General features: G+C 37.9%; 7 protein-coding genes across 8 annotated transcripts in view; 3 read left to right on the top strand and 4 right to left on the bottom strand.

The window, feature by feature from the left end:
• Window positions 1-13891, bottom strand: part of LOC149818759 (formin-like protein 18) — a 25524-nt gene extending 11633 nt beyond the window's left edge. Inside the window, exons 1-15 of one of the 2 annotated variants that reach the window (XM_089984063.1) lie at window positions 13384-13887; window positions 11490-12184; window positions 11179-11400; window positions 10542-11074; window positions 9030-10448; window positions 8778-8910; window positions 3680-3751; window positions 3077-3175; window positions 2868-2909; window positions 2497-2577; window positions 2356-2406; window positions 2180-2261; window positions 1524-1618; window positions 412-483; window positions 214-330 (exon numbers count right to left, since the gene is read on the bottom strand). In XM_089984063.1, the coding sequence (XP_089840189.1) occupies window positions 214-330; window positions 412-483; window positions 1524-1618; window positions 2180-2261; window positions 2356-2406; window positions 2497-2577; window positions 2868-2909; window positions 3077-3175; window positions 3680-3751; window positions 8778-8910; window positions 9030-10448; window positions 10542-11074; window positions 11179-11400; window positions 11490-12184; window positions 13384-13456 (3786 nt within the window). In that variant the 5' untranslated portion in view covers window positions 13457-13887. Of the gene's footprint in view, window positions 1-213; window positions 331-411; window positions 484-1523; window positions 1619-2179; window positions 2262-2355; window positions 2407-2496; window positions 2578-2867; window positions 2910-3076; window positions 3176-3679; window positions 3752-8777; window positions 8911-9029; window positions 11075-11178; window positions 11401-11489; window positions 12185-13383 lie in introns of both variants that reach the window. The other variant, XM_089984062.1, reaches the window with a different exon arrangement.
• A 23943-nt stretch (window positions 13892-37834) lies between these two features.
• LOC149818758 (uncharacterized) lies at window positions 37835-41853 on the bottom strand. The gene is made up of 3 exons (XM_089986289.1): window positions 41827-41853; window positions 41604-41699; window positions 37835-39258 (listed from the first exon to the last, which is right to left on the bottom strand). Exons 1-3 carry the CDS (start codon window positions 41851-41853, stop codon window positions 38239-38241), a joined length of 1143 nt encoding a protein of 380 aa, XP_089842415.1. The 3' UTR covers window positions 37835-38238.
• Window positions 41854-45620: 3767 nt separating this feature from the next.
• On the bottom strand, window positions 45621-47737 carry LOC149818757 (uncharacterized). The gene has a single exon (XM_089985204.1). The coding sequence runs from the start codon at window positions 47223-47225 to the stop codon at window positions 46113-46115; it is 1113 nt and encodes a 370-aa protein (XP_089841330.1). The 5' UTR covers window positions 47226-47737; the 3' UTR covers window positions 45621-46112.
• A 9513-nt stretch (window positions 47738-57250) lies between these two features.
• On the top strand, window positions 57251-58582 carry LOC149818756 (uncharacterized). The gene has a single exon (XM_089986288.1). It carries the CDS (start codon window positions 57251-57253, stop codon window positions 58292-58294), a length of 1044 nt encoding a protein of 347 aa, XP_089842414.1. The 3' UTR covers window positions 58295-58582.
• LOC149818755 (uncharacterized) lies at window positions 58296-86350 on the top strand. The gene is made up of 7 exons (XM_089984033.1): window positions 58296-58401; window positions 68457-68566; window positions 69074-69103; window positions 70203-70304; window positions 70823-70930; window positions 71020-71074; window positions 86194-86350. The coding sequence occupies exons 1-7, from the start codon at window positions 58357-58359 to the stop codon at window positions 86233-86235; spliced, it is 492 nt and encodes a 163-aa protein (XP_089840159.1). The 5' UTR covers window positions 58296-58356; the 3' UTR covers window positions 86236-86350.
• Window positions 86351-107797: 21447 nt separating this feature from the next.
• LOC149818754 (olee1-like protein) lies at window positions 107798-108648 on the top strand. The gene is made up of 2 exons (XM_089984254.1): window positions 107798-108062; window positions 108161-108648. Exons 1-2 carry the CDS (start codon window positions 107909-107911, stop codon window positions 108490-108492), a joined length of 486 nt encoding a protein of 161 aa, XP_089840380.1. The 5' UTR covers window positions 107798-107908; the 3' UTR covers window positions 108493-108648.
• A 1391-nt stretch (window positions 108649-110039) lies between these two features.
• On the bottom strand, window positions 110040-112884 carry LOC149818753 (putative receptor-like protein kinase At5g61350). Its single transcript, XM_089984253.1, has one exon. The coding sequence runs from the start codon at window positions 112867-112869 to the stop codon at window positions 110173-110175; it is 2697 nt and encodes an 898-aa protein (XP_089840379.1). The 5' UTR covers window positions 112870-112884; the 3' UTR covers window positions 110040-110172.
• Between the last annotated feature and the right edge of the window lie 31295 nt (window positions 112885-144179).

The following is a 144179-nucleotide window of genomic DNA, read 5'->3' as shown; positions in this document are numbered from 1 at the left end:
CTATTTGAACATACTAGGCAGAATCTGTGTTTTTGTAACAAAAGTCTACTCTAATTCAACAAAAACTTATGCCCCATGCGCTGAAAGGAGGCCATCAAAATACCATAGAAAGGTAGACTCTGACTATCTGGAGTTTAGGCATAAAATAGAGTTACTAGATGGAAAACACAATGGTATTTACAGTAGAGAGTGGGAACTTTGAGTGGAAAATACCTTCCAGAAAACTTCTGAAACACTACCATCATTCTCAGATGCAGTCAATTCTTGTTCCACCTTTTCTAGCCCTTTAGTTATGGCTTGCATTTCTTCAGCCAAAAACTTCAATTGAATCTGTATCAAAGGATGTAGATTAGGCAACCAATACATAGAATAATTAAATGAAACAGCAGGATATGTTCCAAAAATAAGAACCTTTGATGCATTTTCCAAGCTGATAAGGTCCTTGTGAAAATCCAAAAGATCTGGCAATTTATCAGCAAGAACCTGAGCAACATGACAAAGAGAATTAAAAAAAATAAACATGCAGAAGAAAAATGCAGCAATAGCAAGAGCACCAGCAAAAAAAATCCAATAAGATGAGTGATGAGACGTTATCAAGGATCTTCCAAAGAATATTTGAACTCAAATATTCATCACAGAGGTTCTCAGGGTAGACTAATTATCATGATCTGAAGGAAACATTGTAAGTTATACAAAAAGGCCCTTTCATCCAACCTTTCGTTTTATACTCCCAATCTCTTTTTGGGATTTTTCAAATGACTTGCTATGTAAAAACAGACTACTGAATCATCAACCATATTATTTCAATCCTATCCTCACAACTTACACACTTCTTTAACAAGTAAATTGTTTCAATCTTATCCTAACAACTTGGCACATTTGCAACCATCAATTAACATCCCATATATTTGTATGATACATATCACATGCAATGCATACATAGAATCTATGTCACATGGGTGCGGGTGCGGGGGTGCGGCAGGGGCAAAAATGTATATATATATATATATATATATATATATATATATATATATATATATATATATATATATATATATATATATATATAAAGGGGGGTCCGGGGGTTCCCCCCGGTGCGGGTCCCCCCCCCCCCCCAGAATTTTTTTTAAAATTCCACAGCCCATTTCATAGGGCAATTTTTAAAAAAAAAAAAAAAAAAAATGGACCAAAATGACCCTGGGTGCAGTCAACGCACCCAGGGTCGGGTTGACCGCACCCGCGTCGAGTCGACGCGGGTGCGGCACCCTGCTAGCCGAGTCGACGCGGGTGCGGCACCCTGCTAGCCGAGTCCCTGTGACATAGCATAGAATCCATCCATGTAAGATTTGTCATGCACATTAAATGCAACTCTCCAACAAAAGTGTGCAAGTTTTCAAATGATAGGACAATACAGGTAACAATCTGCTACAGGTTCATATCCACAGTCTAAATTGTCAGAGCATGCAAGAGACTAGCATATTTCAGTGGATGGCTAATGAAGGATGAAAAAATTGAACTCTCACCTTACAAAGATAATGCATGAGGGTCATCTTATTATTAACTGCACGAGTGTCAGCTAGTTTCAAAAGGCTATCCAATCGAAATCCAATTGCAGAACCTGCATGTAACACAATTACAATGTAAACTCAACAAAGTGTAAGAAACATACAACGCAAAAGTAACAAAAATCAAAGCCTAATAAAAGAAGCAAAACATGACAAGGGTACCTGAGAATGAAATCAAATTGCATATTAGCATTCATATTCCGTAACAGTAATATATAAAATAAAGATAACCTTAATAAATGCATTTAGCATCTAAAACAGCTGTTAAGAAATGATAGAGAAAGGCCTAAAGAAGAGAGACAGAAAATTGACAAATTTACAATATGAGAGATGCATAAGACTAATAGAGATTTCTTTAGGAAGGTGACCAAATAAATTTTTCACTAATTCCAGTTCATGCATACAAAATAATTTCCTTGTTATTTCAATGGGGCTAGTTTATCTTATTCAGTAATTTATTTGCACAGGCACTCAACTGGCAATTTGACTAAGTGGATCTACAAGATGGCAACTGCAAAATACAAAATCAAATTAAGGAGAGAACATAAACAGAAAAAACAAAAAAAGGTAATAGCTTCACTTTTATGTGTATGTTTGTATATAGTTTCACTTACCCCTTGCAGTACCTTGGTTTAGTGCATTTCCCAATGACAGAATTGTCTTCATGATCCTTTTCAACTTGATGGAATTCTTGATCTGATAAGCCAGAGGTTAGATTCATAGACAAACAAAAATAAAAAAATGAGATAATGAAAAGGATAAACTGAATGTTAAAAAAGTTAACAATCACCTCATCACATGCTGAGTTTACAATATTCAAATTTTTCCTAAGATCTGCAACCTGTACCATAGTATAGCAACTAAGATAACTAGATAATTGAAAAGCCACCCCCACTTAACTGATGGAAAAAACAGTTAAAGACAATCCAACCTGGGAACTGAATTGTATCTTGAAAGAAAATACTCTAAGTTTAGATTCCACCCTAGGGACTTTCATTAACTCCAGAAAGAACTGCAAAATCAAAGGTCAAACAATTTCAAACATCTAATCGAAACTAAATAGCAAAGTTATTTCAAATACTTAAGCAAGTAATCCCACAAGAAGCCAATGCATGAGCATTTTAAAAAATTGCAACTATTTTCATTCTGCTAAAGTTTCAAATAAGATAGACAGACAAAGATGAAAAAGGATTATTCAACTAACTAATAACCACAATAAATAAAGGCTAAAGCTTTTGGAATCAGGTCATCCACGTCAAAGTATGAAAGAGTGCAGAACGAGACAAAGCTGATCATCCCTACCTGTTCACATCTTCCCAAGTTTTCCTTGTTACCATTGTAGCCCTAAGAATTCACAAGGATGACAGATAATGGAAAGAAAAAAAAATTAGACCAAGTTCATGGAAGAAGAAAAACAAATTACACTAACAAAAAGTTCGACATGAACAAGAAAAGCAAAGTGAGCAATTGTGATCAGCGAAATTGTTAAATAACACCGACAATAAACAAACCTTAAGAAGTTCAATTTCTTCTTTTGTAGGGCAGAATTTGATAAGATTTTCCACTTGATCAACATCTAAAATTGAATCATCCAACGCAAGGGCTGCACTCTAAGAGGGCAAAGAAAAACCAAATAGTGTTGAAAATGTATCTATATCCTAGTGAAAGAAACTGGAATATCATACATTACTAATTAACAGTTCATAAAGCATACAAAGTCAATTGTATAGAACAAGTAGAAATCATTTGAAAGAAGTCATGAATAACCATAAACAAGACACTTGAAAAAAAGCGTGAGCCACATAGTCAAAAGACTCGAAACACACACATAGAGATGATTGTGTGTGCTCACACACACACATGCACACATGAGAGAACACTTTTACATCAACATGAACATGACTGTAATTAGTGAAACAAATGTGCAAAGAGGCATGTACATTTAACACAAAAGATATGAAATTTGTGAACAGTTAGATGATCTTATAACAAACCAAAGTTTTTCAGATTATCAAAGAATATATATTTTGAAAGAACCTGTATATCATGCCTCCAAAAGGATAATATAGCTGCCAAGTGCCAACCATATAAATTGAAACAGAACAATAACTCACCATCAGATCAGGAAATGGCATCTTAACTTTTGTTAGCATAATTTCACAATTATAGGAGCGTCTTTGTTCAATCTGCAAATAAAAAGCATGTGCAAAAGCCCAAGTTATACACCCCATGTAAAAGCATAGGTCCCAAATATGTATCAGATCTTTTCTTTATACATTTTTAACAAAAAAGAGGAAAACTTCACAAAAATCAATAGAGAAGAGTTCAGGAAAAATAAAGGACAGGGTGGTAAGATATAACAGACCAAAGTAGCACACAGCAACACCATCAAGAAGTGCTTCATTACTTATCAATGAAAAATATAAAAGCAGATGTATTTGGCACGGTCCACTTGCTAGGAATCAACTATTAAATTGTGTTTTTTTTTACGAAAAAAATATCGTTTTTGGATGTTTGATTATTTGCAAAAATTCTAAGCCGTTGAATTTAACGCCTTAAAAGATCCTGCTTGTGCATTGCAATCAGATGATACAAGAGTCAGTTCCTATAAAACCAATCATGTAGATCACAGCTGTACAGTGAAATTTAAGAAAAATAAATAATGAAAATCTTGGTTCACACAAAAGTGCACATATTTTCGGTTAACATATTCTAGTGGTGTGTCTATATCATAGTCACCTGCATTGTTAAACATAATTTCTCGGCGAGGATATTTCTCGGAGAAATTTTTCAAAAGTTGATAAATCTCTAGAATATCTCGGGAGTTTAAAAAATTGAAAAAAATATAAAGAACAACGAAAAAGCTAAGAAAATAATAAGTTTTGCATTATTTTTCTTCCAAAAATATAAAGAAACATGTTTTAAAGGCTTTAAAATATAAAAGAAACAAAAAAATAGGAAATGCAAACTTAAAAAAAAAGAGTTTTTCCCCAAAAAATATCACGATGATAATAACATGATATTTTGAAAATATAAAAATCACGAGATATTACCTTTAATATTGGTATTTCTCACGATATTTTCAAAATATCGCGGATATCGGTGACAGTGGTCTCTCTCTCTCTCTCTCTCTCTCTCTCTCTCTCTCTCTCTCTCTCTATATATATATATATATATATATATATATATATACATATATATACACACATGCATAAGAATAAAATAAAAACTTATCCATGCATGATGCATCATAATTAAATGCTCTAAGAACTGATTCCTATAAAAACAAGCATAGCTCACATTTGTATGGTCAAAATTTAGAAAAAAAAACAAAAATCTAATAGCATGTTTCATTTAGCACAGATGTATTACACACACACACACACACACACACACACATATATATATATATAAGAAGGGGGATGGTTCACCCCTTGTGCTCCCCTTTAAAGTCCGCATGTTAGATATGTTTTTTGGCAAGTCTGACCATATAGATGTGATCTCCATGGTTGAAAACATATGATTAGACTCTTGGATCAAAGTTTCTTTACGCGTAAGTAAGATTTTATAAAATAAAAAATTTCACAAGTTTTAGAACTGTTGATCTTGGATGCTTGTAAAATCCTATTTACACATCAAAAAAGCTTGATCCAAGAGTATTCAAAAGTTTTCAACTATGCAGATCACATCTATATGGTCAGATTTGCCAAAAAACATATCTAACATGCAGGCTTTAAAGGGGAGGACAGGGGGTTCACCATCCCTGTTCTACCCTACCGCAAACAAATGGGGGTTTCACGGTGTTTTTTGCAAATCTGATCCCACTGATGTGTTCGGCATGGTCGATTTGCTAGGGAACAGCACTTGGATCGTATATTTTCGATGAAAGAATGTGATTTTTTTAACTTAAATATTTATGAAAATTATAGACTGTCGATTTTCAATCCTCATAAAAAATTACCCATGTGTCAAAATCGGACCATCCAATAGTCAATTTCTGTAAAATCAGGCATGTAGAACCCATCTGTACCATCAGATTTGAGAAAAACATGAAAAAAAATACTTTAGAAGCCCAGTAGGCTGGCGTGTGTGTATATATATATATATATATATATATATATATATATATATATATATATATATATATATATATATATATATAGTAGGTGGTAGTTGCCTAACACTCTTTTATCCTACCGCCAGCCTACCAGGATTTGTTCTATTTTTTCTAAAATTTGAACATACAAATGTGATCTACATGTTTGATTTTATAGGAGTCGACTCTTGGATCATTCGAGTGACACACACAGTTAGGTTTTTATAAGATTTAAAAATCAATGGTCTACAATTTTCAAAAATATTCAGTGCTTAAAAAATAATCTTTTTCTATTGAAAAAACATGATCCAAGTGTCATTTTCTAGCCCCAAGGGGGGTTGGCGTAGTGGGGTGGGGTCTTGGCTGCTAGACGGGCAGTCAAGGTTCGATTCTCATGGGTGTCGTTCATCTACACAAGCCAATGCGTAGCATAGGCCCCAGGGGCAAGGGTCCTAGCATCCGAGTTTTCAGCACGATGACCATAGGTATGACAGGCTGAGCCAGCGAGATCAGGTCTTTGTGCCAGGTGCGGTTTCTTCGGGTTATAAATTCAATAAAAGTGTCATTTCCTAGCAAATCGACATGCCGAACACATCTGTAGGGTCAGATTTGCAAAAACTAACCCAAAACCCTTATTGACTGGTGGTAGGCTCAAAAAAGTGTTAGGCAGCTACCACTTTTCCTATAAAAACAAGCATATAGATCACATCTGTATGGTCAGAATTTCGAAAAAAACACCGAAAATCCAATAGCATGTTTCATTTAGCACCATGCCCATTTTGTAGGTTTCCATTTCCCTATATATATATATATATATATGCTACCAGCAGCTGTATACAATCTAGTTAGAAAATCATAGATGCAAGTTGCATCCACTCAATCTGATCTCATAGATGCCTTCAGCATGGTTTGTTTGCTAGGGATTGCACTATGGATCATCTCTTTCCGATATAAAACTATGATCCTTTGAGTCATCAAATTTGGCACATTGTGGGCCCTTGATTTTTGAATCCCTTAGAAAACCAAATTACATGTTGCAAAAACATGCTCCAAACATGCTTTCTACTAAAGAAACTATATAGATCATATCTATAAGGTTAGTTCTACAAAAAAAAGTAGGCAAAAAGTGAAAAAATAGTGTTTTCTAGTCTGCTTGCATACACAAACGACTGAAACAAATAGACACACATAAATAAAAAATAAGCCAAAGAAACATTCATGGCATTTGGACATATAAATTCTTCCAAGCTGATCTTGAACACTAAACAACAAAAAATTATAGAAAAAAAATTTACATCATTGCATTCCTGAACTGAAAGTGAGTATTTTGCTTGTGATGTCAGCTGCTTGTATTTTCAAATTCTTGAAAAAAAGGGATTTTTTTTAAGGAGGATTAAACCATAGAAAAAGAACTTGGGTAGCCATACGGGTTAACTCTTACTGGAAACTTCATAATTTTTTCTAATGTTTTACTTGGTTTCATTCTTTCGCGAGCACTTAAAGTCATGAATGAAGTACCAACTTATGTGTAAAAGTTAACAGTCCAAGCAAAGTTCACTAAAACCTAAGAAACAGTTTCCCAAAAGTTGTCAAATTTTAATTTCAGTGGGAATTCAGATAGAAACCTCCACAGAAAATTTTGAAGAAAGTATTTTGCTCAGAAATTTTGGATATGAATGCTTTGAACCTCACCGAGGACATGGCATTGGATAAAAATGATTGGAGGAGAAGGATTCATGTGGAAGACCCAGAATGATTTTCTTTTTTGGTTTATATCGCCGACCCCAATTGTTTTGGGATGAAGGCATAGTTGTTGTTGTTGTTGTTGTTGTATTTTGCTCAGAAATCGCTGAAATCACCTTAGATTCTCCTGTGCCCAAAGCTTTCCACTACCAGATTCAAAAATTGCATGCAAGAGGGTAAACTGACATTAGTTCCTCCAGATACTATGTTCAATCTCAACAGTATGTATGTGCTAGCTTCTTCCAATCACAGCCTTGTGGAGTCTAGCCCACAAGGATTCCGCCTTCCTAACTAGGGTGACTGTGTTTTGTCACCTGACATGGGCCAACCACAGTTCAAAAACCACAAAATGTGTCCCTTGCTGCAAGGTCAAAGCTGAGTATACTAGCTGGTAGGCAGGGTACCTTGAGGGTTTTACTAACTGGAGGCCTGCCAATGTGCGGTTGGCAATGGGGAGCTTCTTCCTTGCCCTAGTCCCTCCCCACCCCAAAAAAAAAACTTTGGAGTTTACAGTTGGGAATTTGCAATCCAGATAGCTAATTCTGAAAGATTTATTTTTAATCAAGGACCGCATTGAAACAGAAGGTTTCTTAATGAAGACACAATAGGGGGAACAAATTCCAGTTCCACCCAAAACAAATCCTACTATTCTTGCAACATTTTAGATCATGGTGCATGATTGTCTCATCTTGTTCAAACAGTAACATGCAAAGTATCCAGCGGACAAGTAACTGGACTTGCATTAGCAGCAAATTTTATGTTAAAATAGAAAGAAGTATCATTATCGTCGATAGAAGATCATGATACTGAACTTTGACAACCAAAACCTAATATTTTCTCTTCCTTGTGACTCTTTTAAAGGTAATCTTTGAATCATCAAGCTTTTTCTCCTCTCCTCCTTCCACCAAAACCCAATACTTCCTCTTCTTTGTGACCCCCTTTAAGAGGTAATCTTAGAACCATCAAACTTTTTCTGTTCTCTCCTTCTTCCAATTGTTACCAGCACTCTTGGCTATCAAACCACTGAAAACCTCGAAACATAAGCTTGGCATTCAAAGTTTGGTACTCTAGCTGTTCTGCACCAGAATCTGCTCAGCTCTTTATCTACTGCTTCAGTTGTACAGAATGAAGCTTCAAAAGAATTAATATATGACCTTTAGATGAAAAAACAAAAAAACAACCTGAGAATGTAATAATGGCCACACTGGATGTGATGAAATGAATTTCACTATTGTAGGAATTGTAGTTAATATGTGTTCCAATAAGCAGAGTGATCTCCACATATAATAAGATAATTAGAAAAACCAATCAAAGAGCTCCAGTTAATACAATCATAATTCCAGAGAGTTGTATTACACAAAGCTGCTAATTACCAAATGGACTTTATCAGTCTTGGGACCAAGTGACTTGCGACGCCCTCCTGACTTTCCTCCTGAGCCATCATCTGAAGTTGGCACCACAGCAGAAAAAAGCGTCTCCAGTTCTGACATGTCAAACTCCGGGGCACTACCAAGTAAACATTAAAACTCGTCAAATATAAATATGTTGTTCAATAATCATAACCAGGTAAAAAAAATCATCTTTTAAATGTAGAAAACAAATAAAACTTATAACAGAAGTCATACTTGGAACCATCATCATATTTCTGTGACTCTGCCCACAAGCTTCCTTGCAAGGCTCTAGTTACCTTGATCCAATGTAATGGCTTCAATGATGCTCTTCGGGTTGTTGCTTGAGGGGATTGTGCACGCCCAAAAGCTTTCCCCCCAACAGCTTGGTTAGAAGACAAGACCTTCTGCCCTAATTGTGAAGATTTGGAACCCATAAGAGGAGGTGGTGGAACTGGAGCACCTGGAGCCCTTGGCGGAGGAGGAATAGGAGTACTCTTCCCAAGAGGAGGTGGAGGAGGAGGTGGAACTCCTGGTGCCCTTGGAGGTGGTGGAACAGGAGTGCGCCCTCCAGGAGGAGGTGGAGGAGGGGGTGGAGCACCTGGTGCCCTTGGAGGCGAAGGAGCAGGAGTTCGTCCTCCAGGAGGAGGTGGTGGAGCACTTGGTGGCCTTGGAGGTGGAGGAACAGGAGTGCGCCCTCCAGGAGGAGGTGGAGGAGGGGGTGGAGCACATGATGCCCTTGGAGGTGGAGGAGCAAGAGTACTCCCTCCAGGTGGAGGTGGAGGAGGAGGAGGAGGTGGGGCGCCTGTTACATTTGGAGATGTGGTAGTAGAATTTCTTCCTCCAAGAGGTGCCAATGGAGGAGGAGGGGGAGGGGGTGCTCCTGTTGTGTTTGAAGATGTCAGAGTAGAAGCATGTCCTCCAGGAGGAGGAGGAGGAGGTGGTGGTGGTGGTGGAGCACCTGGAGCCCTTGATGTCATTGAAGAAATAGTCGTTTGTCCACCAATTGATGGAGGGGGAGGAGGAATAGCACCTATAGCCCTTTGAGGTGGAGCTGGAGATGGAGCACCCATAACATTTTGTGGCGTTAGATTCTGGTTAATAAGTGGTGGTGGCGGTGGTGGTGGTGATGAAATATATGAATGATTTATACGAGAACCAAGTAATGGAGGGGGTGGTGGAGGAGGAGGTGCAGTTTTTGATGTTGGCAGAGATGATGGACGTCGTGGGGGTGAAGCAAATGTCTCTGGTATGTTATCCAATGATGTAGTGAGCAGCATAGTTCTTGAAGGAAGAGAAGATGACCCTAAGGAGGGAGGCAGAGGTGGAGGTGAGGGTCGGGGTGGAGGCAATGGTGCAGGTGGTGAGGATAGGGATGTAGATATGGATATTGAGGTTGTGTCAGTACATGAAGATGGGGATGAAGGTGGCAGCTGAGATGTAGCAACATTTTCTCCACGTGGAGGTAAAGGTGGCGAGGAGATAGAAGAGGATGTAGCACCTGAATGTGCACGCGCAGGCCCCTTTGGGGGATGTGAATGAGATGGATTAACTAGGGTTGTAGGCAAAGCAGATGATGTAACTGTCACTGATGAAAGAGGCTCTGATGAGGTAGCGTCAACCACATTTTGCTTTGGTCTGACATTTGTAGGTGTACTGTTAGTAGATGGGGCTAACGTTAGTTGTTCACTGGCAGCATGACCTTGTGAAGGAGCATCAATCTCAAAAAAGGGTGGTGCACTGTTATACCTTGAAGGAGGCTGGGGAGGGATATGCACAGCATAGGAATCTAAATTTTCTACAGATGATGGTGCAATCCATCGTGGTACAGTTTTTGGCTTTGCAGCTTTTACAGGCATGGCTTTGGTGTCTACTTCTTTGACACTTTGCTTAGCTGTTACCGTTCTGGCTGCAGATTGTGCATTGGAGGCAGGCTGCTTCTTTGACGAGGGAGACAGCTGCATCTCAGGTTTCTCATTAGAAACAACAATTCCTGACTTTGGTGGAAAAACTTTGGTCTCTGGCTTTTCCCGAGCAACAGAAACCTCTACAACCTTTTTAGGAATCACGACATCTTGTTGGTGATGGACCTTGCTTGGTTTATTTTGCTGAGGCATTTCAGGTCTATTTCCCCCCTTGGCATCAAGCAAGTCAACATCACTGAAGATCTCTTGAACTTCATAAAATTCCTCCATTGCAAGGCCCTCTCGATCATCCCCATGAGTGGCCACTTCATCAGTCGGCGTATGATACTCAGCGGCATCAGATTCCGAAAAAAGAACCTGTTAACAAACACTAGTTTCTTTGGCTCCACATTCTAAATCTGACAGAAGAAAAAGGAGAAAGGGAAAAAGAAAAATCTTAGCAAGGATAGATAAGAGCTTGCCTCTGCTTTGAAGTCTTTTGGAAAACGGTCCTTGGAGTTCCATAAAACGTCAATTTCCTCCCTACTGAGCACCAAAATATTAGACCGGATGAATGAAGTGTTAAGCATTACCCTGAACAACATCTCTTCACGTTCCATATCTTCATCCAGATCAATGCATTCAAGTACTACATCCCCTTGGACTCGGCAATGGATATCTATTTTAATGAGCGTAGAGTCATCCTGCAGTTACAATAAAAAGTCTATATACGATAAACCACACGAGAAAATCTTGGAAGTTACATCATCAATAGACAAAACTTCAGAGCTACCTGTTTGTAGTTTCGCCCATGATTCTTCTTCTTTGATGTTGGAAACAGAACCTTAGAACTGCGGCTGGATGTGTTGGATGGATCTTGGCCATAAACTCGGACTATAGGCCTGCAGACTCCTTCACCAACATTCGGAAGAACTCTAAGAATGAGGCAGTCCAAAGTCAAAAGCATATCTTGTGGAGGCCATTCTGAACCAACATTTCTCCTTGAGATGTACTGGAGGTATCTCAACTGGGACGGAATTGGATTTAAAGGAGTGAGTAGTTGGAGAAGTTCCCGGGGTGCTTGCTTATAGATCATGTCAAGTGTTTTTTGTTCCCCCGTATACTGTTTTCCATAGATAAGGAGGCCAGCAAGCATAAATGCTAGCACAGGCCATCCTCCCCTCTCACAATGCATAAGCAATACATTGCCTTCGAGAGATAACCAGCTCTCGCTTGATCTCAGAAAATGATGTATCATTTCCAGTGGGAGCAATGGGCACCCTTCATAATGTCGTGGGTAGTCCATGACCGTCATGTCGTATTGTGACAAAATGTCTGTAATTTGACTCCTCTTTTCTCCTTCTCTAAAGTTAAAAACCATGTACGATGCATCGGTGAAATATTCTTGCAGCTGAGCCACAATGCCACCCAAATAAACCTTGTATTCATGCTCCTCCAAGACATCCGTTGAGAAGCAGCAATCAAATACTGCAGGGAAGTGGAATATCTTGATCAAGCACCACAAGAGTTAAAGAGTATGCCAAAAATTCACTTACAAACTGAGTCATTTGGAGGCCACCAAAAGCCTCACTGCCAAAACACAAGCCCAAATCCTTGCCAATGAATAGCATATGTTTTACTTTTCTTTAGAGGGGTCATGTCTGAGAAAGCAAAAGCTTCGAAGTATGCAAAATCGTGGATAAGTTATTAAATTCCTAAACTAGTCCAATTATCAACATCAACCCACGAATTTGCATTACGTAACCAGGCTTGAGAAAACCTAACCTACCTTGACCAACTCCTCACATTTGAAGATGAAAACACACAACTGTTTCCAAAGCACAAATTCTAGTGTCAAATGCAGTGCCCTCCTTCTGTCTCTTAAAAGTTGCAAAGAATGGCAATAGAAAATCAAAGTCACTGAACTCTACATTATAGGCCCAAAAATTGCACTCCTCCCCGATCTCGTATCGTGAAAAATTTGTTGCTAATCTTCCAAAATGAAGAAAATTTGAGCAGAAATCATATTTTAAGAGAGTAATAACATGGGACAATTAACCTAGAGTAAGGGAGCAACGTAAAAATCATATTTTAGGTTGAGTAAAACAAGAGAGAAATTTCACAAATTAAGGCTTCCCTAAGCAATTTTCCTACTCAAGTACTAAGCAGTCCAAAAACTCAGGAGTCCATGGACAGGATTCAAAGGATAAACAAGAAAATCATGAGATTAATGACGATCACGACGAACAACAACCAGGGGCAAAATGCACAAAACTACCACAACAATTTACTTAAACTAAGAATTGCATTTCGTCTCAAGACGCAAACACTAACGACAGAGCCAAAGCACAAGAGATCTGAGTATCCAGTACATAAATTCTCTTGCAAGTCAATATGAAGTAGAGAACTAAAAAGGGAAGAAACAGTCGATCATCGGAACGATCAACTGAACTCGTGATTATGGCGGTTCATAAATTAAACTCAAAAAAGGGGAAAAATAAAGAAAAAAGAACTCCTCCAGATCCTCTCTCGCAAAGAGAAATGGAGTCAATTAAAGGCGAAAAAAGAAAAAGAAGATCAAAACGAGGGAGCGGTTTCTTCGACACCAGCAATCAGTAGAAAAACACGAAAATCGTTCTTGCAATCGAAATTCCCGCACGCGAGGGAGGGAGGGAGAGAGGACTCACCGTAGACTCTCTCGGAGATCTCCAGAAGCCGATCCGGCGGTTTCCTGTAAAAGAACCGCCGGAACAGCGCCATTCGCGCCCGCTGCTTCCGCCGCGGGATCCAGAGCGGCCTCGACCTCCGAAATCCGCCGGCCAATCGCCGGAGGCCGCGATACCAGTGCCGGAATCACGCTCCCCGACCCTCCAATCCCGAAATCCTTCGATCCGACGTCAAAAGAGGGCCAAAAAAAAAACGCAAAAGAGAATAGAAAAGGGAAAGAGGGAAATGAAGGAGAAAACGAAAAAAGAACACGGATAACAAGAATTTGTTGATACAATCTGAGCCAAAATGAACCACAAAGGGAGGGAAGGAAGAAGGAAAAGGAGCGAAGGCAAGAGAGAGTAACGTGCAATTGCAGACAAAAGTGGACTCGAATCGGAGAGGACTCTGACCCGCAACCTGGTTTCGCGATGCCTGAACGGAAGCCACCACGTGGTCGATCAACGACAATGGCGGAACCCCAAGCCAAGGCTTATTACAACTTAACAAAAGAATTCTTTTTTCTGATTAATTATTAAAAAGCAACAGGACGGAAAAAAGCAAAAGGACGAGGGTGAAAAGGCTGAGGAGAGTCTAAAAACAAATGAATATTTATTAAAATAATTAAGAGCGAGGAAAACGTTACTGTAAATTAATGCAAAATGAAATCCTAAAATGACAAGTATATCCTCCAGATCCTATTCTTTATCACACCAAATCTGCCGTGTGCCACGTACCTTTTACACTATATCGGTCCTATTGATGCACTGGCTGCATATACAAGGGTGTCAACGGGTGGGGTTTGGTTCGGACTCAGGTGGAATCAGACTTGGATCCGATTTTTGGGTATACCGGGCCCGAGTTTGGCATAAAATTTCATAAACTATACCTGGATCCATGTATTAATTGGACCTTTGAGTCTGAACCCGAATCTTAATTGGGTCTTCTTATTTATCACCATAGCCCAATCCTATAAGGTTTTGTCCAAGTTGGATCCAGGTAAACCAGACCCATTGACACCCCCATGCATATCCCACTTTTTCTGGTGGTATCGGTTTTTGATGGAATGAGTTTAAAGAAAAAAAGCATAAATCTGTCCAAATCAAATATAAGTGATTTAACAAATTTTTGTAACTAAACTAAAATAAATTAATATATATATATATATAATTAATATTTGGTCATACTGAATTATTGAGTATAAATCAGTTTTTGTGTAGATTATTTAGTAGAAAATGAGTTTTGAATAATGTGATTGTGATATGCAAGCAAGCTTTTTAAGAGAGCTTAAAAAATGAGCAGCCTACAATGCACTAAAAAAATCATATTGTTAGATTGAAACAACACGATCTAAGGTTTGTCCCTTGACAAACAGACATTGCTGAACATAACTCGAAAAGATCAGGTGCGATATGATTGCACAAATATTTGTGCATTAAGCACTGATCACCCTCCATCTTGGGGACAGGACTGTCAGTTGTAGGGCCCAAGGCATGATGTAGGGCAATCGGGTGGTTAATGCACAAATTTTGTGCCATGTGATTGCACTCGATCCGGACTCCAAGGTATCTATGTCGCTAGATTGAGTTGATAAAAACATTTAATTTCCAGCTCAATAGTTTTTTACCTTTAATAGCACCAAATATTAGCATGTATATAACTGATTCAGACCCTGATTAAGTCATATTGGTCAATTCATTAGAAGGTCTAAATTGGCCCCTGAATCGAAAATGGCAGATTAGACTCAAATTGACCAATTAAGGCTGATTTAACTCAATTTTGGATACATTTTTTTTTTGTTAAGTGGATACATCCTATCCTACTGACTGAAACCCATAGTTTTTGGGGTTTATACCGTTTTAAATATAGATGGTGTTTTCCTTTTCTTTCTTTCTTTTTTTAAAGGCAAACTGGGGTTAGACGGACCCCACCTGCCACACAACATACCATTGGGTTTTGAACTTGCAAGGTTCCAACAAATGGTGACGTGCACTAACAGCTCCTACCAAACAAGCTGACCTTGGTATCCAAATACTAGGAAAATTTAAAATTCAAATAATTTGCAGTAATGAAGAACAAGTGATTTTTTTTATAATCTAGCTGAGGCTAGGCAGACATCTACCAATTATACATCTTAGATACCATTGGGATTCGAACTTGCAACGTCCCAACACAAGGGGACATGCACTAGCTGCTCTTACCAGACAAGCGGAGCCCAAGATGGTAAGAACAAGTGTCTTTTACTTTAGTAAGTTGGCCATGTAATCTTTGAAGAGAAAAAATATCATTCTACAATTGTCAACCTTGACAACCAAATGACAGTGCGCAGTGTTATCTCTTATTTCGTATTCAGCATTTTTCTGTTTTAACTGTCAAGTGAGGAAGCAGATCAGGTCATGCTGAACATGAGAGTTTTTGCTCATGCCGACATCGTGGCCGTCTGTTTGCATTTTGGATGAATGCCACGTGGTTTTGTCGACTTTGGAGCTTTTTAAAATGCAAATCGGATGGCCACGATGTCGGCATGAACAAAAACGCTAATGTTCAACATGACCTGATCTGCTTCCCTCAAGACAAGGGATAATTTCTCCGCTTGAGGTTCCTCTTGCCCACTAGAGAGTACACTCAATATGAACTTTGCGGCAAAGGTTGCCACCACCTGTGGGTTTCGAACTTGTGATGTCCCGTCAACTTAGTCCTTGTAATACAAATTTCACCAGTTTCATACGATATTCTACGCTAATGAAACCCCCAAACGCGAAATTGTTCATTAAAATTGCAGATCAGATCAACTTTCCTTCTTATCGAGCCCAACTTATTAAGTGGATGCAACGAGGACACAATTCAAAGGGGACATTGAACCCCAAAGCTGAAAGCTATCCAAGAAAGAACCTCACCAATCACCACACATCCATGGTCCAAATTGCGCTTTTTAAAAGTGCATGGGGACCACGGACCACCATCCATGAGAAGATAAGCACAGTACAAAAAATGCACCAATAATTCAGTCGGGCACTCGCCCTAAGATCAATTCCCCTAGCAATAAAACGTTTTTTTAATTTGTATTGACAAAGAAAAGCTGGGGGTTAGGGCAGACCCCTACCAGTTGGGATTCGAACTTGCAACGTCCAACACAAGATGATGTGTGCACTTACTGCTCCGGCCAGACAAGTGGAGACCCCCTGTTGGTGATACTGTCAGTATTACTGTCATTTATGTGATACTAAATATCAATTCATTGCTCGATTTAGGTTGTGATCTTATATGGGCACGTTTAGAAGTGAGAAATATAGTAGGGGCAAATTCATCTTTTTCAAAGAAGATTTTTCTAAAAAAAAAAAACTTTTTAAAAAGTATAATTTTTTATATAAAAAATTCCTTCACCTAGGGGTGGAGATTTTTTTTCTATCAAAAGAAAATTTTGCATTAAGGCCTGCCGGGTATCAATCAAATGAAAAAATATTAACATTAATATTGAGCCTTGATCTTCTTCTCAAAAAAAAATAAAAATTATACACACAAAACTCAGACCCCAAACTCAAACAGTTCATATGAAAAAAATAGTACTGGAATTGGGGGGATGAGAAGTTCAGAACTTTCAGCTTTCAACCCAGTTGGCAATCACCCTCTCTCCATGGGATATGACTGGAAAACCTAAGGAGGATCAATTGGTTTAACAAAACACAATTGATTTTGTGTTCTAAAATCACTGCTGTCCATCACTTTAATCACCACCATTTATTGGGAAAGAATCACCACCGTCCATCACCATCATTTACTGTGTTAATAGTGATTTCAAAGAACAAAAATTTGTGTTTTGTCAAATCGTCTAATCTGTCATCGAAAATCTCTCTCATATATATATATATATATATATATATATATATATATATATATATATATATATATATATATATATATATATATATATATACTAGCTAACTTGCATGTACTTGGCTTAGAAGAAGTTAGCGAGGGTGTGAGTTTGACCTTGTGTTCAGCCAAAACAAGTCGAGCCAGCTTAGCTTGTTCACTCGTTAACCAACCTCAAAGAAAGCCTGTAATTGGACGTTGGCTGCAACCTCTGCCCATTCGCATGATCATTGGAACACATATTAGGCCTCTTTTGCTGCATTGGAAAGTGCAAGACACACTCAACTTATGTCCTAACAGGAGCAAAGCTCGATTTTGGTTGAAAAATTAGGGATGTCAATGAGTCGGATGTAACCGGATATCCGACCTAAATCTTATTTCGAGTAGTCATGTTTGGTAGTCAAATTCAGATCCGATTAATAATTGGATTTGGGTTCAATCAGTATTGATTTTTGCATTCAAACCCGAACTCGAATCCGACAAAAACTTAAATCCAAACTAATTGAAAATATCAGCTTTTAAGCTAGTCAGATCCAGATTCAGTTTTATCTAATTTCATTCAACTGACTCTGAATCCAAACCTGATTAAGTCTAACTCGGTAATGCCTAGATCTGATCCCAGTTCGACCTGTTTACATCCCTAATGTTTTGCACTCTGATCCTTTGCTTATTTCTCATATTAATTCCATTAACAAGGTAAACCTAAATGGGGCATGGAATTTGTGTGAAGCTTGTGCATAAGCATAAATGAATGATGTGGTTCATCGTATCGTATGGAATTAGGTCATTTCCTGCGACGGTGGATGTTGGGTAAAGTATAACTTGAGGATTCAAATTCTTTTTTTTTTATCTATGAGGCTCGATACAAAAGGTGAAAGGAAAAATATCAACAGTAAATATAAATTGCAAGACAGCGACCATAAGTACAGCAGGCAAAGCCAATTCAAATAGATCTCTGTTCCTGGGGTTGGTTTCTCAGTATAAATATCAAAAATAAAGTTAGCTATAGTAATACTGAGGCACTGCCTAAAAGCTGGGCAGTGATCATAGCAAAAGAACTCATGAATTGGTCAGCTTCCACATCTTGTACAGCCATCTACTAATGATCATAAGCACTCCCCTAGGTCGTTTAGTATGTACAGATGTGTAGAAGAAGCTTGTTAAGTGATCCACACCTTTTTTTTTTTTTTGAGAAACCATCATCAAGATCATAGACCTAGCCTTCTTGGCTTTGCCTGTCATACTTACGGTAAAACTATGTGAGCTTACCCCTTGCCCCAAGAGAGTTACCATGCTTCAGCTTGCGCAAGGGGGTGATGCTCATAGGATTTGAACTTAGACCACCTAGTGGCCTAGGTCCCATTCCACTACGTCAAACCCCTTTGGGGCAAGTGGTTGACACTTGACTTTACAGGTATGAACCTCTCCTTTCTGGTCCCAAACTGATAGCAGTCCTATCAGGTAGCTGCCTATAAAGTATCATGAGTGGGTGTAATTTAGCGGAAGCTGGTAAGGTATGATCCAAGAAATCTTGTGAACACCATGCCTTCCTGTCTGCCTATAAAGTATCACGAATCTTACTGTAAGCTGCTTGCATGAATATCAACCGTACAACATACCTTTGTCCAAGTGCAATCAACACATTCTACATCACAGTTACATTGCTTCAGTCACATGCCGTAATTTTTGGTTGGGGTTATAAAAAAAACAACTTTCCAGTAAAAGATAAAAGCTAAGCGCAAGTCTTGTTGATAATATCGACAAAGTGACCAATCGTGACGACCCAAAGGATTCGATCCTATCCCACATGGTCTCATGATAAAACGTTGTGCCTGGTAGCGGTGCCAACGGGTCGGGTTTACCCGGACCAAACCCTATACATGGATCCAGGATATAGTTTGTAAAATTTTATACCAGACCTGAGTTTCGATTAAGGCCTGCAATTTTTCAATGTAAAAATGATAAAAAAAATATTATTTTACAGGGTATGGACTGGGTCTGGTTCATGTAGTTTTTATCCAGTCCAGGTATGGTTTATCTTATAGTGGATCTGATTAGACCCTTATCCAGACCCATACCATACCAGAAAATCAGGTCCAAGCCTGGTTTCCAACCAAACCCGATCCGTTGACACCCTTAGAGCCTGGCCTACCATAAACACAACACAACATACCCTCAACAAAGGGTGTCAATGGGGTTGTCAATCGGTTGGGTTTGCTCATACCCGGCCCATACCAAACCATGTAGGGTTAGGGTTTGGTGTTAAACAAGGAGGCCCGAATAGAATCTAGTTCAGACTCAGGGTATGGTTTGTGAAATTTCATTCCGGACCTGTCCCCGACCTGAGTTCTGACTAAGATCCATAAATTTTCAATATAAAAAAGATTAAAAAATATATTTCATCAGGTATATATGGTTCGGTTCTGGTTTATGTAATCTTTATAGGATCCAAGAATGGTTGGTCTTATGGTAGATCCGATTGGATCCTGGTCCAGATCTGGGTTTGGTCCCACCTAGATCTGATCAATGGGTCGGGTGCAACCCAACATCGGACCTGAATCTTAGTCCATTAGGCAGGTTTGGTAGCCAAATCTATGCTCGATTAATAATCAGATCAGGGTTTGGTATTCAGTTTTGCATTCAAACTCGAACCTGAATCCGACTAAAAACCTGACCCTATTGAGTGTAAATACCGGATTTTAAGCTAGTCCGATTCGGATTTGTTTTTATCTTTTTTCATCCGAATCCGTTTAGGCCAAACCAAATTAAGTCGGACCTGGTAATGCCTGAATCTGAGCCTAATCTGACACATTCACATCCCTATCTGAACCAAACCCGACCCATTGACACCCTTACCCTCAAAACTGAATGAAAGGAACTGCATTGCAGATAGCAAGCTAATTCATCTCTAGAATTATCGTGCTTCTTTGTTTCTTGTTTTTTTTAGAGGCAAGCTGGGGTTAGGCAGACCCTCACCACTTACACACCAGACCATTGGGTTTTGAACTTGCAACGTCCCAATACATGGTGACGTGCACTAACAGCTCCTACCAAACAACCGGAGCCCCTTGGTAGAATTAATGTGCTTCTTCTTGCCAACACTCACTACAAGAAAAATATGGATTAGCGACGGACGCTATCCATCGTTAATCTGATTAGCGATGGATAGCGTTCATCACTAATTTTTGGTCGCTAAATAAGCGACAGAACTAATCTGTCGCGAATCCATCGCTAAATAGCGTCAAATATTATCCATCGCAAATTCGTCGCTAAATAAGCGACCGATTTAGTTTTGTGACGGATACATATCTATCACTATTTAGCAACAAATTAGGGACGGATAATATCTGTCGCTAATCCGTCACAAAATTTAAAAAAAAATTGAAATATAAATACTTCATATCAAATTCTATATGCCTAAACAGTGCATAACACATTTTTATACTTCATATCAAAATTATTACATATAAAGAATCTAAAATATGTATCAATCATATAAGCTCATTTTCATATGGCTAATTAAATATATAAATCACCTAAGATCATTTACATACAGCAAATTGGTCTCACCATTTCAAATCCATAACTTCCATCAATCAGAAGCAATGCAACATCAACAAACTTTACAGCATCAATCATGCCATTAATGTCATTTGGGCACTCCACAAACTGCAACCGCCTTTGTTTACCTAAGAGGTGAAAAAGTTAATTAAGCGTAATGGCTACTGTAATAGAATTGTAGAACATCACAACATATGAGAGTCAATAGATATTAGCAAGAACCAGTTCCCAACTTCATAAAAATGCTATTAGAGATGATCAACAACAATAAAAGAATGTGAGTCCTCAAAAAGAAAGATTTAAAAAATGGGAAGCTAAATCACCTGAGACAATAGTGATTGAACCACAAACATCAGATAAGTTATGCTTTGTGTAATGCTTTACAAGTGATTTTATCAACAATGACTTCCCCACCTGCAATCAAGCATGTGCAATGTGTTTAGAAGTCCAAATTGTTTAAAGATATATGGAGGCAAAAGAACAACTAATTGGTACGAATTCATGCCTACTCAAGGTTAAAATATACCTTTGGAGGACCATGCACTACAACAACAAATGGAGCTGGTTCGCCTGTTGAACTGTCGATTATGGGAACATGGAGCCTGCACTGTTCCTTTTCAGATGCACGAGACTGCAAACGTCTAGCTTTCACTGTGACCTAAAAGCAAAATGCCTTTCAAAACAAAAGGACAAACAGAAATCTTAGTTACATTTCCAGTATCAAGCACTTACTCCATAAACCAATTCAAAGAAAAAAGGCTCGTAAGAATCTACACTCTACAGTGAAGCACCATTTCTACAAGATATGATAGACATAATATAGCAAATATGTCTTCCACTCTATCTTGCCATGGGAAAGCAGTGTCTGGAGCAGTAAACAAAAACTTCAACCTAACCCGATATTTTTCTTTAACTGCTAACTCAATCCATGTGCATCTGCAGTGTCTTCTTTTGTATTCTCTTATAATATGGAGCCATATCACTACCTATAGAGCTTCTCCATATAATAGTAAGCCTGGAGCATTGTAATCAAAGCAGTTCTGTTTAAAGGGATATAGTTCTGACAGAGCTTACTTTTGCATGTTATATGGTTTTGTTTGCAGAAACATTGTTTCCAAGGACAAAAAAATGAACAGATAATGGTCTCAAAGTTGGAAATTGGAATAGAATTTCTTTTAAGAAGCACTTAGCAACATTTTATTAAGATTGACCTACACAGACTTGTTAATATGTGTTTCAGCATGTTACAAGACCCAACCCTCTTACTTTGCTAATATGTGTTTCAAGCAGTATAATTAGATGTATTCTTTTTAGTAAGAAAACAACCCAAAATCTTTCTTTAGCATTTTCATCTTGAAATTATAACAAAGGAATGCTCGTTTTGCAGGATATCAACCCTCCAGGAAGACCCAGTTATCTAATTCAAACAAAAAGAGAATGATCTCAAATGAAACTAACAGTGGAATAAACCCAAACATCATGAATATAACGTGCAGTGTTGGACATCAACCAGTGACAAACTAATATCTATATATTCCCATGGTCATACAAAAATAAACGAATTCTTGAACACATTGGGGTTGTAATCACCAACACTCCATACTTCTAACAAAAAAATGAAATGCAAGAAAAACTACCATTCTCTTATTTACAAACTAATTTGAAAATTGTGAAAAAAAAGCAATCAGCTTTCTTATCATCACCAAACTAAAACAAAAAAGATTCACAAAATAACTGAAATTCAATAAGCATCCCAAGCAAGCCTGAAGCAGTCTTCTTTAACACATGGCATAAGCCAAGCATTAATGATCGGCCACACCAACTCCTATCAGAAAACAAAAAAGTAACACCAACACAATAAGAAATGCAATAGAATGCACAAACCTTAGGGTTTTGCTTCTCATTGGAAATGCCACGCTTAATTTTGTTTGTTTTCTCCTTCTTCTTGGCAGATGGACCTGATTGCCTGGTCCTGCGAGCCCTATGAGTCTGATCAACATTCACCGCCATGACCCTCCAGAAATCCATATCCATCACCACCATCTAACCAATTAAACCAACAATGTGGATTCAGAATGGCAGGTGTTCTTGTTCTCCGGCGATTGATAGCAGGATTTTCAGCTACATTTTTGCTCAGTCTTTTCCCCATCCCCGATGCGCCGTCTCCACCTCCGCTCCGTCAGAATCTCAACGAACAGAGGCCGACGGACGGAAAGAATTATGGCATCCCATGCTGCAACGAACGATCGGAAGGCACAAAGAGAGATTCCGGAGAAACGGAGGGTTCGGTCGGAGACGCCGGACGATGACGGGAGGTAGATAGTCCGGCGGCCTCCCGGGTTCTCTCTTTATATAGGGACGCGGGAGATGCACCCCGCGCTCCAAATTGAAGCAACGTCCCTATATAAAGGGGAAGAGGAAAAGAGGGAGGAGGAAGTCACGACGGTGATGGTCTTACTGGGTCTTCGACGGACGCCCAAACGGGGAGGAATGTGGCCACTGTCGACCGGACAGGGGGGGGGGAGAGAGTTAGGCTTTAAGGGGGAAAGGGAGAGAGAGCGAGCGAGGGAGAATTTGACGCAGTGGATGGTCGGTTTAAATTGAAAAGTAGGAAAGGAATTTGTGCCGTCGCTAATTCTGCAAATAATTTGTATGTTAACTGCCGATAGTTTTCTCTAGCTAATTCATCATATATTTACGACGAAAAAAATTTATCACAAATTTTCATCGTTAATTAACGTTTTTCTTGTAGTGACTGTTTAGTTTCCTTTGTAAGCATCTCTTCTTTCACGTGTGTTTTCCTGAAAATTAGGTAAGAATTTTTTAGGCTTATAATTTGTCTTGTTAATCGGTTTTTCCTCTTAGAAGCCATGTTTATTAAAGTTCATATTTTGCCTCTTAATGGTGGCTAGCTTTGCATGTATGCAAATAGGGCTGGTAAATGAGATGAGCCACTCCTGGTTTGGCTCATGTTCACAAGCCTAGACACGAACAATCAATGTTTGGCTCGACTAGACTTGACTTGACTCTACTCTACTCTTATAGACTCGTTAATTAATCATAAATATTTTTTACATATATTTTATGTTATAGATTGAAGATGATTGCAAGCAATAAGTTTAGAATTCAAATCTTGTTGCTTGAAAGTTTGAAATAATTATTTATTTTGTGATATGAGTGAAATCGAGCTTAGCTTAATAGGTTTATGGTCTAACTACTATTACTTTCGTCTCGATATATCTTTTCGTAAATGAACTAGCTCACGCTTAGCTCAGTTCAATATAAAAAATGAGCCTACGTTGAATGCTTTGATTCAAGTGTTGTCTGACCCCTCTTTGTCTCTCCCTGCGCCCCTCTCATATATAATAATATTATTATTAGGCTCATTTACTGGCCATGTCTGCAAGTTTCGTAAATATTTATTTTTTTTAAAGGAAAGTTGGGGTTAGGCGCCCCTACTAGTTATACAAAGAAAACATTGGGATTCGAACTTGCAACGTCCCAACACAAGATGACGTGCACTAGCAGCACCTACCAGACAATCGGAGCCCCCCGTTAGTCTCGTAAATATTCATTTGATAAAAAAAGGGGAGGGGTGGTACTGGGGGTGTCAACGGGTCGGGTTTGGTTTGGTTTGGACCCAGTGGAACCAAACTTGGACCCAATTTTCGAGTATGGTATCGGGTATGAACCCAGGTTTAATCGTGTACACTATAAGAGAAATCATACCCGGACCTGATAAGAGCTACATGAACCAGACACAGACCATACCCGATAGAATAATATTTTTTATTATTTTTACATTGAAAAATTGTGGGTCTTAATCGAAACTCGAGTCGTGCTTGGGTTTGGTATAAAATTTCACAAATTATACCTGGATCCATGTATTAACCTGACCTTCGGGTCTTCTTATTGATCATCATACCCGGACCCTATAGGGTTCAGTTTGGGTCAGGTCCGGGTAAAGCTGAGCAGTTGGCACACCTAGGTGGTACCGACCAAACGTGCCAAGTCAAATCACCAAACCCCTTGCTTTAGGGTTTTAGTGACATTGCTTTCTTGTGACAGGAGGATTGAGTTGTTCTAGAACGTACGTAACACTTACTGTACACAGCCTACACAAGAATTACGTGCACACAGTAGTTAAAGTAGTAGAATTAGTAGATTAAGCCAGGTGCTTGCGAATGCACTCATCTGAATTGTAGATTGGACGATCTAGAGCGTTTTAGGCTCTTAGATGCATTGGCACATGCACACAGGCCAAGCCCTGGGTTGCGGTTCACTTGCGGTGTGTCAACTGATGCAAAAGAGAAGGTTGAAGCATGATGGAGGTTGATCCATCCTCAAATGTTGTGAATGTGTTGCGATGAAGATGACCATCCAACGTGAAGAGAGGTCTCAGCTGGAGCTAGACATCTTGACGCTTCACACAAGAGATAAGGAAGAAGACAGAAGAATTAAAAGGAAAAACTCCTCTCTAAAATTCAAAAATCCTAAAGAGAAGCTACCTCAAGTGAGGCCTTTTTCCAAATCTGGAGCCAAATCAAACTCGATTTCATAAAATGTCACCAATGAATTTCTATAAAGAGTTGCTCTATTTATAGATCTGTACATGAAGTTGGCGCCAATGGCTTGGGCAGCCCCTGGTTCAAATCCCGATGCTGACATGCCTATGTGCCATTTTGAAATCATGCCATCCTCAGGTTGTGCACACTTCTTGCACACATGTCTGGCTGTGTCTGAACTCGAAACTGCATCATTCCCTTCCCCTTAAAATGTTCCTAGTCCTCTAGGAAGAAAACCCAGAAATCTCTTGCAATAGTTGAAGTCTCATTCTCAAGTAGCAGTGGCTTCTCCCTCGTTGTCTCATTCGATCAAATGCTTCTTTACTAGACTGTTGTTGGCTCGTACCTTGTGAGTCATTATCACTCTAGTATGCTATCATGGGCTATTTATGGAGGATTCCTCAATAGGAGCTCGGCCATGATAAGCTTTCAATCGAGACACATAAAAGACTGGATGGACATATACTCCATGTGGCAATTTCAACTTGTAAGCAGTCAGACCAATGCACTCAATTATTTGATAAGGTCCAAAATACCTTGAAGTAAGCTTTGTAATGGGTGCTTTACTTAAGGAAAATTGACCATGTGGAATACACTTAAGCCATACCCATTCACCAACCTTAAACTCTCTGTCCTTTCGATGATGATTGTAGATCTGCCTGATTAAGTTTTGAAACTTCTCAATGTTTTGTTTTAGGATCTTCATGACCTCATTCCACTGTTTTAGTTGTCTATCAACCGTAGTACACTTGGCGGGTCCATCCTCATAGAAAAGTTGCCTACGTGGTGGTTGACCATATAGGGCCTCGTAAGGAGTCATTTTCATGAACGAATGAAAAGAAGTGTTTTAACACCATTCGGCCTATGGCAAGAAGTCGACCTAAGTATCTTGACACTTGTGAAACACATCAAATAAGTTTCAAGTGATCTATTAACCACTTCAGTTTGGCCATTAGTTTGAGGATGATTGACCGTGGCATACCATATAATTTTGTCACATTTTGAAGGAAAACCTACGCTACTAACTGAATTGAGTATGAACTTGGCAATGGTATAAAGTAGGCAAACTTTGTAAGTCTATCCACTACTACAAAAATAACTTCTTTCCTTTGAAAAGAATGAAGCGTCTCAATGAAATCCATACTTATATCAGCTCATGCTTGAGATGAAATTGGTAGTGGTTGAAGTAATCTGAGATGTCAAATACCTTCATGCTTGTTAGCTTGGCATTCCTTAATATATTTCTTAACAACCCTCCTTATTTGTGACCAATAAAACTCATACTTAATTGTATGCCAAGTTTTGTGAATTCCTTCATTTCCTCATTCTCAGGAAGCATGAAAGTGTTTCAAAACTTCATAGAGAACAAGAGAGACTCCAGGCAACACAAATTTATCATAATAGTATAATTTGTCACCCTTCACTGAGTAATATGATGGCTAGTAGGGTCTTTGAGTAAATTTTTTTTTGTATTCAAGTGTGAAGTGAGAACCTTGAAGGTTGATCTCAACATCAATGCAAAGCTGACCATATTTGAGATGGTTTTCATCTCCCACTATTACATTAAATCGTGGGTATTCATGCAACTTGAATTTGAACCTTGACACTAAGTCGTCTTGCACAAAGTTGTTGGTAGACCCGTGTCAATAAACACTTTCACTTTTTTTCTCGATTAAGGTGCCTGATACTCTCTCATGGAGTTTGATACGAATTTGCCTCCTAAAGCATAACATTGACCCATGGGTTCTTTGAGTTCTTCACTATCCTCATGGTCATCTTCTTCTTCTTTTGACTCTTCTTCATTTTCTTGGTTGGTTACAATTAAACATTTAAGGGAATTACACTTGTGCCCCAGTTTCCAATTGCTCTTGCAATTAAAACATAGTCCCTTCTTTCGTAGCTCATTCAACTCATCCCTTGAGATGCATTCCGTTTTAGGGTGAGATTCACTCTAGAATTTAACTCCTTGAAAAGAGTTGACTCTTATTTTGAAGAGCAAAAGAGTCGACCCCTATTTTCAAAAGAGTTATCTTTTAAAAAAATAGTTAGACTCATGTTCCTTGCAGAGTTGACTCTTGTAGATTGAGAGTCGACTCATGCAGTAGGAGAGTTGACTTCTTCTGAGAAGAGTTGACCTCTGCATCCTCCAGAATCAAGAGAGTTGACTCCTATGAGTTGTTTAAGAACTGTTTGACCTGAGTTAACTCTTAAATCAGGAGTATAAACACACCCAAAAATTTGAACAAGTTTTTTTTTTTGAAATGATATTTTGAATCATATTATAAACAACGAAAGAAGCAAGATTAATGAAAAATTGATTTAAGAGAAAGCATTCTCAACACTGAACTAACTCAAGAGTTTAAATCTAATTAAGCTTTTCATTTAATTTAAAAGAGAGTTCATTTATACATACTTCAGTTACAAAATAACAAAATTCATAACACGTGGAAGTTTCAAAATACATAATGGTCACAAGAATAGAAGGGCCCATGATCCAACTCCAGAGATACTCAATCCACCAAATCCATCACCACCAAAGCATGCCTACCCGTGGGTATATAAAAAAGAGAAGTAGGGGTGAGACCAACCACAGTCTCAGTAAGTAACTCGACCTCCCATCTAGCGATAGCGAACACGACTAGGTCTACAAGTAAACTGACCTAGCAAAGGCCTATAATACAACTACAAGTCATACTCTCTTCTCTATATGGGATTTGACTTAACACGTCATCAACTCAAGAGGAATTACCGACAATAGGTCACACAGACTAAGACATGTACAATCCTAGATGCATGCACATATTTTAATTACTTTATCCATTTAAGTTTTTCGCTTTTGCACTCTACATGATGCAAATGCAAATTACTTGTTACGATATTAAATAACTATTTTCACGAGGGCACCATTATCTCGGGCTGCCATAGGCTCACCAGTCTACATAGAGGTGCATTTTCAAACAATGGTATTTTACATTTTTTATTAACCCTAAGAGCACACAATTACACCAACACCAAGGTCTAGAATCCTTCGTCAATGCATTCTTTTCCCCAGAAAAAGTCATAGTGCACTACCGCTAGAGTACGTAGCATGAACCTCCCACTCTCAAGAGTCATGTCTCCTAAGCCACCGTGGTTGGGGACTGGTCCACCCTCAATGACCAAGACATAGCCCACAACAACATGTTATCGTCATTGAGAAGGAGTTTGTCATGAATTCAGCACAACCCATGAGGTTGGTGTAAACTCGCTTACTAGATGACTACAAAGTCAATCAAGGTGACATGTTATCCCATGTTTTAGGACATAAACACACAACTCTGTGTAACTTGTTTCACTTTATTTTTAGTTTATGTGCATTAATGCAAATTATCTAAGTACCCACATGAGTACCTTGGGCTTTTACCCAACAAGCTACAGAATGCAATTAATTAAGCAACATATGCTATTTATGCACAGTTCTCATTTCACACACGAGGTCACACTTGTACCCCAATCTGCATCATGCCATGCATTCATCTATGTATTGCCCAAACCTTACAATATAAAACATAATTTTGTACCTACATCAGCACTACAACTTCGTATTAACATACTTGCAAATATGAACCACCACCAAACAAGATCACGCATGCTTAAACTACGCAATGCTACACTTGCATTGACATAACAACAACCTTTCATCAAACATACTAAAAGAAAAAGAACATGAATCACATTCATATGCATCATCCCATGCATGCATACTTGCAAACTTGTGCATCTCAATACAAACTAGGTCCTCCTTGGACTGCGAAATACATATCAATGAATCAATTTCAAAAATACAACACACACATGTCTCCCAACCTATTCTTAAGGCGATTCATTTGAATCCCAGGCTCAACAACCTTTACCCTAGCTCAAAACATCAATATATCACATTCTGGTACATAGGAGTCAACTCTCATGCCAACTAGAACTTAATCCATAGAGGTCAACTCGCTTTAAAAGGAGTCGACCCTCCTACTACAAAGGTCAACTCTACAGGAAGTAGGAGTCAACTCTTTTGAAAGGAGTCAACTCAACTGAAAACAGTGGTCAACTCATTTGAAAGGAGTCGACTCCCCAAAATAAGAGAACTTTTTTCAAAAGCAGGGGTTGACTCTTTTGAAAGGAGTCAACTCTCCAAAACAAAAGAACTCTTTTCAAAAGTAGGGGTTGACCCTGTCTAGAGAGAGAAGTTGACCCCTAGAAAGCAGGGTCGACCCTCGGGTCTTCCCAACTTCTACAAAGTAGTAGGGGTCGACACTTGTTCAGCAGGATTCAACTCTTATGCTTTGCAGATTTAGATAGCTCTGCTAAAATGTCATTTTGAGCTATGATACTCCACCAAACGGTGGTTCTACCGAATCACACTCATTCCAACATGCTAGGGGTTAAAACAAACAATCACAACATACATGATTTATAAAAATTTCAAGCTTAGAATAATTTTTAAGCAATCATATCATAAATATGAATTGGGCTACACAACTAGAACACATATTTTTGCAACCCAAGAATTTATCTATTTTAAGCTCTTAAATACAAATTTCATTCTTAACTTAACAATTCAAATATAGCTCTACCAAAGAGTTAACCATTAACACAGCTGGAAGCAAGTAAATTCACAAAACATGCTAAATCATACATTCTTCTCATAGAATCTGTTATACATACAGTTTCTAAAATATCATCTTTGAAAACCTGATTTTTCCTAAAAACTAACCATCTAGATTCAAAGAAAACACTCTTAGAAATACCCACATGCTAAAATAGAATATCAGTTCATATGATAAGTACAAAATCTGATTTCAACACATTTTGTAATGTAAAAGAACTACAGGGTTTTCATTCATATAGCATGTACTTAAATCATATTTTTAAACACTTATGTAACAAGAAAAAACTATAGAAATTTCAGCTCACTTAATAAATACCAAAAAATAGTTTGTGAACACTCTTTGCAATAGCAACAAATACAATTTTGCATATCCACGGTTTACAATAGCAATAAAAGCACATTTTTGTTCTTAAAACTTATCTTGAGAAAAAATACAAGAAAAAACACCTAGTTCAGTTGAAAATTCATGCAAAACATGAGTACATATCAAAAGTACAGGAAACACAGGTCCAACTGACCTATGTATGATTGTTGTGGGCTTGTTCCACCAAATCCCAAGCTAGACAATAAAAAAACTCACATCAAAATCCACTATATACCTCATATATCTCACTCAAGAGTCAACTCTCACAAGAGTTGACTCTTGAGCTAAATGGGCCAAAACAACACACATGAGTTGACTCTTGTGTTGCAAGAACCAACTCTTGAGGTGCAGAAGTCAACTCTTGCATTCAAGAGTCAACTCAGCAAAACTGTAGGAGTCGATTCTTAGATCTCAAGAATTGACTCTTCAACTGCTCAACCATACAAAATAAAACATAACAAGGAGGAGTCGACCCCTGTTAAGTAGGAGTCAATCCTTGGGTCAACCATAACCTAAAATTACACAAGTCAGTCAAACTCGTCCAAGGGTCAGGTCAATGATGTTCAAACCTCTCAGAAGAACGACAATCAAGACCAAAAGATAGGCAACCAAAAAGCAACCCCAAGAAAGTCGAATACCAATAAGAATGGGTATAGTGGTAACCTTAAATGAAACAAAGATCAAATATTTACAAAGTTTAAACAACCTCAATCACAAGTTCTAGAACTTTCATTACAAGATGACCTAGTCAAGTTGCCTGAAGTGTCAGATCCACTACAAATGAATGGCAAAGACTCGTCTAAATATTGTTGATATCATAGGGAGATGGGCCATGACATTGATGAGTGCTTTGTTTTGAATCACATTATCCAGGTTAACATAGATAGTGGTAAACTGCTTGTAGACCTGAATCAACAGAATAAGGGTAACAATAATATGAGCATCTTCTATGAACACTTCCCAGATCACACCACTGAAGAAGGGATCCAAGCCTGTAAACCAAAAGAGAATTGACTTCTCGAAAAGGTCATAGAGAAAGGACCATCTACCAATACAATGGTCTACATTCCCTAAGCCCTCATTTGCAATACTTGTTCCTGTCCACTGTATGTGGTTTTCCAAATCTACTACCAAGGAGGGAGAAGGGTGAAAGGAAGACAGATTTCTTAGAAAAGATAAGAAACTTCACAAAAAAAAACCCTCAAATAATTGTGATTCGTCTAGATCCACCAGACAACAGTTACACCAATGTTTCTCTCCAAGTATCCTATCATAAAGATGCCATCACAAAAAAGAGTGGCATTCTTATACAACCTATGTTGGCCAGACTCGATGGGCAAATTGACATGTTGATTGTTTGGTCAATGGAAGAAACAATTTATTAATGAGTGCAACATCATCTAGTTCGGGCCAAGTGTCAGCTATAGATCATTCCAAAATACCCAAGATATTTAGGCTCCAATGACGGATAGATGATTCTCACCTCAAACGTCACCCTCAGTATCAACAAGTTTTAAAGTTCAAGGGTGAAAAATTGCCTTGTACGTGGGATGCCAACCTTTTAAAGAACTGAAAAAGAACCATCAGGATGACAGAATACTCCTCACAATAACACCCAAGGTGGAAACTTAGTGTCTTGGTTACAAGAGGGATAGAGGAATGGAAGACACATGAGTCCTGAACGATCATTTTAAAAAGAGGGCCACCACCATCATCTCAGTAGGGACCCAATCATATCTGATGACACGATTAGCACTTCCTTTGTGAACTCATCCATTTCTCCTTCTAAGGAAGATCATCACACTTAGAGTAAGGAAGCAATAAGCCAGGGAGTAACCACAATAGTGTGGAGGAGAAAAGACCTCTTGCAGAGGGCATCATCCCATGACTTCAGGTAAGCCTTCAAGACCTAGACTTTGTAAAATAGTCTTTTGAAAAACCAAAAAAAAATCAAAAAAGTAAAAAATCTCAAAAAAATTAAATAATTAAAAATTCAAAAAATAAAAACATTTCAAAAATCTAAAAAATAGAAAAAAAATACAAAATACAAAATACAAAATACAAAATACAAAAGATTTTTATCTTCTACAGTCTAAGTTATCCCCTTCGTTGCAGGAGTATATTATTCCTGTTGACAAGGCTACAAAAGCTTTTGTCAAACCCCCTGCTTTTGTTTTCTCCAACCTATCCAATAATGTTTTTTTATCAAAAATCATGTAGAGATGAGTCAAAAGAGTCTAAACCTAACTATAAAACCAAGGGAGAGGATATCACAAAGTTACCTAAGTTCAATTCTCTCTTTAAAAAGTAAGAAAAAACTTTTCTCATTAGATAAGATGGGACCTCTAGCAATCGGGCATATAAATAATTGCTCTCAAACTAACCTAACCTCGTAACCACAATAGTGTGGAGGAGAAAAGACCTTTTGCAGGGGCATCATCCCATGACTCCAGGTAAGCCTTTAAGACCTAGACTTTGTAAAATAGTCTTTTGAAAAACCAAAAAAAAAATCAAAAAAGTAAAAAATCTCAAAAATTTTAAATAATTAAAAATTCAAAAAATCAAAACATTTCAAAAATCTAAAAAATAGAAAAAAATACAAAATACAAAAGATTTTTCTCTCCTACGGTCTAAGTTATGCCCTTCGTTGCAGGAGTATATTATTCCTGTTGACAAGGCTACAGAAGCTTTTGTCAAACCCCCTGCTTTTGTTTTCTCCAACCTATCCAATAATGTTTTTTTTTATCAAAAATCATGTAGAGATGAGTCAAAAGAGTCTAAACCTAACCATGAAACCATGGGAGAGGATATCACAAAGTTACCTAAGTTCAATTCTCTCTTTAAAAAGTAAGAAAAACCTTTTCTCATTAGATAAGATGGGACCTCTAGCAGTCGGGCATATAAATAATTTCTCTCAATCTGACCTGACCTCGTTCGATGAGACCCAAATGGTCTCGATAACCTAGTTATTCCCGATCTAGCCTGACCTCATTCAGCAAGACCTAAATGGTCTTAGCAAACTAGTTGTTCTCGACACTGGCCCAACCCCATTCGACGAGACCCAAACAATCTCGACAACCCATTTATCTTCTAAACTGACCTGACCTCATTCGGCAAGACCCAAATAGTCTCTATGATCCAGTTCACCTTGTTTTAAACAATTATGGAAAAGTGATAAAGCATCATTAGGCAAAACATGTGACAAAGATTTTAAGGTCAGAGATTTTGTCTTCAAACGAATTTGGTCATTCCCCTCAAGTTTGTCCCTACACACAAAAACCTACTACATAGGACATTCAAGTCTTAGGAAAAGATAAGGTAGTGGTACGATGAGGTCAAGGTACTTTAATCCAATGATTCTAGCTCATAAGTTTATAAAGATTATATATCACTATAGGATACTATGGTATAACGATTCAAATATAGTATATATACAACGATTTGTATATGTGAAGGCTAGATGAGACAATGATTTTTACTTTTAATGCAGTTTATTCACCGAACAACTTTTTGTGCAATGATTCAACTACAATATATGTATGACGATTTGTATATAAGAAGGCTAGATGAGACAATAATTTTTACTTTTAATACAGTTTATTCACAGAATAACTTTTTATGCAATGATTCAAATACAGTATATATACAACGATTTATATATATGAAGGCTAGATGAGACAACGACTTTTACTTTTAATATAGTTTATTTAAAAAATTATGTAGCTGAAGAATTCACACGTGATTCTTGTGTTCTATTACTCACTTTTGAATTGATCTGAGTCTGTCATGAAACATAACAATATAAGACACTACATTAAGTTTAACAAGAAATACAAACATCCTTCTAACATTGATTACATACCAAAAGACTTATAAAACTGATGTCATTGTTTCATTCAAATTGGTTGGGAGGATTGAAAGTTTCAACGTTGTAGTGCACGTCTGTAGGGTATTGTTGCATGTTAGAAATTACACAAGTTAGATATTGATAAGTTACACGTAATGCAATTTATATGAAAAACAATATAATGTATTACATACATATTCATGCGAAGGGCTTGCTTGCCTTTGCTTAGGGGTTGGTTGTTTCTTAGACCTTTTCTTGTCAACCAATTCTAGTACACCATTTGTCCTCTAACTACTGCGATCAGAGGTAGGTTTCTTTTTTATACCCTTCGCTAGGTGAATTTGTCCATTATAATCTACAATGTTGACTCCTGACATATTGAAGATGATGTTTATGATTCGATGCAACTTCTTATGCGGGTCAGGAGAAACATGATTTTCACCTTCGTTGTTCGTTCTTATTTTCTTAGACTGGTCTTCATGAGCTGCAACGAACTTATGGTGAATTAACTTTACGTTTTTAAGTAACTCCCTTGAAACTTTTCTCATGTATACATAAACTTCTTCACTTTTCGATGTCAAATCTACAACATGCATAAGTGAAGTTGTTGGTAACGGGAGGCTATGTGGTACTTCTTATCAATATCAGATGCACTGACATTATTTGTATCCAGCAGTTCAATCTTTGCTTGTTTTGTCCATCTTTGTATTAAATATGACTCAGGTATTTCTTGTATATTTTCTTAATTAAGTGCCTTTAATGCATGACGACATAAAATACCTTTGAATTCATATATTTTGCACATACATTCAACTATTCTGTTGTCAACATTGTACATAACATGTACTTCTTGCCTTTTTGGATACTCTTTGCCCTCCCATACAATATGGTATTTATGCATATTCTCAGTTTGCATACATCCTTCTATGTTGCAATTCATGACCTATATAACCTCCTTCTTAATCCATTCAAATACATTTAGTGTATACAGATCTGCAGGTCACATCAATATTTTTATGTCCAAAGTTATAGGGTGTATGTTGAAACAGTTCACATCTTGTTCAAGCTCATTCTGTTTAAGACCGTCTACAAATAATTCATATTGTTCCATAAAGTGAAACATTGTTAAACATGAATAAAAGGTTTTCTTCAGTGTGGCATGCATAGATTCAGCTCTTTATGTGCTTATCATACATGCACAAAAGTATTGTCTTCCATATGTTAATGATCACTTCTTTTTGTCTGCGTATAGATTTTGTAAACACACACAATCTTCAAGCTCGTACATCTGAATCATTTCCTCCCAATCAGACATAAAGGTGACCTCGTCTACGGTCTCAAGTACACGCCTTATAAACTTTTTATCAAACCCTGCCTTCTAATTAAATGTGTCATATGTTCTTTGTTGCATTTTAAAAGATGTGTCACAAACATAAATGATGATGTGCATCTGGCCATACATGAGACACTACAGCCGCAATTGCGTGATCACCATATGTAAGTACAGCTTCAGGTTGCTTCTCATTCATTGCCTGTGTAAATACTCTGAACAACCACTCAAAGGTTTCCTTGGTCTGGTCATACAAAAAAGTGTCGCCTAATATGCAACTCTGTGAGTGATGGTTCACTTTGACAAACTGTACAAATGACCATTATTCAGTATTAATCTTCACTGTCGTATAAAAAACAAGCATATCATTGAAATATTCATAATCTACTCTTGACTTTAAATCTGCCCAAAACATATTCACAACATATCCATCTTCATCAAGTTGCATTGCACTAAAGAAACCAAGGTCATTTCTTGATTTCTTTTATAAGTAATTAACCAAAGAACATATTTCTCTATTCTTCATGTTATATATCATTTTTCTTCTCAAGTGGTTTCTTAGATCCATAGGTGTGAACGGCACATTCTCGCGACCATCATCTATGTGTGCATAAATTGTATGTCTTTCTTGGTATAATGCCGACGCTATCAGCTATTTCAGCAATTGCAGCATGCGCTTCAGTTATTTTACGATGTGACCTTAACATAGGAGTCATAAATGAAGTTGTTAATTCATGGTTATGATCACTAATTAGAGTATTAACTGTATATTTCTCATTCGAAAGTCTTCTTAACGCCATTCTCGATGGACAATCACATCTTGAATCTGGCTTGCTCTTTGTTGGATTTTCACTTGACTTCTTCCAACCTTCTTTAGAACAAACATATGTCTTTCTCACCATGACACCCTGTGCATTTTTTGACCAAGAATACCTTTTAACACTGAAACCAAGTTTGAAGGCATAATCATTGTAAAATTTGTATGCAGCTTCCTCATTATTAAACTGCATTCCTTTTACGGGAACATAGTCAAGTGTAATGTCATGATCTTCTACCTCATTATCGAATTGCATTTCTTCTGTTGGAACATTCAAGTCAAGAGCGAATCCAATGCCTACACCCTTCTTATCATGTGCATCATTAGTGCACATGTTTACTTCTTCAGGTGCGTCATTAGTACAAATGTTCACTTCTCCATAACTTTTCAATGATTGAGATACATCTTCACTGCAACCAGATGATAAGCTCACCATTGTCATAAGCCAGATATCAATTTGTGTTAGCCAGTGCATACATTTACTATGATTTGTTATTTACCATGCCAATAAAAGAAATAATTTATCATATATGTGTGTTGACGATAGCGATTCACATGACAACGATTTAATTATATCTAAGATGTTGTGAAGCGATTTCAATAAAAATCGCTAAATGAGTGATTTAAATACGCAAATCACCACCGCAAGCGCGCAATAATATAAATTATGCACACACACATTTTAAAATCATACCACAAATATCTTACAAATCGCTATAGAAAATACATAATATCTTACAAATCGATATACATATCGCATAATATATTACAAATCTATACAGAAATTCAGCATAATAGCTTACAAATCGATATTAACAAACAAAATAATATCTCACAAATCGATAGTATATTACTATAATCGTGATTTGCAATACATTGCATGTAGAGGCCCTTCCTCGCATCTGTAACCAAGCATTCTTGTCAATAGGTCTCAGCGTCCTACAAATATCTTTAATTTTCTAACCGCCGAAAAGCTAACATCCACCTGCAATAACAAAACAACGCCTTAATGGCACTCATGATGACATACGTTCTTCAACAATAGCATAATGACATGGAATGGTACTCACGATGCCTTAATGACACTTGTTGAAATGTTTGTGCGCTATTGCTTTTTTTCATTTTGCCTAACAAAAATGAAGAAAAAGAGAAGACTATAAAAAGAGATGGCCGATAAATCCCCCTGTGACGCCCACCAATGATCGAACCAGTCAATCGATTTATAGTTATCTCCATGAGGTAGGAACGAACCTGAGAATATTTTGTAACAAGGCGGGAACGAGAAGGCGGCAATGTGTTGTAACACAAGCTAAAAACCAAGGCAATAACCTGGACTCGCATGAATGTGCAAAGCTATTTACGGGAGGACATTTCCGTTAAACGCATATCTATCTTACAAAAAGACATTTTTGTCAAATGCATATCTATCTTTTTTATATGTTATTTATTTTTTATATATTATTTTATTATAAAATCACCATGGGTAACATTGGCATATGAATTATCACGGGTCCCAAGATATTCCTCTGTACAGTATCCCCGAACACACTAATCTGTCTTGGGGGAGAACACATAACACCCTCTCAAAAAATAGGGGTGCCCCACCATTATTCTATTTCCACACACCCCAAAGGAAAACTTTCTCATGTTCATAACAATTCACAGCTGCTGTCCTGCATGAATGGTTTTGGCTTTCGTAGTCTATAGCAAGTGGGAAAACTATGGAAACTGGAGATGAGAAGTCCCCTATCAATCCTGAACCTGGTGGAGTTGGGAAGACATGGAGCTGCAAGGAGGTGGGTGTGAATTGCCTTTTCACTTTGTAGATTTGCTAGACTCATGGAAACGATTCAGGTAATGAGATCTTGGATCTGCTGACTTCCTCTTCCTTGCATCTGCAGTCAAAGAGATACAAAGGCATGCTGTTCTTGTAAAAGATGCAGCCTACGATTGTGTCGATCAGAATAAGGATGGAGTACATGTAAATGAGCAGCGGCCCCTCCCATACCACAGACAGAGCCCTCGCATTTGAAAACTTATATGCCCTGACCACTCTGTAGTGGAAGAGGCTCTCGATGGCTATAAAACAAAGATTTACAGGCAGTGCCAGCGATAGTGCGGTAGCTGCCCTTTCCTTGATTAGTATACATGCTCTGAGAATGGCCACAAGACCGCTGCAATTCTCCATCCCTGCGACAATGATGGAGAGATTGCAGATGATTACGGTGTTTGCAGTGACTACCGAATAGAATACCGAGCTGATGGGGGATATGAGGATGGAATTAATGGGAGAAGAGAGTCTGAGGGTATTGAAGGCAAGGAAGAGGAAAGAGAAGGCAGTGGCACTCGATGCGAAGATGAAGATAATGGAAGCGAGATATGTGATAAAAAACCTTGTCCACAGGAAAGGGAGAGAGCGGAACAGCGCAGCGAGGGGTGCTTTCTGGGATGGACGGGGGAGAAGGGTGTGCGCGATGATGCAGGCCTTTGCCAGCAGGAGGAAGGATAGGGTGAAGGGGAAGGAAATGAGAAACGAGGATATGGTCTGCGAGACCTTGAGATGGGATGCCGAAGCTAATCCACGAGGGAATCCACTAGAATTGAAGAGGCTCTCTAGGCGAGAGTGAAGACTTGGTATGAAGCTTGATGAAGGGATGGAGAGCGAGAGGAGAATGGAAGCCGAAGCAGGGAATAAGAGAGGCACGGCGACTGAGGTAAAGAAGAGGTAGTGTTGAAGGAACAGGTGCACCGATAATGCTGGTGCTATCCATGGGTAGGGGATTGTGCTTGCGTTTGCGACTCTCAGGTCTGCGGGGGGGGGGGGGGGGGGCTCTTGGCAGCGTTTCAGTTTTTGCTTCTGGAGTGGAGGCTTTTGTCTCAGCTCTTATAAGAGGGAGTACTCCTGTGCCCCCGGTGGTTTGGGCAACTTTGCTGGTGGTGTTGAGTTGTTGAATGATTAGGAAACACCACCAACTGCTGCTAATTTGAAGCTTCTTTGGGGTGGGTGGAGAAAATAAAGGGGTGGTGGTTTGCAGTGTGCCTGATCCGCTGGGCCATGGATGCATTCGAAAATAATATCGTTAACTAAAGTGGATTGTAGTTATTATATATTGGTTTGCTGCCTTTCACTTTTTGGTATATTGGGTAAGCAGGCAGTGGTCTTGTTGACAGACTCTTTGGGCTTTTCTTTGGTTGATGTCTGGTCGTTGAGTAGCTTTGAATTTGGCTTGGCTGGCTGTACAATTTTTCTCACCTATGAACTTCAAGCAGGAAAGGAAACTATCACAAGTTTTGTCAAGCAGTTCGACTATCAAGTTCAACACCAACCAACCAGCTAGATCGCTTGCTTGGCTGTCAACAATGGTAGGCAAGTAAGTAACCAATGACACCAACAACAAATGCATATCTTGTTCTCCTCGTTTCTGGGTCGGGTCAAGCTCATTTGGTGGTGACTGAACCAAGTCAAGGGGTGTCAACCTTTCGGTTGGGTTGTACACATCCTATAGCCTTTTGGTTAATATCAAGCGAGTAGACCACCCGCTTCGACCATTGCTTGCAGGCAGAAAATCACGGGCTTATGATAGGTAACTTGTGCAGCAGCGCCCACAAGGGCTCCACTCAAAACCCACAGAGGGCATCCTTTGTCGCAAGGCCGAAGCTGGGTGTACTCTCTGGTAGGCAGGGGAGACCTCAAGGGTTTTACTGTTCTATCTTTATCGTGCACACATTCTGCACTAGTACTTGGAAGTACGTTCTGGCTTTTCAGAGGCACATTTTGCAATCCTTGGATGCCACACAACCTATATCATCTTCACTGGTGCCCAAGTCTATAAATTGGACATCAATGATACTAGTTTGCTCAGATCTCTTTGTGCGCTAATTCAAAAACCATCCCTGTATTTCTATGTTTATGCGTCCATGACTTCATTTTTAGCTTCCATGGTCACTCGCTATCTTGAACCTAGAATTTTAAGGTTGAAACATATCTTTCAATCTATGATTGTCTATGTATCGTCATTGCAGCATTGAGGGTGAGGACTGGTTTGCTTGAGGTGGTCACCTGAATAAGTAGGATGGATCTTGCATAAATCATGCTCTAATTGCGCTTGAGTAGGACATACCCTCTTATGGCTGTGCATTGATTTGGAAGATTGAGTATGAGCCACCACCAAAGGGGAGGCACCAACTAAAGTCAGATAAATGATGCGTGAAGCTTGCTCTAATTGTGCTTAAACCTGATTTTACCATCACGCAGACAAAATACCTTAATTAGGACATCAAATAGGGAGGAAGTTTCAGTATGAACTAGATAAACTATGTGCCATCATCAAGAAATGCAAGCATTCATTGGACTATAAAACTAATATAGGAACTTGCAACTAATTGCACACAAATGGCTGATCATAGTTTTTTTTTTTAAAGGCAAGCTGGGTTAGGCAGACCCCTACCAGGTATCATTGAAATGAAAACAGAAAATTGATACAGAAATTATATGAAGCATCGTTAGCCTCCTCCCCTTCCGCTTGAAGGACTCCAAAGGAGTTTGTGTTGGTGTTAGTACCTGCCATCCTTGCTCTTCTACTACTTCGCCGGGACTCTTTCAGCTGCATCCAGCCTTGTGGAGACTCTTTCTCCTTTTCAGGTGTCAGCGGTGTCTTGGTACATCGCTCCACATAGTGGGATATCAACCCACAGGCCATGCAGTATCGAATACTCCTTTCATAAACTACTCCATGATTGATCACAGCTCCATTCACAATTTCTATTTGGACCACCGACGAGGGTTTGAAGTCAAGTGGAACTTCGATTGCACATTGGTGCGGGTGTACATGTCTACACCCACAAACTCCCCTCGGATCACATCTGCGATGCTCTCAAATATGTCCTCCGGTCACAGTTCTAGGGGGCATCCTACGTTACTGTCCCCCCTTCATGTTCTTCGTCTCCTCCACTTCCACGTTCAAAGACCCCATATTAGTATATAGAGAAGCATCACTCTATCTATTTTCCCTGGGATCATACTGGTGGAAATGGCTTATCATAGTTCTACACACTTGGGTGGTTAGTATCAGAATCCATAATGGAAATGCTGGAGCACAATTGACAATACATCAGACTCAACCATCAGCTTAACAACATTTAGCAACAGTGCAGTTTAAATAAGCTTCTCCAAGAACTCCTTGGAGGAAAAGTGAAAAACACAAACTGTGCATTTAGTTCATCTGGAACTGGGGTGCATTCCACAAAATCCATGCTTGACTTTGAAGAGCTCCCCTGATGGAAGAGGTGGAGGTAGCCCTGCAAACCCAGAGGCCAGAACTAGGTGTAAACTAGGATTGGCTTGCTATTTCATCTCCTAGGGACAGAAGTATGACCGTCAGACACATCCAAGGTTTTGAGGTATAAAGCATGGTTTTTGTCTTACCCTGAATTCTATGATATCTACAGTCATGTTCTATCAGTTATGGATCATTACCAATTGATTGTAATGCAAACTATACTGGATAACAAATTGGGAACTAAAGCAAAACTATACTGCATCTGTCCTCACTGACATCATAACATTATTCCAAAAAGGGCACATGCTCAACTGTAACTGACATGTTTCAAAGAAATCTTAAAATTAGATTTTTGGCCAGGATTAACTTTTTCTGCTGTAAAAGAATTCAATTCATTCTGCACCTGCAAAGTATTACAAGCACTTCCATTTGCAACAGTAATGGCTTAGTGATGTATTACAGACAGAATCCACATCACATTGATCCTAATTCCAAGCAGCAAGCTGAGAACATTCACTTAAACTTACAGAAGCATATGAGCAACAATAGTAGGGAAAGGTATAGAAAGAGCAATAGGTGGAATCATCCAATATGGATGGAAGGCCACGCGACAATGACATGAATCATACGAAGATCCTCCAAGTTGCTTGTAAATGTATGCTTTCGAAAAGATGGCAAAACAAAAGTAACACACACACACACACACACACACACACACACACACACACATATATATATATATATATATATATATATATATATATATATATCAACGTTATTAAAAATACGCCTCAAGGTGCAAAAGGCACACCTCGCCCCAAGGCGAGGCCCCTTTTGCCTTGAGGTGTAAAATGCCTGAGGCGTATGCGGTATGCCTCATGCGCTATCAGGCGTATGCCTTAGGCGAGGCATGCCCCATTTGCTAATCAGGGTCAAAGCCGGGGCCTCCCTCTTTCTCATTTTTTTGGTTTGCTCTCTTTGTCGTCTATCCCTTCTCTCTCTTGTCTCTCGTTCGCCCACTCTCTCGTCTGCCACTCTCCCACTCTCTTGTCTCTACCGAAAGCAAGAGGAAGAAGGAGGACTCTCTCTCTCTCCCTCTCTCTCTCTCTCTCTCTCGTTGTTTGTCTTTCATCTCCCTTTGTCACTCGTTTCTCTGTCTCTCATCTCCCTGTATTTTTCGTCTCTCTCGTTGTCTGTCTTTCATCTCTCTCTGACTCTCAATTTTGTTTTTGTGCTTATTTTCTGTTTTTGTGGTTATTTGAATGTTATTGTGCTTAGCCGTCTGTTTTTATGCTTATTCAGTAAGAAGGTAATTTTTTTTTTTTTTTTGTGCTTAGCCAAGAAGGTAATTTTCTTCTTCTAAGCTATAAAAAAAAGCTAAATATTACAAGCATTTTATGCTTATTTGCACGTTATCATTCTTATGTCAATAACAGGTGTCAATGATAATGAGTTTTAGCTTGTGTCAAATATTACAAGCTAAATATTACAAAGTTAAGTTATATTTGTTGGAAAGAAGAGGACATGATGAGGACAATATGTGCCCCTTAGAAACAATGACCTTATCTACTGGAACATCACTGACAAAAATTCCACAAAGGGAAGTTCAGCAGCTACTGATATTCCTTTTAGTGGATGATAAAAAATGTCATCTCTGGTCCAATAAAAAAACCAACAAGATATGCATGTGTAATATTCCTTTTTGGGGAAAAGCTCGTATTTCATATTCTTGCGTCAATCAATATACCACTAGCCTATTAATATTATGGGCCATATTAATTGGAATGTATGTGTAATATATGTTGATTTTTATTGAGTAACAATCTGAATTCATTGGATTATATAAAACATTGACTCAAGTTTTTTTTTTAATTTTAATTTGTTTTTTGTTATCTACCTCCTTATTTATGTTTTGCAGATGAACAATGGAAAGAGAGGTAGGATGGGATCATGAAACTAAAGTTTCAAATCTCACTAAAGATCCCGGACTCGTGAGACATGTAATTTGTAAATACTATAAAAAAGAGACTTCAGATGGCATTTCAAGATTAAAACATCATTTAGTTGGCACAAAATGTGGTGTAAGCTTGTGCAAAAGTGTTCCACTTGAAGTGAAAAGCAAGTTGGAAAGGAGGGGGGGTGTTTATTTTGGTTCAACATCATCAACGACAGATAATGTGAATGTCAGTGGATCAATTAGTATGGCACAAGCAAGCACAGTTGGTCCCATGGACCAATTTATCAATAAAAAAGCACGATAAAGCACAATTAATAATGCATTAAAAAAGAATGAGAGAAAAGGCCTATGTCGTGTCATTGGAAGATATTTTTATGCCAATGCACTGTCATTTAATCTTTGCAACAATCTATATTTTGGTCCAATGCTAGAAGTTATTGCAAATTATGGGCGAGAGTTCAAACCACCTTACCACGAGATTAAAATGCGAATTTTGAAGGATGAGGTAGATTCTACTCATGAAATTTTAAGAGTTCAAAAAAGAATGACCCAAAGTTGGTTGCAGCCTATGTCACATGGGTGCGGGTGCGGGTGCGGGTGCGGGTGCGAGCGCGGGTGCAGGTGCGGGGATTCGGCACTTCCAAAAAACCCGGGTGCGGGGGTGCGGCAGGGGCAAAAATATATATATATATATATATATATATATATATATATATATATATATATATATATATATATATATATATATATATATATATATATATAAAGGGGGTCAGGGGAATAGGCGGGGTTTTTTTTTTTTTTTTGCAGCTGTCAGTTGCTGACAGCATTAATGGACCTTAATGATCCTGTCAGCTGCATAAATTTTTTAAAAAAAAAATTTGAAGCCCATTTGGGCAAAAAAAATTTTTTTTAAAAAATGGACCTTAATGATCATGGGTGCGGTCAACGCACCCAGGATCGGGTTGACCGCACCCGGTGCGGCACCCGCACCCGCGTCGAGTCGCGTCGACGCGGGTGCGGCACCCTCCTAGCCGAATCCCTGTGACATAGGTTGCAGCATTATGTCAGATGGTTAGACAGATGAAAAAAAATTAATTAACTTTAAATTATGGGCGAGAGTTCAAACCACCTTACAACGAGATCAGAACGTGAATTTTAAAGAATGATGTAGATTCTACTCATGAAAATTTAAAAGAATTCAAGAAAGAATGTCTCAAAGTTAGTTACAACATTATGGCAGATGGTTGGACAGATGAAAAGGGAAGAAATTTAATTAACTTTCTTGTGAATAGCTCATCAGAGACAGTATTTTTTAAGTCTGTTGACATCAGCGACGTGAAAAAACTGCTGCAAATTTGTGTAAGTTTTTTTAAATTGTTAAAGAAGTTGGTGAAAAGAATATGATGCAATTCATTACAAATAATACACCAAATTATGTGACAGCTGAGAATATGTTAACAAATAAAACATTTTTTTGAATACCATATATGGCGTATTGCTTGGATATGATGTTAGAAAATATCAGAAAGATATTATTTTTTAAAAGATATAATAGAAATGGCAAATAAAATTACAAGATAGATCAATAGTCACGTATAGATATTAAATTTGATGAGAAAGTTCACAAAGAAAAGAAAACTTCTATGTCCAGTCGTCACTCGTTTTACCACATCACATCTTAGACTTCATAATATTGGATGCTAAAAAAAGAGTTGAAGTCGATGTTGTTTTCAAATTTTAAAATATCTAACTACTATAAGAAATTTGATGCTAAGAACATTGTTCATATTGTTCTTAATGATCATAAGTTTTGAGTTGTCATATCATATACAATTAAAGCTACACGGCCTCTCGTGAAAGTGTTATGAATAACACTATCATGTTTCATGAGTCATAACGAAGCACATTCAACTATATTGTGTTTCTCATTAAAATCTTTCATAAAACTGACCACAATAATAATAAGCAGCAGAGATCACATTTAGCTAAACAACATGACAACATGACATACTTTGATTTAAGTGAGCCATGAAAGACTTCATATACATGAGATTATAGTAGAGTGAGCAGCAACTACAAAACCCCTTCTAATGGCATTACAGCTCACCAACAATGCATTAGATGTTTTCTCATATAAATTACATTCAAGAGAATCCTACAGCGGCCACATGCAGAAACTGGAGATTACTGAAAGAATGACAATACCGGATCACTTATGATACAGACATAAGTTGCAATCAGCAGGTAGCTGTAGATTTAAGATGTCCTGTTTGATGTGGTGACTATAATAAATGATGATATGGTATGGTTCACCCCCACGATGCAGCAGCTATGTGATCAGTGAAGATTTCACTTATTGATGATGGAGAGAAAGAAATTAAAATCTTCCCACGAAGTATTGAATGGGAACGTCATAAAATAATGGTACAGTTGTTGATTCGGAAAATCTGGAACGTGGACGTCATAAGATCATTATACAGTTACAGATCCAGGAAATTTTGGGGAGGCTTCTTGCAAAATGCCACCCGCAGCATCCAAGCTCTCCAAGTTGGAAGATCTACACGTGAAGTAGAAAACTGCACTCATCATCGAATCTATAAGCACCACAAAAGAGTACATGATCACCAACAAAGGACCTTCCCATATCCTGGAAGATCCATCACCGTAGCTCAGAGTCTTCACCCTATGCTCGAACAGACCCTCCACGAAAGCCAGCCCAATTGTTGAACCAAGAAAGATCAAAAGACCAATTTGAGTCTGGCCTTTAATCAAGAACACCGATCGAAGCAAAGCCTGCGGGCCGGAGGCATCTTCCAAAACAGAGATCACCGTTGCCAAATTACAGATAATGATCGTGTGCGCGAAAACCACCGAGAAGACAACAACAAGAGCCAATGCAGAATAGATAATCACATCTGGGGGTGCCCCAAAGATGACAAAGGTATTGCAGACGGTGACGAGGAGAACCATGAACAGAGCAATGCAACTGAAAATCACTAAGGAGATCCACAGGTAGGTTACGGCCAACCTCCTCCAAATCTTAGCGATGACAGATATGAACTTCGAAATCGAGAGCTTCCTTCCAGCATAAGTGCAGGCGACAGAGTAAACAATGGCTGCCTTGGCCAAGAGCGACACCGTGATGAACAGCGGGGAGCAGAAGACGGTCGAGAGGATCATCTCCGACACGCGAAGGCACGACTGCTTCAAGAAGGGACCAGGGGCAAGCCCACTCGATTGCGCGACCAACAAGAGCCGGAACGACAGCCTCTTGACGAGGGATCGGTTGACAAACGCGTTCGAGAGGATGATGGCGGAGACGGGGCACAAGAGCACCGCCGCGATGGCCATGAAACCGGTGCTGTTTTGCCGAAGGATCTTGATGGTTTCCCTCAAGATCTCCAAGGCGTTCATCGACTCGAATTGCTGATCCAGATTGAACGTGTGAGCGACGAAGCCCCAGTCGGAACCGTCCTGCGACCTAGCTCCGGATTTGGGGCTACTCCGCTGTATCAGACGCGAATCCTCGATCGCATCCCTGATCGAATGCTCCACCGCGCCGTTCTCACGGCTACCATCCTCCATGTCTGCGTCAAATTCTTTTTGCGGCCGAATCTAAAGCAGGCTGGAAGGATCTCTGAACTGCCCCCCTAGATCTACTTGATTTCGAATCGAGGAAGCGAAACCCAAATCCTTAATGGTTCCGACGCGATCCACGGTAGCAAAGCTTGCACTTTTCTTTCTTCTTTTTCTCCCTCGTTTCATTTCCGTCTCTTTGAAGATTGCTCAGATTCATTGGATCCAACCGGCGTGGAAACTACAAATAAAACAAATCGGGAGCCGAGAACGAAACAGAAAGGTTGACAATCTTTTTCTTTTCTTTTTTTGGGCTCTTTCATCACCAGGCTAGATCTGCAGTGATCAAGAAAGGCACGCAACTTATTCTGACGAAAGAGAAGATCGAAGAGGGAGAGAGTAGAACAGAGGAGATTTGAGATTCAAGGTGTAGACATGGATGGAAAAGCCATGCACCCTGCGCCCGAGACCGGATTCGTCCTAGAGCTGTCCCCACCGGTTTTAAAAGGGAATGAAAGGGACGTAACCGAAGGAAGCGTAGTTATAGAGAGAGATCCCTGCTTTCCCTGGAACCTCCAAAAATGCAGGCCGGAAAAAAAAAAAAAAAGCAAAAAAGAAAGAAAAGAAGTCGCGACTCGCGAGGTCCGGATACGTTTTTCTATCGTGTTTTATAAATATGCTGTGTCTGAAGGACATGCCATTTGAGTGACGTGTTCTTAAGACACGTAGACACGTAAAATGACACGTACACGTAGTATTTTAATATTATTATATTAATTTTTAATGTTTTAGAGATTTATTTCAATAGAAAATAAGTTTTTTAACATTAAAATATCAAAATTTTAGTTTTTTATTGTTTAAATAAAAATTTGTATCTTCGTGTCATAGTGACAAACGTTTTTATCAGCAAAATCTCATTTTTTCAAAAACTTGCTAGAAATTGAAAAAAAAAATTTATAAATCTCGATTTTTTTTCGGCAAAATCTTGGTAATAAAAAGATAAATTAAAAATAAAATTTTTTATTTTTTATAAGAAAATATTAATAAAAAATATTTTAAAAAAAAAACACGGTTTTGTCAATAAGATAAATAACCGTTTAAAACGTAAATATCGCATTTTTTTGACAGAGAAAAAGGGAGCCCTTCGCGTTTGTGTTGCCGCTGTGGACTCCGTGAAAACGCATCAAAAGCCGTGTGTTTCTGCAAAAAGCCTCAACTTTCTACGGCACGCAAACTCACGCACACAAAAAAGAAACGATGGCGCTCACCGTATCGCGTCTCTGGGACTGTGGGTGGTGTGGTATGTCTGGTAAGAATTTGGCAGCCAAGTTCCGTGTGGGGCTAAAGACAATATGACTTTGCTCTCTTTTTTCTTGTGTGGGCTTCTTCATGACGCACTGTTTTCTTTCTAGTGTTTAATGAAATGGGCTTCCTTGCTGCTTCGTTCCTGCATTGACTGTTAAATGGTGTTAGGCAGATAGGCTCCACCAAAGTCTTGTAGTTGTAGGTCAACTTGGATAGGGCCCGGATCTTGATATATGTGAAATTTATTTAGCACATATGCGATCCGCATCTTCATATCAGACACGGCTTAGATGCCGCTCATCTTCGCCGTTCATCTTCAAGATGAACAACACCCGTCAAACAGAGAATTACTCCTTGCGAGCTGTTCATTTTTTAAACCATTCAGGTGCTATCCATAAAAAAAAAGGTGAGGCTCATCCAGGTGATATAGGGCATCTCGTCCGTACAAGTATGGATGTTGTTGGTGTTGAGATCAATGGCATACAAAGTAGCTCCGACCGTAGCACACTCTGACCTGATCCCATCTCATGACCAGATGCATCCAACTCAAATTTCTTTTTTTTTTTTTTTGAGTTTTACTCAGAGAAACCACTCCAGGCGCAGAGATCTAGCCGCACTGGCTCAGCCTGCCGGACTATAGTCTATGTTCATGTCGGTGTAAAACTCCGAGAGCTTGCCCCTCGACCCCAGAGAGTCGCCAAGCTTCAGCTTGCAGGTGTGTGTGTGTGGTGGGGGGGAGGGGGGGGGGGGGGGACGCGCATGGGATTTGAGCCTAAACTGCCTGTCTAACAGTTTAGGCCATCCCACTATGCCAAACCCCTTGGGTCCTCAATTTTTCATTCTTCATCCATATAAAGAAATGCACCACATGAGCAGAAAATGGAAAGCGCAACTGAGCCAAAGGAGAATTTTAAAGGGTTCTTGTTAGCTCCAACTGCTTGAGAGTAACAAGCAGCCCCTTAGCAGCTCTTCCCAGTCTTAAAACAATTTTAAAAAAAAAAGCCTTAATTGTAGGTGTTTTCTTAACTTGATTATACTCGCATGCATTTTGTATAGTTTTCTTAGTAGAAAACATGCATTGTATGAGTTCAATGGTGTTTCTTAAGCACTAAATAGTCAATGGTTTATAAATCAATTATCAAACCACCGCCGGAGTCCCCGTGTGGCCAGCGGGGTGGTTGTAGGGCCGGCTGGCCTCTTTGATATATGAGGCCACCGCCTCAGGCCTCAAATGAAAAATATATATATATATATATATATATATATATATATATATATATATATATATATATATATATATATATATATATATATATATATATATATATATATATATATATATATATATATATATATATATATATATATATAACGCTTATATTTCACATGTTGAGGGCCTCCAATAAAACATGGCACATGCATTTGCCTCATGCTGAGGGTCTCCAATGAAAAACAAAATATATGGAAAAATATGGGCCGCCTCCAATAAAATATGCCTAGGGCCTCAACTTCTCTTGAGCCGCTCCTGGTTGGTTGTGAAGGTGCCGACTGAATACACAGAACAAGAGCACATGGATCAACAGAACGGGCGAGAAAATGGAGAGTGGCGTTGCTGGGCTGGTGATATCCAGAAGATGGGTTTTCTCAAAGGGGTTTTGCTCACGTATCGATATCTTTCATGTGTAGCATGTACCATATAAAAGAGAGCTTTTGGCCTTGGGATTGCCTGTTTCACTTTTGTAGAAATGGCTCTTCATACCTCTGGCATCATCCGTTGAGGCACATCCTGTAAAAACCAATTCAGGTAACAAATCTTGCATTTGAGAATCTTTTAGATGGGATAATGGGCATGTTAAATTCTTTCTTTTAATGAAAAGATTATCCATGCAGAAAGAGTGAAGGGCCCCTCCTTACAATCATGCTGCATGGGCCTCAATATAGCCACAAACATCTTCCACTTGGCCATGTGCCTTAATGCAGTGAGTTTTTCCACTATTCAAAGTTTTCACTTGCATTAATAACTAGTAACGGGGTTTGCTCTTAGTTAGGCTTGTGCACCGTAACTAGACATATCTTAAACTGTAATACCTATAAATTTCTCATGATTATTTAATAAATAAAAATGAAAGGCAAGTCTCAAATGTGGTTTGAAATTTTAATTTGGGTTTGATACCCATTTGAAATTAATTTGAGTCTAATATGGCAATGGGATCCCGTGAGACCCAAGTGTGAAAAGCTCTATTTGGATTTGGATTTTTGACTCACTTGAAAAGAGAATCCAAGTGGAGAGGGACTTAAGTGAGAAGTCATGGGAAGTATCACTCCTAGGGAAACCCTAAAAGGGAGAAAGAGGACTTAGCGTGAAAACACCTATCTCACTCCCTCTCTTTCACTCCCACTCTCTATCTCTCATTCTTCACGCCTCTCTCTCTCGCTTTCTCTTTGTATCTCTCTTACACGCCGTTGATCTGAATTGAACTGTTTTGAATTGAGTTCTAATTGAACCGTTTTAAATTTTTTCTCTTATAACATGACAGTCGATCTCTATATGTTTAGTGTGTTCATCGAACACCGAATTTGCCACAATATGCAATGTTGCCTGGTTGTCACAAAACATCAACATAGGCTGGGAATGTCTCATTCCTAAATCTGTCAATAAATATTTTAACCATGTTAATTAACAACTTGCAAGTGTCATCGATCTATACTCGGCTTCAGCTGACGATTTTGTTTTCCAAGATATTAGACTCTTTCCCAATATGATACAATAACCTGAGGTAGATATTCGAGTTTCTAAACATGATGCCCAATCTGAATCACAATAGACAGACAGTTGAAGTTTGTTGTCAGATGACAACAGTATGCCATGACCTAGTGTAAAATTAAGATAGCGCAAGACTCTCTGTGCAGCCTCTTTAGTGTATGCATAAATTTTCTTAAAATATTGACACAATAGACTATGTTAGGCCTTATAACGGTGAGGTATATCAATCGACCCACTAGTCTTCGATAATAAGTTGAACTGAACCATTCAATGGCTCTCCTTTATCTGAATTAAACTTTTTATATTGTTCCATAGGAAAATCTGATGGCTTTGCCCCCAAGTACTGGTGATCTCCAATGATGTCCAATGCGTATTTATGTTATGATAAAAAATGCCTTTACTGGATCTTGCGACTTCGACTCCAAAGAAATATTTGAGTACTCTTAAATCCTTGATGTGAAAAGCATTATTTAAAAGTACCTTTAGTTGACTGATTGTTAAAATATCATCTCCAACAATAATGATATCGTCAACATATATGAGAACAAATATGCATTCATGCTTTGTGAACCAGGAAAACAATGAATAATCCACCCTAGACTGAGTAAAACCAATCCCTTTAAGAAAATTTGAAAATTTTGCAAACCAATTTCGAGATGACTATTTGAGTCCATAGATGAATTTGTTGAGCCGACAAACTTATTGCTCTCCCTGTCGATGAAAACCAGGAGGGAGTGTCATATAGATTTTCTCGTCAAGATCACCGTGCATAAACACATTATTGACATCAAATTGATGGTCACAATGTTTGACGGTGGCTGCAGCCAAGAGGCACCGATCAGTGATGAGCTTAGTGACAAGAGCAAAAGTCTCGTGATAGTTAAGACCATAAACCTATGTATAACTTTCGCAACAAGACGTGCTTTGTAACACTCAACTAACCCATCGAATTTGTACTTCACTTTGTAAACTCGTTTGCAATCGATTGGTCGTTTACCTGGTAAAAGGTGTGTAACCATCCATGTATGATTGTCTTCAAGTGCACAAATTTCAGTCGTCATGGCTTCCCGCCAATGATCACACCCTATGGCTTGGGCAAAGATCTGGGGTTCAGGTTTTTTGGTAAGAGCTATTAAGAAGGCACGGTGGGATAGAGAAAATTATCATAAGTAATCAGAAAGAGGATACATGGTACCTTTCTGGTGAGCACTCAGAACGTCTGATTGGGGCAAGCAAAATGCAACGTAACATTTATAATCATGAAGATGAGTAAGTGGAGCCTTTGTCCTGAAGGATCGTCGAACAGGGATAGCAAATTCAGGAAGTGCCAAGGGAGAACTCGAAGTAGCAGAAGGGATAGAAATAGGTGGTGATGGACGTTGATAAGTTTGGGAAACTGATATATTGTCCTGAGTATCAATTGGGTGGAGTGAATGGGAGACATCTGATGAAAAAATCAGACGATGAGATGGGTAATGACAACATCTCCAGAGTTAGATGACGCACATAAAACAGATTGAAAAGGCAAAACATGTTCATGAAAAACCATGTCTCGACTGGTGAAAATAGCATGAGACTCAAGATCATATAAACGGTAAGCAGCTTGGCCACATGGATATCCAAGGAAGATGCATTTTCTCGCTCTACTGTCAAATTTGTGGGAATGATGAATATTGTGAGCATAGTACACGCATCTGAAAACTTTGAGGTGTTGGTAATTAGGTCCTTTTATGAAATAAAATGTCATGTCGGGTTTTCCCATTAAGGATTGTATTGAGAATACGATTTATGAGTTATGCGACAGTTATAATACATTCTCCCCCAAAATTTTATAGGGAGATTGGCTTGAAAGCGCAAAGCCCGAGCCATATTAAGGAGATCTTGGTGCTTGCGTTTCACCAATCTATTTTGTTGAGGGGTATATATACAACCGTGTTGATGAATTATACCTTGATTTCGAAAGAATGTTTGCATATCGGTTGAAAAAAATATCTTTGATAAGGGAAAATGTTTGAAATTTATAACACATGAAGTAGACCTAAGTAGAGCGAGAGCAATCATCTACGATGGTTAGAAAATAATGTGCACCGGATAGGGATGGAGTTTGATATCCGGATGAGTTCAAAAGTTTATGTTGAATTAATAGCTCCGCTCGAAAAAGGAAGACGTAATTGTTTAGCCAAATGACAAATTGAGCATATTTCATCAAATTTGCAAGAATTCAATTTATTAAAATTAACGAGATATTAAAAACGAAAACTTGAAATATGCCCAAGTCGATAATGCCAAAGATGAGCAAGTCTGAAATTGAAAAGAATGACTACATGCTGGATTTCAATCATATAAAGTTTTTTTGCATCTTACCCACTCCAATTGTCTGCTTTGAGCGATAGTCCTGAAAAGTACAAGATTCATTAGTGAAAATGACATCACAATCTAAATATTTGGTCAACTTGCTAACAAATATCAAATTGTACTTAAAACTAGGAACACATAAGATATCAATGAGAGATATTTATGAATTTATGTTTGCACTGCGTTACTGGAGCAGATAGTCTGATGAGTAATCCTATTGGTAGACAAGCGATAGATTGTGAAGAATGTAGTAAATTCAGGCTAGAAACTATGTGGCCAGTAGCCTCAGTGTTTATTATTCAACATAAAGAAGACGATAGAAAAGCTAGAGTTTTACCTGTTAAATTGGCTTGGGTTTCCGATTTACCTAATGACATGAGGGTTATAAGATGTTTATATTGTTCAGCTGTGATTTGTGGTGGGGCAAACACCTTCCTTGGCATCGTCGAATTCACCCTTGCGCTTAAATTTGGGTAACCATGAAGTTGATAGCATTTTGCCTTGACGTGACCCAACTTACCGCAATTGTCACACTTGGGTCGTGGGCAATTTGGACGCAATCTTAGTTGAGAAACTATTGAATTTACACAATTATGGTCATTACGCTAAATAGTGACAGCCAACATGTAGCATTTATTTGATGACGGAGGAAGAACTCGCATCTCTCTCTGCCTCTCTTTCTGAATGATGAGAGCATATACTTTCAAAACAAAAAGCATAGGTTTGATCAAGAGGATTTGACTTCAAATAGAGTTATAACTATCATTGAGCCCCATCAAAAACTACATAAGACAGTCTCTTTGTTGCATGTATTGAATTGCTTTTATCGCTTTATAAGATCAATTCGAGTATGAGACATATGAAGCTAACTCGTCCTACATTCCTTTAAGCTTCGTATAATAAACAACAATGAATGAATGATGTTGTATTGAGAGAATCGCTCGTGAAACTCATTCCAAACATCAAAAGTAATGCCAGAATATATACCACTTGAAGACAAATCCTTATAGATAGAGTTCAAGATCCATGAAAGAACCATGTCATTGCTTCTTTGTCATCCTGCAAATAGGGTAGAATGAATGTTCGATTTTGAAATTGTTCCATCAATGAACCCTAGATTATTTTTAGCACTTAAGGCCAAGCTCATGCCCATTTTCATGTGGAATAATTTTTCCCAGTTAAGACTTAGGATACCAACACCACACCTGGATTGTCACAGTGATGCAAAAAGTATGGGCTAACAAGAGACTCCATTGATGAATCTCCTTTTGTACTGGAGGATCTCCCGATTTCTACAACTATGGTGATCTTGATCGAGAAAGGAAGCAACAACCAACGCACAGGAAATGAGGTCAAACCTGATCACTGATCTGATCAAGAGAAGAAGCAACAATAGACGCACAGGAACAGAGATTAAGTCTGATAGCTGGTCCTCAGATCAGCTAGTAGAACAATATATCTCTAGATCTCAGATATGCAGCAACATAAAGTCCTCCAACGATAACACAAATAGTGAAATGAAACAAAAAGAGGCATGACTGCCTTCTCACATTCAACAATCTTCATACAATTATTGAAAGGAGTAACATTAGAGCAACAGGTTGGTGCTTAGACCAACAAAATAAAATGTGCAATGTAATGCATGATATAGCAGCGAAAGATCAAGATGAACAAAAGGATCAACAGTTTGTGACAAGTGTTGGTGGGAGAAGAAACGCGTAGCGAGTTCTTTGTGCGTGACTAAGCCTGTGAGTGCAACATCTAAGGGCAAGGCCGAGACAGAGATTTTGGGCATCTACACAAAACAGAAAGAAGAAAGGCACATACTTGCAGGGATGCGCAGATAAGAGCATGTACGCAAGAAAGACTAGTTGTAGCAAATTCAGGTGTTTCGACCCGAGCAAAAAAATGAATAAACTTTGCAGTAAAGAAAATAAGGTCGATCAGGATGCCTACGGCTCTGATGCCATATTAAGATTATGGTAATGCAGTTGAAGAAAATGTCTTAGGAGAAGAGCCAAGGCAGACTGAAAAAAATTGTTTCCTTCAATGCTTTTACACATGTACAAGGGTCACATGTATATAAAAAACATTGTAGTTATCTCCACGAAATAAGTCACGATAAGAATAAGCTTATCGTGACTTGATGTTTATCCTTATGTCAATCACCATAGAGATTATCATGACTGAGATAGAATCTCATTCTAACATAAATCACTTTCACTTTGCAAGAAAGTTCTATGCACAACCATAACTACATTGGTGCACACTATGAAATAAAGAAAAAGGATCACAAATACATAATTTTAATAAAGAAAATTCTCTTGGGTAAAAAACAGACCATGCTTACATATCATACCTTTGTTTATTCAAAGGCCTTGTTAATTAAACTCAACCAAATCAACACAGACCCAAATGAAATAATTTAGAGCACCAAATGAAAAAAAAATGGTAGGCTTTGAATGCTCAAAGCAACACAGACCCAAATGAAACAAGGTCTTGTATCTTGAGGGCCAATTAAGATAGATGAATTGGGTAGTCTTAACAAAGGGATCTCGTGTTCAAATGCCACTATGGGTTATCTCTGGGCTATGATGAAAAAAGGATATATATATATATATATATATATATATATATATATATATATATATATATATATATATATATATATATATATATATATATATATAGAGAGAGAGAGAGAGAGAGAGAGTGTATCAGCAGATAGTACCTTATCTTTTTAAAGCAACCACTAAACATAAAACAATATTGAAGGAAAAAATCCAAAACAAAATAAAAGGAAATGACACACTAGACCCACAATATTGAAGGAAAAAGAAAAACAAAAAAAAAGAGCCTCTGCAACACACGTTCAGGGAAGATGCTAGTGGAAATCTAATGGCAGGCTAATACTGTGGGTATAGGAGAGGCCTCATTGAAACATCCAGTAGTAGGGTGGCATATCCCCAGCCCTACTCTCGCATTCCTGAGATGCAAAAAAGAAAACCCACAAAAATCAACAGCAAAAAAATCCATAGCAAAGAAATCCACAACAAAATCGAAATGGGGCAACCCGTTATACCCATAATATTCAAAGGAAGAAGAAAATGAGAGTTGGTGGTGGGACGCCGATGGAGAGCTGAACACCTTGGAATGTTCGATGGTAGGACGAGCTTCTTCCCTGCCTTTTACTGGCTCCTCTCAGATGCACAACCTTCCTGGAACCTCTCGCAGTAGGGTTAGGGTTAATCTGCTCTTTTTAGTTGCAGAGGTTAAGGACTGTAGAGAGAGAGAGAGAGAGAGAGGGTAATAGTGAGCTTATAATCGAAGTTGTAGAGCCAGCAAACAGTAACATCGTAATGATTTTTTTGAGAGAGGACCTGCTGCGGTGAGAGAGGGGGAGAGGCTGCAAAATGGAAACCCGAAAGGCATTTTCTTTTCTCAGCTGATGTCCTTTTCTAATTTTTTTAAGTTTATTTTTGAATTATTTTAATCATACCTAACGGCGTTAAGCCCTAACCCCTGGATGGAAATGTAGTTCACCACGTGTAATAATCCTGAGTGAGACTCGTTCCTACGGTCAGGATTCTCGGATGAGAATTATTTCAAAATGTCCTTATCTGCTTCCCACCGCCTCCTCCTCCTGCTCGACTCATCGAACAACCTGCTAGGACAAGAGGTTGGGAAAATGGCGACTATTACCCTGTGGGGCGTGATCGACGAGTCTACGAGGATCATGCTATCCCACGCCAGGCATTTCCTCAGTCTTTCTCTCCTCTTCCTCCTCCCCATCTCCTTCCTCCTTGTCGACGTACTCACTATCACCATCGAACCCTTCCTCCACGGAGACGACAATGGCCCGAAGGCCCTCCTTCGATTCACAGGGCACGATTCTCCCGCCCTGCCCAAGCTGCTGATCTTCTCCATCCTCCGCTATGCCGCCCTATTGGCGTTCGGAATCTCCGCCTCCGGATCCATCACCTACAGCATCTCCAACGCCTTCTTCGGCCGCCCGGTGAAATTCTTCGACGCTATCAGATCTCTCACTTCGTCGTCGTGGAGGATCCTCCTCACCTCGCTCTGCTACTCCGGCCTTGCCTTCGCTGGCATCTCCATCGCGGCGGCTGTCCTTCTGTTGGGTTTAATGGGTTTAGATGCCTCAGGCCTCCATCTTTCTTCCCCTGCATCGTTTGCCGTGCCGTTCGCCATTGTTTCCGTCGCACTGAGAATCTACCTTCAGGTGAATTGGGCGTTTGCCGCCGCGGTTGCCGTCGTCGAGGGAAGTTGGGGCCTGGAGCCTCTTCGCCGAAGCTCGAAGCTTGTTGAGGGGTTTAAGGCTCTGGCTCTCTCTCTGGTGCTGTTGTTTGGCTTCACGGCCGTTGCGCTGCTGTGGGCCAGGAACGGTCTGCGGCAGCTGGGTTCGAAGGAGGGTTATTGGGGTATGATGTCCTTGATTTGTCAGAGTGTTGTCTGCTTGGGGGTCATGACAATCTTGCTCTTGTACAGTATAGCGACCAACACGGTGTTTTACATGTACTGCAAGGCTTTTCACGGGGAGCTTGCCGGTTTGATCGTGGCTGAGTTCGCCGACGAATATGTCAGCCTGCCCTTTGATGTCGAGAAGACCCCTCATGTGGTTTCTTATGCCGTCTGACGATAGATAGACGATACCCAGGTCTTGTTTTTTGGTGGCCAAGGACCAGAACTCCACTCGGAATGAAGCAAAAGAAAAAAAAAGGTTTTATTGGAAAAGATGTACAGGTTTAAGATCTCTCTCTCTCTCTCTCTCATCTTTATATAAGGTTCGGTGGTGATTGTGCTCTACTGTGGCTGCTAATTAGGCAAACTAGTGGCGTACTATTATGATGCCAGTCTGTAAATTATTTTTGGATCTTTGTATCGCCCCTTTTTATCTCTTTTATGCCATTGTATATATATATATGTGGGATTTTGTTGAAACATTGGCTTGTCTTTCTATTTTGATGAACCAACAGATTTTCCTTGCGTTAACACCTTTTGTGGTTCCGTTTTAGAATTGTGTGTTGTAAGTCCCAGTATTGGTGAATTTAAGATTCAATTGTGCGAGTAATCGTGCTTCAAAATGGAATCTAATAGTTTGCAGGATTGAGGAATCTTCGAATTGCAAAGATGGGCTACCTCTGCTGGAGCCATTTCAAGAAGGTTTTTTTCTTCAATTGCAATGATTGGTATTTAGGGATCTTATTTGAATCTTTTTGGTGCTGGAGTTTTTCTCTGTTGGTAAAGATGGTATCATGGTAATTTCGGGGAAAGGAACAAGATCTGGGTAGTCCTCTGCTCCTTTTTTTCTGTCGCATTACCAGTCTTTTAATTAATTGGACTTTGGTTGCTGATATTGGAGCAAGGTGAATGGGTGGGCAGTCATGAATTTATGATGGGTACCTATGAATTGGTTTGGTCTGGGATTATTTGGGTGTTTCAACTAAAGCAAGGGGAAAACCGAAGGCATTGTGGGTATACGCAGAAGATTTTCAAATGCACTGATAGTGATTCTTGTATTCAGCTTGGGAGCAATAGGGGTATGTAGTTATAGCTTTCTAAACTAATATGATTGAATCTGTGTGCCTCTATTTGGAGCTGTGTGACAAACCATGCTGAACTCATCCATGTGGTTGGATTGAGTTGATACAACTTGCACCTATAATTTCTAGTTCATTAGTACTTTACCTTCATTAATAGCAAATAATTTTCCATATATATAGTGAAATGGGTTTGTGTTACCCATTTGGTGCTAAATTGGAGCTAAAATACGCTGACTGTCCATTGCATGTGTTGATGGGTGATCAACATGCAAAAATAATAGCATTGAAAACCCTTTAGTGGCACATTAAGGTTTGGGACCTTTACTGGTGCTTTTAGTGTATCACTAAAGACCTTTTTTTTTTAAAATATGCTCAGCTTTTAGTGGTGTACTAAAAGCGCCAGTAAAGGTCCCAGACCTTTAGCGAGACTTTTATTGATGCCTTTAGTACATCAGTAAAGATCTTTTTACCCAAAAAAAAAACATGTTTTTAATGCATTTTTTGAATGCTGACCATCCATCAACACGCGATGAGCATACTTTGGCTTTGATTTAGCACCAATGCGGTTTAGCATGGACTCATTACAATATATATATATATATATATATAGGTAATTATTGGCTACTAATGAAAGCAAGGAACTATTGAGTGGAAAATCACTCTTCAAAAAAAATCCGAATTTGTAGATAATATGTTAGGGATTGTTTTGAATCCTTGGATTATGACAAGTAATTAGGTTTTTAAAGGGATTCAAAAATCAATAGCCTATAATGTGATAAAATTTCACAACTCAAAAATTCATGTTTTTTTAATAACAAAAGCATGATCCTTAGCAAACAAACCGTTGGACGCATTTATGCAGTTTGATTAAGTTAATACAACTTGTACTTATGATTTCTACCTCATTAGCACCTTACCTTCATTAGTAGTAAATATTTTCCTTGTATTTATTTATTTGGTGCGATTGGAGGCATGAAACTGTGGAGTATAATTCACTTTCTATATATATATATATATATATATATATATATATATATATATATATATATATATATATATATATATATATATATATATATATGTAGATGGGACCTTATGGATGTGATCTATATGGTTTGTTTAGTAAAAAAATGAATTTTGAATCATGTGATTATGACATATAAACAGATTTTTTGAGAGCTTCAAAATTCAATTACCCACAATGCACTAAAATTTCACTACTCAAAAAATCAGAATTTTAGATCAAATAACATGATTGAGGTTTGATTCTTAGCTAACAAACCATGTCGAGCACATCTATGTGGGTAGATGGAGTCACTAAAGCTTGAATCTATGATTTCCAGCTCAACAGTTTTGTGCCTTCAATAGCATCAAATATTAATATGGAGTGGGCGTGGCTGACCCATGTCGACCCACAACCCAAATTGTGCCAGCCCTTTTACTAAATCTGCCAGGCCTAGGTCCAGTTCGGGCCAACCTAGGGTCAAAAACCCCAACACAAGCCCAGTCTACCCATACTTAAAACCTGCAGCAAGGGTATTAGAGCATAAAAATGTCTTAACACTGAATACAAGGTTAACACGAGCCCAAAGGGATACACAATGCACTCCTTGAACTAGAGAACCAACCCTGAACCGTCGACGATAGGAGGTAAATCTCTCTCTCTCTCTCTCTCTCTATATATATATATATATATATATACATATATATATATATATATCAATGTTCATGTAGTCGCCATTTATGAAAGGAATCCTTCATGATATCACAAACTTCACATTCAAATTCCTGTACCTCTCCTGTTTGAATTTCTTTAGTTTTGTGGAAGGTCAAAAATTGCTTTCGCTCATCACCAAGGTTGGGCCTTTCATCGTTGTCTTCATATGCAATTCAGCCTGTAAAATGTTTAAGAAATGTCTGAGAGAGACGGTAGGCTCTATAGATTGTTTTCATTCCTTAAAGGGAAGATGACCACATTTTTACAGGACATTGATGGGTTTCTTAACAAATTGTTCCTTCTTGGTTATATATATTTTTGTTAAATAATTTATAGTGCTTAAAAGTGTAAAATAATGTTTTTTTGCCAAATTTTAATTTTTTTAATTTGCTGAGATTTTTTAGAGAAAAGCTACTTTTTTCCAAAATGTCTCAAGAAATTCCCATGCCGAGAAATTCCAGAAAACGATATGTGACTATGATCTCAATTAGGCTGGTGTAGACTGGTTGTGACTATAATCTTAATCAGGCTGGTTGTAGACTGGTTCTGACGGAACCATGCTTATTGGCATTTCGGTGTAAATCCATTTAATGTGCAAAGTTGGTTCATGTTTCTTTAGTTTTTCTTCTCTAATTATTTTTCCTTGCGTTCTTTTCTTATTTGTGCTGTGATAGGAACACACAACGTGTTCAAACTCCACTGTTAATGAGGTAAAGTTAATCTCAAGCATAGGCAGTGAAGGTCGGTGTCAAACCAACCATATATAGGTTTGATTGGACATGGCACTACAAGGATGGGGTTGACGACTCTTTTTTATCTAAAAAAAAAGCAATAACGATAAGTTTTTTTTCTCCAGCTAATAGCAATATCCCAAACATAAATATCTCATCATTATTATTCTATTATTTTCATAAATTTCACCCTTATTAGCTTTACCAATAATGGTGAGCTGGATGTTAAATATCGTTATTATAGTGTTTTTCTCTATAATGACGACAATAATGGTATTGTGTGTTCTCCCGGGAAGATGCACTATTTGCTACAGTGCATGTTTGAGGTTTGAACAAGCACCACGTATATAAGCACGTAGAGTTCGTATTCTCGTGTGCGTCAGCATCACTTAGCATCAGAGTCCGGTGCGGTTGCAAAGATTTAAGTACCCTTCCTAACTATTCTCGCCATGAAACGATTGTTCAAAAAAATAACAAAAATATCCTCTATTCAAAAGGTCGAGGATGATGTTTACTCTTCAAAGTCCAAATAGCGAAACGAACATGAAGTGTTCTTTCTTTCTTTTCCGTTTGAACTTTTCATCGTCATCTTCTTCTTTCTCCGTGAAACACTGTAAATAAAACTTCTCTCTTTCTCTATAGAAGAAATTAAGGAAGGCAAAGAGTCAACGATCCGATGACGATTGTCGTTCTCTTCTTGCTAGCAGTGGCCAAAATGTTGCCCTCGTTCAACGGGCAACCAATTGTGACAGCTCCTCCGTCGCCTTCGAAGGATACCTATAACAAAATCTTCTTCTACTATACATACAACAGAGTCTTTCAAAATACAATCCGTCTACCCCTACGTCGGCAATACTTTCAATCAGGGCTATGCCTTTCAGGCCACCCTGACGCTACTTAACATGAGTGTTCGCACCCTCAAGTCCTGACGGGCATTCGTCGGGTTCTAGCACCGTGAGTTCCTCATCTTGACCTCCGGTGTTGTGTTCTCCGACAGGACCCACCTCCCCGCCAACATTGGGAATGACACGTTTCACTCCGGCTTCCCTGTCATGGACTTCAAGACTGTCATCGGAACGGCTGGCAACTACGGCCTGATTACGACGAAGATCGTGCTCAAGGGGACGGAATTCAGCATCACGATTTACACACAGTAGTGATTTATGAAAATCGCGTAGCAAAAAAACAAATAAATGGCAAATCGCTACACGATTTTCGTAAATCACTACTCGATATAGCAATTTATGAAAATCGCATAGCAAAAAAAAATCGCTAAATCGAGTGGCAATTACGAAAATCGTATAGCGAAAAAAAAAATCGCTAAATCGAATAGCGATTTACGAGAACCATGTAACAAAAAAAAAATTGAAAATCGCGTAGCAAAAAAAAAATGCAAATCGCTACGCGGTGTTCATAAATCGCTAAATCGCGTTGTAAAAAAAAAGGCAAATCGCAACGCGATTTTCGTAAATCGTGTAGCAAAAAAAATTGTCCTTTTCTAAAATCATCGTTTTATGACACCAATGGCGAGAAAGGGTGTTACGAAAATCGCGAGCAAGAAACAATCGAAGGAAACAATAAATAAGAACGATAAAACAAAACACAACGACACACAGATTTATGTGGAAAAACTTCCCTCAAATCCGAGAGGGAGTAAAAAAACATGGCCGCTCAGAGAAAAAACTTTATTGCTCTTTTTCGATAGTTACAAGAGGAAAATTAAAAAAAGAATATATACAAGCCCCCCCTCCCCCTAAAAAAAAAATCTTCTAAAGAGCATTGCCCCCAGAGACTCTCACTAGGGGCACCCCCTTGGACCCCCGCCCACTAAACGCGCAACGAGACCCTCGTCAGGAGGAGCTACCGTACCCTCTTCCTGTAAGGACAAAAATTCTGAATAAGGCTCCACAACTCATCAAGTTGAACCATGCTATAATCAGTGTGTAGGTCAGTCAGTGTTTGATGAAGTAGTGTAGAATTGTTTGATGGATGTGGACAAAGGCAGAAAGAGAAAGGAGAGAGAGATGCTTGATGTTCATGGCTTTCGAGGAGATTCCTTTCTCGGATAATGCTGCAGTGCATGGACTGAGTTTTAAATAACTATCTTCGGAGTACTTAAATTTTTGCCATAGTTTATTTTTTAGAATCGTCGTTTATGACACCAATGACGAAAAAGGTACTTAAGTCTTTGCAATTACACTGTACTTCGACACTAACTGATTCTGACAAATATGGGGATGCGAGCCGCACGTCCCCCCCCTCCGTCCCCGCACGGAGATGGATTTTAACCTTCATCCCCGTTTCCTCCGTCTCCGGTCCAAACGGGGAAGAAGCTGGGCGGGGCGGGGATCGTGACGGGGAAAGCGTAAGTCCATCCCTACCGAACAAGCACCGTAGCAAACAGTGCGTCTTCCGCCCGGGGTGGAGGTGGTGGGTATAACCTGCTTCGCTTATAGAGTAAGGGCCCAAATGGAAAGAGGGGAACAGGGGTTCCCTGTGTTCGAGACCCACCACCACCCGTGTCGCTCATTGCAGCCGGTGACAGCACCCGCCGGTGCCTCACAACCGATGACCACCCGCCTATCGACTCGTTCTCTCGTTCCAAGATCTCTCTCTTGCTGCAGGACATAGTGATCGATTTGGAGAGAGGGAAATGGCTCATCGGTTGCTGAGGGACGTGGAAGCCGACAGATGGGAACCCTCCGACTTCCCCATCTTCTGCGAATCCTGCCTCGGCAGCAACCCTTACGTCTGAATTTTTCTTTTGTTTTTTCTTTTGCTCTCTTTGATTCTTGATGATACCAACAACCAACTACATTCGTCTCTCTTCTGTTGTGCATGATTGAGGTGGTTGTTTCATCGGATTCCGTGTCTGACCCTTGAGAAAACAAGGGGGTTTTCTTATGTTTTGGGTGCCAATATTTGAACGATGCTCTTTATAGGTTGATTGTTAAGGTGGGTTCTTCCTTTGCATGATGATTTAGTTGTATTTGGTTCCCCTGGACATGTTGGTTCATTGCCCGCTGTGTTTTCCGTTTCCTCGAATGAATGGTGTGATCAACTAGTCATGGTTTGTTCTTATTGCGTGAGAAATGAATTGGGTTGTACATACAATTTGGTTTTTGTAGTTTTCATTACGTCTTAAATGGTTTCTTTGGTGAACGTATGGGCTTGAGAGATCATATGAACATCATGGTGGTGATGGGATTTTTTACTAGATGCATTCTTTCCAAAAGAAGAGCATGTATGTGAAGATGATAGTTATCATCTTTTAATCAGAATATAGTTTGAGCTTCATATGTGTTATAGTCATTTTATTTAGCCCGTGTAATGTTGTATTTATGATGTATCATAAGGACAAATTTTTTCTGCCCAAAAGGGTAATTATTCTAATATAAATAGACGTCCAAGTCCCAAAAGAAAAATACCTTGGGTCTTCCTCCCCTTAACTTCTTCCATCAATCCCAAGATCAGTCATCGCTCCTTAATCTCTTCTCAAATCTCTCAATCCTTTTACAAATTTTCTTAAGACTTCTTATTCTTTCATAAAAAATCCTTTCAACCACCCTTTTGAAACCCAAAAATTCCCACTCTCTAACTCTGCCCTTTTCACAAAATCTCAAAATCTTTCAGATTTTCCTTAAATTATCTTCAGATCAGCTGCCATAAATCCACTTCTCTCAAAAAGAGGAAAAAAACTGTACTTGTGCTGATATACCAGACAAAGTTTCAGATGGTTAAGAGCAGTGTTGTGAAAAGCGTTGCGGCTTAGTGAGGCGCTCTACCAAAAACTGAGGCAAGGCGGAAAGCGTAAGCCTAAAATATTTTTTTTGAAAACTTTAAAAAAAGTATAAAAAAATAAATGCTTTATTGATGAAGTAACAACCAATAAGAAATAGAAAATCTCAAATCAATAATAAAAAATATGAGATGAACATATAAAAGTAACTAAGAAACTGATTACATAACTGAAAAACTAATTATGTAATTGAAAAATATAATATCCTATATAGCAACAACCAATAAGCAATAGAAAATCTCAAATTTAGTACTAAAAATATGAGATTAACCTATAAAAGCTAAAGAAATATGAGATTAACATATAAAAAGTAACTAAAAAACTTAGAAAATCTCAAATAAGTACTAAAAAACATGAGACTAACCTATAAAAGTTAAAAAATATGAGATTAACGTATAAAAAGTAACTAAGAAACTAATTAAATATATCTTCTTTCTTCTTTCTTCTTCTTCACGCCTCACCCCTCAAGCTGCGCAGAGGGCCTCGCCTCAAGGTGAGGCACGGGTTTTGTGCCTCAAGGCGCATTTTTAATAACACTGCTTTCTACCTTCAGAAAAAATCTCCTTTTTTATTGTAACTTATTTATCAAATGAAGGAAATGGCATGTATATTGAATGGTGGAGTGTAGAGGTATCTATGTTGGTACAAGAAGCGTGCAATTTGTTTTTCTCTATACATTTTTGTATGAAAAACATGTAATTTATTTGATGTAATTTCTCTATTAGTCTTATGGTTCATGATTCAATGTGTGTTGTTCCTTGATATAGAGACACCAAAGAGGCAAAAGGTGTTTTTCATTGATGCAATGGTTTATTCTACAATTTTGAATTGCCTTTCAATTTCTAATATTTCTAATACAATCTGCTTACTTATTTCAAAATACATTACTCTTGAGGGCCATTCCTGGATTGAATGAGCTTGGCAAGGTTTTACCAGGTAACTATTTTTTTTTTTTAATTCCATGGACTCATAGTTCCTTTGCAATGTGATAACTAATAATTTATTGGAGAGTCCTCAACCAAACTTTGAGTTGTTAAATATCCTATTGCATGGCACCATTGGTAAATACATGTCTCAAACTCTAATTTTTAGCATTATTTTCGTTTTTCATGAATTGTATTGACTAGCAGTTATTTTCATGAATTTTCTGGTTTCTTGCCAATGTTGAGATGTGGATAAGTCTCATTTGTTAATTGTAACATTATTTTTTGCTGATTAATTTATGTTCAGATGCATGAGAGCAGTGTATCTGTGAACTGTATCGGAGTAAGACAAATCTAATTTTCTATCCACTTCAATTGGAGTAATTGTCATCAGATTGTGCTTGTTCTCTGAGTTTTAAAAGGAAAAATTGATGGAAAGATTCAGACTGCATTCTGGCCCGTTATTTTTTTTTTGCAGGTTTATAGCCTATAACGGACAGCGAGATCCTTGTCTCGCCGTTATAGGCGAGATCCCTATCTCGCCATTATAGCCTATAACGGCGAGTCAATTCTCCCCATTATAGCTTATAACGGCGAGATAGGGATCTCGCCATTATATCCTATCTCACTGTTGACGATTGCCACGCCGCTATTGGTGTTCCTAGTTTTGGCGAGTTTCGGCGCTTGTGTTGGTAACCCTTTAATGACAAGTTATAAATGTTGCCGTTATTACTCAACAAAGGTCATTTTTTTTTCGGCGACTTGTCGGCGAGAATTCTCACCATTATAGGTCTATAGCAGTGAGATATATCGTCACTATTGACCTGCATCCTTGTAGTGTGGCCACATGGATCTAAGTGGATTTGAACAAGACAAGCAGGCTTGATTGGACCTGGATATGCTTGGACTTTCTGTAATTAGGCCTAATAAACCAATCAGACCAAGTCTGCGAAACAACTTTGGGGTTCATTCCATTTTTTTCATGTTAATTGAGAAAGTTGAGGAATGATATGTGTTTTATGTATTTAAGATGTTACGGCTGATAAAAGGAAAGGGAAAATGTTGTTTCTTCTAGTGCTACTTCAAGTTTCAATTGCAGTGTTAGTTTTACTTCAGCAGACGTGTTCATAACTGTAACTTCATAAGTAGATGCATCTTTTTAAAGTTTAGTGTGTGCACGTGTGTGTGTGTGTGTGTGTGTGTCTGTGTGTGTGTGTGTGTGTGTGTGTGTGTGTGTGTGTGTGTGTGTGTGCAGACATGCTTCCATGCTCATGATTTTAGAAATTCTCATGTTGTACCCATACTTGCACCTGTACCCATGTGATATGGTATATTATCAAATGATAGCTAAGAATTCAAGTACATAAAGGTACTTGACACAGTTCTAGTATTGACAACGAATCTCGAGATCTCAGCTATGCTCTCTTAGAAACCATACACATATATATGCAACATTCAGGTTAAGTCCTGGAACGTGTCGCATGGACATGGCCAAAGGACTTGGGGCGTGTAATTTATACATAGTCTGCCAGTAAGAATAGTGTGCAAGGAAGATAGAACTGGGAGCAAATTGGAGATCCCTGTGGCATAGGATCGTGATAATTGGTTGAAGTTTTGTGGTTGAATAAGATGGCTGTTACCGGTTGATTACTTTTTATATACAAGCTGAAACAATATTTTGTACTTTTTAGTTGGTTACACATATTTATGGGTTAGTAATTGTATTTCTATTATGACAAAGCCAGTATAGAACTTTGTTGTTATCAAATAAAAAAATATTGAAATTTCTAATATTCTTTTGTCTTATTTTTTTCATATATATTCACATGGGAACTCAAGTTTTGCAATGGAATAAAAAGTTTGTCAAAAATGATTCAGAAAATAGACAAATTAGTCCTTTTCCCCTTTTTGTAAAATGACTTGGGTTGATCAAATAAGAAGGAAACTATTTTGGAAGATCTGCTATAGTTTTAGCATTTAATATCTTATGGATGTTGCCTGCCTTCCATCCTCTCCGAGTGAGTACTGAATTAGTTGATCCTTTCTTGGTAACACATATATTGATGCTTTGCTTGCCTTGTTCAGGTAAACTCTGAGGTGCAGATGGATAGTGCTAGACAGGAGAAGGTACAAAAGTTTGAGGAGTTTGTTGACAAACGTTTAAAGCCTGATCTCGTTCGTGCCATTGGTGAACGGTGAGAATCCTTTCTTGATTTTTTGACATTATTTTGCATTGTTAGTCAATGAAATTCATTTTCTTGGGGTTGTTTAGGGTTTAGACAATCCCAAGAGTTGTGAATGATGTAGCATAATGGAAAATGATTAAAGCAGACGTGTAGAGTTGTAAATGATTTTTCTTGTTGTTTGGTAGGCTTGCATAGTGTCAGCGCATGGAGCTGATGGTGATGAAAATAAATGTTCTATTCATTTAGATATAACAGGAGTGAGGAGTTATGCTTTTGTAACTCCAAAATCATGGTAGACATCGTCTGTTCTATAGGACTAGTCTACTTCAGGTAGTGGTATAATACACAAGACACCTTGTTTTTTTACCTTCCATTGGTGGCGTTTTAACACATGGAGACTTTTAATTCCTATAATGAGATTGTTGCGGATATATGTATCTGTTATTGTTTGAGTTTTTTTTTTTGTTGAGTTTCTGCAAAAGTTGATTGAGTCACTCTTACTCGTGTTTATTGCAGGGACAAGGTCTTTGCTCAACAAAAAGTTTTGTATCCTTCAATCTTTTGTTCTTATTCTGAGAATTTGTGTGCAATATATCTTGAACTTTTGACTTTAGATGCAGCCACTCCATAATTATCCTTTTGGGACGGACTTATGTAGATTTCAGTCTAAGAGTAGTTCCGACTTCCAACTTGGTGTGCTTATAGGGAAATTTCATAATCAAATTCTTTATATCATGGTGTGTCTTGTTTGTTTACTCATGTGCTGGATGCTTTTTTCAACTTGATGCAATAGAGATATCCTTCTCTTTCAGAACAAATCTTTCACGAGAAGTTCAGGCATTTTATAATTATATATATTTTTCTATTTGTCCATCTGATTATTACATGCCCAGAGTATGAATTATGGGAAGACATTAAATATTTCTCCTCTTTTTTTCTTAAATAATTTCATGTGCTAGAGATGAAGATATTTGTCTTGGTGGTTACAAATTCAGGGCTGCGGCTTTCTACTTTATGGACATTGAAAGGGGTTCTATTGTTAGTGTTGCAAGCTGGCTTTCAATGCCGATGGCTTTGTAACAGATTTAGTAGCTTAAGTGTTGTTTGTTTATATAGAACTCATTCAAGTTTGTAGGTGTTGTAATATGGGATGGGTTTATTTTGTTGAATGATTACATTGCTGTTACACAACCTTGTGGATCTTTATCTTTATTATGCTATAATTAACTTTCTTTATAGCAACTCTTTCCTCAAGATTAACCTCTACGAGCATGTGTGGTTTGTGGAATTCAAAGGTGATTCCATGCTGTTGTAATTTTTTTTAAGTTTTTTTCTTTTAAACCGCTCATATTGCACAAAAGGTTAGGAAAGAGCAATCTCAACTAAGACCTATAATGCAATATCACCAATTTTAGGGGAAATATGTTTTCCATATTCTACTTAATTCTCAAAACAAAGTTTGTGATTCAATGGAATAGGCTTTCAATTCCATGAGCCAACCATAAAACTGGTAATGTCAAATTTTAGTCTAGTTATTTAGTGCTTGTTGGAAGCATGGTTTTCAAGGATTCAATTACAAGTTCTTTATGACGTTGAAGCAATCCTGTCAATTATGTATTTCTTGACTTGTACCTACATATTGTAGCTCAGATCTTAAAATGAACATAGAGATTTTGCAGAAGAATGGAGTCACATCCCTATGCACATTGGTTAATCTTGGCTCCGAAGTTTATGTGCAAGCTGACGTGTATGTTTACAACCTCTTCCCTATGCGATTCCTTTGTTGATTTCTTTTTTTAAGTTTTCTTTCTTTTATGTGTGGTATGATGACTCTTCTTGTTGACCTATGTAATAAAGTGCCAAGAAAAAAAAATTGGTTGCAATGGGCCTATTATTTGTTATTGTTGTATTAAGAGAACTATGACACCTTGGACATGTCCATTGGTGCACTAAAAACGAATTTGTCACTATTACCTACCGACCCAGTTCGTAAAGATTGTATTCTTTCCAATTGGAGGGACATGCTGAAGTGAATATTCAAAATTTTTTTTTTGCAAATAGAAAGAGATAAAATCACTCTATTTTATTAATATATTCATTGTTGTGACTGTTGTGGCAGTGATGTCGTGAATGACTTAAATGTTTAGGTACCAAAATGGTCATGATATACTTTTGCTTTTACAACCAATCTTTGGGTTGTTAGTTCATTCAGTCGTTTTAGTTTAAAGTGATGTATCCCTCATTGTCCTTTTTCTTTTTGTGCAGTCCAGATACAAGCTGTATATTTGTTAATATTGGATTGGGTTTCCATGTAGAGTTGACATGGTCTGAAGCACTGGAATTTATATCAGTTAGGGAGGCCAGACTTGCCAGGTTTTCTCTCTCTCTCTCTCTCTCTGGCATTGGTGCATGTATGTATTTGTTATCTTTATCTGTGTATCCTTTTGCTTGTTTATTTGCAGTCAAGTGGAGGAATACACTCATCTGATTGCTAGTATCAAAGCTCAGATCAAATTGGTATGCTGATTTCAAATTTAGATTAATGTTATTTTGTTTAACTTGAAAATGTGTTTGTTGATTTACTATTCCTGTTCAAATTATGGTATGATGATGATTTTATGTGCTTAGTTTATCTTATCCATCATCCAAGCTTAGTTGATAAAGGCTATAGTTAGGCATTTAGGATTTGATTATCACAAGACATTTACTCCGATGGCTAAGTTAACCTCCATAAAGGTAATTACAAGTGAAGCATACAAGGATTGGACATTGCATGAATTGGATGTTAAAAAATGCCTTTCTTTGTAGTAATCTACATGAGAATTCTCTCTCCCACCAGGTCTTTATTTCCTTGAAGAAAAAAAGGTGTTTAGATCTGGGTTACCGGAAGCGCCATAGGGGGAAGCATGCTTTCCCGAAGCGCGTTTCGAAAGCGCAAAACGTAGCGCTTCCAAAATGTGCTGGGAAGCGCCAAAAAAATTGGGACTTTCTTTTTTCATTTTTTGTGTTTTCATTTTTTATTTTTATTTTATTTTTCTCTTTTTTCGCTTCCCCCTCGTTTCCTAGGTTTCTTTCGGTTCGCTTCCTAAATCGCTTCCGAAACAATTCCTTGTTCGCTTCTAAGTTGTCCTGCGCTTCCTGCGTCCTACAATTTTGGAAGTGCCTCGCTTCCCGAATCGCCTCTCGCTTCCCTGATTTAGATTGAAGAAGGTTCATATACAGGTTGAAACAATCACTCATAATGTGGTTTAAGAGATTTAGTAAATTTGTTACATAGATTTGGTATAATGGAAGTATTAGTGACCATGCTTTTTTTGTGAAGAAAGGAAAGAAGATTTCGATAATGGTAGTTTATGTAGGTTAGATATTACGAGATGGGTGGGGGATCAAGCTTTGAGGGTTCATTTTCCCAACCTATTTTGGGTAGTGGCGGGAGCGTATAATTCAGTTGCTACTATGTGGTCCGAATATGAGGATTGATCTTTTGTCTTTCGTAGTTCACTTACTACTGAGGCCCTTGGTGAACATCAAGCCTTTCTTTCTCTCTCTTCCCAATTCCACTTTGAGGATCGAGGGGATAGAATCATTTTGAGGCTTTCCACCGATGGATGGTTTTTGGTGAAGTCATGTTATAGAGCACTATGTCCTGCTGCTGTATGTTTTCTACCTAAGGGGGCTCTTTGGGGTGATGGTCTTTCAGCGCGTGGCTCTATCTTTGCTTGGTTAATTTTGCAGGACAAAGTTAAAACATATTTGTATTTGAAGTCAAAGGGTTTCCATCTAGCTAGCAAATGTAGGATGTGTGGTAAGAGTGAAGAAACGATCAAATATCTCTTTTTAGAATGTAAATTCATATCAGATTTGCATTGTCTCATGTGGGGTGCAACAGTCCTACATAATTCCCCTGATACTTTAGGGATTTGGTTATAGCAAATAAATTCCTTGGGAAAGGTTCACAATGGGTTTTTTTAAGGCGTTGTTGGCTGCTACTTGCTTGGAGGGCTGTTTGGCTTGAGCGGAATGAACGAACCTTTAATGGAAGATTCAAACAATTGAGGCCAGTTTTGGATTCAAATTTCAATTCAATGGGAGTTTAGGCAACACTGTAGGTTAAAATGGCCTGACTCGGATCTTAATTGGATCCATCTTCCTGGTTTTGGTCATCCATGAAGATAGACTCTCTCTTCGTTTCTTCTTTCGAATTTCAGGTGTACTGCTGAGATATTGGCATTAGGGTGACACCTCGTCCCCTACACATTGATTGTAAACTTCTGTTATATTGCCAATCAATGAATTGTTTTCTCTCAAAAAAGATTTTATGAGGAGATGATGAGTTCACGATAAATAGATTGAAGAAGCACCTTCATGAAGTCTTTGATATAAAAGGCTTTGGACACCCATGTTATTTTTTAGGGACAGAAGTTCTTATATCAAGAAAAGCCATTATTTTGTCACAATGTATGTGTTGTAACATTGAAGGGGACACAAATGTTGGGGTATAAGAGCAAACAACCCAACTGAAGAAAGCTATAATCTGGGGAGGTAAATTAATTTACTTAACAATTACTATTCCCAATATTGCCTATACAGTGAGCATGGTTAGTCAATTTTATGCATGTTTCCTCCATTGCCCATATAGCTACAGTTTGTTGCATTTTAAATATTTGAAATAGAAACTAAGATAATTTCTATATGCTAAGAATGGTATACTTTGATATTGAGGTGCACATGGATGCAACTTGGGTGGCTCTTTAAAAGCTAGAAGATCTACCTTCTACCTTGGGCTATTATTGTATCTTTGTCGGATGAAACTTAGTCTCATGGAAGAGTCAGAAGCAATCAATGATTTCTCAGTCAACTCATACCTGACCTCCCTCTCTCTTTCTCTTTCTCTTTTTTTTTTTTTGGGGGGGGGGGGGGTTCTGGACTCTGGATAATGGGATAAAACTCACTCACTCGTAAGTTCATGGTGTAAAAACCTCAGGTTTCCCTTGCCTGCAGGAAGTACACCCAGCTTCAGCCTCGCAGCAAGGGACGAACACCTGTGTTTTTTGAACTCATGACATTCATGAGTTGCCCCTACTAGATGAGCAGAGCCCTCATGGGCTTCTCTCCATCTTTCTTTCTGTCAACTATTCACTCTTAAAATCTGCAGAAGAATAACTAAATGTGCAGCCCTAATACCTGTAATGCATTTGATTGATTTGAGTACAAAATTTGAAAATGAAAAATAAAAAGAGATGCATATTCATCTCTTTCAATGCACCATGTCATTTTCGTTGCTTTTTGTAGTCCTATGCTATAAACCATGTAAGAGATCAGGTCCTATTGAAAAAAATATTCTTTGTTTAACATGTAACACAAATATATTGTCTTTACCTCACCACTTACAGCAAATGCATTAGCCCACCGCATCTCATTATGTGGTAGACATCAAACACCAAAGTCTATTGAAATATGAAACTGCAGGATCTTCTACTTCGTTTGTAACCTTCTTTGCATTCCATGCTTGCATATCATAATTTATATTTAAACTGACTTTTAAGCCTCTTTATTAAAATGGTGGTTTCCACTTTTGTGGCTTGTTTCTTCATAATCATTTGATTAATTAGTAATATAACTTTGTGAATATATGCTATAGAGCTCCTCTGTCTTGTTGCTATCACTATGAATTCATCTACAATCTATGTCACATGGGTGCGGGTGCGGGGATTCGGCACTTCCAAAAAACCCGGGTGCGGGGGTGAGGCAGGGGCAAAAATGTAATATATATATATATATATATATATATATATATATATATATATATATATATATATATATAAAAGGGGGTCAGCAGCTGACAGACAGCTGCTGTCAGCGGCTGCAGCAGCAGCTGACAGCAGCTGTCTGCAGCAGCAGCAGCTGACAGACAGCTGCTGTCAGCTGCTCTGTCAGCTGTCAGCATTACTTTTTTTTAAAAAAATTTCGCAGCCTATTTGGGCAATTTTTTTTTTAAAAAAAAAAATCCAAAACAAGAATGGACTTAAATGATCCTGGGTGCGGTCAACGCACCCAGGATAGGGTTGACCGCACCCGGTGCCGCACACGCACCCGCGTCGAGTCGCGTCAACGCGGGTGCGGCACCCTGCTAGCCGAATCCCTGTGACAAAGTCTACAATTGACTCAAACTGCGATATGGCTTGGATAATCTTAATAGTGGGATCATGCTTATGAAGTAAGCCAAACCTTATTGAAAACCAAAACTGGGTTTATCCAGCTAGGGCTGTTAACATATATATATATATATATATATATATATATATATATATATATATATATATATATATATATATATATATATATATATATATATATATTCCTTCTTTTACACCATAATACCTGATAGGGGTATTATGGTCTTTTCATATAAATACCCGATAGGAGTATTTATTTCTTTTCTTTTTTTTCGTATTTCTTTTTTTTTTCTTTTTTATTTCCTTTATTTTAAGCCACATAGGGGGCCCCACCATAGAGTCGTTAGGGCCCCCAACGACTCTATTGGGAGCCCCCTTGTGGTTCCTTGAGTGTATAAATAGGGGCTTTCCCCCTTGTGCTTTGTATGTTCTTTAGAGCTCCTCTTTTAATAAAAAGAGTATCTTTTTATGTGTAGCGTTCTTGTAAGGCCTTTCGTATTATCCCTTAGTGGATTGCCTCTTTGTGTGCCTTTGTGCCAAGTCCATTGTTGGACCTTGTGAATGCATTTGCATTCTTGATTCTTTCGCATACTTCATTACATGGTATCAGAGCCACTCGACTCTTGTAAGGTGAAGTCGTGACTCTCCCTCTTCTCTATTCTCATACTTCCTTATTGGAGCAATGGAGGTCAATATTGACCTATCATTCAAGCTAAATAACAAAAAATACATGATGTGGGCATCCGCAATGGAGAATAACCTCAAAGAAAAAAAACCTTGGGGTTATGTAATGGGATCCGTTCCGGAACCTCAACTTAAGCTTGAAAAAGTGTATATTGTTTCGAGTTCGGGTCTGGATCCTATACCAGACCCGAGTTCATTGTAAAACTTAAACTTAAATGTTTTTCTTCTGGGTTGGGTTCGGATATTATATTAGACCTGACCCGACCCATGTACACTTAAAGGTTTTTATACAATGCATTAGGTCACGATTTCTGATATACAGAAATCGTGACAGCCGCAGGGCTCTTTTGGTTTTCCCTTCTCGTCTCTCTCTCTCTCCCTCTCTTTCTCTGTTTTCTCTCTTAATGCAGGTGCAGATGAAATTCTATCATGGTATCAGAGCTTAGATCCTTCTAGAGGTGACCACGATCAAAAAATTTGAGGTTTTCTCCTTCTCACTCTCTTTCTGTCCTTCTTTCCCTTTCGCCTCTTTTCTTTCCCCCTTTCTGAACCTCCCTGTGTACTCACACCTCACGTGAGTTACATTTTTGCGAACCTATGATTCACGGGCTCCCTATCCACGTGAATCCAGATCGTAGATTGACTACGCTTCACGTGAACTGGTTCACGTGAAGGATCGGTCTTCTCCCAGATCGTGAGTTAACGTCTCTTCACGTGAATTCGTGAACTGATTCACGTAAAATGTTAATTTTTTCTCATTAATCGTTTGATTTTCCTTTCATTCTGTCTTTTCCAAAATATCTCTGCATATTCGAATGTTATAGTGCTTCCCTTTGATTCCCTGTGCTCTACTGCATCTTATCATTCCTGATTTCCCTTTGCTGAAACAGTCAAAGGAAGAGTTTCCTAACGTGTGATTTTTTTTTTCGTTTTTTTGGTGCCCAGAAAGGACCAAAGTTTCTTCATATTCTCATTTTAAGAGACTACGATTCTCTGACAGTAAAAAAAAAAAAGTATTGGGTAAAGGTTGATTTTTTGTCTATTGATTCTTATTCTCTATGGATCCCTACCATCCTCAATCAAATCTTTCCTCAAGTTTTCTCAACCAACTTATTTCTGAGAAGTTGAATACCTCAAATTTCTTGATCTGGAAGAGGCAGATTATTCCTTTCATAAGGAGTCAAGGCCTCTTAGGTCACTTGGATGGAACCACTTCAGTTCCACCAGAATTTAGCCCGAGAGAAGAAAAAGATGACAAAGGAGTGAGTTCAATCGTGTATGTCAAAAATGCTGAATTTCTCAATTGGGAAAGAAAAGACCAATCAGTTGTTGCATACATCACATCCACCCTGTCTCAAGAGATCCTACTTGTCATTCCTGACAATTGTACAGCTCTACAACTCTGGGAACGACTGGTTCAGACGTATTCGCAGGTTTCTCAAGCAAGAGTAGTTTTTTTAAAGAGAGAATTTCAGTTGTTAAGGAAAGATTCCATGACCATCATGGAATATTTGAACAAGATGAAGACCATTACAAATCAACTTGCAGTTATAGGGTGTGCCGTTAGTGACAGTGACATGGTGCAACAAACCCTGAGTGGATTGGGATCTGACTACAACATGATAGTCACTTCACTATTGTGTCTCCCTGTTCTTCCTACCTTTGATGAGCTACGAGCCAAATTGATCCAATATGAAATGACTCTGAAGGGATTCTCTGAAGAAACTCATAATCATTCAAATTCTCAAGAAGTTTTTTCTACAGGAGTGACCTATGGTAGAGGACGAGGACGAGGAGGACAAGGGCGAAGTGGACACGGAGGGCGTGGTTTGCTTCCCACTCCAAACACGTTTACTCATGCGCAGGGAACAAGATCCATCCCTACTTGCTTCCTTTGTAACAAAAAGGGACATATCAAGGCGAACTGTTGGCATAATCCAGAGAATAAAGGAAAGAGTCCACAGACAGAAATCAAGAGAAGGTTCACAAATACCAGAGACAGTGGAGAGATTAAAGATTTGCTGATATCTGCCTTGTCAGAGTTAAAGTTGAAGCAGAATGATGAAGGCACTTGGTTTGTCGATTCCGGGGCAGCGACTCATGTGACAGGCGATGCAGGTAAAATTTCTAATCCTATTCCTTATTTTGGAAAAAGTAAGATTGTCACTGGAGATGGATCCCACCATCCTGTTTCCCATGTTGGAAAGTCTGTTATCTCCATGTCACATTCCACTCTTACTCTTTCTGACGTTCTTCATGCTCCTGACATTAAGAAAAATATTGTCTCCGTCTCTAAACTTATTGATGATAATAATGCTTCAGTTGAATTCACTCCCTTCTCTGTTCTGGTCAAGGACCTACGCACGAGGGAAACATTCGCTGAAGGAAAGAGACGAGGCAACATGTATGTCTTTGAAGAAGCTCCATGTCGTGATGTTCGCCCTTCTCACCTAGTTTCGAAGTCTTCATCAGAGTCATGTTCCTCCTCTTCTGCTAGTGTTTTTAGTATCTCTGAATGCAATAAGCCATCCTTATGGCATAGTAGGTTAGGACATTGTGGGAGTCATTTTATTGAGAAACTTGTTTCTAATAATCTCATTCCAAAAGAAAGTCTTAAAGGGGATGAGAGTAGTCATAAATGTTCCAGCTGCCTTTTATGCAAGAGTCATGTATTGTCATTCAATTCAATTAATAAGAGAGCTTCAAAACCTTTTGAGATCATTTGTTCTGATGTGTGGGGACCAGCCCCAATTGTCTCTAGGTCTGGAAGCAGATATTATCTAATCTTTGTTGATAGCTATTCTCGACACACTTGGATATATTTCATAAAAAATAAGTCAGAAGTCTTCTCCTTGTTTCAAAAATTCTTTTCCTTGGTCAAAAACCAATTTTCTGAGTCCATTCAGTTTTTTCAATGTGATGGAGGTGGGGAATTTTCATCCCATGACTTTATTTCTTTTCTTCGAGATAACGGAATAGGAAGAAGGGTGTCCTGCCCTCACACTCTTCAACAAAATGGGATTGCTGAACGAAAACATAGACATATCGTTGAAAGTGCCATGAGTATGCTTCATGACAGCAATCTTCCCACCAACCTATGGACATAAGCCTTTCATTCTGCCGTGCATGTGATAAATAGATTGCCAATGGTCATTCTGGAAAACAAGTCTCCTTATCACTGTCTCTTTGAAACCCATCCTAGTTATCATGATCTACGTGTTTTTGGATGTGTTTGCTATGTGCATGTTGATCGGTCCCTGAGAAACAAGTTTCAAGACAAGGCCCAAAAGTGTAGGTTTGTGGGATACACAGATGACTACAGAGGATATAGGTGCTATGATCCCACCAACAAACGCATCAGAATATCAAGAAATGTTGTCTTTGATGAGCAAAATTTCGATGACAAAGCTGATGCAACCAATATACCAACTGAAGTTTACTATCCTTGGTTGAGTTCAGAATTTTTTGCTAGCACCAGCGAAGCATGTTCACCAGATTGCGTGCAGCAAGAAGAAGAGATGTCTGAAAACACTGAGACGTCGGGGTCACAGATTTTAGAAAAAATACCTGGTAGATACAAAGGCATTGTCTATTCCAGACAGAGACCGATGACATCAAGCCATTCAGATCATGCTTCAGTCAACAATCTGACCCCTTCTCACACTCCTGAGATCAGAAAATCAAGCCGCATACGACATCCCATTGACAGGTGGGTCAGCTATAACAACTTCTCCTTGGATCTTCAGCTGTTTTTAACTGCTCTCAATAAAGAAGATGAACCCACTATGTACTACCAGGCAGCCACTTCTATCAAGTGGGTAGAAGCTATGAATGATGAAATGCAAGCTTTGCATGAATGTGGAACTTTGGGAAGTCGTTCCCAGACCGCCTGACAAAAATGTTGTTGGATGTAAATGGGTCTACAAGATAAAGTACAAGCCAGATGGAACTATTGAGCGATACAAGGCAAGGCTCGTAGCAAAAGGATTCACTCAAGAAGCAGGGCAAGACTATGATGAGACTTTTAGTCCGGTTGTAAGAATGGGAACAATTCAGATTATTATTTCTTTGGCTGTTGAACATGGGTGGAAGTTGAGTCAGCTTGATGTAAAGAATGCCTTCTTGCATGGGGATTTGAAGGAGGAAGTGTATATGGAGCAACCCCCTGGATATCAAGAACAAAATTGTAAAACCCATGTGTGCAGGTTAAAGAGAGCTATCTATGGTTTGAAACAAGCATCTCGCTCTTGGTTTGATAGCTTCTCACTAGAGATTCAGAAACATGGATTTTCACGTTCCATGCTGGACCACTCATTGCTCTTTTTTAGAAGTCAGACTGTGACCACTCTGTTATTAATTTATGTTGATGATATTGTTATCACAGGAAACTCTGTGGTTCACATCCAAGAAGTGAAAAACTTACTAGGTCAGAGGTTCAAAATGAAAGATCTTGGAACTCTACGCTATTTTCTTGGTGTAGAAGTTGATAATCAAACTCATGGCTTGACACTCACACAACACAAGTACACCGTAGATGTTCTCCGCAAGGCAGGTATGAAAGACTGCAAACCTCTGGGAACTCCGAGTGTGCTGCATCAAAAACTTAGTGCTCATGATGGAGATTTGTGTGATGATCCCACCAGGTATCGAAGCATAATAGGAATGCTACAGTATCTAACCTTCACTAGACCAGATATTGTTTATTCAGTTAATCAAGTATCTCAATTTATGCATGCGCCACGTACTGGACATATGGAAGCTGTCAAGAGGATCCTTAGATATCTGAAAGGGACTATTGGGGATGGATTGACATACTCACCACAGTCATATGAAAAAGATGAGCATAGACTGACTGTATATTGTGATGCAGACTGGGCTGGGGATCCTGATGAACGAAGATCTACATCAGGATATTGTGCCTTCATTGGAAGAAATTTAGTCTCTTGGAGCAGTAGAAAACAAAAAGCTATCGCTAGATCAAGTACTGAGGCTGAATACAGATCTATGGCTGCTGCCACTGCCGAAGTCACATGGATCAGACATCTACTGACTGAAGTAGGAGAAAAGATCTCCCACACTACCTTGCTATGTGACAACCAAAGTGCTATTAACATGTCATTCAATCCAGTACATCACAGTCGTGCTAAACACATTGAGATTGATCAACACTTTGTGAGACAGAAAGTTGAAAAAGAGATTGAGCCTGAGTTCGTCAATACTGAACAACAAGTTGCAGATCTATTTACGAAAGGATTAACAAAGGATCGTTTTTGGACGCTCAAAGGCAAGTTGTGTATGGTTCACAACCATGCTCAACTTGAGGGGGGGTGAAAAAGTGTATATTGTTTCGAGTTCGGGTCTGGATCCTATACCAGACCCGAGTTCATTGTAAAACTTAAACTTAAATGTTTTTCTTCTGGGTTGGGTTCGGATATTATATTAGACCCGACCCGACCCATGTACACTTAAAGGTTTTTATACAATGCATTAGGTCACGATTTCTGATATACAGAAATCGTGACAGCCGCAGGGCTCTTTTGGTTTTCCCTTCTCGTCTCTCTCTCTCTCTCCCTCTCTTTCTCTGTTTTCTCTTTTAATGCAGGTGCAGATGAAATTCTATCAAAGCTCACCAAGATTGAAGGAGGTCAAGAAAAAGCTCTTGAGGGAGATGCTCGCCTCAAAGCAATTGAAGACCATCAACGACAAATGGAGGATTGGGAAAGCAACCATGCAAAAATTCTAGCATGGTTTATGAACAACGTTTAACTCAAGGTATGTGCAAATATTGCTATATTTCGCTGAGCCAATAAAGCTTGGTTTTTTATGAAAGGGTATGTATACCCAAAAAGATCGTGCAAGAGCCTACTTTTTGCAAGAGAAAGTTAGAACTACGAAACAAGGAGATATGAGCATCCAAGATTACTATAGTGCTCTAAACTCTTTGTGGGATGAATTGGCTCTTTTAAAGCCTAAATGGGTAGCTATGGAGGATGTGGAGCTTAGACAAAAACAAATGGAACAAGATAGATTATTTCAATTTTTATTTGGGCTTCGTCCCGAATTTGAACAAGTAAGATCATCACTCCTTCATAGATCCACTCTTCCTCCTTTAGAGGATGCCATTGCCGAAATTACTCAAGAAGAGACTCGGCATGGCATGAGTAAAAGTGTGGATGAAGTTCTTGCCGTATCTAATCTCGGCAATTTTGTTAAGACATACAAACCTCCCCATTTTGGAAAACAAGGGAATGGTAGAAGGAAGATGATTATATATCATCATTGTTATGAGCCGGGACATATCAAACCCGCATACCCAAAATTGAATGGGACTTTCAAGCCTAAGGTGGCTTCCGTTGAGGAATCCTCTACTAAAGAAGATGAAGGCAAAAGCGTGGATCTCAAGGACACACTTGGTCAAATATCTATGGCTCTCCAACAAATCCTAAAGGCCACTTCCTCCACCTCCGGTGTCGCCATTGCTTCTTCGTCACCTCCCGGATCTCCAGTCCGGAAAGCGGATTGGGCAAGGCCATAGAAAGGGAGATCTTTACTATATGGATCACTTGACGCTCCTTACAAACTCCTTTTGTATTTATGTCCAAGATATAAGTATTGAAACATGGCATAAAAGACTTGGACATCCAAGTTACTCTAAAATGTATCTTTTTCCTTTTGGAAACAAATTTTGTAAAGAAAAAGATAGCAATTGTAAAGATTGCATTTTTGGAAAAATGAAGTCTATTCTATTTTCTTTGAGAACCTTTATTTCAATAAGACCGTTTGAATTGGTGCATTCGGATGTGTGGGGACCATCTCCAGTTCCATCTAAAGGTGGTTATTCATACTATGTGATTTTTATTGATGATTATACTAGATATGTATGGATCTATTTTCTTAATCTTAAATCGGAAGTCTAACTTTTTTAAAGAATTTTGTGCAAAAATTCAAAACCAATTTCAAAGTCACATATTCATTCTTAGATCCGACTCCAGTGAAGAATACTTATCAAATGAATTTCAAACATATTTAAAACAACATGGCATTTCTCATCAAAGATCATGCGTAAGAACTCCTCAACAAAACGGTCTAGCGGAAAGAAAACATAGGCATATTTTAGAAACCACTAGATCATTACTCATTTCTAAAAATATTCCTAAAATTTTTTGGCCCGAAGTCGTGTTAACCTCTACTTAATCAATCGAATGCCATCCTTAAAATTAAATAACATCTCTCCTTATGAAAAACTTTTTAAAATGACACCCGATTTCAATCGTCTTCGTATTTTTGGATGTAAATGCTTTGTTCTTTTACATAAAAGAGATAAATTATCACCAAAGGCAATTGAATGTGTATTTTTAGGATATGGAGAAAATCAAAAGGGCTATAGATGCTTTGACTATAAAAACAATAAGTTATATGTCTCAAAAGATGTGACTTTTTTAGAAGATGAGAACGGATTCGAAGTATTAGACGAACAAAATGAAATTGAATATATGTTTCTAAATGATCTTTTAGAAGATATAAATAATGACTCTTTAAGTCATCCGAAAATATTAGAAAATGCACGTAATAGTGAAGATACACATAATATTGAAGTACCACCAACTCATAGTGACAATCTCCACGTTTACACCCAGCGCGAGCAAGAGAAACCTATTAGTGCTTTAGAAAAATTCTCTCGACTTAACGAACCTCTAGAAGAATCTTCCCTTAGGCGATCCTCTATAGAATCAATTCCACCTAATAGATTTGTCTCATGTGAATCTCTCTCACCTAATTATAGGGCTTCTCTAATAGCCTTACATTCTTACTATGAGCCCTCTCATTATAATCAAGCAAAAAATATATCACATTGGGTTGAAGCAATGAGGGTAGAACTAGATGCTTTAAAAAAGGCTAAAACTTGGGAAATAGTTCAACTTCCTCAAAATAAAAAAACTATTGGATGTCGTTGGGTTTACAAAGTTAAGACAAAAAGTGATGGTTCCTTAGAACGCTATAAAGCAAGATTAGTAGCTAAGGGATACTCACAAGAATATGGCATTGACTATGAGGAGACTTTTGCCTCAGTTGCTCGAATGACTAGTGTCAGAACCCTAATTGTTGTAGCATCATCTAAGAAATGACCTATATTCCAATTAGATGTTAAAAATGAATTTCTTAATGATCAATTAAATGAAGAAGTATATATGGATCGTCCGTCGGGAATTACTGTTGAACAAGGTCAAACTCTCAAACTATTAAAAGCTTTATACGGTCTTAAACAAGCCCCTAAGGCTTGGTATGATAGATTTAGTGCTATCATAATTAAGTTGGATTTTTGTTCATTTTATACTGACATTGCTCTCTTGTTTAAAAGTGCAGGTGATAGTATTGTAATTCTATTACTGTATGTTGATGATATGATCATCACAGGCAATGATGAAATGAGTATTATTAATGTTAAAAATATGTTGAAAGAAAATTTTGATATGTCTGATTTAGGTTTTCTCAAATATTTTCTTGGCATTGAAGTTGCATACTCTCCTCGAGGGTATATATTATCACAGATGAAGCTTGTCGCAGATATATGTTCCAAATCTGGAATTTCAGATGATAAAAAGGTGGAGACTCCAGTGGTTATCAATGCTAAACTACGGTTTGAGGATGGAGTTCTACTGGAAGATCCTATACCCTACAAACAACTCATTGGATCTCTCACCTATCTGACTATCACCGGACCAGACATCGCTCATGTTGTTCACTCTGCTAGCCAATTTCAGCATGCTCCTATAACTGTGCATATGAGTGTCGTTCTTTGGATCATTCGTTACATAAAAAATACTCTAACTAAAGGGCTATTTCTATCCTCACTCTCCATTAAATTTGCTTGCTTATACTGATGCTGACTGGGGAGGAAACCCTAATCACAAAATCTCAACTACTGGTTTTTGTGTTTTCTTAGGAGATTCTCTGATTGCTTGGAGATGCAAGAAACAACAGAAAGTCTCGTTATCTTCAACTGAGGCTGAGTACCGGACTATGACAACTACTACAATGGAACTTGTATGGCTTCAAAGTCTTCTTCAAGATATGAGAGTTAAATTTCTGGTGCCTCGAAGTTTTGCTGTGACAACAAAAGTGCCATCTATATTGCCAGCAATCACACCTTCCATAAGCGGACCAAACATATAGAAATGGACTGTCACTATGTTCGTGATGAGTATCTCCGTGGAATAGTTACGCTGCCATATGTCACATCCGAATATCAGTTTGCAGACTTTTTTACTGAAGCTCTTCCTGCCCCCCGCTTCTTGTTTCTACTTGGCAAACTTTTCGTCATATCCCCGGGGGGGGGGGGTGTTAACATATATATATATATATATATTCCTTCTTTTACACCATAATACCCGATAGGGGCATTTATTTCTTTTCTTTTTTCTTTTTTATTTCCTTTATTTTAAGCTACATAGGGGGCCCCACCATAGAGTCGTTGGGGTCCCCAACGGTCACAAATGTGACCATTGGGTGCTCCCAACGACTCTATTGGGAGCCCCCTTGTGGTTCCTTGAGTGTATAAATAGGGTCTTTCCCCCTTGTGCTTTGTATGTTCTTTAGAGCTCCTCCTTTAATAAAAAGAGTGTATCTTTTTATGTGTAGCCTTCTTGTAAGGCCTTTCGTATTATCCCTTAGTGGATTGCCTCTTTGTGTGCCTTTGTGCTAAGTCCATTGTTGGACCTTTTGAATGCATTTGCATTCTTGATTCTTCCGCATACTTCATTACAAGGGCAACTAGGGAAATGTATAGGGAAAAGTTCTGCATACCCTATTGTCTACATAGAAAAGGATACAAATCTTGAGCAACTAGCTTCATATTGTTATTTCTGGCTGTTCTGTGTTGAGTATCGTCAAGAATGTGAAATGATGTCCTATATGTCGAATACCAAGTAGCCTATTGGTAATTAAACCAATAAACGTCTGGTTGGAAACAATCATTGGGCTAAAGCTTAAGGTGGTCTAGAAAATTACTAGAACAAAAATGAACCACATGGGATGCAGTCTTGGTATTAGAAAGCAAAGAAGGGTATGTTTGAAATACCCATATTGCAATAGATTTGAGTAGTGATTCTTGATTTAAATTTTGAAGAAAACAAGGGTATGAGAGCATGCTTTTGTGGAACATATGCATTACAGTGTCCAGGCCATGATTCATCAACAAATTGTGTAATAGCGGAGAATAGAATCTCTCTTTTGTTGGTAGGTTTCTTATTAAACTTCGTGCCTAGTTACATGTGTACCTGTAACACTTGTCCTTTCCTAAAGGCACTGAATAGACACTGATTTTTCATATATCCTTCGTGATTAGATCAATGTTGTGTAGGATATGCCATCAAATAGGCACTTTTCCTTCTGCCATCACAGTTACTTCAGAACTTTATAATCTGGGGCGCCATCTGTGATTGCATTTTCTTATCCAACTTCAGTGCTTTCTTTCTGTGCAAAAGTTCCCTGTGTTCTTCTCCATGTCAGAAATATCTGTTCATTTTAGGAACAGTATGCTGCTCTGTTTTGGGTGTCAATGTTATGTCATACCCCTTATCAAAGTTTCACAAATCACTGATCCAGTTCTCACTTTTTCTCATCGCCTTAAAAGTGCACATATCTCATTGTGGCTTAGTTGAGAAGTCCTTGTTCATAGTTATTGATCACTACAAACTCACAACTGACATTGCAAATTAAATATAGGCTTCCTATCATCAATGCATACGGAAGAACTTAATTCAATTGGTATTGCAGGTGTGTGAAGGCATCCGTGAGTTGCTCCAGATTCCTGCATAGGTTTGTTTGCTTTGAAAATTTTATGAATGCATGACAGGACAGGTCCATCCTCTGCTCATTTGACTTTCACAAAATTAATTGTTTATGAGACCATGGATCGTGTTTCTATCTAGAAGTCGTGTTGCAAACAGACTTTTTTACTTGTATCATTGAGCTTAGGGGTGGGCAACTGGCCGGCCCGATTAGGCCCACGTGCCTACTGGTCTGGCCGGGGTTTTTCCGATGGTCCGGGCTGTTGATTGGTCCAGTCCGGCCTGGTCAATGGCTCAGTCCATTAGCAGGCCGGGTTGGTCTGGCCTGTTAACCACCCTTAGTTGAGCTTACATATTTCCGTGGCGGATCCAATTAGATACCCAATTTTCAGATACCTGTGCAAGGTTTCAGACTTGTCTGAACATGCCCTTAGCATGTGTGTGTGTGCAAGCACAGCCTGCTGCCTAATCCGGGTCTTGATAGTTGTTTGTTGCTACTTCCATCTTGAGTTTTTGCTCTAGCGATTGTCTTTAATTCTAAATGTCTTCAAAATGTGGGAATCTCTCTTTACTAAATACTCACTTTTGTGAATGTCCTCACACGTGCAAACCTCCATAAAAAAAAGGGTAGGAGGACATTTATGACTTTTTCAATCATGAGTTGCGATTTCACATATTTAGGAGAAATTTTGCTTATTCTCATTTTTTAAAGAAAGTTTTCATATATGGAAGAAATTCACTTCTGCTAAGGGTAAAAAGAACATTTTAAAGTTGAACATTTGTGAATTTGGACATATGGCTAATTTCAAAATTGCAAGACATTTCAAAAAAATACATCATTTTTGGCATAGTTCGTTCATTTTTTGAAAAAGAAAAAGGGTAAAATTTTTGTTCCAAATGAAAAAAACAGAACCTTTTCATATTTTTTTGCATGATTTAACCAGCCATTCTTATGAAAAACTTATCCAAATAAAGTGTACATCTCATTCTTTTTTTAAGATTATTCAAAATTTCCAAGAAAAAATTGGTCAGTTCCAAAGATGGGGCTGATGCCACTACAGTAATTTCCTCTTCTTATCCCAATTCTAAACAATTTTCACCTTACGTGGAAGTGGCTGGAATTTCTTGTTTGGATCAGACAATATATGCAGCGACCTGCTTGACAACCACCCATCTTGGCATTTCTGGTTATGGGTGTGGTTTCCATCTCAAGAAATGTTGAGATGGGTGGCTATCAGCAGTGGAGCTGCATGCTAAGCATCCAGCATGCTGTGCCGCTGCATAAAAAATGCCTTCTAATATCTGTCATGGTACGTGCAGATTTGTGAATTTGCAAACCCCCATCAAACATTGCAGACAGAAAATAAAAAAATTCCTTCCATCGTTGCTTATTAAAAAACTTTGAGTTCTCTTTGCAATGCCCTTCTTCGAAACACGACCCTTTAAAAGGGGAGGGTTTCCAATTGAAAAGTTTCCACCGAGCATGCATGTTCCATCAGCTCCTATCAAAGAGCAGGCAGTAGCAGTCCACCACACCAGTCAGCTGGATTGAAATTTCTTTCATACTCTGTCAGATCACTTCTGGTTGATCTCAAGGTGAACGTCATCCAAAACCTGTATGAATTAGATGCCCATCACTTGAATTGGCCTCACCTTTTTTATTCGATGTTGGTGGTGTTTTGGATGGACAGCATCAGAATGGTTTCACAATGAGCTTGTTCACTGTTTTGATGGTTGTCGTTCATTTTTAAGATGAACGATATCCATGGTAACTCTGATGCTATGTCACATGGGTGCGGGTGTGAGTGTGCGGCAAAAAATATATATATATATATATATCGGCTATGTCACATAGGAACATACTTCTAAAGATTTGAAATCAATTTCTTTAATTGGTATATTGGAGTAGTATTTCCTTGAGAAAAATACTTCTAAAGATCCATCCATACATCTTTGGTTTTGTCTGCATATATAATGTTGTTTGCTAGTCCTCTTGATAAAGCGTTTAATATCCATGACAGAATCATGTCGTTGCATCTATCCTAAGTGGTTGCTTCTACCAAGTTCTTGAACCTTCGTGATAGGGACGATCAATGAACGCATGCTTGTTCGTTGAGCTCAAGGCCATTTGCATGACCCATCTCCAAGTCAAATAGTTGTCATTGATTAGAGGAGACTACACCAATCATCTCTCTCGGATTGTTGTAAATGGAATGATGATCCAATCGTCTTTTCTTCTACTTCAGATCATGGGGTGCCTTCGGGTTGGTTATTGCTGCCGTCAGCCATGAATCTTGTAATTAAAAAAGTGGGGTGTGCTTCTTTTGGATATCCTGAAACCATAATTAGTAGGCGTATCGATTCCATCTGATCCACTGTCAGCCTTTAGGGCTTGTTTGAATACCCCTAAATGTTTCAGCACACCAAACGTTTTAGACTTTGCAAATGCCCACCAAAGTTTTTACTTAGGTTAATCAAATGACCCCAATCATAAACTAACATTGGGTTGTTCTGGGTTAACCTAACTCATATTATGAAGTTACCATTTTACCCTTATAACTAGGGAAATAAAATGTGTAGGCAACTGAATGTATTAGTAAAAAAATTTATTGCCTATAATGATATTTGAACCGTTGACCTCCCTAACAAAAAATACAACTCTAACCACTACACCATGGAGTTTACTATTGATTATATTTCAAAAAAATATATATATTTAAATTGTGATGAGCCAACCAACCCAACAATTACTCGATCCACTAAAATATGATAATACATATGTGATCTACATGCTTAATTTTATAAGAATAGACTCTTGAATCTTCCGATTATGATACTTAGATAGGTTTTTATAAGATTTAAAAATCAAGGGTCTACAAATTTCAAAAATAGTCAATGATTAAAAAATAATGTTTTTTATCAAAAAAAATGATCCAAGCATCATTTTCTAGGAAATCAACAATGACAAATACATCAGCAAGGTCAGATTTGTAAAAAACAACCTGAAACCCCTACTTACTGGTGATAAGCTCAAAAAGTGTTAGGCAGCTACCGCTTTTCCGGGACCTATGTAGGCTCAAAATTAAGTGAATTATGCTGTCAAATCTAAATGAAAACCTTAAAATTCGCATAGTTACTATCATAGCAATAGCTAATTGATATTGATTCTTGAATCAGTAAAACTTTTGTCAACTATATATAACCACATCGGCTTTTGGGTCAAATGAAAATGCATTTAGTTTGTGTTCAGATATTTATCGGATCAACTATTGAGGAACCAAGCAAACCCATTTGCGTTACGGTGGGTTGAGTAATTGTTGTGTAGATTGGCTTATCATAATTTAAATATATAATTGTTTTTTAGAAAATAATCAATAACAAACTTCGCTGTTTAGTGGTTAGAGTTGTGGTTTATGTTAGGGAAGTCACGATTCAAGTATCATTATAGGCAATAATTTTTTTGCTAAATACATTCAGTTGACAATCCTACACATTTTATTTCCCTAGTTATAGGGGTAAAATGATAACTTCATTGCATGAGATAAGTTAACCCCAAAACCACCCAAAATTAGTTTATGATTGAGGTCATTTTATTAACCCAAATAACAACTTTGGTGGGCATTTACAAAGTCTGAAACGTTTGGTGTGGAGATGAATTAGGCCAAAATGTTTTGGGGTATTTGAAAATTTTCTTTTTATATATACTATTTTTATGAGCTTAATCAAGCCTTTCGTCGAGTTTAGTGGCTTGATCAAGCTTGACTCATTTATGTAGATTGAGCATAAAATTGTGTACAAGCTAGACTCATTTACTTTTATGGACGAGCTCGAGCCAAGCTTAAATGATTCAAGCCCAAACTAACCCCAAGCTAGCTCAACTCATTGTTCATACCATAATGGTGATGAGAGTGAATGGAGTAGAGATAGACCCTTTTTAACTACATCCTCACAAATTATGTAGTTGGCGCTGATAATCGAGCTGAGCATGGGCATGTTTGGGCTCAGCTCATTAAGGCTACACCCCAACTTGAGCTCAGCTCATTTACCTAAATGAGCAGGCTTCTAGCTTGACTCATCGAGCTCAATTTTTTAGCTGAGTTGAGTCGATCGACGATACTTTTCCCGAAGTGGTTGACAACTCCAGTCTTTCCCACTCCCATTACCCCTCTCATCTCCTCGTCAACACCTGCCTCCAAACATAACCTAATAACAAGAGGTGTCGTGCCTCATGTTGAAGTGTTGATCCTGGCTACTAGTGACAGAATGGGTGGCTAAAGAGCGGTCATTACTAATATGCTTGCAGCTTACTTGCAAGAGAGGCATTCAATTGAGAGGGGGGGGGGGGGGGGGGGCAGCTGCTGCTAGCCAAACAACTGAGTAGTTTTATAAAGACATTGCAGCTGTCTTGGGTTGATCTTTCAGAATAGGACATGCGCAGTGCGAAGCTCTACTAAGTGGAAAATGCATCGAGTATAGGAATGTGCGGTATGCGTTCGCTTGATCGATGACGTGCGGTGGTAGTACAACATGCGATAGGCATCAATATCATTGTTAGTGCATCGTTGTGTGGAAGCACAGACGTGGAGTGTTGTTTAGTTAAGCAGTGCCAACAGATCAGAGGATGTTGCCTTTAGAGATTTGGTTCAGGACCTCTCGACTTACAAGAGTGTCCCACACGTAGCGGTTGGATGCACGGGGTGCGTATGGGTTAGGGATAATTCTCCCAATGATCACATTAGGTGATTCCAACCGAGTATGGTGACTCGAGGCTAGGCGAGTGAATGCCTAGGCATCGACGAATGAGTTTGGGTGGTGCTCTTCGCTATGGTATAAGTAGGCTATTGAGCCCGAAAATGCCTACGAGAGGCATATATAATGATAAGTCCCATAAAAAAAGAGAAAACCATGTTACCCATTCAGTTTTGTACTTACCTTGGAAAGGGTAAGTGGTACAATTTCGATCAACATTGTTGTCAATGAAAATATGTTTATCGAGTGACAATAACTTTCCTAGTCATTAGAGGTAGGGGACATGATCTACCACAAGTATAATCCTAGGTTATAGTTTTTACACTTCTGCAGAAGGTTTAGGTTCCTTACTAAAACACACCTTGGAAAAATCTTTGTCGGTCATTATATTGTCCCTTTGTGGCTTTTGTAGTAGGCTAGTCATATGGGTTATTAAAATACATAAAATAATAAACCCGCATATGGTCTTTGGCTCATAGTTGTCCTTGTGAGTACTTATACGAGGTTAAATATCGAAACAAATACCTTCATGCTCACCCTGACGAATACTTGCTTAATGAAATGTGTTACTTGACTTGCATTATATTCATGATTTATTTGTAACTCATGCTTTTACTGAAAATATGCTTTAACTTAAATTACATGTGCATTTTAGCTAGATTTGGTATAATTACCTATCAGACTTTCACTAGTCTGACACTTTAAAAGAAATTTTTAGGTGATTAGCTCTTGTATAATGGATGGCGCAAGACAGTGGCAGCATCCTGAACCAGACTTCTAGAGGATCACGGGTCAACTGAGGGTGATTGTTTATATATATTTTTTTGACCCTACATTTTTGTATAATGAACTCTGATGTAAATGCAATTGTTTTGACTTTGACTTATCGAGTTTGTCGTGAATGATTCTCACTTGTGACCCTTCTAGAATTTTCTTAACTCCAATGTTAAAATAATCATTTTTTTTGCTGCTTAAAGGTTAAAATATATATATCTATATATATATATATATATATATATATATATATATATATATATATATATATATATTTTCAGTAAAAAATTTGAGTTAGAAATTTTGGGGTGTCATACTCACGATCGTTGTCCCATCAACGTAAAACTTTGTGGGCTTACCCCTTGCCTCCGGGAAGTCGCCACAAGATAACAAGAGTTAATATTTAGGATTCATACTTTTTTATAGGGCTTTAATGGAATAAAAAACAAAGATTAGATTCTTGTAAAGAGGATAAGAAGGGAGAAGATTCTTTTGTATGTTTCTAAACAAGTATAAGAAAGGAAAAGAATGCGATGAAAAACACAAGTTTGGAAGAAGTAAAAAGAAAAGAAAAAGAAAAATCAGAAAAGAAAGGTAATATAACAAGAAAAAACCAAGAATAAGATTAAGATCTTATCACTCATTCTGCCTTGATACCATGTTAATTTTTGCCTTTGGAAACTGTTCTTGCATACAGAAGAAAATAAGAACAAGACAGAAGAAGCATATAGTAGCCAAAAGAAGGCATCAAGACTTGGTCCCATATTAATGCCCCATTAGAGGGACTCTTAAGGGTATGTTTGATGCACCGTTCCCAACGTGATTCGAATGAAAATCTCGCTGGAAACGACAATTTCCAACAAACGTTGGACACGGCGGACGACGTTTCGTGCGTCCACCACATACTTATATACATGAACTTTTCGTTCCACCCTCCCCCTGTTACAAAAGTAACAGGGACGAAGGGAATTAAATCTCCTCGATGGGCGCACCTCAACTCCGAAGCAGGGTTGTCGTTGGTGCTTCGTCCAGGTGCGCCTCCATCCCTACTCTCCATCGTCACATACCAGTAGTGTGAGAGAGGCCATTGCTGACTTGTTTTGAGGTTTCACATCCCTCTCTCTCTCTCTCACCATTGTTATAGACCATTGCTGCTCCATGTGAGAGAAAGGCCATCACCATTATCGCAAACCAGTCTCTCTCTCTCTCTCGCTCTCGCTCTCTCTCTCTCTCTCTTTCTCTGCTTCTTGCTTTCGACCAATCTCAAAATTTAGGGTTTGTTCAAGGCCCTGATTCCTTTGCTTCAGTTTTGAAATTTTTTAGGTTTTGGGGGATCGATCATGGTGCTTCGATCAGGACAAACTTCTCTCGGTCGATTTCCCCCTTTCGATCTCGCTGAAGTCCCGTTGTTCCTCATTTCTCTAAATCCCAATTTGTTGCAGGCCACTCCTCACTGGAGTCACTGTCGGGTGAGATAGACTTTGGATGTTAACAAGTAACGAACTCATATTGCTCCTTTATTTTGGATGATGCTAATAAGGGACATTTCTATAATGAAAAGGAAAAAGGAAAATGAATTTAGCATATTTTACTTTTTTAAAACCAATGATATTTTTCCAAGTAGTAGTGTGTTGCATGTGTAGTGATTTTTTTTGGTTTCCCCTTGATGATGGTCTTTCCAACAGTCCATTACTATAGAATTTTGTAGTATGTTAGAGTTAATAAAAATTGGTAAACTTGATCAGCATGTGCAGTGTTCATTATCAGCATGTCATCCTTGCCGGTGATCAGCATATGTTGATGCTGATGGCAATTTCTTGATTTTTTGGTGGAATATGTCTTCTTTTATTTTGTTGTGGCATGAATCTCAATGGCAAGGTCGACAAATGAAGATCAACCTTGAGAACCCGATGATGGAGGAGCTGAGGAAGCGATTGGAGGCTTACAAGAACAACAAATCAATAAAAGATCTAGTGTTGTTGCTGTATAAGATGACTCTTCTCAATTTTGAATGCAGCCTGAATGATTCAAACACTTCTCTGCAAGGATTCATCGAATGTTGAAATTGGGTTTGAACATTAGAGAGAATGAGGTTAGTGGGACTGAGGACACATATATGCTAACATTGGAGTAGGTTGAAAATGAGGATAGAAAGATGGAAGAAGTTGGTTGAGCTGAAAGCAGAGGAGTCTCTGGGGTTGAGTTTTTCTTCTTTTGTTATGGACTTTGGTATGTTACTTTTGTGCTTCTTTCACTTGTTTTTTCTTATCCATATGTAGTTACATATATATTTGTATGATTCATCTTAGCGGCTTATGATTCACAATTGTGTTTTCCATATTATGAAAATGAAACTTTTTTTTGTCTTAATTATCAAATGTTTTCATATGTTATGAAGGTGGTTTGTTAATTTATAGCTCTGAAAACTAACCTATATTGTTTCATTTCATTGAGCCTATGATAGATATGACATATATGATCAGTTGGTATTGTTCCCATCTGTGATGAAGGTGGTTAGGTTCCATGGAATGTTGGAGTATGTTTGTCGTGATAATTGAATATCAAGCATATCAAACTCATATAGTTTCAATAAAACTCAAATTTTCATTATTTCAAAAACACCAAAATCTGATTTCCCAAACGTACAGTAAAAGTCTGCAACACTTCAGTACATGGCACATCAATCTTTCAGTGAAACAAAAAAATCCCACTAGATCTCATCCACAGACAATATAACCATGTGTGGCTCCTCAATTGCAACATAAAATGTAAGAAAATCGTTCTTCCAATTACTAGCAACATTTACTAATTAAAGATTTTTTTTCTTTGGTTTGCCTTTGAAATATCAAAAACAATTAGAGTAGCAGTTAAACCGAATTTAGTGATCAGATTCGCTAACATATATAAGCATAAGAAGAATTTCTTCTTGGGCAATATATCATCCTCTTCATAATACGATAAAAGGACAAAAAGTAGCCAATGAAGTTGGTAGCCTTACCAGGAGCAATGTAGCCACAAGAGCCAGCTACAATGTTAGAATATTTAGTGTTCTCGGATGGATCAACAAGTTTTGTCAGCCCAAAATCTGCAAGATAGGCTTCAAAATCCAGGCCAATCAAGATGTTGTTTGCCTTAATATTCTGATGAATAATCGACGGACTACAATCAAGGTGAAGGTAGGCCAGCCATTGTGCTGCTCCAAGCATAATCTTGTACCTGGTTTGCCAATCTAAGACCATCTTTTCATTGAGCAATCCGCTGAGACTCCCATTCTGCATGTAATCAAAATAAACATCAGCAATCTAGTGTTGGTGTTTGTGCAGAGCCTCAGCAGCCTGATTATCTTCATGTGCTTGATCAGTCTAAAAGTTTTAATCTGAAAGAACATGTGAACTTCATTATCTACTACATGTATGACTTTTGGAATTGGCAGACTATGCTGTTTATGAATTTCACTAGTCAAAATTTTGAGAGTTTCAAGTCTAAATATCATGCTACTGCTGAGGAGTACAAAGGAAAGGGTGTGAGTTTCTTGCTTGGTGATGTTGAGACTAGTCAAGGGGCTTTTCAGGTGGTCATCCTATTAGACAGTGTATTGTTTTGTATTTAAGTTTGGATCCGGATCCGGATCCAAACTACTTGTATGTACCATGTCCACCACATAATGGCATACTTGTAAATACCCTCAACATGTATTAGGGCTTTTGCCTATATATTAATGAAAGAGGTCACAGTTTCTCTATGAAAACCGTGACTCATTGCAGACTCTTTCTCTCTTTCTTCTCTTAAATCTCTTGTTCGTAGATTCTGGAGAAAGCTAATATGGTATCAGAGCAGATCTGATCCGAGGGTTGGAGGTTTTCCAGTAGGTACGTCCCTAAGAGATCTCACTCTCCTCTTACTTCCCCATTTACAGTTTTGCGGCTTGTTCTTCTCCAGATCTTTGTTCTACGGCTTGTTCTTCTCCAGATCTTTTTCATTCTAGATTCTGATTCTGCTTTTCATATCTGAAACTGAGCATCCAGTTTTCTATCTTCTGTGTATCGCATCTCTGAAACTGAGTTGGGTTTTGTTTTTGTTATTTTCTTCCTAAAAGTGAGTTGGGTTTGATTTAACGTAATCATTATCTCTCCGTAACTGAATTGGGTTTGTGCTAAACTAGTTTCACGCCATTTTTGTTTATTGGGACTGTTTTGGGTTTACGTCAAATATATTTTACGATAACCCTATTTCCTAAAACTGATTTGTTAATCAGTTTCATGACATTTCTTTGCTTGATTCCATCAAAAGTCTTTCTTTCTTCATACTGCTGTGTGTAATCAAATAGATCTATGCATCAAATCTGATAACTTGCTAGAATTGCATATCGGGTTTGCTCGATTCCATCAAAAGTCTTTCTTTCTTAATACTGTTGTGTGCAATTAAGTATAAGGCTTTGAAATTAGATTAGATCCGTACACCAGATCTGTTATTTCTCATTCAAGTTAAGTACTCGAATTTTTCAAAAGAAGAAGAAGAAGAAGGAAACGAGACTTACTTATTGCATCGTAATCTGCAGAAACTTTCATTCTGTTATACTGATTGCACACGCCAAAAACTCATTTCATTAGTCATTTCTTTCACCCAAATCTCTCTTACTTTTAGCCATGGATTCTTCTTCTCAGTCATTCCTTTCATCCAATTTTCTCGATCAACTCATTTCTGAAAAGCTTACCAATTCAAATTTCCTGATATGGAAAAGACAAATTCTCCCTTTTATTAAAAGTCAAGGTCTCTCTAGACATCTCACTGGATCAAACCCAGCTTCTCCAGAATTTATCTTATAAGAAATTAAGAATGGAAATGAGGTTGATTTCATACAACAAATTCCAAATCCCCAATATGAGATTTGGATGAAGCGTGATCAAGCTGCAATTGCTTTTATTATTTCCACTATCTCTCAAGAAGTGTTAGTGGGAATTCCAGATGAATGCTCAACAAAGAAATTGTGGGACAGATTAGTGAAGACATACTCTCAGATATCAGAGGCTAGAATTTTCTTTCTTCAGCGTGAGTTTCAACTCCTGACTAAGGGTTCCATGTCTGTCATGGAATACTTGAATAAGGTTAAGACCAACAGTGATCAACTTGCAGATGTAGGGTATGAAGTGGCAGATAAAGACAAGGTCAGGCAAACCTTGAATGGATTGGGATCGGAATTTCATGTTCTCTCGACTTCTTTGCTATGTCTACCTGATCTACCATTATTTGAAGACTTGCAAGCAAAATTACTTCAATATGAGATGACTTTGAAAGGGATGTCACATGAGACTGGTGGACAGGTTCTTGGTACTGAGGTTTCTTTTGGTCAAGGACGTGGTGATAATAATTTTGGTGGTGGTAGAGGACGAGGTACTCCAGGGGAACGTGGGCTATTGCCTACCCCGAATGCTTCCCCTCTTTATAATGCAAGAAACGTACCCACATGTTATCTTTGCAACAAGCGAGGCCACATAAACACCAATTATTGGCACAATCCTCAGAACAAAGGAAAGTTCCAAAAGGGTGAGAGCTCGTCAGGACGAAAAGAGAACCCTTCAAAATTCGGGGGAGATGTGAAAGAGCTTCTCTTGGCAACGCTGTCTGAGCTTGATCTGAAGTGTGATGATAAAAGAGTGTGGTATATTCATTTCGAGGCAGCTACTCATGACACAAGTAATGTAGGTAAATTCTCTACTTTAACTCCCTATTTTGGAAAAAGTAACATCTTCACTGGAGACGGGTCACACCACCCCATCACCCACATTGGAAATGTTTCTATCCCCTTGCCTAAATCCCCACTTCACCTTTCCAATGTTCTTCATGCCCCAGATATTACAAAAAATATTGTTTCTATTTCTAAGCTTGTTGATCATACCAATTATTCTGTTGAATTTACTGTCTTTTGTTTATGTCAAGGATCTACAAACAAAAGAGACATTCGCTAGAGGGGAACACCGAGAAAATATGTTTGTCTTCCAGGAGGACCCTTCTACTTGTGTTCGACCTACCTTGAAGCCATCTTTTAAGTCTATGTCGTCAAAGAATATTCATGTGTTCAATTTGCAATCTTCAAATAAATATAATAAGCCCAATTTTTGGCATTTACGTCTTGGTCATTGTGGTCGAGTCTTTGTTGAGCGACTAGTATCTGATGGTCTTATTCCTGAGTCTAGCCTAATTCCCAGACCAGATAATAAAATGTGTTCGAGTTGTCAAATGTGTAAGAGTCATGTTCTTCATTTTCATTCAATAAATGAGAGAGCTTCAAGGCCTTTTGAAATCGTCTGTTCCGATGTATGGGGATTGGCTCCTAATCCTTCCAATTCTGACAACAAATATTATGTCATTTTTATTGATAATTTCTCCTGCTTCACTTGGATATATTTCATGAAGAATAAATCGAAAGTCTTCTCTATTTTCTGTTGTTTTCATGCTTTTGTCAAAACTCATTTTTCTTGTAATATTTTACATTTCCAATGTGATGGTGGGAGGGAATACTCCTCCAGGGATTTTATCAATTACCTTCAAGATAATGGGATAAATCGTAGATTATCTTGCCCGCATACACCCCAACAAAATGGAGTTGCAGAACGAAAACATCATCATATTGTGAAAAGCGCTATGAGCATGAAGCACGAAAGTCATACTCCCATAGGACTCTGGATAGAGGCCTTTCACTCTGTTGTTCATATTATTAATCATCTGCCCATGAAGCTTTTAGAAAATAAATCACCTTATTTCATCCTATTTGGAAAACATCCTGATTATGATGAACTAAATTTTTTTTGCTGCATGTGTTATGTTCATATTGACTCTTCTCTGAGAAACAAGTTTCAGGTTAAGGCATCAAAGTGTAGATTTGTCGGATATGCAGATCATCACAAAGGGTACATGTGTTATGATCCTGACAGCAGACAAATCAAGATATCTAGGAATGTAGTTGTTGATGCAAAAGATTTTGGAGATGGAGAATATGTTTCTGCCCAAACCAATATGAATGCGTTATTTTATGATCCATGGCTCAGTGCAGAGCTCTTTCCTGCAACCAACAATGAGTGTTCTTCCTCCTGTACTCAAGAAACATCCTGTCAAGATGGATACAGTGGCATACAGGAACTTGAAATAGAACATCCTCCAGAGATTAACAAGTTTGTTGGGCAAGTTTATAGGAGAAGAGAAAGGGACTCACTCTTGACTCCTGGTGGTATTGAACAAGAAGAGCCTATGTTTCATCCATCCAATGACATTACTTCTCCAATTTCTAATACAGTAGCAATTCCGATCAAACGATCTGAAAGAGCTCGGCATCCTATTGAAAGGTGGGTCAGTTATGAGAATTTCACCATGGATTTCCAGTTATTTTTGTCACATATTAAGAAAGAGACTGAGCCTAGACATTTTCATCAAGTCATTAATTCCAAAAAATGGATTCAAGCTATGAATGAAGAGATGAAAGCTTTGTACCAGTGTCAAACATGGACAGTTGTCCCTCGATCTCCAGATAAAAATGTAGTTGGGTCACGATGGGTCTATAAGATCAAATACAAATCGGATGGGAGTGTTGAATGATACAAAGCTCGTCTCGTAGCAAAGAGATTCACTCAAGAGTTTGGAGAGGACTATGATGAAACCTTTAGTCCAGTTGTGAAAATGGGAACAATTTGCATTGTTCTTTCATTGGTTGTGGATTATGGTTGGAGAATAAGTCAGCTAGATGTGAAGAATGCCTTTCTTCATGGGGATTTGAAGGAAGAAGTATACATGGAATAACCACCAGGATATATAGAGGGAGATTCAAAGGAGTATGTGTGCAAATTAAATTGAGCACTCTATGGACTGAAACAAGCATCTCGTTCATGGTTTGAGAGTTTCTCCCTAGAAATTTAAAGACATGGTTTTTATCGATCGCAATTGGATTACTCCCTATTTATTCTTCGAGGTAAGGAGTTTACTACCTTCTTGTTGATATATGTTGATGATATAATTATTACATGAAATAGTGAGAATCATGTTCAAGAAACTAAAGATTTTTTGAGTCAAAGGTTCAAAATGAAAGACCTTGGGAACCTTCAGTACTTTCTTGGAGTAGAGGTGGATAATCAAGGAAATAAACTTACTTTGACCCAGCATAAATACACCCTCGATCTGTTAGAAAAGGGTGGAATAAAAGATTGCAAGCCTCTTGCTACTCCTAGTGTGCTTAACCAGAAACTAAGTGTGCAAGACGAAGACTTGTATCATGATCCCATCAAATATCGGAGTCTAGTAGGAATGTTTCAATATCTTACCTTTACCAGGCCCGATATTACATATTCAGTCAATCAAGTTTCTTAATTCATGCATGAGCCAAGGATGAGACACATGGATGCAGTAAAAAGGATACTAAGGTACTTAAAGAGTACTGTTGGAGATAGACTTTTGTACACCAAAAGCAGATCTATGAATATTGCTTATGACATCATTGTTTATTCAGATGCAGACTGGGCCGGGGATCCTGATAATCGAAAGTCAGTTTCAGGGTATGGCATTTTTATTGGTGTCAATCTTGTTTCTTAGAGTAGTAGAAAACAGAAAGCAGTGGCTAGATCTAGCACAGAAGCAGAATACAGGGTGATGGCTGCTGCTACAACAGAAGTAACATGGACTAGACATTTGTTGACAGAGCTAAAAGAGTCGATTGTTAGTTGTTCTCTCTTTTATGACAACCAAAGTGCTATTCAAATATCTCTCAATCCCATTCATCACAGCAAGACCAAGCACATTAAGATTGATCAACATTTTATCAGGCAGAAGATTGAAGAAAAAGAGATTGAGCCTCATTATATTAGAACAGAAGACCAAGTGGTTGATTTGTTTACTAAAGGACTTACAAAGTGCCTTTTTTGGTTCCTAAAGAGAAAGTTGTCCATGATCCAAAATCATGCACAACTTGAGGGAGACTATTAGACAGTGTATTGTTTTGTATTTAAGTTTGGATCCGGATACAGATCTAAACTACTTGTATGTACCATGTCCACCACATAATGGCATACTTGTAAATACCCTCAACATGTATTAGGGCTTTTGCCTATATATTAATGAAAGAGGTCACGGTTTCTCTTTATGAAAACCATGACTCATTGCAGCCTCTTTCTCTCTTTCTTCTCTTAAATCTCTTGTTCGCAGATTCTAGAGAAAGCTAATACATCCTTCTTATCATGTTTCTCTGAGATTATACGCATTTCTACACTATTTCTATGTTGTGGCTTTTTTCCTGTGTAGAACACATAGTGATAATTTTCTTTAAACGGTACTTTGGTCTTAAAGACGATCAAGTTCCACTTATCGTCGTACAAAATGTGGATGGTGTGAAGTTTCTCAAGGCCAAAGTAGAACCAAATGATATTGCTTCTTGGTTAAAAGACTACAAGGTTAGTAATTGTTCATATGCTTATCTCATTGTCATTAGGATTTATGTTGTTTGGACTCTATTTTATTTGATTTATTTGATTCAATGAGTAGAGTGAGAGTCTCAGTGTCAACAATATGAGTGTGCCTACAATGATCATGTCTGCTTCATATGCATTTTGCAGATTACTTCACTCCTTACCAGTCGGGGTGACTTGAAAAACGCGATACCAATAGAGCTTAATGCTTACTCATTTGTCTCAAATTTTTAAAGTATCTCATATTCACTTAGCTTAATCTGCTACAGCTTTTGCTTAAAGAGATCATTGAATAGTTCTGAGGTTAGAGGGAAGGTTCTGGTTTGTCGACATGTTGATAGTTCCGCTGACTCAATGTTAGTTAAGAGCGTAGTGGTAAAAGCAACTGGGGTGTAGGAATGATTTTGATCAATGAAGAAGATAAAAATGTTGTTATTCCTTTTTCCTACTGCAACTATTGACACAAAAGACAAAGACAAAGTTCTAGCATATATTACCAACACAAGGTTTAAGTCCCTGCAATAACCCGAACAAATAAAAAATTTACTTGTTTCGAACATTATCAATTGTTAAGATGTACCAAGCTTTTGATAGAGATAATTTTTATTTGACTTCGCTTCTCTAGCTTTATGAATTTTTCCATGATTGCCTTGTTATTCGGGCATTTAAACTTGATCGATTGAAATTCATTTGTTGTTTTTATTATTCAATTTGTTTTATATATAAAATTTATGGCACAAGATTCTGTCATTAAGCAAAGATCTTATTCCTTATCTTAATTCATCTCTTTTCTTTTAGCACCCGCCTGAAGACTAAATGTTGCTGATGACAATCTTGTGTTGCTATAAACCAATTTGAAAATCATATTCGGGGCAAAAATCAATTTGATATTCATATTCGGGGCAAAATCCAATTAGAGATCCATATTTAGGGCAAAAATCCAATTTGAGATTCATATTCAGGGCAAAAATCCAATTTAAGATCCATATTCGAGGCAAAAATACATATTGAGTGCAAATACCCAATTCAAGATCCATATTCAAGAAAAAAAATCCAATTTGAGATTCTTATTTGTAGCAAAAATCCATATTCAGGGCAAAAATTTCATTCGAGATCCATATTTGAGGTAAAAATCTAATTTTAAATCCATATTTAGGGCAAAAATTCATGATTTTAGATATAATTTCGTAATTGGATACATATTCGGGAAAAAAAGCATAATAAACTTGTTAAAACATATAAAATGGTGGATGGATCGGGTCATACGATCCAAAATGAAGTAATTCGACCCATTATCCATGACGGTCGAAGTTGTCTGCACATCATCATCAAACAACGGATATTTGGAACATAACATTTGAGTATGGTCCAAAGAAACGTTGGACTTGGAACAATTGTTACGGAACGAACATAACAAATGTTCTGTTCCGTTCTTTTTGTTCATTTCGTCCAACCCAGGATAAACCATCAAACATACCCTAAATATACACACAATCTTTTTGTCCTTAATTATGGAACAATTCACAATACATGCCTAATGTTTGGTGTATCTTCAAATACATTCCCAACATTTAAAGATTTATATTACACTACCTAGGTTAAGAAAAATAATCCAAATGTTTACCAGACTCGCCGTATGTGAAGATAATAACTAAGTGACGAGGAAATTGCACTTTTATCATTACAAAAACTTTCTTTATATTTTGTATTCCATATCTTTTTTTTCTCTATCCATGTAGGTATGTTAGAGATAGAATGGACTGCAAATGAAAAACCCAAAAGATTAAATCATTCAAACAGATATCTGACACCATAGAGTCATGGGTCTTGTAATAACATAATCAAGAAAATCCAATTACTAAAAAGTAATCTCCTTTACTGAATGAGAACGCAGTTGGACTCAGGTGGATCCAAAACATCACTACCATATCTTGGAAGACATTATTGAATTCATCATGGAAGAAATTTGATAGAGAATGTAAGAGAAAATGGGTTTGGTCTAATGGTGTCATCCCCAAAACAAATTGGGTCATATTCCTTCTAATTTTATGCTTCTCACAAAAAAATGGATTCAAAAAAATTGGAATTGCTTTTCCTAATGGGTGTTGAATGCGTCAATGATAGGGATGGCACTGGACTGGAGGAAAATGGGGTCCCGCCCTACAATGCCCCGTTTGGACCGGAGATGGAGAACATGAAACAGAGATGGAGGCTGTAACCGACTTTCACGTCCAGGACAAAATGGAGTGGGCAGCTTGAGTCCTACATTGCAAATGGGTCACAAACCAACGCCATCCAAACATGTGCTTGGGGGTGGGTCTATTGGGACCAAAGTGACAAAAAGTTTAAAATGGCAAAATATCAGCAGTCAAAAACTTGGAGAGATTTTGAAGATTTCCACAAATCTCATGTTTTGTTGGCAAAATCTCCTCAATAAAAAATAAATTAAAAATATAAAAAAAATAATTTTTATAAGAAAATATAAATAAAACACATTTAAAAATAAAAAACTTGAGGGTTTTCACCATAAATATCGGTTAAAAACATAAATATCACGATATTTGTTACAGTTTGAAAATCTTGCGAGAAATTGCCATTTTAAACTTTCAGGCAATTCCTCACGATATTATCGCAAGTTTTTTTATAAATCTCGCAAAATTTGTCACGGAAATTGGGACATGATCGTATACCTGTTGAATAATTTGCATAGTTGGCAAACTTGCTGGTATGAACAGGTCAATTCGGTGACTCGGTCCTAATGAAGTCCCAACCGAGTGACTGACGGTTCAAGTCTAAATCGTTCTCAACCAAAACTCGGTTGGGTCAGAACCAGTGTGAAGCGGTCGATTCGGAACCGTTAACCGAGTTATTAACGGTTGAGGCCCGATCAAGGCATATTTTATATATTTCTTTATATTTTTTTTCATTGGAGAACCTCAGCATGTGCCATATGTTTCATTTGAGGTCCTCACCATGTGTAATACAAGCGTTATATTATTTTTGTTATTTGAATCCCAAGGCAGTGGCCTCAAACCTCAAAGAGGTCAGCTAGCTGGCCCTAAACCCCACCAGTTATTATTCTTGGTACCACTGGGATTTGAACCTGCAACATGCACTGACAGCTCCTACCAAGCACGCTGAGACATTGAATTCCTTTTGACCAAATTGCATCTTGAAACTTGGATGCCAACCGAATATGTGCAGGACTGGGGTTGGTTGGTCCGAAGTGCCCTATGTAAGTGGCATGAAATTTGGATCCGGGTCTCCACCATACTAACTTTAAAACTAAGGGTATTAAGCCATCCCATTAACTTGGACCCAAAATAGCTAAACTAAAGTAGTACAAATTTATTAAGTAAATTATATTTTTTTATTTTTTAATGACTTAAATGTATTAAAATTCTGACTTGAGGGTGCTTTCTAACATCTTGCTGCTGTCTACAGTTACTGCAGCAATGCATCCATTAATTTGTGGATGAATCACAGTTGTGAAAACACTCAACCAGCAGCAATGTCATGCTAACTTTTAGTGGCTTAACAATTGACGCTAGGGTAGGGGAAGTTGTAGCTTGCTCGACGTTCAAAAATTTATCTGGATCTAGGGGTGCCAACCGGTACGGGTTTGGTTCTTTCCCTCTGTAACAAATATCACGAGATTTATAAAAAAAATCTAGCGACAAGAAATTGGCTGAAAGGTTTAAAATGGCAATTTCTTGCGAGATTTTTAAACCATCGCGATATTTAGGGTGTTAGCAGATATTTATCGTGAGATTTTTATTTTCAAATGTGTTTTATTTATATTTTCTTATAAAATTTATTTTTATATTTTTTAATTTATTTTTTATTGTCGAGATTTTGCCAAAAAATGCAAGATTTATGAAAAAAAAATCAAAACCTATAGAGTTTTTTACTCCCAAGATTTTGCAGTTTTTAACTTTTGTCACTATGGTTCTTTTCCAAGTGAAATCAGGTCTAGCCTCGATTTTTGGGTATGGTATCCGGTTCAGGTCTGAGTTTAATTGGACCTACCATAAGAGAAACCATACCCAGACCCGATAAGAATTACATGAACCAGACCCCAGTCATACCCGGTAAAATAATATTTTATTATTATTTTTACATTGAAAATTTGTGGGCCTTAATCGGAACTCGGGGTCGGGCCTGGTGTAAAATTTCACAAACTATACCAGGCTCCATGTATTAATCCTACCTTCGGGGTTCGGACCCAGGTCTTAATCGAGTGATACAGGTCAGGTCCGAGTAAACTTGACCCGTTGACACCCCTCTCTGGATCCCAACTCGATATAGTTAGATCCATAGTGACGAAAGAAAAAAAAACCGCAAAAACTCATGAAAATAATTTTGTTTCTAAATCTGGCATTTTTTCAGTAAATTCTTGAAATAAAAAATAAATTTAAATTTCCCAGCATGGAATAGTGCACCCCAAGATGGTTTGACGAGTTTTGCAGTGTTTTTTTTCCTAGGGTCACCATCATGGGGCTGCATTTTGGAGGAGGGTCCGGCTTGCCACCGAATATGTAGCGGTAATCACGGGTACCCTAAATTAGATATTATGAAACGGGATCCAATAATCTCGTTCCTTCCCACTTCAGAGTGTTTGATCACGCTTTCTCGTGGGATGCCGCGTCCATGGAACGGTGACTCACTGTTCTAACCTAACCCCTTCTGTTACGCCGAGAATGGGAACGGGGGGAACACGAATTATTAAAAAAATAGGAGAGAGGGGCCTCTCTCTTCTCATTTTCTTCTTTTAATACAAATCCAATCTTGAACAATCCATCAAGCCCTCATTTATTCGCGAGATCCATATCCAACCAATGCTGTTAAAATCGGCTGACTGGAACTCCGCGTGGTTAGTAGGAGCTGTCAGTGCACGTTTCCTTATGGTGGGATGTTGCAGGTTCAAACTCCTGTTGTACCTTGAATAATAACTAGTGGGGTCTGCCTAACCCCAGCTTGCCGTTCAAAAGAAAATGCTATTAAAATGGGTTTATTAAGTAAATTTATCTTAAAAGGAAAAGATAAAAATCTGTCAAAATTTGAATCAGATAATTTTAAATTGACCTTTTATTGAATTTAAAAAAAAAAACCTTTTATTAAGCTTAGTGTATATATATATATATATATATTTGAGCTAGTATTTGCTAGCTTCGTGGATAAGGAACCCTTAATAAAAAACTATTAAGTTTTTTTAGGTTTTTTATGTTTTGTTGCACATCCAACTCCTTGGATATGATCTACATGTTTAGGATAGTATAAATAGGTGCTTGGATCATGATATTCAAGAATATATTTAAAATCTTAGATGTGTTTAAAAATCAATGGTCTATAATATACATAAAATTTAACGCTCATAAAATCTTATTTTTACAACAAAAATGTGATTCAAGAATCAATTCCTATTATGTTGACCACACTAACACAAATATGAGATTATATTTGGTCAAAACAAAGTTTCAACTAAGGAGCTCCTTACAGAGAGGGTAAATAAAAACCTACCAAACCAAACCACTAAGAAATATTTTATATGATTTTTTGTGTGTTTTTTTTTAATTCTGACCTTAGATGTGTTTAGCATGATTGATTTACTAGAAATTGACACTTGATCATGCATTTTGGATGAAAAAAAGGTATTTGGAGCCTCAAAAATTTATAAAATTGTAGGCCGTTGATTTTTGAAACCTTATAAAAGCCTATCCCGGAATGAATGCTCCAAGAACTGATTCTTATAAAAAAAAAGCACATAGATCATATGTGTAAGGTCATAATTTAAAAAAATACTGAAAATCCTATAAAATGTTCTTAGTGAGTATTTTCGCCCCCCCATCAAAATATCAAATTGTTTATGTCAATTTAGGGTAAAATCAGCCCAAGTGAAGTCAATTATGCACCCCAAAGAGTTTGGCGTGGTGGAATGGGACTTAGGCGGCTACCCAGGTGGTCTAATTTCAAATCTCATGGGCATCACCTCTTACGCAAGCCAAAGCATGGCGACTCCTTGAAGGCAAGCCCTAAATTCACAGAATTGCAAGTTTTCAGGACAACGATAGTAAATACGGCAGGCAGAGTCAGAGTAGCTAGGTCTCTGATCCTGGGAGTGGTGTTTGAGTGTGTGTGTGTATATATATATATATATAAAGTAAATTATGCAGATTCAACCAAAAATTGATCGGCGATCCGCCAATCACTTCCTGTATCAACTTGATAGTGTCGTTTATTTTACTAAAAAAAAAAGATAATTTTTAGAATGAAATCGGCCGATTCATCAATGAATTTTTACTAAATTGCACACAACAGTGCTACGTGGTGACATGAACCAAGCTATGAGCTCGAGAGAGAGAGAGAGAGAGAGAGAGAGTGGCACAACCTAGCCTTTAGGTTTGTCCGGGTGCGGTTGTTGGTCCGTGCTTAGATGTGAAAGGGCGTGACTGTCATTAATGGAATATTGTGGAGTCAAGTGAGAGAGGGAGCGAGCGGATGACTAAAAAGTATACGAAGTTTTGAGAGTCACGCGACCGCGTACATGTGCATGTGGCTGAGCTGTGTTTCTCTCTCTCTCTCTCTCATCAATAAATCCAGCGATTCGCCCCCATCCCCTTTTCCCCAAAGAAATCTTTCTCCCCCTTTCCTTTCCTTCTACTCCTCCCCTCTTTCTCGGCCCTCTGCTCCGACCTTCCCCCTTTCCTGTCTTAGCCCATTCCTTCCTCTTCGATGGCTCGATCTATGGCGTTGTTTTCGGCTGCCCTCTGCCTGTTCTCCGTCATGGGGATCGCCCATTGCTACAACAACTTTATCGTCCAAGGCCGCGTCTACTGCGACACCTGCCGTATCGGATTCGAGACCCCCGCCACCACCTACATTGCAGGTCCTATAATCTGTTTCTCCCCCTCCCCTACTCTTTGTTTTTCTTATTAATCTTCCTCATCATATTTGTTTCTAATAATGGATTGGATGGATGAACAGGGGCCAATGTTAAGGTAGAGTGCAGGGACAGAGGGAGCGGGTTGGTGACCTTCAGCGCCGAAGGTGTGACGGACGGGACTGGGACGTACCACATCCCTGTGGCCAACGACCACCAGAACGAGGTCTGCGAGTCCGTCTTAGTCAGCAGCCCTCAGCCCGGATGCACCAAGGTCTCGATGGGCCGCCAGCGCGCTCGGATCACGCTCACCCACAACAATGGCATCCCCTCCAGCACCAGGTACGCCAACGCCATGGGCTTCGACGCCGACCAGCCCCTCTCAGTTTGCGCTCAGTTGGTCAAGCAGTATGAACTCGACAGTGAGGACGCCTAGGATGGGCCAGATCTATTGCCGGGAAAGCTGAATAGCCGAGGGCTAGAAGATTCTTGCTTGTTTTATCTTACTGCTCTTCTTATTTGTTCTTTTTACTCTTTGGAACGATTACAGAAATTTAAAATAAAAAATATTAAGGTGGTTGCTCTTGTTTTATTTGATCTCTACATCTTCTCACCCGAGTTCTAGTTGTAATGGTGGTTAGTATGTTGGTATTTTTTTATCTGAAACGCGAAATGTAGCAGGATAATGGATTTAACAGGTGTACTGTGTTCTTTCGGTATCAGGAATTGGGGGACTTTTTTTTTCGTGTGTTTGATTTGCATTGTCGATTCGCCGTTTGACGATTTAAAATGTATGTTTGGTTTCTTGATTCTCCGTTCCTCTTATCTGGTGGATTCTTGAAAAATGATTTTGAAAAAGGGAAGATGTTTACTACGATGATTGATGACATGCCAATTGATTGTGAAAATTAATAAAAACAACTACGAGCAAGCACTCAAGTTGAAATGGTCTGACTAAGAAGGGAAGTCTGGAGACGTTGAGGAAAACTTCCTCAAGTTGAAATGGGCATCGGAAGCTAAGGAGAAGGTAAAATGCTGGACTAGGTTTGGAATTATACAGACAGCAGAAGTCAAAGAACTGGACCTTCATGTGGTGACTGCACATCTACGAGCAAGCACTCAGGTTTTGTATGTCCTCAGGTCTAGAGAGAGAAAATTCATCAGAGCAGTAATTTATCAGGTGACCTGAGAAAGGTTACTCCCTGAGTTTTTTGTCATGGAATGGTTAGGTGAAATTCCAGTGTCAGGGAAGGGAAATTTCCCTAACTCTATCCAATAAATCTTGGCAGTCGCGGATTAAAGCTTTATCGGAAGGGAGCTGTAGTTATGCATTGTTGAACTTTTGCACAGAAATTTTTTTGTCTAATTGTAACCCCTGTGTAAATTTTGGTTTGCTATTGGTTCATTCTGTACAGGGTAGGGCGCTGATATCCTATAAGGCTCCTGATATACCAAAGATACGGTAAATTAATCCCTCAAGAGTGTACAAGGGGCCTTAACCCCCAGCTAACTCTCTTTCTAAAAAAAAAAAGAGGCGGGCACATGATGCTTTTGCATCAGCTACCAACTATCAATTAACAATGCTATTGGGATCTAAACACATATTTTAGCTCCAGGCCAACACATCAAAAAGATAAAGAGGCAATAGCAGAGGAAGAAAGCTGGTTACAGGCTACATTCAAAAAGTTTCATTAAGAATCCAATCCCCATAGATAAACAAACCGAAGAACAATAAATCTAAACGGAAGAAAGGAGAAGAAAAGAGGGTATAAGGAAAGAGAAAAAAAAGAACAAAAAAAAAACCCAAGAAGAACAAAGCCAGACAGGGTACGGAAGGTAAGATGAATGAGTTGTGAAGGAAGTATAAAACCTTTGATTCTTTCATGCTGATCAATCAGTCACATTTGAACTGAGCTAGGCCGGGAAGGAGAATCGCTTTCAATGCTCCTAAAACCTTTCACGATCTTTCCACACCTTGGGACCCAAGGGATGAGAGGAGAGAGCAACGATCGGAATCGAACAGGGTTTTGCTATCTCCACCTTGATTCACATGCAAGCCGTCCATACACATTAGTCATACTAATCGATGTTTTTCATCCATCCATTCGGTTATTACCTACCTCCCTTCGCATCCCGAAAGCTGAGGAAACAAGGGTGTTCCAACAGTAACAGTTCCCGAATCCTCATCGATCGTACTGAGGGTGTTAACAGTTAGAGCAGGGTTGTGATTGCTGTGGCTGTTGCTGCTTCTCTTATCCATCTGACGTTCCATTATGAGCAAGGTGCTGTTGTCTTCGAGCGAAGAGTCCTGGGCGTTGGAGGATGCCTCTTGAAGCTGCAGCGCATACTCCAGGTTCCAGAGCACGTCTCCCATGGAAGGCCTGTCGACCCCGTACTCCGCCAGGCACTTCTCTGCGGCCTCGGCGTACTTCTTGAGGGACGCCGTGTTTATGGTTCCGGCAAGATGGGGGTCAATGATCTTCTCCAGCAGTCCCTTCCTGTGCCATTGCATGGCCCACTCGGCCAGGTTGACCTGCTCCCTCGGCAGCGCCGGGTTGATGGCCGGCCGCGCGCACAGCACCTCGAAGAGCACCACCCCGAACGAGTAGACGTCCGACTTCTCCGTCAGCTGCTGCCTCCTGAAGTACTCCGGGTCCAGGTAGCCGAAGCTGCCCTTCACGGCGGTGCTAACGTGGGTCTGCTCCAAGGAAGGCGCGGCCTTGGACAGCCCGAAATCGGAGACCTTGGCCACGAGGTTCTCGTCCAGGAGGATGTTTGTGGTCTTCACATCACGGTGGATGATCCCCTGCGCCGCCCCGGTGTGGAGGTAGTGCAGCCCGCGGGCCGCCCCGATGCAGATCTCCAGCCTCTGCCTCCACGACAAGGGCGGCAGCTTGTTGGGGGAGTTGCCGTAGAGGTGGTCCCTGAGCGGCCCGTTCGCCATGTACTCGTACACAAGGATCATCTCGGACTGCTCGTCGCAGTAGCCGATGAGGGAGACGAGGTGGCGGTGGCGGAGCTTGGAGAGCATCTGGATCTCGGTCTGGAACTCGTTGATCCCTTGCTCGGACGTGGGGTTCCCCCTCTTGATGGCCACCTTGGTCCCGTCCTCCAGGTCGCCCAGGTACACCTTGCCGAACCCCCCCACCCCGACGACCGCCTTGTCGTCGAAGTTGCGGGAGGCCTCCTGCAGCTCCGACAGCGTGAAGTAGCGCCCCAGCCCCAGCGTCGACGAGTAGAAGTTGGCGTAGCCGCTCTTGTGGGAGCCCAGGTGGGAGCCCTTGCTGGTCATGAAGCTGCAGGTGGAGTGTCCACCGTGCAGCGGTAGCAGCCACGACGAGAAGCTGTTACGCTTCTCCCAGTCCCGGGGCCTCCTGTGCCACCTCGTGACGATGGCCCCCAGCCCCACCATCGCCGCCACCGCCATCCCCAGCCCGAATGCCACCGAGACGATCCTCAACGCACTCATCCCGCCCCCCGCGCCGCTGCCGCCGACCCCGAACAGCCCGTCGAGGCTGCCCGCCGAGTTGCTCATCCTCATGATCTCCAGCCCGTTGAGTATGGCGTTGGCCGACCCTCCCCCGGCGCCGCTGCTCATGGGACCGACCTGTACCGTGATGGTGCCCTCCGCCGAGGAGGAAGAGGAGGCGTTGAGCACCACGTCCTTGTAGTACGGCACCCCCAAGGCGGAAGTCAGGGTGGACAGGTCCAGCCCGGACACCGCCATCTTGCCGTTCACGTAGACGTTGAAGTAAAGGTCGTTGAGGCTCTTGCTGACGATGTCGCAGAAGTGGAGCCGGATGAGGTAGGAGAAGGACGGATCCACGCCGTCGAACCGCCACGTGACGTTGAATTCCCGCTCCGCCACTCCGGAATCCGCCATCTCCTCCGCCGTGGCGTACACCCAGTTGGGCGCGATCAGCGGGGAGACGCTCTGCGGGTAGGCGATGATGCTCGGGGAGACGGAGACGTTCCGGGCGGCGGACTCCAGGAGGAGGAAGGGGCGGTCCGGCACCCACGTCCTGCCCAGGGTGTCGTTCCTCGGGGTGAGGAGCGGCCCGCCGACGTTGAGCCGGTGCATCACCTGGAGACCGTAGGGGGAGAGGCCCTGGAAGTCGCCGACGGGGTCGATGGTGGACGCGCCGCCGTCGGGAACGAGGGCGTCGGGCGCCGAAACCACCTCGATGGCGTTGATGAAGGCGAAAGAGTTTTTGGAGGGGATGAACTTGAGGGAGAAGCGATCGGTGGTGATGTTGATGAGGTACTCCTTGAAGACGGTGGTGACGTTGTCCGGAGGGGTAAAGCTGTGGAGGAGGACGAAGTAGTCGGTGGCGACGGTGAAGTCGGCGGTGGTGAGGTTGTCGTAGGAGTTGGGGAGCGGGTAGAAGTAGAGCCTGACCCAATGCCGGCCCTGCTGGGAGACGTAGAAGCTGTACGTGGATTCCTCCCTGAAGATCCTGGCCGTCAGGTACAGAGGGTAAGCAGAGGAAGACGGGTAGACTGCGACGGTAGTGGTGGTACTAGTGTTGCTGCTGCTGTCGTTATTGCCGGCGGAGATGAAGGAATCTGGGGAAGAAGGCCAGGAGGCGAGCATGTCTTCAGCGGTGGAGAGGAAAGACGAGGATTGCGGGTCGGAACGGAAGGTCCTTCCATCGTCGAGCTTCACGCTGTTGGGAGAACCGCAGGCCAGGAGGTAGTTGTCCGCGGGGGAGAAGGACGTTGTGCTCGCGGCCGAACAGAGGGAGAAGAAGAAGAAGAAGACGCAGGTGGTGATGCTGGCCTTCGCCATCCCCATCTTCTTCTTCTTCTTCATGTTTGCTGTGCAGATCATCTTCTCTTCATTTCATCTCTCTCTCTCTCTATCTCTTTGTGTGGTAGTAGGTTAGCTCTGGAACGCCGTACAGTTGCGGAGAGGGAGGGGGATTCAGAGGTGGAGGGGCGGGGACGCGGGAGGAGATGAGGTGTCACCGTGGATGGAGTCGCGGAGTCTTCGGAGGGTGTTTGGTTATAATCGCCTCCTCTCCCTCCCAATTCCCACCAACTCCGCTCCTCCCATCACCTTGTCACCATGGATTAACCACCCAAACATGTTTAAATCAGTAATCTCATCCAATCTTATCAGCATCGGTATCGGCCCTGAATCGTTGGGCCACCGATTCAGCTCTTAGCTGAATCGTTCTGTCTTGGTCCAAAAATAATAAAAAATTATTACACGTATTAAAATCATTAAAATAATTTTAAAAATCTTTTTTAAGTATTTTTTTTTTTACATTTATTAAAAAATAACCTATTCAAGCCGGCAGCGTATCTTAAGTTTGCATTTGATAAACCAAAACCAGATTTCTTCAAAAGAAAAAAGAAAGAAAAAAGATAATTATATCCTCACGACCTAGGCGAAAAACATGGCCCTATTACTTAGACTCATAAAAGCCTAGACAGTGGCCTTGCGCATAGCCATCTCAGGCAGCACCTAGGCACCCATTTTGACAATTAAGCCTAAAGCAATGTAAAACCATTCTACAATGCATCCAGGTAATTTATTTTAGTTATTTCAAATTTTATTTTATTATTTATTTATAATGTTTTGTGACCGATGTTTTTCCTTATTTCTTGTCTTTTTTTTTGTATTTTTAAATATATGATAAATTAGGCCTGAGAGTAATGTTTTAAATTTAAGAGCTTTTGATATAATTTTTGTTTTTTTGGGACCGAAACTGTTGTAAGATTTTTTACACTCCAAATTCAATCTGTTTAGCCAACGTCAGATTAATGAACCGGGTATTGGCCACATCCAATCCCAATCTGAACCGTTTGCATCTCTATTTGATCCAATCAATTTTCCATGTCCTTATACGTGCATGTCAAATCCATAGGATACTAGTAGTGGTGGGGATCCATATCAACCTCCAGATCCGCTCCAGACGTGCCGGCACAGCAGCATCTACGTGCGTTCTTTATTGGATATACATGTCAGCCATAAGATCCCTGTGTTCTGATAGTCTATAATAGAAGAAGAGAGTAGAATTCGTAAGCTCATTTTAAACAAAAAATATTATTTTAAAAATGATTAAAAATAAGAACTCGAGCTCCCCACTCCCCAACCTTATGTGGAACAAGGGAGCGAAGCTCGATCTAGGTTGTTTATAAAGAAAAAACATTTTTAATTGAAAAAATACAAGTTGGAGTCGAAATAAAATGAGCTAAACTTAAACTGGCTTATTCACAAGTAAATACATTTTTGTCAATTTAGATGCAGACATGGTTTTGATTTTTTGCTACTCAATCCCATGAATAGCGGCTCCAAAGGCTTTTTGGAAAAAGAAAAAGAGAATTAGTTATAGCAAACTTGTTGTAGTTGGTCCCCAGAGAAAATCGTGAAAATCATCCCCCCTAATGAGAACATTAGGTTTAGAGATAGAATCATAGAACCAATTATCATCTCTCCACACTTCCTCTCTCTAACTTATCTTGTGCTCTCTTTTTCAGGAAAGTCTTGATAGTTAGCTCTAGGTCTTCCGGTCAAAAAAAATGGGCAGCTATGAAGACGTATAAGTGCACTATTACTATTACGTCGTGGGGATTGCAATTTTCTATGAATTTCTCATTTCTCGCTCAACGATGAAACTTTGCTTCTTTTTTGAGGATCGATGAATCAAATGGTATTTCTCTTCTAATTTTTGCCTCTTCTTCTTACTCTTAATTCAAGTTTTCTTTACCATAATGGTTTAGTTCCCATCATTACCAGTTATACATGATAAAAAGCAGATCCTAGATGTATAAATATAATAAGGTGCATCCCAACATTTAAATTCATAGCAAAATCTCAAATATAATCATCAATAATTTATAATTTATATTTTTCTTTTCTTTTTCAATCATCATGAAAGTACCGTCGATGCAACCAACACTAGAGGGGGGGGGGTTGAATAGTGCTTTTAAACTTCATCTTTGGAATTTGAAAGATTTTGAATTATGCAAAGCAATCACACACAAAAAACATAAAGATTTTATCCTCGTTCGGTCCTTCAGACCTACATCCAGTCCCCAAACAAAACTCGCTTGAGATTTTTACTATTAAACTTGTGTCACCACAAGATCAAACAAATCAAATCTGGTTCCACTTTCAGCAACAACCCTGCTGAAAGCAAACTTCTCCTTTAAACCAAAGAGACTCTGTCCTTTAACGAAAAAATTGAAATAAACAACTTACAATAAGCCTGTGAGCCTTTCTTATGAATAAAAAGAAAGTGAAATAGGTTTGCAGAAGCTTCTAAGGCTTCAGAAATACTCAACTCAAGATTTCACTGACTCATAAAAGAAATTGGAGTGAACAACTTAAGTAAAAAGACTTAGTGAGTGAGAAAATGAATGCTTGAAAGAATAAGAGTGAAAAACACAGAATTTAATGTTTCAATTCATTGATTTTGAGTGTAGATCTCACTCTTATTTATAGCTGAAAAATTTCAAACGTTGGTGGTATGAAGGGGTGTCAAACCGACAGTTTTGAACAGTCAAAATGTTTGAAAAATGGAAGAACGCAACTTCTGAAAAGTTCTAAAAAATAACTATATTAGTCGACTAAAAAAGTTATCCGTCGACTGAAATCAAATATTAGCAGACTGATTGTTAAATCAGTCGACTACTGTGTATAGCCAAAAAGATTTGAATTCAGGATTTTGAAAATTTGTCCACTAAAGAAAAATTAGTCAACTGATGAAAATCATCAGTAGACTGTAAAAAGCTTTCAGTCGACTTCTGTTAATTTTTTTAGAAATCAGACATTCGGGTCGGTCGACTAAGAGTAGATTAGTCGACTGATCAGAAAATAGACATTTGGCTTTGAAAAAGGTGTGAGAAAATCGACCGACTGATAAGACTATTGGTCGACTGATAAAACTAAAAATATAGGTAAAGGGCTTTCTAAAATAATTTTTGCAAAGAGTTCTTTTTAGGAAAGTTTTCCTAAGTATTTTTAAGTGTAATGCAAGTGAGATATCCAATCAAAGTAAGGCTCTTACAAGAATCTAAGAATTTAAAGAGATTTACACTTGCACGAAATCTTCAATCAATTCACTTGTAAACTTCTTCAATTCTTTTCTTCTTTCTTTGTTGTCATAGCTGAAATCTAGTTGTTCATCATCAAAATATCATACTTGAATTATCGTGTACAGCTTTCATGTCTTAACAATCTTTCCATTTTTTATGATGACAAACTAGTCACAAATAGAGCATTGATAAACAGATAGAATAACTTACTCTCCCTATCAATATGCTGTCAAAATATAAGAAGTTAGCATATATCACGCATGCATATTGTTCTCTATATATCACACATTGTTCACATGCATATTGTTCTTCCCCCTTGTCATGATCAAAAGGAGTAGGTGGAGTCATAATATCAAAAAGATACATGCAGATACAAGTTCAAAAATATAACAAACCAAAAATATTGTCATAGCAATCAAAGTTCAAGAAAAGTGCTGCTTTAACATCTCCTTGAGTTCAGATATATCAGACTGAATAGATGAAAGTTGTTGACTAACATCCTCACGAAATGTGTGTTGGTGAAGTTTCAAAGCTTTAAGTCATTTCAGGATTTCATCATCATCTTTTCCAGTAGAAAATTTCTTCCTTTTGCCTTGAGATGGAGGAGATATGGGATATGGTGATGATTCAGGAGATATAGGAGATCCATATGATGAAGGTTCTAGATGAGAAATTTCCATTCGTTTAAGAATAATTTCATCAAAGATTTCTTTTTGAGAAACAGACTTTTCAGTATTCATAGGCACTTTGAAATATTTAAAGATTCGAGTAAGGAAACATCCATATGGAAGAAAAGGTTTTTTCTTTCATAAAGTAGTAAAGAAGACGTTTGCTCAGTTTGCAAATATATTTCCAAATAAGACATATAGAGCAGTAGAAAGATCAGTGGAAAATTAATCAAAATAACTTGTTTTTAGAAGAACATTGTGAGCAAGAATTCTTCCTGCAATTCATGCACGAGGTTGAAGATTAGTATTTTGAAAAGGAGGACAATGAGGAGCGCCTGGAAGTAGTATTTGGCCAAAAATCTTTTCATCCTCAAGTTCAATGGAATTAAAAAGAGTGCTAGAAGATGGAACATTAAAAATCTGTCCAAGAACTTTGTAATCAAACTCAATTTTGACATCTCTAACAAGAGAATAAATAAACCCAGTATCATGATCGATTTGCAAATTTGTGTAAAACAGATGAATCAATAATGGATAGTAATCACGATCAGAAGAAGGGTCAAATAGATGTGAAATACTTTTAAACAATGCCTTGAGATTATATTGTTCATAGACATGAAAAAGAATGTTTCAACAGGGTAAAATTAGAAGGGCAGATATAGACCCAAACGTATCATAAAGAAGATGATTTCGAAGAAGGTTAAGGGAAAAACCATGTCGTGCTTTGGCCATGGGTGTGTTTGAGGAAGGGGAAGCATGCTCGAAAGCAGTTTTCTGATGAGTCATCTTCGTCAAGAAAGGGGCAAAGAAAATGGAACCTGCCGAAGATGGTGTTGCCGCAGTGAGTGACGGGACGTTGTGAGGATTGGAATGGATGACATCGTCCGGCGCTGCAGTGACGTCGTCCGGTGCTGTAGAGGGTGTTGTCTGGTGATTGGAAGAGGGATGCCGATTCACCGAGGGTTTTAGAGAAGAGGGAAAAGGGTCGGCTACTCTGTAGAGGAGACAGAATCATGGGGGTTTTCGTAGCCTAAGTCGACTGCCCTTTATTTTTAAAACAAGTTGTCGGTTCTATTTTTTAAAAAAAAGAAAAAATTAACCAACTACTAGTCGACTAAAAAGTTTAGTCTTAAAATTTTTTAAGTAAAACAAAAATTTCAAAAAAAAATATAAGTCCAATAATGAGCAAATACCAAGTTCTCTTCTAATTCTCATAAAATCTTCATTTTTTAGTGGTTTAGTAAAAATGTCGGCATATTGTGCATTTGTGAGAATAAAATTCAAAGAAATATCATATTTTAAAACATGATCTCGTAAAAAATGATGTATCACCTTAATATGCTTAGTTCATGAGTGTTAAACATGATTTTTTGAAAGATTTATAGCACTAGTGTTATCACAATAAATAGTTGTTGTGGGGTAATTTAAACCAAAATCTCTTAAGGTTTGCTTCATCCATAGTACTTGTGTACATGTTAAACTAGCTATTATATATTCTGCTTCAGTTGTTAAGAGTGATACCGAATTTTGCTTTTTACTAAACCAAGAGACTAAGGAATGTCCTAAGAAGTGACAGGTTACACTAGTACTCTTGTGATCAGATTTGCTTCCAGCAAAATCTGCATCACTATATGAAACTAAATTAAAGAAAGATGACTTTAGGTAAAACAATCCAAAGTCTGAAGTATCTTTTAAGTATCGAAGAATTTGTTTTACAGCAATTCAGTGTGATTTTTTTAGATTAGCTTGAAATCTAGCACACATACATACACTAAACATTATATCAAGTCGACTAGCAGTTAAATATAATAGAGATCCGATCATACCTCTGTACAACTTAGTATCTATAGTTTTACCATTTTCATCTTTGTTAAGAGAGGTAGTTGTGCTCATCGAATTTCTTCTTGATTTAGATGATTTCATGCCAAATCTTTTAAGAAGTTCTTTTGTATACTTGGCTTGGTTGATGAAGATTCTTTCTTCAGTTTGCTTTATTTGAAGTCCAAGAAAGTAGTTCAATTCGCCTATCAAGCTCATTTCAAACTCTTCCTGCATAGCTTTAGCAAAATCTTTGCAAAGAGAATCATTAGTAGAACCAAATATTATGTCATCAACATAAATTTGCATAATAAGAATATCTGTATTTAGATTTTTAATAAATAGAGTAGAGTCTACCCGACCGATGGAAAAACCATATAGTTCTAGAAAACTTTGTAGTCTCTCATGCCATGCTCTTGGTGCTTGTTTGAGTCCGTACAAAGCTCTTTTTAATTTGTAGACTCTTTCTGGATATTTCTCATCTTCAAAGTCTGGTGGTTGTTCTACATAAACTTTTTCATTGATGTATCCATTCAAAAATGCACTCTTAACATCAATTTGGTATAACTTAAAATTCATGTAGCTAGCAAAAGCAAGCATCATTCAAATGGACTTCAATCGAGCCACAAGAGCAAAGGTTTCATCAAAATCTACGCATTCTTGTTGGTTATAGCCTTGTGCTACAAGCCTTGCTTTGTTTCGAATGACTTTGTCGTTCTCGTTCAGCTTGTTCCGGAAGACCCATCTCATTCCAATTACCGGATGATCCTTTAGTCTATCAACTAGATCCCATACATCATTCTGAGTGAACTGGTTAAGTTCTTTAGACATGACCAAAAGCCAAAATTCATCATCACAAACTTCATTGATATTCTTTGGTTCTAATTTTGATTTGAAAGCAATATTTATAATATATTCTTCCAACTGGCTTCTAGTTTGGACACCACTCTTTATTTCTTCAACAATCTGCTCATGTGGATGATTACGAAGTTCTTTCCAAACCGGTGGAAGATTTTGAGGAATGTTTTCTTGTGAAGTGCTTTCTATCAAAGGTTCTCTTTGAGGTATGACTTCTTCTCCTTCGCTTAGAGGTATAACATGCTCACCATTCTCATCAAATACAATATGTAAAGACTCTTCAATGCAAGAAGTTCTTTTATTAAAAATATAGTAAGCTTTGCTTCTAGAAGAATATCCAAGAAATATTGTTTCATCTGATTTTGAATCAAACTTGTCAAGATTATCTTTGGTATTTAACATGAAGCATTTGCTACCAAAAGTTTTGAAATATGAGATCTTTGATATACGATCATAATACAATTCAAAACATGTTTTTATGTAAAAATGGTCAAATAAGAACACGGTTTAAAATATAACATGTTGTATTTATTGCTTCAGCCCAAAAGTATTTTGGTAAATTTTTATCTTGAAGCATAGTTCTAGCACATTCTTGCAATGTTCTATTCTTTCTTTCAACAACTCCATTTTGAGAAGCCGCTCTAGGAAAAGCAAAGTTGTGAGATATTCTATGTAAATCACAGAACTTTAGAAAAGATTCAATTTTAAATTCTTCTTCATGATCACTACAAATAGTAATAATAGAGGTAGATTTTTTATTTGTAATTCTTCTACAAAGTTTGGAAAATTCAGAAAAAAGCATCATTTTTGTTTTTCAGAAAAATTACCCGAGTAAAACGAGAATAATCAAATACTATGACAAAAGCATATTTACTACCATTCAAACTTTGAATTTTTGACAATCCAAAAAGATCTAAATATAAAAGTTTGAGAGGACGCTTTGTTGAAATTATATCTTTTGCTTTAAAAGAACTCTTGATTTGTTTACCCATTTAGCAAACATCACATAACTGATTCTTTTTATATGATATTTTATGTAGGCCTCCAACAAGATCATTCTTAGATAACTTAGAAATTAATTTGAAGTTAACATGTCCAAGTCACTTGTGCTATAACCATTGAATTTCATTTGAAGCAATAAAACATTTTTCATTAAGGGTAGGTAACTCATCAAGATAAAGTTCATACACATTGTTCATTTTCTTTCCTTTAAAACTGAATTTTTTAAAACAAGAATCAGAAATCAAACATAAATTATGTTCAAAAGAAACGAAAAAGCTTTTGTCACATAATTGACTAATAGATAATAAATTATGCATTAATCTATCTACTAAAAGAACATTTTCTATCAAGGAAAATTTTGGATTACCAATATTACCAATACCGATTACTTTTCCCTTGCTATTGTCACCAAAGGTGACGGTTCCTCCATCCTTACTTTGAAGGGTGAAAAATAATTCCGGTCTTTTAGTTATATGTTTGGAACAGTCGTTGTCCAAGATCCACTTGCTCCTTATTTTGTGTACTTGCAACAAAATTGAAAGACAAAACATTTGGCCCCTTTTCATTTTTGGGTCCATGAGAGTTAGTCTTAGGAACCCAAATCCATTTGGATATTGGTTTCCTTTGAAAATAATCACTCTTTCTATCATAAAATATTTTAGCATTTCTAAAATTATAGAACTAAGCATGATAAGATGGATAAACATGTCTAGGCTTATATGCATTGGAAGTACCATGATGAGGTATGTTTCTACCATGATATGTATGACTACAAAACTGAGTTCTTTGAACCAATGATTTTGAGTTTTGACTTTGATGATTCTTTACCACATAGTTTGGTCTATTTTGAGTATCAAACAAACTATATCTCAATCCTATTTTGTTAACCGAGCATCTTTGAGAACCAAAAAGTTTTTCTAGATTTTCTTGACCACTAGTGAACTTAGTCACTATAGATAGAAGATCATTTGATTTTTCATTCAAACTAAATATCTCTTCTTATAAAGTATTAGTTCTAATGCCAATTTCTTTTATCTTAGATGCTTGAGAAAAGTTTTTCTTCTTGAGATCTTCCATCTCTTGAAGTAACACTTTGTTCTTAGAGTCAAGAGTCAAATTTTCTATTTTTAACTCTTTATTTTTAGAACTTAGATTCTTAAATTTAGCATATAATTCATTAAAAGATTCTAATAACTCATCATAGTCAAATTGACTTATCGATTCTTCTTGTGCTACAAAGCACATGTTGGTGACTTCTTCATTTGATTCTTCGTCGGAAGAAGAGTCACTTTCATCCCAATTTGATTGAAATATCTTTTTCTTTTTTATTTGGTTCTTAGGCTTGACTTTGAGAAGAGGACAATCTCTTTTGATATATTCAGCCTTTTTGCAATTGAAACACTTAACTTCATCACAATTTGATGGTTCATTTTTTTTTCACCTTTCTTTGAAATCTCTCATTTTTTTATGAATCTTTTGAATTGCCTAGTGATAAGGGCAATATCTTTATCTTCATCTGAATCTTCAGAATCTGAAGTGGCCTTAAATGCAAGAGATTTTTTTTTTAGTTCTTTTTCTTGTCTATCCTGAAGTTGAACTGCATATGCCATCAAATTACCAACCAAGTCTTCAAGAGAAAGGGTGTTTAAATAAAGCAAACTTAAGTGAAAAGATTATTTATGTTTTAGTTGCATGCTTTGAAAAACTCATTGATTGCCTTTTGTTTTATCCAAGACTATTGTTTCTCATCCTCTTGAAGTTATGCATACAGATTTGTGAGGTCGCACCTATGATTTCTAGAGAAGGTCATAGATATTATTTATTGTTTATTGATGATTATTTTCAATTCTCTTGGTTGTTTTCTTTGGTGAGAAAATATGATACATTAAGTTGTTTTGAAATCTTTAAAAAATTTATGAAAAACAAATTGGTTTTCAAATTAAAAAATTTCACAGTGATGGAGGTGCAGAGTTTCTCAGTTTGGCCTTTTCAAGTTTGTTAAATCATCATGGTATTAAGGATTGGATTTCTTGTCTGTATACTCTTCAACAAAATGGGATTGTTGAAAGAAAACACAGACATGTTGAAACAAGGTTAAGTATGATGTTTTATGCCTTTATAAGTACCATATTTTGGGTGGATGCCTTCAAAACATATGTCTATCTCATAAATAGGCTTCCCAGTCCTAATCTCAATAATAAGTTTTCATATGAGCTTCTTCTAAAATGAACTTATGAGACTAATTATAAAGGCTATTTGTGTTGTGATCATGTGGCTAATAAAGTTTTCATATCTAGATATGTTATTTTTTATGAAACAAAAGTTTTGTATACTGGTTTCAATTCTCCTTTCACCTTTAAAGAAGTATACAATTGGTTACAAACTCAAGAACCTTCAAGACCTTCTGAGAAAGAATTACCAAATTTTATTTTTGTTTTATTGAATCCTTTACATAACCAGAGTCCTATAAATTATGAATGGCATTCACCTATACCCCGTCTTGTCTTTACCAAAACTTGGCTTACGTGTAAGCTTTTGCCATAAGCTTGGCCTTGTATCTATTATTGAACCCTCACGTTTATATTTTATCTTATAAACTCACTTTGAACCAACTACATTCTTCTCATTCGGCCTTGGTACAACTTTTCACGTTTGACACTCATTAAGGGCCTTTATTTATTCATTTATAGCCTCCACCCATCTCTAACTTTTGGCAACTTGATTATATGACTTGAGTTCATCATGCTTAGTTATCTCAGTTAAGAATAGTTGATGATCTATAGAAAAGTTGTCAAAACTTACCTATCTCTCTATTGAATGTTGGATCCTCACTAACCTTCTTGGTTCAATAATGTTTTCTTTTTTATGTTGAATCACTTGGTTTGTTAGTCTCATTTAATAGTCTTGGGTCTTATGTTGTACACTGCACCATCTTTGTACCTGTAAAATTTGAGTGATGGCTGATCAACATCGTCTTGTTGTATATTGTCTTGCTCTACACTCTTTGTACATGGTTGCATTTATTCTTCATTTATTTCTAGTGGTTTCACATTGCCCTTATGTAAGAACTCTCCAAAATCAGAACATGAAAATAATTCTGCATTGATATATGGTTGATATGATTCCATTTGGACAACTTCTTTGCCGCAAATAGTTGATTTTTATCATTGGCAACTTATTTATCATAAACACTGCAGAATGGAAAGCTTTTGTCTACAAAAATAAAGTCATATTACTCGCATGAATCATAGTCAAACTACTCTCTACAATATGGAAATGCTTTCTTTCTTCAACGCCATTTTGTTGAAGTATATATGGGCAAGATATCATGTGATTAATCTCATTATCATGCAAAAACTCAATGAATTCCTTTGAACAAAACTCTCCACCCCTATTACATTGAAAATTAACAATATAAAGAGAGAATTGATTTATAACAAACACATAAAACTGGTGAAAGATAGCAACAACTTCAGACTTGTGTTTCATAAAATAAATCTATGAATAACATAAACAAAAGACAATGCTGACAATGGCAGCAACTCCAACTTTGATGGCACGTTCAATTTTGGCTTGACAAGCTTCACACAACTCTCCTTGAGGACATATATATTCTCGCATACTTTTTCTTCAGCAAATGCCTTCATGAAAAATCCTTCACATAAATAGAAATTAAGGTAAATACGATGTTGAAATTAGCATCATCCACAAGTTTGAAAATAAAAAATAGGTTTTTCTTGATTTATGGAACATAAAGGACATTGGACAAGAAAAGAGACTTAGAATTGAACATAGAAATGGAAATTTGATGAACATGTGACTTGGGATGTCGAGTTGCATCATCAATTATAACATTACCTTTACCATGATAAGAAATCAATTTAGAAAACTTACCCACATCACCACTGATATGATTTGTTGCACTAGAATCAATATACTGTATCCCTTGCTCGTTTTGTTTCAGATTCAACCTGGTAAGTGTTGCCAACAATATATTCGTGTTCAAGGTAATGTTAGTTAAACTACTAGTCTCACAAGATTGGGCATTTTGTTGCCCTTGATTTTCATCATCTTGTTTATTCTGGAATGTGCCATGTCTGAGTTGTACCTGAGATCATCTTTACACCCTCATTTTGCCTTTATGTGGTCAGGTTTCTTGCACAAATAGCAAGTAATGTCACATCCTCCGTGATTATTCATCGAGGCATAGTGGGTGTGGGTAACAAACCATGCCCACCTTCATTGTTCCTTCCTCGACCTCTACCTCCTTGAAAATTGTGGCCTCTCCCACGGGTAGACCCCATGAAGCGGATATTGTGTACATTGCTTTGGCCTTTGTTAGCATTATTGAATAACCCTTTTAGTGACATCTCATAATCAAGTAACTTGAGTCTTAGATTCTCAAAGGTTGAAAGATTCTCAAGGCATGACAAGGTGGTAGCAAGCACATGATACTCTAAACCTATCCCATTAAGGGCTTGTTGCACTTTGTTCTTATTTGAGACTTCACACCTAATAAGAGCAAGTTTATCAGTTATGCTCATAATCTTGTTCAGATAATCCAGGATGTCAGTATTACTGTTATACAAATTCTGAAATTCTTGCTTCAAATACATAACTTTAGACTTAAATATTTGAGAATATGTCTAAGCCAAGTGTATCCACAACTGCAGGGCAGTGTAATCATCTGGTATCACAATCAAAACTTTCTGAGAAAGAGTAAAAGTGGTGTGGGCAACAAGTGCTTGATCATTTTTTATCCAATTGGTAAACTATGAATTTCTAATCTTCCTAGATTCAACAAATTGTCCTTTCTCATATGTGTCTTCCTACAAAAAAAACTCTGGTGGGGCCAAGACAGAGCCATCTAGGTATCCCAATAGATCCCGACTCTTTATAAAATGAGTAATTTGCCTTTTTCATATACAAAAAATTGAATTTTTGAGCTTTTCTGAGACCAAGGAAGGAAGGGTGTAATCAACAGGGCTAGACGATATTGTAACATTGGACAATAAATGAGTTGTATACAGGAAATATTGGACAGGTGATACATGATCAAAGGCAGCTAAGAAGTGTCCACTATGACTAGGTTAAGTCCCTAAACTAGTTGGTCAATAGATGGTCAAAGACTTGGGGATAAAGTCATCTCAAGTGCCAAAAAGAATGGTCAAAGGTTGGTCAAGCCCAAGACACAGACCAAGACCAAACTAAACAAAATTAAATTGAAACAAACTGAGCGGAGTCAAGCCACATAAAACATAAACCCAAATTTAAATTCAAATCCAAGTGAAAGTCTAAATCCAAATTCAAAGTCTAAGGTTCAAAGTTCAATTGACATAACACCATTAGGCCTTGCCCACAAAAGCAACTCTAACCCTTATAAACCCTTGTGATGGTCCCTCTTTTTTTCAATCTAGGATTAAACTTTTTGAAAATGATGTGGTTTCCTTCCAAAACCAAACTTAGACAAATGATGGTAAATAGGTTGGCTTAGCTAGATTTTTTTTCCACTTAATTTTGAGATAATCCTCACGTGGATCAAAAGTGTGGAAAGACTCAAGTTTATTCATGAAGATCTAAAGCATAAATGAAGGTACTTTTTTGCTTTGAACTTCTATATTAATGTCAGTTATAATCAGTATAGGACCTCAATAGCATTAGCTTTGAATAGAAAATCTTAATTGTCTTTTCAAACATAGTAACACAAACTTTCACTTCAGGTGATTATAGTGTGTCTACCAATATATAGAAGCCGCATATTAAGGGTCCTATGTTGTGACTCGGTTTTATGAGTGCTCTAAACACAAATCCCAAGTGACATAGGAGGTGACACCCACCTTCACACTCTCATAAGTGAGTCCATCAAGGGTAAATCTGTTTAAAACATTTCAGCCATAAGCCCTATAGATCTCATTAAAAGTTTAATTTGAACTTAACCTTTGTATATGGGTTTTGAGTACTTGACATCATAAATGGAGAAATTATATGTGTTCAACTTAATCATCTAGTGACATGTTCTTTTCATTGAACTACTAAACTTGGTTTGACCCTTATTAGGTTTTTATCTTTAGGTGATTGTTTTTATATACTTTAACATTATTCCACTCGATGCCTTAAAGATAATTTCTAGAAAAAAATTCTTTATCAATGGATCCGCTAAGTTTTTGCGAGATTTCACAAACTCAACAAAGATTACTCTTTATTTGAGTAAACTATTTATATAATTGTGTTTTTGGCTGATGCTCTACATTTTTTATCATAAATATTACCTCATGCTTTATAAATAGTTGCTTGATTATATTAATGCATATCTATCGAGTGTATCAGTTTATCTCCTAATGGTATCTTCATCAAGAGATCTTTAAGTCATTTGGCTTCTATACTAGCTATAACTAAAGCTAATGCTATCATCTATGCCTCAATTATCAAATGAGTTATCACAATTTTCTTTTTAGATTCTCAGACAACTACTCAAGATTCATCCACTAGTGGATAATGATTTATTAAAATTAGATTTTCAGTTTGCATCATGGTACACTTCAAGTACAATGAGTTTTCTCTTATAAAATATCTCATAGTTTAGAGTTCCTCTCAAGTATTTCAAGACTCAATAGAAAGCATCTTAATGCAGTGGTTCTGGGTTACTTGTGTATTGGCTCAACTTGCTCATGAAAAAAAACTATGTTTGGTCTAGTTTCATTCATAACACATATGAGACTACCAATGCTACTTGTATACTCTACTTGAGATATATTTCTTTTACTATTAATCGATAGCAACTGGCTTACAATTATAGTGATTATATTTTCTTTGAATCTTTTCAATGTAGTGAAATTGATTTGATACATATCTATTCTCATGTCTAATCAATTTATTACTAAGAATAACATCAGAAAGTCATGTCTTTCATATCCAAATTATATGAAAAAATTTGTTTGGTATTATTTATGCATTCTACACTATTGCTAATGATTAACATGTCCATATACAAACAAATGATTATAACATTGCCACTTTTTACTCTTTTGTATGTGTATTTATCGCCATGAGTATGAAACATGTATGCTATAATCACATTATCAAAATTTTCATCCCACTATTTAGGTGATTGTTTCAAACCATACAAAAAACTTAGCAATTTAGAAACTTTTTTTCTTGGACTGTTACTACACATCCTTTATATTGTTGTATAGAAATCTCCTCGTCCAAAACACCTTTTAAAAATGTAGTTTTAACATCCATTTGGATAATCTCAAATTTGAAAATAGACACCAAAGCAAACATGGTTCACTACAAGAAATCTGTGGATTAGCGACGGTCGTAATCTGTAGCTAATCCATTGCAAATTCATCACTAAACAGTTTAGCGATGGATTAGCGACGGATAACTTTTATCGCAAGTTCCTAGTTGCTAATTAGCGATGGAAAATATTTATTACTACTTTTGTCGCTAATTTGCGATGAATTAGCGAATGCCATGATTCATCGCAAGGCCATTGTTAATCCACAGAGATTTGGTTTTGCGACAGATACATATCTGTTGCTAATTCTATCGCTATTGTAGCGACAGAATTGCGACGGATTATAATCCATCGTAAAACATCGGTCGATTCAGTTTTTCGATGGAAAAATATCCATCCCTAATCTATCGCTAAATTGGAGGCTAATACTAATTAGTGACAGATAATATTCGTCACTAATTCGTCATAAAAAATATAAAAAAAAATATTTAAAATATAAATTTCAAGAAAAATTTTCTTGTTATACAATTTATATATTCTCTGTATAAAAAACAAAGTACACATAAAAAATACATATACAAAGCAGCTGAAACAAATTTAACACAAGATACAAGGTGAAAAAATTTATCGATCCACTATAATCCTCGTCAAGTTCTAATTATTTACAATTGAACATTTACAAAGAGTTTCTTTTGAAACAACAAGAAGGTGCAACAAATTCAACACATGAATCTAATCATCGCCTAGATCCTGAGCATCTTCTTCATTGTCTCAATATGTCCCTTCATCCATGCCTCCATCAGCACCTCTACGCTGATTGTCTCCAGCATCCTATAAGAGAAAAGAAAGGTTAGTATTGATAAATAAAATATAATAAAATAAATTATATGCAATGCACCTAATCTAAGGCAATCAAAGTAACATGAATGAATTATACATAAAATAGCTAGTAATAAAGTGAAGGACATTAACAGAATTCAGATATGTGTTCTAAGGCTGACAAAAAAAAATCATAGTGATTCAATCATGCAGATATGTGTTCTAAGGTTGTCAAAAAAATATCATAGTGATTTAAGCATGCATATATGTATTATAAGGTTGTCAAATAAATGTTTTTTGTATCACAATCATGCTTATATGTGTTCTAATGTTGTCAAAAGACTCTCATAGTGATTCAATTATGCATATATGTGTTCTAAGGTTGTCAAAAAACTTTCATAGTGATTCAAGCATGCATATATGTGTTCTAAGGCAGTCAAACAATTTCCTAGTGATGAAATCATTCTTATGTATGTGTTCTAAGGTTGTCAAAAAACTTTCATAGTGATTCAATCATGCATATATATGTGTTCTAAGGTTGTCAAAGAACTTTCATAGTGATTCAATCATGCATATATGTCTTATAAGGCAGTCAAAAAACTTTCATAGTGATGGAATCATGCTTATATGTGTTCTATTGTTGTCAAAAAACTTTCAGAGTGATTCAATCATGCATATATGTGTTATAAGGCAGTCAAAAACTTTCATAGTGATGAAATCATGCTTATATGTGTTTTAATGTTGTCAAAAAACTCTCATAGTGCTTCAATCAAGCGTATATGTGTTCTAAGTTTATCAAAAAACTCTCATAGTGTTTCAAGCATGCATATTTGTGTTTTAAGGTTGTCAAAAACTTTCATAGTGATGAAATCATACTTATATGTGTTCTAATGTTGTCAAAAAACTCTCATAGTGATTCAATCATGTGTATATGTGTTCAAAGGTTGTCAAAAAACTTTCATAGTGATTCAATCATGCGTATATGTGTTCAAAGGTTGTCAAAAAACTTTCATAATGATTCAATCATGCATATATGTGTTATAAGGCAGTCAAAAAACTTTCATAGTGATGGAATCATGCTTATATGTGTTCTAATGTTGTCAAAAAACTTTCATAGTGATTTAATCATGCATATATATGTTATAAGGCAGTTAAAAACTTTTATAGTGATGAAATCATGCTTGTATGTGTTCTAATGTTGTCAAAAAACTCTCATATTGCTTCAATCAAGCATATATGTGTTCTAAGGTTGTCAAAAAACTCTCATAGTGATTCAAGCATGCATATATGTGTTATAAGGTTGTCAAAAACTTTCGTAGTGATGAAATCGTGCTTGATTGTGTTCTAATGTTGTCAAAAAACTCTCATAGTGATTCAATCATGCATATATGTGTTATAAGGTTGTCAAAAAAATTTCATAGTGATTCAAGCATGCATATATATGTTCTAAGGCAGTCAAAAAACTTTCATAATGATAAAATCACGCTAATATATGTTCTAAGGTTGTCAAAAAACTTTTATAGTGATTCTATCATGCATATATGTGTTATAAGGCAGTCAAAAAACTTTTATAATGATGAAATCATGCTCATATGTGAGGAACTCCGTCTGCAGATGCCCGTCAGGTATGAAAGTTTTATGTCGTTAGATTTTAAGCTAGTATACAGGAGAAGATAAGGTACAGTGAGTGATTTGTTGTTGTAAGTGTAGGGTATTGAGAGAATGGAAGGTGCATGATGACAGCAGAGTGGTAGAATTTTGACAGTAGGTAAATGGGTGTTGAAGGCTACGACAACGTGGTGGATGGATTGTTGTTCTAGGTTTTATTTCTTTAAAATAGGTGGCAAATAACAGTAAAAATGAACAGACACAACCCTTCATCAATTATCACGTTGCATCCAGAAGAACATATTCACAATAGAGGTCCTCAGTTACTATTGCAGTAGCTATTGTATTTTCTGGTATCTTCAAATATAACTTATTTAAGATATACTATCTCCATGGATATATAAAGAGATATTGGTACCATAGTCTCGAAGACAATGACAAAACTTAGAAAAGAAAAGAACATCCCCAATGCTAGGTCACAACAGTTGTAACTCTTTGCATTAATAATCCCATTTGTGAAGTATCTTGTCTTGCAATGAGGCATTGTATCCAGTTGATTCTCTTATCTTTTTTTTAAACAAAGACCCATTCCAATAGCCACTAAAGCACTCATGATAAAGAGAAACAGCCACAGCCACAATGTTTACCTGTTCACATAACTTTTCAATCTGCTTCCTCTCTTCTCACTAATGATGCCAAGAATGTCCCAGAAAAAGTTGCACAACTCATTACGGACAATGTCGAAAATGGCTTCATGTAAACAGTCACGCATTGTGTCCTTAACAAGCAGGAGGACACCATCCCAAGAGTTAGCAGGGTCAATCGGACGTTGAGAGTTGATATTGGCGGGAGAACTCTAAGAGCTCTGGTTGGAGGAGGCAACGACTGGTGTGGTGCTCATATTACTCTCAAACCCGAACACAAGACCCTTTTTTGGTTCACCGGTTGCAGTCACTCATGCTGCAGGATCAAAAAAAGGATGTTGAGTAGAGTCATCGTCATATCATTCTATCATTTGTTGCTCGTATGACTCGTACAAAGTAATGATTACAATATGGACTAATAATTAAGAATTACAATGTTCATGGTAACTTGTCTATTATAATATTTATTAATACAATAAATACATACTATTGTCGCTCTCGCCTTCTTTGATACGAACTCTCTCGTGCTCTTATGTTTATGTGTTTCAACAAACACATCCTTGTAAGGCACAATGCCTCCTTTTTCTGCTTCCTTCAAAGTTAAATGATAAAAAATTCAATTATAAAGTATGCAACAATACTTATAAATTTGACAATATATATTGATGAGTTACCATTTTCTTCAGGTGGCTCCCAAAAGTTCTAGATCCACCTATGTGTAGATGGGCATCGAGCATCTTTGTTCGGTTTTGTGCAGCCTTTGCTGAGCAGTTTCGAAATTCATAGCTCGCCCACTTGTCGCACATAGCATCCCAATAATCTAACCTGATAGTAGGAGGGTCATGGCCCTTCCACTGCAGTGGATCATCTATCTCACTAGATGCCTTTATTGTTGCAGTCTTCATATTGTGCAGCATGTCTGCAAATCAACTGGCAGTCACCTTCTGCCACACCCGCCTCTCGTTCTGATCTTTATTCGCAGTCGCGAAGCAATTCAAAGCCTACAAATAATTTTAGAAAGTTAGTACACATGACTATAACAAAAAATTAAATATAAAACACATTAGCTATGATAAACGATTGTATACCATGAATGAGGACCACAATCTGTCCAACACCTCCTTCAGGTACTCTTTTCATTGAGCGACCGATACTGGAAGATGTTGAACTAGTGACTGCCTAATTTCTCGTATTACTTTTTGTGGCTCAAACCTCGCCCTGCACATGAATTGGTATACATTAACTATCGATATACACTATTTAGAAGAAAAGTATTGGATAAGTGAAAATGAAATACTTACGGTCGACTAACGATATACACTATTTGAATCAGTCATCATGTATCAAACTAAGAAGATCCTGCATCCGGCGTTGTCTCGTGAAGTGTATGAATAGATGGTGTAGGTGGGTCATGTGCAGGCGAAACATCATTTATAGAAAAATGAGTTAGAAATTCACACAATGCACATTTAAACTAATCAAGTATACAATTAGTTAAATGATATACCTATCAAAGCAGCCCATGAAGATAAAGACTGAGACTGGCTACCACTGGGTGTTCAACCACTGTGACCTCCACGAACCATATTCTAACAAATAAAATTTTTATTTGGATCAGTTACACGACTCTATATCTTCATGGATACATAATCAAATCGAAAATAACTTCATACAATATATTTTAATACATTCAAATCATTCACATCAAACATTGTAATACATTCAAATCATTTAAATCATTACAATACATTTCAATACATTCAAATCATTTTAATCATTCAAATCATTCACATCAAACATTGCAATACATTCAAATATAAGGTATTTATTATAAGATGTATTTCACTAGCTCGAGTATGCTTCTTCATCACTTGTTTGACTTTCATATTCTTCTTCTTCCTCCTCTTCTTCCTCCTCTTTTTATTCTTTTTCATTAGAAGCTCATCCACTTGGTATATCATTTGGATCACATTCTTCTATATGTGTATCATCGGACAATGGAGGAATGACATGCATACCATGTGCGACATTGTGACCATAAGAGAAGTCATACATATCATCTGATTGATAGCAATCACCCTCTTCAGCAATCTTGTCTTTCTGTAACTGATCATACTCGGGGTATAGTTTAGACTTCACCTTGCAAACTGCCCACCATTCATTTCTATTTGACTTCCTTGTATTCAGATATGAAGTATAGTAAACTTGTTGAGCTTGCAAAGCTAATATGAATTATTCATATGTTCTAAACCTTGATTTATGATTCACCTTCACAATGCCTGATGGTTTGTCGACTCTTGTTGTTGTGGGATCAAACCAATGACACTTGAATAAAGTTTTCTTATTATTTATGCCTAAGTAAGTCAACTTCATTATTTCTTCTATAACATCGTGGTAGTCATGTTCATTTTTATCGTAGTTGCTAACCTTGACACACACGCCACTATTCATCATTGACTTGTTTACACTGTAGTCTTTTGTATGGAATTGATAATCATTTACGATATACTCGTTGTAACATTGCACAACTTTGGTCAGACCATTTCGTAAATCACATATTCTTTGGTCATTAACATCACCATGGCAGACCTACAAGCATAAACAATGACTATAATCACGATCAATTAAGTAACTTATTGTTGTTTACACGGAAAGAATGTATGTCATCGTCCTTACCAACTCGTTCAACCATGCCACAAACTTATTTTTACGTTCTTTTTGTACTTCTGAATCAGTGAGATGTGAAATTTTTCTTCGTAACTCCAGATCAAATCGTCTGCACTTAACAAATATTTATGTTACCGAACCATGTATGAACGTATAAAACTTAGTGTTATATATTAAGTATACTTACTCGATCTATGGGTCGATCACTGAGTAATTAAAAAGGATATAGATTTGTGCTACATCTTACTCTCGATCTTCTAAAAGACTTGACCGATAACTGCCAAAGGCATGCCCAAGTGGTTGAAATATCGACAGTTTGTCAGCTACAGTAAATTGTTCTTCATCATCATTACGAGGTGGGCAAGTGTAACGTGTTGGAATGTGAGGTTCAAAGTACATAGATGAAAATTTTGAAATCTCTTCTAAAGTGTACTCCTCACAAATAGAACCTTCCACTCTTGCTTTATTTCAAACTTTTTTTTTTCAGGTCAAACATGCATTTATCAAAAATATACATCTCGTAATACAATAAATTCCCAATAGCATTAAAGAGAAAAATATATAAAAATATATATACCTTTCAAATAGATACATCAACTGATATTGCACAGGACCACCAACTCTAAGTTTATATGGCAAATGTATGATCACATGTTCCATAACATCGAAAAATGCTGGCAAAAATATCTTCTCTAACTGACAAATAGTAGTGATGACAGAATCCTTAAGATTCTTTACCACAGTCACTACAACTTTCGATGCGCACAATGTTCTAAAAAATCTACTCAACTCGGATAATACGCCTCATATAAGTTTGTCTAACATATCATGGAATGCTAGGGGAATCAACCATTGAATAATGACATGACAATCATGGCTCTTCAACCCATATAATTGTCCATCATCTATCTTCACAGCTCGAGCAATGTTAGAGATATATCTATTTGAAAATTTCAATTGTCTCAACAATTGACATACCTGCTTTACTTGATCTGGTCCAAGCATGTACCTTGTCTTTGGTTTCAGTACTTTGTCATTGTACTCTTTGAATTTCAATCATGGCCTTTTACATATTACTTTTAAATTCATACAGGCCTTGGGATTATCCTTCATTTTTCCTTTGATATTCATTACCATATTTAACACATTATCAAACACATTTTTCTTCACATGCATCACACCCAAATTATGTCGTATCAATAAGGTCGGCCAATATGGTAGTTCTTAAAATATAGATTTCTTTGTCCAATTGTGATCTTTCTCAAATCCAAGGAAGTGCATCGGACTACGGGCATCTGTCAATCTATATGGAAAGTATCACAATCGTCTTAAAATCTCTATGTCAGACAACCATGTAGGTGGACATTCCATTTCAGTTGTACCTGCTCAAAACATATTTCTTTATCGTTAGAATGGATGGTCGTTGAGTAAAAATCGATAGTGACAATCAAACCAGCACGGCTTCCTTCCATGCGTCAATCTAAAAGATTTTGTATCCTCCATGCAGTACGAACATGCCAACTTCTTATGTATGCTCCAACCAGATAATATACCATATGCAGGGAAGTCACTGATTGTCCATAGAACAGCAACCTTCATATTGAAGTTTTGTTTTTGGTGGGTATCGTACGTGAGAATACCATCATCCCACAGTATTTTTAGTTCATCAATCAATGGCCTTAAATATACATCAAGATTTTGGCTTAGAGATGTCAGACTAGGGATCAATAAAGACAAGAAAAGATTTTAATGCTTCATACACAAGCTTGGAAGAAGGTTGTATGGGGTGACAAATACTGGCCAACACGAGTATGTAGTTGATCTACCCCCAAATGGATTAAATTCATCTGTACATAAACCGAGTCTAACATTTCTCACTTTCATTGCAAAGGTCTAATAAGTACAATTAAAGTGCTTCCAAGCTTCCGCATCAACAGGATGCGTGATCTTGTCTTTATCATGTTGAACTTTATTTGCATGTCATCTCATGTGTTAAGCTATTCTCAAAGACATGCAATCGTTGTATGACACTTCTTTTGACCTCATGCTACCATTACCTCTTGTCTTTGGCTTGAATCGAGGATGCCCACATGACGAACATGATCTGCTATTTTCTTGATCTTTAAAATACAACATGCAGTGATTTGAACAAGCATCTATCTTTTGATACCTCATACATAAACGTTGACCATAACCTTCGCACGATAGAAATTTTGTGTCAATTTCTCATCTTTGGGCAGCATACTCTTCACAAAAGAACACATACAGTCAAAATATGATTGGCTCAAATTATACTCGGACTTCAAATTCAGTAGTTGAAGAACTGCAGACAAGATAGTGTGACTCTCGTAACCATTCCAAAATGGCTCATCAGCATCTTTAAGTAAATCATAAAATCTACTAGTTGCATCGTTTGATGCTTTTTCCTCTACCCCAGTTGGTACATCACTAGAACCCATAGCAGAACCCAGTTCGGATCCTACGATATCAAATATCAAATCCACATATGGATTATCATGCACCACATCCATCCGTGCATCAAAATTGTTCTAAAATTCTTCACTATGAAGCGTCCAATTCTGATAATCACTCACAAAACCCTTCATGTATAGGTGATGTCTAACGCCATGAGGTTCTTCAAATCGATTATTCTTACACATCGTGCAGGGGCACCTGATCCGACCTGTAGGATCCACTATATTGATACTTGCCATTGCAAATTCAATAAAATTGTTAACACCATTAATATATTCAAGCGATACCCCATTGTCAACTATCCTACGCTACATCCATTTACGATTTGCAGTCATTTTGTCCTATGATGTTACGAATATTATCCTACCCAGTTAAAAGAGAATCATAAGAATGTTATGATGAAGAAAATATCTAATTTATCATGCATTCATGGTGGATGTAATGATTTAATATTATATATATATATATATATATATATATATATATATATATATATATATATGTGATATATATATATATCGCATATATATATATATATATCGCATATATATATATGATGTCATTCAATCACAAGAATTGTGATGCATGCATTAATAACTTAATATTTTCATGAGCAAAACTATTCATTTGAAGCATGTTTGAAGCATTGATAACTTATCATTCATTTTCATGTGCAAACTCATTCATAACAAGATACATTCATTTGAAACATGTTTTCATGATACAATTTCACATGGAAGGCATAATCAAATTGAAAATAACTTCATGCAAGCATGGATACAATCACATCAAACATTGCAATGCATTCAAATCATTCATATAAAAATAATGTCTAACATGTATCTGCAGCAAACACTCCAATATCCTGCTAACTACTACCATGACTAGCATGGAATCCGAACTCCAAAAATAAAAGCACTTTTATTTTTATACATTAAAATTATGCTCATCATGATCTCCGAACTCCATCAAAGCAGTCCTAAATATCCACAACTAAGTGAGTGTGTGAACAAAAAATTATTGCATCCAAGAAATTAAATAACCTATGATGTGTTTGCATCACTTACTCACCATGGGTATTTACCTGATTTGCCTACTATTGCCTTTGTATTTTTCTCTTATTTCTTTTTGCATTGCATTTTTAGCTATATGTGATGCTTAGCACTAAGCATCACGCAATTAGATTATCTACGCACCTACAAAGTACATTTATATACGACAGGGGTAGCAACCCATCAAGAGGCAAGAGGGGCTCTGTCACCGCCTGGCAGAGAGAGAGAGGTGATATACCTGCAGACTCACCGGCGAAGAGGATTCGATCGCGGGTTGGCTGCAGAGCGAGGTAGAGGCTGGGGTTACATTGAGCGAGCAAGGTGAGAAAGGGAGAAGAGGGGCAGGGGCATCGGCCCCTGCCAGAAATAAAAGAGGGGCAGGGGCATCAACCCCTGCCGAAAATAAAAGAGGGGCAGAGGCCGATGGCCCCTGCCGGATTCTGATAAATGAAGCAGGGGCCAAAGCCCCCTGCCGAAATCTCTACAACAAGCAGAAAGGGTCGGGGGGCCCGACCCTTTCCGTCAGCCCGCTGGGTGATAGAAAGCAGAACGAGAGAGAGAGAGAGATGAGGGGAAAGAAGAAGGGAAGGGAGGAGACGTACCTGGGGGAGGAGGTCGTCGGTGTCGGCATACGAGCAAGAGAGAAGGAAAGAGGAGACGAGCAAGAGGGGGCGAGAGAAAGGTCGCCGGTGAAGCTGCTGGAGAAGGAGGTGATCGCCGGAAGGGGGAGAAGGGAGGGCGAGCAACGAGGCGAGAGAAAGGGCGGGGGTGTGCGATGAATGAAACATAAAGAGAAAAGAAAGGGGGCTCGCATTAGGGTTTTACGGAAAATTTAGCGATGGCAAAATTTTGTTGCAAAGGCCGTCGCAAATTTGCGATGAAGTAGCGACAGAAAAATGGTGTTGCTCATCTGTCGCGAAGTTGCGACGGAGTGTGAGACAGAATTTTTTTGTCGTTAATCCATCGCAAATTTGCGATGGCGTTTACAATGAAATTTTTCCGTCGCTAATTCTGCAACTAATTCCAATTTTAGGGATGGATAGTTTTCTCTCGCTAATCCGTCGCAACTTTGCGATGAATTATTTCGGTCATAAATTTTTGTCGCTAAATAACATTTTTCTTGTAGTGATTCTAATAGATGCAATCCTACTTATAGAAGTATAGGTGTCAAAATAATCAACTCAAAATTTTTTGTTTAAAATCATTAGCAACAAGTTTAGCTTTAAATTTCTCAAAAGAATCATAAGGTCAAAGTTTTCTCTAGAAATTTGATTTAGATTCTAAAGCTTTAGAACGAGGGTGTAGGTCTACCAAAATTCAAGTATTACTTTCAATGATAGAATCTACTTCTCTCTCTATAGCCCTTTACCAAGAAGTGGCATCTTGAGAGGTCACAACCTAAAAAAAAAAAATAGTCTCTATCTATCACATAGACTTCATTTTACAATTATAAAAATTTCCATCTGCTTTGAAAATCTTAAGTTCAAAATATTCATCTTTAGTTTTCATGAGATAAACACAAGTATATTTTGAAAAATCATCAATAAAAAATATAAAATAGTTGTTATCCCAATGAGTTAGAGTATTTTTTAGATCATATACATTATTGTGTATTAAACTAATTGTTTTTTAATTTCTTTCAACACTTGGAAAATGTCTTTTTGTAAACTTGACTTGAATGCAAAAATCATATTTTCTTATATGATTAATTTTATATTTAGGAATAAAACATAAGATGCCTATTCTTTTCAAGGATTTATAATTAACATGTCATAGTCTATTATACTATAAATCATACAAGTCAAGTATATAAACAGAAACATAATCAACTTTATTAATCAAATTCAACTTTTGCAACTCATTGGTGGCATAGCCTTTACTTATAAACTCGTGGCTCTTCGACAATATAATTCTACCATATTCTATCATAACTTTAAAACTATGAGTTATAAATAGGTAGGCAGATACAAGATTCTTCATCACTGTGGGTACATGATACACATTTTGTAGGGTTAAATACGTTCTAAAGGTGAACGAAAGCTTCATACTCCATTTTTTCATTAATCTTAACTTCATGAAAATCTCCTATATAGATCTTATAATCTTCTACCATTGTTTCACATGTTTTGAGCATACTCTAGTCATTGCATGAATAGATCATTGATCTAGAATCCATGTACATCTTTTTGTTTGAATTAATCATAAATATCACACTCATTACTGTCATCAAATTGTTATCAGGTGTACCAATCTTGTTGTCTTAAAATTTCTTCCTATGTTGATACTCTCTTGAATAGTGACCTGGTTTACCACAAGTTTGGCAAAAAATAAAATCTATTTTCTTAGCAAAGGTTTTGGATTTCTTATTTTTGTTTCTAAGTTCAGGTTTAAACCTTGGTTTATACTAAACCATGTCACTTTAGTATCAACTTTTTTTACTTCATCTTTTTTATCTCGAGATTGGGCTTATTTCTCGATTCAAAGATGTTAAAGGAGTTGTTATAAGATAAACTCCTCATTTTTATGTTTTAATTTATTTTTTATAATTCTTCTAAGATGGAGGCAATCTTTCAATAATTTCAGCCACCTAGAATGATCTATCAAGGTACATACCCTCAGACTTGATCTGATGAGCCAGAATGTGCACCTCATAAACTTGAGGTAGCAATGGCTTTTTATCAAAGAATTTAAAATATATATACTTATTAACCTGAAAAATATGATTTATTGCATCCTCTATCTTATATTTGATTTCGAGTGTCTGCCACAACTTTAGTCGTACCAACTTTTGAGTAGAGACCGAACGAAATCACCTTCAAGATGTGGCTGCAACACACGAAATCTTGTTAGACTTTTTTCTTTTCTGGTTCTTGGCAATGGTCTCATTATCTTGTTCTTTTGCACACACACCTTCATAAGCACGTACACTACGTTCATAATTATGAGGAAATTGTGAACCTTGTGTTGCCACCTTTTGAAATTTGTGCAATTGAACTAGGATAACTTAGGCTACTTGTCATTATCAACCTTCACAATAGTCATTTTGCAGAGCTATCGCTTGAAAGTTGATTAAAAAAATCACTCAACGGGTATAGAAAATGAGCTTGAACTAGATAGGCTTATAAGCATGCATTAGACACTTTATCTTTCAAGCAATAGTTTCCTCACTTAGGGTCAAGCCCTTGGTGCATAAGTATTCATGCAACTTCTCTCAAGATACAACTGAGTTTTTACTTACTCAGAAAGGTCATCGCATGCCCTAGATCAGGTGAATCCATGCAACTCAACACAAACCACCTTAAGTAGCCTCTTGACTCAATTAGGACTGGGCACACCCTAAGCTCTATAAGGTAGAGTATTGACTAAGTAAGCCTAAATTCACTAGATAGAGAAAAGTGAGGATAAGCACTAGGGAATGAGAGAGAGAACTCTTGGGAGAGAGAGGAGAGAGCAAGGTGCTCATGGGTGAGAGAGGAAAGATTGAGAGAGCAATGGTGGGAATGAGAGAGGTTGGGGTATATATAGGTCTCAACTAAAGGTGTCAACGAGTTGGGTTTACCTGGACCAAACTCGTCCTGATATGGTAACGAATAAGAAGACCTGATTAAGACTCGAGTACAAACCAGAAAGTTCGATTAATACATGGACCCAGGTATAATTTGTAAAATTTTATACCAGACTTGGGCCCGACCCGAGTTCCGATTAGGACCCGCAATTTTTCAATGTAAAAGTGATAAAAAATTTATTATTTTACAAGGTATGATTCAGGTATGGTTGATGTAGTTCTTAGAATCTGGGTATGGTTTCTCTTATAGTAGACTCGATTAGACCCAGGTTTGGACTTGATACCATACCCAAAAATCTGGTCGAAATCTAGTTCCACCTAGGTCTGGACCAAACGAGACTGATTGGCACCCCTAGTTCCAAACCCAACAACTAGCAATAAAGGACATGGGCTGGCCAAACAGCTAGGGGAGGAAGAGATACTAACGAGGCATGATCAAAAGACAAAAAGGGCAGCCAATGGGTTCAAAATAACCCTGCTAGGTCATACAGAGTCTAAAAAATGAGACGCAATCAATAATCAACATGGTTGTACGGTGATAAAATATTGGGCAATAAATGGGCTGCATGCAGAAAATGTTGGACAAGTGGGTTGTGGTCAGATGCGGCTAGGAACGATCCACCACAACCAGGTCAAGGCCCTAAACTTCTTGGTCAACATACAATCAAAGACTTAAGGATAAAGTAGTCTCAAGTACTGAAAAGAATGATCAAAGCTTGGTTAAGTCCAAGACCAAACCAAACCGGACGGGCTGGACTGAACCTAAACCTAAACCTAAATCTAAATCCAAAGACAAAGACAACAATTGAATGTTCAAAGTTAGTTGTTCAATTGACATGCCCCCAATACACCTTGCCCATAAAAGCAACTTTAACCCTCATAAACCCTTGTGAATCTAAAACTAAACTTTTTAAAAAAGGTGCAGTTTCCCTCAAAAAATAAACTTAGAAAAATGATGGCGAATAGGTTGGTTTAGCTAGGCTATTTTCCCACTCAATTTTGAGACAAACCCCAACAGTCACTTTCGCCTTCAGGTTTCGTTGATTTCACTTGGCAGTGATCCCATCACATGGCAACTAAAAAACAGTTTTGAAATTTTCTAAGCTATAATTTCCTACTTATGCATCAAAAGAACCTTCTCTTTTATGATCAAGCTGGGGTATCAAGGCCCCCCTTCTTTCCAGTTGACAAGCCTAATGGTGGCTTTCAACCACTAATAACAGTGGGATTCAAACTTGCAATGTCCCATTATAAGATGACTTGCACTATTTGTATATTATCGACTATGGAGATCACATCTGTATGGTTAGATTTTCCGAAAAAATATCTGTAAATATGATTTTTTTAAGGCGAAAACTGGTGGGTGAATCACTCAGTGGCAACTGGCAAGACCTCTCTCTCTCTCTCTCTCTCTCTCTCTCTCTCTATCTATCTATCTATCTATCTATCTATATATATATATATATATATATATATATATATATATATATGTGTGTGTGTGTGTGTGTGACTATGTTTGTGATTTGAGTAGTTAAAAACATATAAATGGACTCTTGGATCAATTTTTCTAATCTGTAGGCAAGATTTTATGACAGAAAAATCTAGAAATTTCAAAACCATCCATTTTTTTTTCCTTCTAAAATCCTGCTTTTTTTATTCAAGAGTAGGGATGGCATTGGACAGGGAAATGGGCTACCACCCTGCCTCGCCTCGTTTGGACTGGGGTTGGAGGACAAGAAATGGGGATTGAAGCAGGGATGTTGGTTAAAATCAAAACCCGTGCGGGGATGGAGGTGGGGATAGACTTACGTGTGCCCCTGCCCCTCCCTGCCTCGCCGTGTTTGGATCGGGAATGGATGACATGAAACGGGGATGGAGACGTGGATGAAGGTTAAAATCAAAACCCGTGTGGGAATGAAGGCGGGGATGGAGGGCAGAATTTTGAGATGGGGTAGAGGGTAAAGACCTTGCCCCCTGCATCCACCCCGGTCCACTGCCATCCCTATTCAAGATCCTGTTCATATGTTTTCAACTATCTAGATCACATACACTGTGCATGATCAAACTGCGATGTTGCATATAAATTTTTTGCACGTTTAGGACTTTTAGTGGCGGTCTAGACTGCGCTAAAAGTCTGGGCAGAAAACTGACATTTATCCATGATTCAAAACTAAATAGTTGGAAAAAAAAAAAGACATGCGGCGTTACACTGCATGTTCGACCAGTTCGAAAGAAAACTCGTTCTCGAAGATACACGTTTTTCATATATATATATATTGGTAATGGCAAAATAAGGTACAAATGCCTATTTTTTTATCTTTTTAGTTGTTTTTCATAAAAACAGACGTTACAGGTGTGATCTACATGTTTCACTTAGTGGGAAACAGATTATCAATTGTCCTATTATGATACGTACGCAGGATTTTATAAAGTTTCAAAAATAGACAGCCTACAATGTGTAATATATATGTGTGTTTGGGACTTCTACCATGGTATTATACAACCATAATTTATGGTAGTATACACTATGTCATGCAAAAGGGGAATTTAGCATCAGTTGTGACAGTCACTACATATCCTTTTTTTGCTTTTGCACCCGTACTCGCTTTTGATAGCACGCATGTTCAATTTTTTGCACGAAGGAGTAGGGTATTCAACGATACGCTTCTCTCTCTCTCTAGACATATATATATATAGGGTTTATCTAATATTAAAGTAGATGTATTTAACATTAGATGCATTCAACTTTTTAAAATAACTAAAATTTCTTTAAAAGTAATGATACTTTTTATAATGCATGGTTATTTTTTGTGGTCAAAAAAATGATTTTGCTTTTGAATATTTGATTTTGTAAAGTTTATTTTTTTGCTTTTTGAAAAAAGGTGTTTTGACTTTTGATTTTCCACCAAATTCAAAATACTCATAATGCCAAAAAAAACGTGCATTTTAGAATTTTAATTATTTTAAGAGTTCCAAAAAGTTGAATGCATATAATGTTAGATAAACTAGTTTAATGTTAGATTAACCCATATGGTCTTATATATATAATAGAGAGAATAGCTGTGCCCAAACGAGATGAGCTTGAACCATCCAGCATATTTGGATTGTTTTACCAATGCCAAACTCACCAAAGATTTCATTTTGTTTTTGTCCACATTTTGGCTTTATATGTTCAGGTTAGTGTTGATAATAATATGAAGGGATATAGGATGTTCCTGTATTCTGGGGTGGTGGAGAAGGAACAGACTATAGACGGTTCTCACCCTCTACCTTTTGCAAGAAGTGACAGCTTTCAAGACAACCCCATGATTCCCCATTGACAACCCGAGTCTTTATACCGTTGCACCAAACAAAGGCATTCAACCTTCGATATTATAGTGGTTTAATCTTAAATCAGGTAGCTGCAAGTTTAACCTTTTATTGGACCTTATGCGTGAAAAGATCAGGTGCAATATTATTTTTTGTGCAATCATATTCCACCAGATCCGGACTCACCTTATGCACGTGATCCTTATAATTCTCGTCTTTTTAGTCGTTTTTGCTTCAAAACGAGTACCGTATGATCCATGTAAGTAGTCCAGCATTCACATGCATCTCTTCGTGATGAACCTTATTAAGGTGCATTCCTGTCCCATGGAAGAAGCCGCAAACCTTATTAAGG

The sequence above is a fragment of the Nuphar pumila genome, chromosome 13 (assembly GCF_984573655.1).
Source record: "Nuphar pumila chromosome 13, dmNupPumi1.hap1.1, whole genome shotgun sequence".
Classification (NCBI taxonomy): Eukaryota; Viridiplantae; Streptophyta; class Magnoliopsida; order Nymphaeales; family Nymphaeaceae; genus Nuphar; species Nuphar pumila.
This window is presented reverse-complemented; position numbering and strand designations above follow the sequence as displayed.

Excerpts from the sequence above, each read along its gene's own strand:
- LOC149818757 (XM_089985204.1), bottom strand. The coding sequence starts at position 47,225 with ATGGAGGATGGTAGCCGTGAGAACGGCGCGGTGGAGCATTCGATCAGG.
- LOC149818755 (XM_089984033.1), top strand. The coding sequence starts at position 58,357 with ATGAAGCAAAAGAAAAAAAAAGGTTTTATTGGAAAAGATGTACAG. Across the intron at positions 68,567-69,073 it reads GTTCGTGCCATTGGTGAACG|GGACAAGGTCTTTGCTCAAC; the intron begins GTGAGAATCCTT and ends TGTTTATTGCAG. Across the intron at positions 69,104-70,202 it reads TTTGCTCAACAAAAAGTTTT|CTCAGATCTTAAAATGAACA; the intron begins GTATCCTTCAAT and ends TACATATTGTAG.
- LOC149818758 (XM_089986289.1), bottom strand. The coding sequence starts at position 41,853 with ATGACTGTAGATATCATAGAATTCAGG. Across the intron at positions 41,700-41,826 it reads TAGATATCATAGAATTCAGG|GGCTACCTCCACCTCTTCCA; the intron begins GTAAGACAAAAA and ends CTGGGTTTGCAG. Across the intron at positions 39,259-41,603 it reads ATGAACTAAATGCACAGTTT|AAGCAAAAACTGAAACGCTG; the intron begins GTGTTTTTCACT and ends CCTCCACTCCAG.
- LOC149818753 (XM_089984253.1), bottom strand. The coding sequence starts at position 112,869 with ATGAAGAAGAAGAAGAAGATGGGGATGGCGAAGGCCAGCATCACCACC.
- LOC149818754 (XM_089984254.1), top strand. The coding sequence starts at position 107,909 with ATGGCTCGATCTATGGCGTTGTTTTCGGCTGCCCTCTGCCTGTTCTCC. Across the intron at positions 108,063-108,160 it reads CGCCACCACCTACATTGCAG|GGGCCAATGTTAAGGTAGAG; the intron begins GTCCTATAATCT and ends ATGGATGAACAG.
- LOC149818756 (XM_089986288.1), top strand. The coding sequence starts at position 57,251 with ATGTCCTTATCTGCTTCCCACCGCCTCCTCCTCCTGCTCGACTCATCG.